At 34.7% G+C, this 122,170-nt stretch overlaps 5 protein-coding genes across 10 annotated transcripts in view; 2 read left to right on the top strand and 3 right to left on the bottom strand.

Annotated features, from left to right (window-relative positions):
- Positions 1–5,161: 5,161 nt before the first annotated feature.
- On the bottom strand, positions 5,162–20,125 carry LOC138318777 (CAAX prenyl protease 2-like). The gene is made up of 9 exons (XM_069261466.1): positions 19,981–20,125; positions 18,963–19,068; positions 18,025–18,105; positions 17,541–17,601; positions 15,070–15,128; positions 14,194–14,302; positions 13,701–13,772; positions 9,391–9,453; positions 5,162–8,292 (listed from the first exon to the last, which is right to left on the bottom strand). Exons 1-9 carry the CDS (start codon positions 20,097–20,099, stop codon positions 8,093–8,095), a joined length of 870 nt encoding a protein of 289 aa, XP_069117567.1. The 5' UTR covers positions 20,100–20,125; the 3' UTR covers positions 5,162–8,092.
- Positions 20,126–24,677: 4,552 nt separating this feature from the next.
- Positions 24,678–66,931, top strand: LOC138318773 (carnitine O-palmitoyltransferase 1, liver isoform-like). 2 transcript variants are annotated; one of them, XM_069261463.1, is made up of 19 exons: positions 24,678–25,059; positions 40,207–40,319; positions 41,270–41,386; positions 41,781–41,857; positions 50,190–50,280; positions 51,568–51,648; positions 51,896–51,982; positions 52,464–52,579; positions 52,994–53,055; positions 53,429–53,527; positions 54,733–54,782; positions 58,199–58,283; positions 59,992–60,098; positions 60,639–60,705; positions 61,662–61,751; positions 63,178–63,248; positions 63,610–63,859; positions 64,190–64,343; positions 65,737–66,931. In XM_069261463.1, exons 1-19 carry the CDS (start codon positions 24,739–24,741, stop codon positions 65,841–65,843), a joined length of 2,145 nt encoding a protein of 714 aa, XP_069117564.1. In that variant the 5' UTR covers positions 24,678–24,738; the 3' UTR covers positions 65,844–66,931. The 2 variants fall into 2 exon arrangements, with proteins under 2 accessions (XP_069117564.1, XP_069117563.1); XM_069261462.1 differs by lacking the exon at positions 58,199–58,283 and adding an exon at positions 56,031–56,115 and having other exon boundaries at positions 24,679–25,059.
- A 5,623-nt stretch (positions 66,932–72,554) lies between these two features.
- LOC138318772 (uncharacterized) lies at positions 72,555–78,979 on the bottom strand. Its single transcript, XM_069261461.1, has 4 exons — positions 78,723–78,979; positions 78,069–78,199; positions 75,572–75,742; positions 72,555–75,235 (listed from the first exon to the last, which is right to left on the bottom strand). The coding sequence occupies exons 2-4, from the start codon at positions 78,184–78,186 to the stop codon at positions 72,555–72,557; spliced, it is 2,970 nt and encodes a 989-aa protein (XP_069117562.1). The 5' UTR covers positions 78,187–78,199; positions 78,723–78,979.
- Positions 78,980–87,872: 8,893 nt separating this feature from the next.
- Positions 87,873–92,828, top strand: LOC138318771 (uncharacterized). The gene is made up of 2 exons (XM_069261460.1): positions 87,873–89,913; positions 90,337–92,828. The coding sequence occupies exons 1-2, from the start codon at positions 89,724–89,726 to the stop codon at positions 90,774–90,776; spliced, it is 630 nt and encodes a 209-aa protein (XP_069117561.1). The 5' UTR covers positions 87,873–89,723; the 3' UTR covers positions 90,777–92,828.
- Positions 92,829–93,524: 696 nt separating this feature from the next.
- Positions 93,525–122,170, bottom strand: part of LOC138318770 (ectonucleoside triphosphate diphosphohydrolase 1-like) — a 39,442-nt gene continuing 10,796 nt past the window's right edge. Inside the window, exons 1-7 of one of the 5 annotated variants that reach the window (XM_069261455.1) lie at positions 117,076–117,421; positions 100,508–100,844; positions 98,952–99,138; positions 97,460–97,701; positions 96,878–97,170; positions 96,207–96,369; positions 93,525–95,623 (exon numbers count right to left, since the gene is read on the bottom strand). In XM_069261455.1, coding sequence (XP_069117556.1) covers positions 95,454–95,623; positions 96,207–96,369; positions 96,878–97,170; positions 97,460–97,701; positions 98,952–99,138; positions 100,508–100,841 — 1,389 coding nt within the window. In that variant the 5' untranslated portion in view covers positions 100,842–100,844; positions 117,076–117,421 and the 3' untranslated portion in view covers positions 93,525–95,453. Of the gene's footprint in view, positions 95,624–96,206; positions 96,370–96,877; positions 97,171–97,459; positions 97,702–98,951; positions 99,139–100,507; positions 100,845–106,815; positions 106,950–113,413; positions 113,590–117,075; positions 117,422–122,170 lie in introns of those variants that run through there. The other 4 variants (XM_069261459.1, XM_069261457.1, XM_069261456.1 and 1 more) reach the window with 4 other exon arrangements.

The raw sequence follows: 122,170 nt of genomic DNA, 5'->3' as shown, positions 1-122,170 counted from the left end.
GTGGTGAAAATCTAGAAAGGTGCTACACCGCCGATGAATGCTAATTTATCTATTAAACAAAGGGATCGTGATGCCTACCAAAGAATGATCTATGTCTGACATATGACAGAGGGATCTTTTCTGTGCTTTTCAGACTTTAACTATATATCAAAATCCAAGATGACAGCCATCTTGTTGACCAATCGGTCCCAAAATGCATTATGCACAACTAAGGCCAAAAGGGAACCTACACATGGAATTTGAGACAGATCCCTTCAGTAATTTCTGAGAAATAGCGGTAACAAACTCTAACTATCAAAATCCAAGATTGCTGTCTGTCAGATATCTTGTTGACCGATCGGTCCTAAAATGCAATATGTGCAATTTGTACTTTCTGAGAAATAGCGGCAACAAACTGACTATCTAAATTCAAAATGGCGGCTATCTTATTGACCGATCTGGTTCGACTTAAGTCTGTTTCGTGATCTTCAGGCTAGGATTCAAACCTGGACCTCCGAGCACTACAGCCAAATGCTCTACCAACTGAGCTACCTGGTCACAAATTATCAACCCAGTCCAATCCCTCTACACATACATGTACATCCATTGCATTTAGCAAACTTTGGTGAGTTTGATCAAGTAAATGACCTTCATCATCAGCACATGTTCAATGTACTGTAAAACATGAATTAAAAGTTGAAAAGTTCAGTTAACTGGCAGTCAAAGTCATTTTTTCCGGGGGGTAGAGCATCAGCTATCTCCATTTGATTGCTTGTTTATCAGTGGCAACTGAATAGGGATTAGTGCTACACAACATATTCCAAGGTAGTAACCTTATATGATTTATTAAACAGTATCAACTGGCACCAAATGTAAGTTATAAAACTAAAACAAGACTGTTGACAGGATAGAATAATAATTTATTTAATTGTTGAGAGTGCGGTGTGAACCAACACCATAGTGAACGTTTTGGTAATGAATTATTCACACACTAACTTTGACAATGGCAGCACTTATAGTAAGAGGATATAAAAAAAAAATTGTGGCATTGGGAACTATGATATGGTAGGAGATAAAACAATGGAGCCACTATAATTAAATATATACAGCATTCTTACAATTAAATACACATTACTTGGTATATATACATAAAAGTAAAAGTAAAGTCATAGCTGGCTGCGTTCATCAGAGGGACATTTTAAGTGTTGTAACAAAGGTTTTCCATCTAAAGGTACATTACATAGAGGTTGTAAGTATTGCATGTATAAACAACTTTATGTTCGTGAGGTACAAATTTTTTGTGAAATTTCAGTTTTACAAAATGTAAAATATGAATTGAATACTTTTAATAACAGGGAGTCCTTGGATTCTCGAATATGTTTATAGTATATATACATGGAAATAAAGTGGTTTACTACTGGGCTGTAGTACAACAAACATTACCAACCAATAGATACTCCTTTTGTGTTACATTCACTTGTCATATAAAAACTGATATTTTAGAATGATATCTCTAGCATTTCAAATCTGGCTTAACAGACATATTCTCATTTGGCCAAAATGAGACTGAAATATAAACAAAACATCCTACATACCGGTATGTATGTATAACTGAACTTCCTTCTTTGAACACAGTTTTGTGTCACCTCATAATACATGTGATGTATAACTTCTAGTACATGTACTGGTATTCCCAATTGTTTACACAATTTATGTACTTTGCTATACCACCTGGGTACATTTAAATAAAATGAGTGTATTCCATTACTACATTGTCTTAAACACCAACTACAATCCACACAGACATGACTTGCATTCTGAACCATTCTCCTCAATATACTGAAGTAAACTCAAAGAGCAACAAACTTATAAACAGGAATCAAGATTTTTAGTGCCATTTTTTAAGGTCCATGTAAGCATTTTGATATACAAAGTATGTGATTCCATCAGAATTTTCCACAGCTGTGGTGAGACTAAATTTTATATCATAAAATCAATGAGATTCGTATTATGCCAGCTACTTGATACAAAAGCATTAACAACAAATTACAGAAAATTCAACACTCAATATACTCAATTCCACATAGTTTGGCTTTTACCTGACCTTAAACATAGAATTCTGCATACATAATATTTGTTTTTTCACCTTGGACAGTGTATTTCTACAATTAAACTTGACCCTGACACAATGACTGTTCAAATTATAACCTCTCAAAATACATTCATGTAAATGGCATGCCTTATGACATATAATACTGGATGCCAGAAAGAAAAAAAAATCAAAATATTTATTTTTATTTTACAATTGAAGCAACCTTAACCATCTTTCAAAAATTAACAACTCAATTTGGGATGGCAGATTAATATGTTACTAAATATTGAAATCATGAAGGGAGGTTATCAAGCATAAGTCATTTATCTTCTACACCACTATACATTCCAGTTTTACATATTAAATTATGACTAGATTGGTCCCGAATATAAATCCTTGACACAGAATGACCCATATATATACAGGGTATAAAAATAGTTTACTTTATGATGAAAACAAATTATTTGTATATCAAATACCCAAAAAATACCTTCATGCTATTGCTTAGAATACATTTATACAGATATGCAGTTCACATTCATAAGAAAACATAAAATACTTACTAATATATACAAGTACCATATAGGTGTACATGTATGTACATGTTGTGTGCGCTATTGTACAGCTATACATTATGTACAAGTTAATATGTACATTTACGATTTTTACACCTTTCCAACAGATTTATAACAGTATTTACAACAAGTTTAACTATGATTAATATGATGTTTAGTTTCCTATTGTTGACGATGATACTATAATACATATTAAGTAGGTCTTAGTTCTATTATAGAGTATATTTTTACAACAGCTGCACAATTTTGAATATGAATATATTTGCATGTTTAAAAACAAAGAAAATGAAAAACATTTTCTTGTACATTGGGAAGAAGGAATGCTGTTTTCAAAACATAAGCAGTATTGGGAAGGAATGCTGTTTTCAAAACATTTCAATATAGGTGTAGCTGCACCTCATGACATTTCAGTATGCAGAGTTACCCTCCCTTGAGAGTAGATGTTCATTTTCATCACATGTACCTCGAGAAAATTACATTGTTCACTAATATGGCATTGTTCTCAGAAACATTTGAGAGTACCATAGATGGAATCTAATTAGGCTACATAATAATATACGCCATACATATAAATGTATACCACTTAATATAATTACATTGTAAATCCTTATCTATGGATTAATTATGAGTTTGGGTGTTATTAGTTCAACATCCTATTAACCACAGGATCATTTCTTTTAAAGATGAACTTGCATCCCAGAGGTGGAGGGTAATGTTGGGACATCTTAACCACTCAGCCACTGCAGCCTTATAATTTAGTAAATTATGAATTATCTGTGTTTAAGAGGATATTAAAAAGGTCCCTGTATTAAATTTGATGAATAGTGTGAAGAAGGATTCCTGACACTAAAAGAATTATGAAAATTGTTGTTAGGTCTCTAGAAAAAATAATAATAAAAAAAATCTTTGAAACACACTGGTGTCAATCTCCCAGTGTTTCTGATCAGCTTGATGATTTTATAATGAACTGAACTATCAAAATATAAATGGCTGTATATCTGAAACACTGAAAAATATTTACCTGGTACCAACACAATAAACAATTGTAGTACTGGTTGATAATTGCACAAAAAACAAAAAACTTATTTTTTTGAGTATATGATATACATGCATATTAATCAGGTTAAACCTACAGCACCATAATCGAGCCAATATAACTACCGTAATCAAGCATTGTTAACAACGATAATTGTTCAACTACTTCTTTCTGTAACTACCTAAACCTGGATTTCAATGTCAAATCAGAAATTAAAGTGTGGGGAAGCCCTGAGTATTTACGGTAAACAAAACTTCACTATAAATTGACATCATGTGTTTTAATAAGCAACTGCAAGGAAATGACAAAGCTAATTTGTTAAATGTTACACCAAGTTATTGTTGAAAAATTTGTTGAAAAAAAAAGTTATTGTTATGAATGCATATACCGTATTCACCCCTTGGCTTTAAATAATTGTATCAGTGGTGGGGGGAGGGGGGGGGGCTAAATAATGAACGAAATTAAAGTTGTGGACGACCTTTTATCCTTTGAGACACATTATTATGGCGTAATTAACATGTAAAAGACTTGCAAGTTCATGTGATACAAGATACAATGCTGATGTTAGTGGCATCCTATGTTGTAAAACATTGTTAAATCAATGGGATGCAGGTGTTTATACAATTTCAACTCTTCTCCAGAAAAGAGGACAGGTGCTTATAGGAGGAGAGGCACTAATTACAGCAAATATCGTATCTGTAGATTTCATATCTTTCTTAAAGGAATACAAGGATAGAGTATATAATTCAAAGTCTTTAAAAATACTTAATATATGTCTACTGTAGAAAGATATATACAGACATCCATCATGTATGTATGTGTATTTAATTCAGCAGTTTTAACATGTTTAAATGTAATATGACTGTTTAATGATAGTTATCTTGATAATCTAGTTGTTTTCTTACCAATCATGTATGACTCTAAAGTTTAGAGAAAACTTACTTCTTCAATTATTTCCTCTATTAATACAAATGCCCAATAATTAAAGTCATTCCAAATACATACATACATAGCTAGGAACATGTCATTTTGACTTTCTTGTTTTTTTTCTTTTTTTTACTTAAACTTAATATTGTAAAATGTTCAAGAAAATTATATATAGATGTATATGGTATATACGTTTATACATACCAGTAATATGAAAGCTCATAACATTTATACATGTGTGACTAACACTAGCACTAAAATACTAAAAAATAAATACTAAAACAGCTACATCAGATGTCGAACAAATAGCAAACAAAACGAACAAGCAACCAAAAAGACTTTCAAAATTTATCTCGGAACATGTTTTTAAATAGATTTTTTTAAATGATGACTATCAAGGTTTCATGATAAAGTTTGGTACTCTTCTGACAAATAGCATAATACTAAACAAAGGCCATTCCATAATACCTGTAAGAGCCCAAATTCACCATTAATCAAACTTGAACATGTATTCTGACTGCACTAAAACAGTCAGTCTTTTTTTTATTATTAAACAAAGAACTGTCATTTAGTCTCTCTACCAGTATTGAAATTTCATTGTAATGAAACAAGATCCCATTGTAATGAAACAAGATTCCATTGAAATGAAACAAGATTCCATTGTAATGAAACAAGATTCCATTGAAATGAAACAAGATTCCATTGAAATGAAACAAGATTCCATTGTAATGAAACAAGATTCCATTGTAATGAAACAAGATTCCATTGTAATGAAACAAGATTCCAACACAGCAATAACTTAAAGAAAAAGTATCGTTTCCATAAGCCAAGAAAATATTCAACTAAACATAGAACAAGAATTCCACAGAAGTGGATGTGTCACCTGCACAGCATCACAAAAATAGTTATTTACAGTTGAAAATATTGTTAATAATTAGTTGAAGTTATCAAATCCCATAACTTTTGCAAATATTGATGGATTTTGACCAGTATCGAACCCATTTGAGATCTCATTGATATAAGGCAATACACCAAATTTGGTTGAAATCGGACAATAAATACTAAAGTTATATATACTGTAGTGGAAACCATGTTTTGACGATTTTAAAGTTCTGTAACTCATGCAAATATTGACGTATTTTGACCATTATCGAACCCATCAAAGATCTCATTAATATAAATCAATACACCAAATTTGGTTGAAATCGGACAATAAATAATATATAATAAAGTTATTGAGCGAAAACCATGGATTTATCTGTTTTGACAATTTTAAAGTCCTGTACGTAACTCTTGCAAATATTGACAGATTTTGACCATTATTGAACTCATCCTAGATCTCATTGATATAAAGCAATTTATGAAATTTTGTTGAAAATGGACAATAAATATTTAAGTTATCGAGCGGAAACCAAAGATTTATCTGTTTTGACGATTTTAAAGTCCCATAACTCTAGCAAATATTGACGGATTTTGACCATTATCAAACTCATCTGAGATCTCATTAATATAAAGCAGTATACCAAATTTGGTTGAAATTGGACAATAAATAATTAAGTCATCGCATGGAAACTATTTCCCGGACACTGACACCGACGCCGACATAGTGATACCTAAGTGTCGCCCTTGCGTTGCAGGCGACACAAAAAGACCAAACCAGTATCAACAAAATGGTACCTTTCAGAGAAAATACCATTTTGTGTATAGTAAATATAGTATTTCCATGTTGATAATATATCGCACACTGATGTATACAGAACATGTAAACAGCTACTTTGATTGTAAAATACATCATAAAAGTCAGCACCATTTGAAGTTACTGTTACATAGCAAAATGGAATATTTTGTGTGACATATTCAGACATTCCTTGACAATCTAAATTTACACTTGGCATTAACATATCACCATTAATATATTTCAATTTTGCTGCAACAGTGTACCTTTTTATAACATGAAATGACATTAAGCACTATTAAATAACATTTCAATATATCAAGATATTGTAGTAGCAAGACACATTATGATGATATAATAAATGTTATAATTACTCGACAATATCTTTAGGGGTGAAACGGTATACTGCGGTGTAAAAGTAGTAGTAGAAGTATAAGTAGTGCTCAGTTCGGTACCCGTTATTGTTAACACAAAGTACAGTACATGCACCGTGGGTGAAAAGGATTTCTATGGGTGTCTTTTTCACTATACGCCGGTTACACAAGTCCAATAACAACAAGTCTCTGATTTGTCATGCGGCTGTCATTGTGACCCAATCACAAACCGCCTTACATAAAATCAATGTTTTGACAGAAAATGGAGAAGGCATCATCTGTACATTTGAGAGATGATCCAGCATCATACCGTTCTGCAGTTTGGAAACATTTTGGTTTCAGAATGAAGGACGCCACGGCAGCTACATGTCGTATATGTTATACCGATGTTCCGTATAAGCATGGCAATACATCAAACATGAACACACACTTAGTTAGAAAACACAACATTCGCTACTTGTGTACATGCTCAAGTCCAAGTATGGCAAGTTTCGACCACAAGTACTGCCAAAAAATCACAAGGCCAGACAACGATATCTGAGATATTTTCTAAAAAGTTACCTCATAATAACTGTACATCCAAGCCAATTACACAGGCAATCGGGGGTTTTATCTCATTGGCATACATCCGTACTCCGTTGTTGAAAACATCAGTGGAAAGTGAGTGTTCTAAACAGCTGGGGATATTGTGTGCCATCAGAGGGCCTCCCTTTCTTGTGAAAACGTAGACAAACTTGTGTTCTTAAAACAAAATTTGGCCATTCCGAACGATTTACAGTGAAGTTTTGATTTTTGAATTCAATAAACCTGTTATAGCCTTATTCATCTCTTATCAGTTTTACATATAACGAACAGAAAAAACTGAACTGTCTGCTCTATACCGCAATACGTACCAAACCGTAGAGTATCTGTACCTTTTCATTCCTAAATATTTTAGTTATATCATATCTTCTATGATGTCACATCAAACTTTATCAATAATTTAAAAGATTCAAAATCATCATGATAGACCTCATTGTATTCCTGATAACAAAAACCATTCAGGGATCTGAATTTTGAACATTATGTTCTAAAACATAGCAACATAAGTTCTAAAACATAGCAAGTTTATCAAACATTACAATATCATGGTTCGTCAGTTCCTAATTATAACATTAGATTATTACCTTGTCTGTTTTTGTTAAATTCATTTTTACGTTATTGCAAGTATATAGCAAAGGCTTACACCACAGGTTATTGTACATATAATATTAAAAATACTGAAGTTTCCAAAAGTCATCTATATCAATATAGAGAAAAAAGTCTGCAATTATAATTCACTCTTTTTTTGTAAATACCATTCACATTTCTTCTTCCAAGTCTAATATAACATAAAATAAGAGCTTCCAAACAAGAACACATCAATGAGACATTAAAATGAAATAATACTACAAATTATAAGTTGTAGACATCATTGGCATATAAGAATGGCGTTGTGACCGGGAACACAAGGGCTATCCAGGATAAAAGTCCTATAACAAAACAGGCGACCAGTCTCGACCGTGTAGGTTTGGGGTATCCGAGGGCCTCCTTGAAGGAAGGAAATCCCATATGATTGCAGAAGGCATGGGCTATCACAGGTGCGATCAGGTGTCCTGTCAATCAATCAAAGGTTAAATCTTAAAGTTATCTCCCCTTAGGTCTTCATCTCCAGACACACAACCAAATCATGTACAGAAGTATTGTCAAAAATTCAACACAAGGATTTAATGTCATTTACATTTCTTCAAACCTGTTTGCCCATACTTAAGACACTTATATAACAAGAGATCCAAGAGGGATCTTGGTGCCCACCAAAGAATGATCTATATCTGACAAAGGAAAGATGGATCTTTTCTCTACTTTTTAAACTTTTTCAAACATACTACATATAAAATTTGAGACAGATCGCTTCAGTACCTTTTGAGAAATAGCGGTAACAAACTTCAACTATCAAAATCTAAGATGACTCCTTGGCGGCCATCTTGTTGATCAATCGGTCCCAAATCACAATATGCACAACTAGGGCCCTAGGGGAACCTACATGTGAAATTTGAGAAAGATCCATTCAATACTTTCTGAGAAATAGCGATAACAAACTTTGAATATAAAAATCCAAGATGGCTGCCTGGCAGTAATTTTGTTGACCGATCGGTCCCAAATCACAATATGCACAACTAGGGCCCTAGGGGAACCTACATATGAATTTTGAGACAGATCCCTTCAGTACTTTCTGAGAATAGCGATAACAAACTTTGAATAACAAAATCCAAGATGGCTGCCTGGCGGCCATCTTGTTAACCGATCGGTCCCAAAATGCAATATGCACAACTAGGTCCCTAGGGGAACCTACATATGAAATTTGAGACAGATCCCTTCAGTACTATCTGAGAAATAGCCATAACATACTTTAACTATCGAAATCCAAGATGGCGGCCTGGCGGCCATCTTGTTCACCGATCGGTCCAAAAATGCAATATGCACAACAAGGGCCCTAGGGGAACCTACATATGAAATTTGAGAAAGATCCCTTCAGCACTTTTTGAGAAATGGGGATATCAAACCTTAACTATCAAAATCCAAGATGGCCGCCTGGCTTGTATTTATGATAAGGTTTTTATTTTATAATTCCGACAACATAACCAGAGAATCTATCATTGTAAATGCTACAATGCATGTTTATACCCAATTTTTTTTTTTTCCCAATATCTTACCTGTTCTTAAGAAGAGAAATGCTGAATACGCTCCAAACATTGTTGTGTAGAACATCTGAAAGACTAGAAATAGACAATGCAAGGTAATTTACCTTAAACTAAAACATCAACAATATATATTTTAACATGTATGCCATAACAATATTAAACTTATGAAGTCCATATTAAGGATATATACTAACTTGAAATGTTTGTAAAGAATACGGTATAACTTGTCTAAACCAGATGTGAACGGGACCAGACAATTTGTTCGGTTTATACAGGTGTCCGGTTTATAGAGGAGAGAACTTTATCACAATGTGTTCACATGGAAATCATCAGAAGAATTAACACAGAATTCCATCCTACGTTTTCTTGGTTTCTGAGGTGTACATGTATGATCCATTTCTCTCGGTGTGCTACATTCAAATGAACTATCAGAAGTTATGTGTATGTTTTATTGTTAGAATTGACCGTGAAAAGTATTCACAAATACAATGTGTATGTATGATCCATTTCTCTCGGTGTGCTACATTCAAATGAACTATCAGAAGTTATGTGTATGTTTTATTGTTAGAATTGACCGCGAAAAGTATTCACAAATACAATGTACATGTAACAAAACCGTCAAATGAAAAGTGAAAAGTTGTCACTATCTAGCCCTTAGTATACTGGTAAAGGTAAATCCCCTTAGGCGCCTCATGATCAGTCCCATGTTGTAAAAACATTGTTGCCAGTTTGCCCGAGTTAATTTTACAAAGAAAGGTAAAGTAACATTTCCTAGACAGTTCCGGTTTTCAGAGTATACAGGTTCCGGATTATGCAGGTTTTGGGTACTATAGTTTTTTAAGAAAATTGCTGGGACCAAACAAATTAATCGGTATAGAAAAGTTTCCATTTATACAGGGTTCGGTTTAGACAAGTTATACTGTATATTACAAAAATTGTTAAATTATCTCCTACTGGCTGTAATAAATAAGTATTTTAAGGTACTACAATAATCATCACCTTACCTGTCTGTTTCACTACCTCTCCTACTGACTGTTATTATAATAAGTATGTTGAGAGGTACTACAATAATCATCACCTTACCTGTCTGTTTCACTACCTCTCCTACTGACTGTTATTATAATAAGTATGTTGAGAGGTACTACAATAATCATCACCTTACCTGTCTGTTTCACTGCCTCTCCTTCTGACTGTTATTATAATAAGTATGTTGAGAGGTACTACAATAATCATCACCTTACCTGTCTGTTTCACTACCTCTCCTACTGACTGTTATTATAATAAGTATGTTGAGAGGTACTACAACAATCATCACCTTACCTGTCTGTTTCACTACCTCTCCTACTGACTGTTATTATAATAAGTATGTTGTGAGGTACTACAATAATCATCACCTTACCTGTCTGTTTCACTGCCTCTCCTACTGGCTGTTATTATAATAAGTGTGTTGTGAGGTACTACAATAATCATCACCTTACCTGTCTGTTTCACTACCTCTCCTACTGACTGTTATTATAATAAGTATGTTGAGAGGTACTACAACAATCATCACCTTACCTGTCTGTTTCACTACCTCTCCTACTGACTGTTATTATAATAAGTATGTTGTGAGGTACTACAATAATCATCACCTTACCTGTCTGTTTCACTGCCTCTCCTTCTGACTGTTATTATAATAAGTATGTTGTGAGGTACTACAATAATCATCACCTTACCTGTCTGTTTCACTACCTCTCCTACTGACTGTTATTATAATAAGTATGTTGAGAGGTACTACAATAATCATCACCTTACCTGTCTGTTTCACTACCTCTCCTACTGACTGTTATTATAATAAGTATGTTGTGAGGTACTACAATAATCATCACCTTACCTGTCTGTTTCACTGCCTCTCCTACTGGCTGTTATTATAATAAGTATGTTGTGAGGTACTACAATAATCATCACCTTACCTGTCTGTTTCACTGCCTCTCCTACTGACTGTTATTATAATAAGTGTGTTGTGAGGTACTACAATAATCATCACCTTACCTGTCTGTTTCACTGCCTCTCCTACGGACTGTTATTATAATAAGTATGTTGTGAGGTACTACAATAATCATCACCTTACCTGTCTGTTTCACTGCCTCTCCTTCTGACTGTTATTATAATAAGTATGTTGTGAGGTACTACAATAATCATCACCTTACCTGTCTGTTTCACTGCCTCTCCTACTGACTGTTATTATAATAAGTATATTGTGAGGTACTACAATAATCATCACCTTACCTGTCTGTTTCACTGCCTCTCCTACTGACTGTTATTATAATAAGTATGTTGTGAGGTACTACAATAATCATCACCTTACCTGTCTGTTTCACTGCCTCTCCTACTGACTGTTATTATAATAAGTATGTTGTGAGGTACTACAATAATCATCACCTTACCTGTCTGTTTCACTGCCTCTCCTTCTGACTGTTATTATAATAAGTATGTTGTGAGGTACTACAATAATCATCACCTTACCTGTCTGTTTCACTGCCTCTCCTACGAAATGTTATTATAATAAGTATGTTGTGAGGTACTACAAAAACCATCACCTCACCTGTCTGTTTCACTGCCTCTCCTACGAAATGTTATTATAATAAGTATGTTGTGAGGTACTACAATAATCATCACCTTACCTGTCTGTTTCACTGCCTCTCCTACGGACTGTTATTATAATAAGTATGTTGTGAGGTACTACAATAATCATCACCTTACCTGTCTGTTTCACTGCCTCTCCTACTGACTGTTATTATAATAAGTATGTTGTGAGGTACTACAATAATCATCACCTTACCTGTCTGTTTCACTGCCTCTCCTACGGACTGTTATTATAATAAGTATGTTGTGAGGTACTACAATAATCATCACCTTACCTGTCTGTTTCACTGCCTCTCCTACGGACTGTTATTATAATAAGTATGTTGTGAGGTACTACAATAATCATCACCTTACCTGTCTGTTTCACTGCCTCTCCTACGGTCTGTTATTATAATAAGTATGTTGTGAGGTACTACAATAATCATCACCTTACCTGTCTGTTTCACTGCCTCTCCTACTGACTGTTATTATAATAAGTATGTTGTGAGGTACTACAATAATCATCACCTTACCTGTCTGTTTCACTGCCTCTCCTACTGACTGTTATTATAATAAGTATGTTGTGAGGTACTACAATAATCATCACCTTACCTGTCTGTTTCACTGCCTCTCCTACATACTGTTATTATAATAAGTATGTTGTGAGGTACTACAACAATCATCACCTTACCTGTCTGTTTCACTGCCTCTCCTTCTGACTGTTATTATAATAAGTATGTTGTGAGGTACTACAATAATCATCACCTTACCTGTCTGTTTCACTGCCTCTCCTTCTGACTGTTATTATAATAAGTATGTTGTGAGGTACTACAATAATCATCACCTTACCTGTCTGTTTCACTGCCTCTCCTACGGACTGTTATTATAATAAGTATGTTGTGGGGTACTACAATAATCATCACCTTACCTGTCTGTTTCACTGCCTCTCCTACGGACTGTTATTATAATAAGTATGTTGTGAGGTACTACAATAATCATCACCTTACCTGTCTGTTTCACTGCCTCTCCTACTGACTGTTATTATAATAAGTATGTTGTGAGGTACTACAATAATCATCACCTTACCTGTCTGTTTCACTGCCTCTCCTACGGACTGTTATTATAATAAGTATGTTGTGAGGTACTACAATAATCATCACCTTACCTGTCTGTTTCACTGCCTCTCCTACGGACTGTTATTATAATAAGTATGTTGTGAGGTACAACAATAATCATCACCTTACCTGTCTGTTTCACTGCCTCTCCTACGGACTGTTATTATAATAAGTATGTTGTGAGGTACTACAATAATCATCACCTCACCTGTCTGTTTCACTGCCTCTCCTACGGACTGTTATTATAATAAGTATGTTGTGAGGTACAACAATAATCATCACCTTACCTGTCTGTTTCACTGCCTCTCCTACGGACTGTTATTATAATAAGTATGTTGTGAGGTACTACAATAATCATCACCTTACCTGTCTGTTTCACTGCCTCTCCTACATACTGTTATTATAATAAGTATGTTGTGAGGTACAACAATAATCATCACCTTACCTGTCTGTTTCACTGCCTCTCCTACGGACTGTTATTATAATAAGTATGTTGTGAGGTACTACAATAATCATCACCTTACCTGTCTGTTTCACTGCCTCTCCTACGGACTGTTATTATAATAAGTATGTTGTGAGGTACTACAATAATCATCACCTTACCTGTCTGTTTCACTGCCTCTCCTACTGGCTGCTGGCCTTGTATCACTCTGTCGATCATATGATGTATATGTGCTGCGGCGAAATAAGACATCTATCAAAACCACTATCATCAATTTTCATCATATTAATTAGATAGGTTCTTGTAAACAAAATAAATTCAATATATATGAACCCATGATGATCTTAATGCAGATTGCCTGAAAAACTATCCTGACATTATCATCAGGTAACAAAGTCAATTATAAAATGGAAAAATGGCATCTAGCAGCCCAGAAAATTCAAAATCTGGATGGTTTGGGCTGGGGACGCAAATGTTCCGATTATCAAAGGTCACTGTATAGCTGTGCCACCATAAAAAGATTAGTCTGCCGAAATGTCCTCATATGTCATCAAGTTAGGATTCCTGTGTATGTAACTTCTTAATGTTTTGATCCTTATAAATCATAGTACATTAATATTATTTTCAGTGTAGTTGCAGTAATCAGAAACTTACCGACTCCAAAGAATAATGGACAGATAAAAACTGAATATCCTTCACCAAAGCTAGGCACTAACAGTGGTAGCATACAGGCCCTGAAGATGAATTCCTCAGAAAAAGGTGCCTGGAATTAAAGTTCATTTAATAACAACAGCTTCAAATTTACATTAGCAATTGTCATGATTTCAGGGATCACAAATCTTCTGTGAATTTGAAAAGGCAACGTTCAGCCATCCTGAGTTGAGTGAAGTTTTACCTATGATAATAGCAAGGTTGTTGGTTTTGTATTATTTTTTTTTAATTAATGTTTCAAAAGTGTCTTGTCAAAATATTTAAAGTAACTAGGCAATCAAAAAAAATTGATTATCAAATTATATATTGTTTCAAAAGTGTCTTGTCAAAATATTTAAAGTAACTAGGCAATCAAAAAAATTGATTATCAAATTATATATTGTTTCAAAAGTGTCTTGTCAAAATATTTAAAGTAACTAGGCAATCAAAAAAATTGATTATCAAATTATATATTGTTTCAAAAGTGTCTTGTCAAAATATTTAAAGTAACTAGGCAATCAAAAAAATTGATTATCAAATTATATACCCATGCTACATGTATATCTTAATTATCTACAAGAAGCTATTATTAACTGAATTAATAACAATGATGTTGATGTTTGATAATACAATCAAATGTATCTGACTATCTTTATCATCTGAAAATTTGAAATGTCAAACATGACATGGTATGGTTTAAATTTTAAATTTGTAATCTAATAAACAAAATCGTACCAACTACCAAAAAATAGTGTGTTGATATACAGCATATTTCATCATATAAATGAAAATCTTATACAAAAACTTTACTCTGATCCAAAACGATTTTAGTGTACATACCACAATATGATTCCTGATCCAAGTAAGATTCTTCAAACTATTGGTCCAATAACGTGGTTCTGTTAGAATCATCAATATCAAGACATTAAAATGATTTTATGTCAGAAAATCAATAAGGAGTTGGATCAATGAAACATCAAGTCAACAATAATGGAAAGACAAAAAAATATATATGATCCTTCTGCAATTGACAACAAAAGCAATAAAATCAATTTCTTATATTTGTTTTTAATGCAGAACAGAAAGGAACAACAAAACTTCAACTAACTATGCAGAACCAAAGACAATCGTTATTAGATGTTCATATACATGTAATTATCACCAATGTGACGAAAAGTAATGATTTTAAAACACTTATCTTTTTTTTGGGGGGGATACCAGTGATAAAAAAGAAAACAAAACCATAAGCTTTACTGTCAAAATAAATTTTATCGGTGAAAATCATATTTTATAATTAAACAAGAGGCCCAGAGGGCCTGTATCGCTCACCTGGTTTGTAATGTCAAATAATGTTCTGAATACAGGTTCATTGTTCTTTCCTGAAGGAAAATTGAATATTTACCTCTACTTCCCCTTTTGGGCACCACCCCTTCTGCCCCCAAGGGGTCAGAGCCAAAATTTATACAAACTCTGTTCCCCTTCGCCTAAGGATGTTTTTGGCCAAATTTGGTTTCAATTCATGCAGAACTCTATGACTAGTAGCGATTTAAAGGATTTACCTCTATTTCCCCTATTGGGCCATGCCCCTCCTGTCCCCAGGTGTGGTCAGAGCCAAAATTGATACAAACTCTGTTCCCTTTCCCCTAAGGATGTTCCTGGTCAAATTTGGTTACATTCCATGCAGAAATCTATGACTGGTAGTGATTTAAATGATTAACCTCTATTTCTCCTATTGGGCCAGCCCCATCATGTCCCCCGGAGGGTCAGAGCCAAAATTTTTACAAACTCTGTTCCCCTTCCCCCAAGGATGTTACTGGCCAAATTTGGTTTCAATCCATGCAGAACACTAGGACTAGTAGCGATTTATAAGATTAACCTCTATTTCCCCTATTGGGCCCCGCCCCTCCTGCCCCCCCGGGGTCAGAGCCAATATTTATACAAACTCTGTTCCCCTTCCCCCAAGGTTGTTTCTGGCCATATTTGGTTTTAATCCATGCAGAACTATAGGACTAGTAGCGATTTATAGGATCTACCTCTATTACCCTATTTAGCCCCGCCCCTCCTGCCCCCTGGGGGTCAGAGCCCAAATGTATAATGCTCTGTTCCCCTTCCCCAAAGGATGTTTCTGGTCAGATTTGGTTTCAATCCATGCAGAATTCTAGGACTAGTAGCGATTTATAGGATTTACCTCTATTTTCCCTATTGGGCCCCGCCCCTCCTGCCCCTAGGGGGGTCAGAGCCAAAATTTATACAAACACTGTTTCCCTTTCCCCAAGGATGTATCTAGCCAAATTTGGCTTCAATCCATGAAGAACTCTAGGACAAGTAGCGATTTAAAGGATTAACCTCTATTTCCCCTATTTGGCCCTGCCCCTCCTGCCCCCCGGGGATCAGAGCCAAAATTTATACAAACTCTGTTCTCCTTCCCCCAAGAATGTTTCTAGCCAAATTTGGTTTCAATCCATGAAGAACTCTAGGACTAGTAGCGTTTTATAGGATTAACCTCTATTTTCCCTATTGGGCCCCGCTCCTCCTACCCTTGGGTGGTCAGAGCCAAAATTTATACAAACTTTGTTCCCCTGCCACCAAGGATGTTTCTGGACAAATTTGGCCAAATTTGGTTAGAATCCATGCAGAACTCTAGGACTAGTAGCAATTCAAAGGAAATGTTGACGGACGGATGGACAGACGACGGACGCCGCGCCATGACATAAGCTCACCGGCCCTTCGGGCCAGGTGAGCTAAAAAATTCTATTAAATAGTATTGTGAATCTGATCAAAATACAGCTCCTTATTCTCACTTTGTTCCATAGAGGATCTCAAGACATCCTATTAGAATTTCACTCTGGCAACCTTTCAAATTGAACAATCAAATTACGCAATGTACTACCATTGTAGAATGAACAATTTTCTTGACAGAGACAAAAATTTTGCAAGAGTGGTCAGTATCATTTTTGTGTTTGTTCTTTATTCTCCAAGAGAGCACAACATACCTACATGTATATAAATATATATATATGCTACTATATATGCATGCTTTGAAGAGTTTGTCAGTTGATGTTGCTAGATGGAGAAAATGCTTTGAGACTTAAGTACAAGGAGTATAAAAGGTATTCATAATGTGATGACTCCATATGGGATGTTGTCAGATCCTTTAACAAAGTCAGAATAAGGGTTTAGATCTGTATTTTAATCAGATTGTATTCATTGTCTTCCATGTTTATCAAAACAGCTTTTTTAATCCAGATGCTAAGGTTACCCTGTCAGGTTACTGTATAATGTAAATGAAATCTGAAGACTGAAATCCATACCAAGATAGATTCTGAAAACTCCATCCATGTAATGTAGGCCTAGTGGACCAAGGAACAACACCTACAACAAATAATTCTGTCTTCATAACATATATAATTACAGAAATGATTGTTTCTTTCATTAATTACATAAATAGTAATTTCTTTCAACAGAAACTACCTCGTAGACTTGCTCACAACAAAATATCACTCACATAATTATATACAGGTACTTATATATTGATCAAGAACTGCAATTCATGATTATTGTAAAAAAATCATCAAGTTTTAATTTATCATCCAGGTCATTGAGCCCACAGGGACTGGTACTACAAGTTGGGGTTTATAAATGAATAGTATACAGCTCCCACCCCAAACTTGTGTTACCAGTCCCTGTGATTTGGCCTTCTACACAGACCAATCTAACAAAGTTTTTGGCTTTTTTGTTTTATTTCCAGTCAAACATTTATGCAAGAATGTGCATGATGTTGAAACCATTTCATACCATTGTAAGAACTAAGGGGAAGAGTAGTGCTGGAAGGAATCCATGGAACCTGATACCAAGCCACACTACCAAGTCATGGGCCTGCAAATAAACAGTGGATTTCATATTAACATTTATAACATATCATCAAATTATAAACATCTAGATTAAAGTAAATCATGATCACAAGTCTATACAATGTATATATACAATGTATACTTATTTAACCCAGTATTGATTTGTATACACTTTACATGTCCATTGTATTTTGGTTATATCTTATTGCTGTATCTAGTTTATAAGGATATAAAAAAGATTGCCATTGTAAAATGTCAATCTAATTAAATCAGACTTGTAAATAATTCCATTCCACTCGGATGCTCTATATATGTTATGCTCCAATACAAGATCTATCAACTCCCTATCCATGGTCACCTCAGCATGACCCCTGGTCTAGAATCGGGCCTTCTCGGGACATACTACCTATATATATAGCAATTCGTGACATACTACCTGTATATATAGCAATAATTTGTTTAGACTTCCGAGAGAATCCGGCACATCGAGACGTTAAATCTTGTATTAGAGCATCGTAGTGGAGCAGAATTACATGTAGAAGTCTAACTCTATTTAGACTGAATGTAAGTTGACATTATCTATTTCAGTCAATGGATCATTTAATAAACCATCATTATACAGGGCTTTTGCCAAGGGCTTTTTGGGGCCGATAATGGGCCCCATTCCCAATGGAAATTATTTCAAGAGATTTATGCCAAATTCCCAAAAAGTACAATTTACTCCTGGAAACATCCTTCCCATTTTTCTCCCAAAAATAATGTAAAAAGGCCCCTTCCTAATTAAGTGAAAACAGTCCTGTAAAAGGCTGAGAATTAACATTTGAGATTGTGATAGTTTGTGGCATACCACAGACAGAATATCTCCCATTAATAAGTACTAACATTTTCATTCTCCGAGTATGTTCCAAAACATCTCAATAACAGAGGAATGATCACAGATATAACACCAACACTCATAAATCTTCTTTTGATTGTCACTGGGTCATCTCTGTAAAAATGAAAAAAATAGAAAACTCTTTATAAAGACAACTAAAACAGGGCAGAGGTAAACTCTATTTGTGTTCGAATTATATATGTATTACTTAACTATAACTCATTCTTCCAAGTGAATGAATTTATCCTATTTGTTTTGTCTGAACTTAAATTAATAGGGCTGGATCATGATAATATAATATATTGATATACCGATATGTATCGGTTTTCAGCAGAGTATGGAATATCGATACGCAAACTTGCTGTATATTGCTGTATCATTTTAACAACTCACCCTACTGTTTTCGTTATAGAAATAGGAAATTCCAAACAAAATTTGTTCTAAGACATCATTCAAGTAAGAGAATTTCAATCAATAGGAAGTGTTTAAGGCATCTGTGTCACCTAGATGGATTAGAAATGCCTTTTCATAACGAAGAATACGAATTGATAGAAATGAACTAACACGGATGATAAACCGAATCAAATGTTTGGTAGCTTTTTTTTCTGGTTATAGAATGTTTTATGAAAATTGTCTTTTATTGTCACAGTATTCGAAACACAATGGTCAACTGAATTTGAAAAAGGGGTCCACTGTATCGTCAATACGTATCGTGTATTGTTTCAGTGTATTGTCAATACGAATCGTATCGTTTTAGACCTTCCAATACCCAGTAATACCCACCCCCTTCCAACAATGTGTGTATTTCTGAGGAACCTGGGTAATATTATAAAGTACATAGGCTATATTTGTGTTGACAGGACATCAGAATGCAAAATGTAACAGTTATGCCCTTAGCCTATCCCCTGCTGCTGCACACGTTTTCAGTTTCGGCGAGTCATCAGCAAAATGTCTCTGTCGGATCCTAATTTTAGTTTGTCTCTTCTTACAGATCAGTGCGTGCGTGTCATTAGCTTAATTATTTACCTGTTCTTATGTAGGGCGTCTGTCCAAATATATAAACTACCAACATATATACATGCGAACATCAGACACAAAAGAACTGCTTGCCATCCCGCGATTGTAGCAAACACGATCGGCGCCATTCTTGTATATTGCAGTAAACATTCCTTCCTTTGTTAACCGGAAACTTACACCAAGGGAGCTAACTCGTTACAAACGGGCACTATGTAGTTTTCAATGGATACGTGTTAATTAGTCATAGCTAAATATATAATAAAGACTAAGGAAGTGTAAGGTTTTGTTATATTTCAAACGGTTATGCAATGGGTTTTTTTAAATTCAAAATCACGTATTTAAAATTAATCTATTGGTTTGATATTTTCACAGTGCTATTAGAAATTGTAAAGTGATTTCTGCAGGTATAACACAGAGATCTGTGAATGAGTTACAGATTACATAATAATCATATATTGACCCACCAGAGTGCCCTACGACCATTTATAAACGTTTTAGAGGTTTAGATAAAAAATGGTAAAAATCATACTTTACTACTACATTGGGTAGAATATGATTTTACCGATTTTTGATATACGTCTAAAAATGGTCTATGGACACTCGTGGTCTGGCCAAATGTATTCATTTCAACAGACAACATCTAATATAATGTTTCTGATTTCACTGACAGTTTCTTCATGGTGGTGTCCTTTTGTCATAGTTTTTCTCACATGAAAAAATACTTTTGACATTGGTCAAAGAATCTATGAATCTAATATAGGAATAAAGAACCTTTGATTTGATAGAATATAAAAAATATCTCGGTCTACGCCCTAAATAATGTAATTCTATCTGGCGGTATAACACCACATAGACCTCACCAAAGGTCCATAATCGACAACTGCTCAACCGAACGATCTCTGGCACTTTCTTGTCTAATGTACCTGTATCAGTAGTCCAAGATACTCTGGGCCTGACACCAGACTTAGACATTATGGCAGGTTGATGTCTACAATGGAAATCTATCTGTCATAATGTCTAAGTCCGGTGTACGTCAGACCCAGAGTATCCCGGACTACTGTATCAGTAGAAATACAGAGTAATTTATTTTTCGTATTCTGTTAAAGTCCCTACTATGTTTTCGTAACATTTTTAATCGTAGAAAAATACAAATTTTGGCAAATGATAGAGTTGATAACCTTATAGTAAATTAAGTAAAGATAAATTCAATAAAGATCATCGATGTTTAGTTTGTAGAATAAACATAATGGGAGTTTAAAGTTTACCTACAGCTTGATATACAAAATTTATGTATAACCATACAGGTATGTTTTCTTTTATTAAAACAGTGTAAAATTATTTTTGCCACTATGAAATAAATTAATTTAAAAGTTAATTAAGCATTGATGTTACTATTTTTTAACTTCATAGGGATATGAAAGAAATAGTTTATTTGAAAACTGTGTGAATCCACGTAGCGTTTTTCTTTAATTGTAGTAATGACATTTTGCCATTGATAAAGCTTATATTTTTTATGAAGCCCAACAACATTTACATTCTTTACTGGAGGCATCTCCAAAATGCCATATATATATAAACATGTGGTAGATAATATTACTTTGCCTTTTAATCTCACGAAAGATATTGAAAAACGGTATAGAGTTTGTCTTACCAAGTTGCGTTTATCTTATTCAAGGATAGCAAAACTTCGTAAGGAGTTTGAGAAATGGTTAGTTGAGAAAACCACTTTCAACGTTAGTTTATCACCATTATCAATACTGCTTGGTATACATGGTCGACATAACAATATATGTAATATAATGTCATTACTTTTCAAACAATATGTATATCACTGTAGAATTAAGAAAATTGCATCGATGTATGTTTTGAGGTACTTAAATTACATACATGTAAGTATTATGAGGCGGAAAATGTTATGTATAAATCTAAAAATGAATATACAAAATTCCTTATAAGATGGGGCATGCCTTGTTTGAAAAAGAAAACATTGAGATTTAGTTGTCTCTTAGACAATTCACATATTGTAGATAGATGAAATGTTGGTCTTGTAGAGTTTGTGTAAATGTGTATGTCCAATATTGTTACTTGTTGCATATATACAAAATTGTAATGTAAGACATATTATTGGTATTGTGATGAATTGTATTCCTTGTTCTGTGTAATAACATGTTCACGAAAATCAATAAAAAATTTGAATGAGAAAAAAAGTTGCGCTAATCTTCACACTGTTTAGCTATTAAAGCTGGTACATATATAATAATACTCCAAGATTAAGCCGTTTTTGTAGTAGGTGTGATTCAACAGAAATTGAAGACGAATATTATTTTATCCTTCAATGTAACAGATATAATATTGTAAGAAAAAATATATTAAGAGTAACTACTGGAAAAACTCATCTGTATTCAATTTAGTTGAGTTATTAAATATAAAGATGTTGCGGTCATTAGGAAAATATATATACGAGGCAACATAACAAAGAAATAATCAAGGTATCGACTGATGTGTATAGTCATTATATTTCATTTATTAGATAATAGTATATGTTACTACTCCGTATTTATTAGGCCTATATGTTTCTGATCATTAGGCACCACAAAGGCAGTACGTACGTTTCTGATTTTATATTTTTAGCTAGGCGGCGGAGATATTTTTTATATTTTTAGCTAGGCGGCGGAGATATTTTATATATTTAGCTAGGCGGCGGAGATATTTTATAATCACGTATTGAGGAATTTCGAAAACAGGAAAGCGCACATGTATGAGATGTTCTTTCTAAGAAATGTCATAGAGAAATTTGAGATGGTTTTTTTCATTCTTACGGTAACTGTATGTATTTACCTGTAGATGTATGAATAGGTTTATGATCTGTCCTAGCTAAGGCACATAGTCTTATTTTTGTATCATTGCTAAGCTTGAGTAGATATATCAAAGAGTACGATACATTGTCAAGTCTTCAACAGTGGTAACATAGATCTCTTATTCAATTAGTACTTCCGGGTTTACCTATTATATTGGACAATGGTCATTTTCATATATCAGTTGGACTGCAAACCTTTCAAAGCGCCCACTATACGGCTTTCTAACGATATTTCTTGGATAGTGAACTGTGAGTGTGAACATTATTCAAATTGTGGATTTCATACATAGTGTCTGTGCTGGATCACCAATACAAGAAAACTCAAGTTGATTTCATTTTAATGATATGTGCCACTATTTTGCTTATATATAATATGAAATTTAAAGTAATGATTAAATACAAGAAACAATAGTCAATTAAATTCCTAGTTTTGTGTCCTGTAAGTTAATTCTATCATTAACAACGGTCCGAAAAGTACAAACAGTCAACAACATACAACTCAAATATTTCTTATCATAGTAAAATTTGCACTGTTAACACAATACGAGTCCGTCACACGTATGTATACGATCGAGAATAACCTTTCAAATGGTAAAATCGTTAAAAATATTCTACATTGTATACGTGTATGGTACAATCAAGGATTTATACTCACTTATATATAAATTCTTGGTACAATATAGAATAATATTTTACATATTTTTTATCTAGACCCCTAAAACGTCTAAAATGGTCTATGCAAGGGCACTTGGGTGTGTCTCTATAATGAAATAAAATGTAACCACTTTTCAGATCCCTGTGTTATGTTTCTGTAATAATAACAACTACAACTTTATATCTTATGCAATATTTTAGATATAAAATCTCTAAAATTCTAATTTCGGTGTTATCTCGAAGTCTCGAGGTGTGTCTGTTATCTCTGACGTATCTGGACCTCTCACCTACTAACCTATTTGTAAGGTCAATAAGGCCTTGAATGGAATTTTGGATATTATTCGAGATAAATAATCTATCTTTTATTTTCAAAGCAAGACTTTCCCAATATAAGACAAATCCATGCTTTCATTAAAGTGTACCTAGTATAGTGACCCAATATAGTTTCCCCAAAACAATTTGTCACTATAGTATATATAATACAGTATCATTGTCATTTTAAAGCCAAGAAATCCATTATTTAAAACATTTTTAAAGTTAGTTAAATTATCAGAAATCTTGTATGTAATTACAGTCATATATGTCTATAAAGAACATCTCGTGAATAAAGTAAGTGATATATAGATAATGTATAGCCATGGAGTCAAACCGCATTCGGGATCCTGAGAAAACATGGAAAATTGCACTATATATTATGGTCAAGTGAGTGCAGAAGTGGTCACTACCGGTAAGGCAGGATTCAGTGTATGTCAACGATCACTATATATTATTGTTGTAACATCATACTGCAGTTATCAAGTAAATTTTTTAATTTGACCAGAGATTGAGATACATCAAAAACATATATATATATATATAATCACAGAAACATATACATACATGTATTTATGTTTCTGATAAATACAAGAAGCAATAGTCTTTACGTTCGTATTATTATACAATATCTAATTAATCTTAATGTCTTAATATGTAAACTCTAGACTTTACACCAGTGCACACGTGGATACAACACGTGTGTAGACTGTACATATAGACACACACAATATATAGGGTTATATGTATTGCTATTGGCCAATATCTGTGGGCGTTGTTCCCTTCGCGACATGATGACGTCATGATTTGTTTGGCTCTCAATGAAATTTTTACTGTCCATTCGGAACTCTCTGACCTTACCATAACGTACCAGTTGTTCCAGATGACGTTCGATAGCTAAAAAATCCCGTCAGTGGAGGAAGAGGAAAGCGGCTGTCACCATCATGCCGAGTCCAGCTATAGCACCGTTTTTAGGGGCGACTGGGAAACTAATGAGCTACAGGAACTTCAGTGAGGCGTCAGCAGTCGGGTTCCTTAGCGCTATTCTATTCGCCGTTTTCTCCGATCCCGTCAGAAATTTTGTAGATTTCGGAGAAAAATGGATGGAACTGTCGGCATTACCCTATCAAATGAATATCGCTTTGTTGGGGTTTATTGTCGGTTATGGCCTCGTCAAAATACTCTTACTGGCCCGAATAACCATCCTTAAAATGCTTCTAAATTACCATGGATGGATGCATAGTCCTAAATCAACAGCTACAAAGGTAAGAATTGGTCTTACATTGTTGTACCATACAAATGTTATGCTGTCTGCGCCATTAAATTCAGAGGCCCTCCCAGGGGAATCTGTAACACTTTAATGAAATTCATACTAGTCTGTGACTTATGTTTAAAATCATACTTACACTGATTAAGTTTTTAGTGCCGTATTGTGTACTAATTTATTACTTGACCATGGTAGATAGGGATTATCACTTTAATATCACTGCATGGGAGTCAAACTATAAGTAATGTTTTGGAACAAAATAACTATAATGCTGCATTATATAAATAGATCTAGATACACATTATAGGCCTAGTCTAGGTCCAAACTAATGGAAATTGCCCTTTAGTTAAATCATTTGAATAGTGTAATTCAATCTGCTTCATCTGTCCAAATACATCTTTTCAGAACCTTCAGTGATTATTGAATAGATCTTATGATATGTGCATGTACAAAGTATTTTTAAGTACAACTGATTCTATAATAATACTATGATGATGACTCAAGCTTTGGCTATTACAGCTATACTGACCTGCCAGGATCTTTGCTTGTATCTAACTGTCAGACTGTGATATAAAATGAAATCTTACAAATTCTTGGTCTTTAATTTTGTACAGTTGTCAGCTGCAAATTTATGCCTGCAGTATGTCCTTTTCTTTTAATTTTGGGTCCTGAAAAGTTTGAAATTGTACAAATTAAGTTTTGCTTTTACATGACAGGTAATAAAATAACACTTAATAATGATCATATACCTATACACTTACAATAGCAGGAAAACAACAGGCAAGCATCAATCTTTACCTTTATTTAATCAGTAGAAAGGTATAAGAAATTGACTTGGATGTATAAACTATAATTGTTACTTTGTTTAGTTATATGCTTGACCTCATGAAGAATTCTGTTAATAACATAAAATTCATTAATTTCAGACATGTACTTCACATATTTTGTTAGCTATATATACTATACTGTTCAATGTGAAATGGGGTGGCAAATACTGTTTTCGACCCAATGACCACCCTGGGTGCTTTAAATAAAAATTAGAAAAAATAAGGATGTGTTTAATAAAAAGAAATTTGGACTATCCTTATGTAAAACTGCACAAAGGAAACCATAAATCAATTTGAGAAAGAAATGAAATAAAGAAACCTACATGCATGTACAGTTTTCATATTTTCATTGTGCATTTATTTGAATGAATTAAGTGAAATTGAGGACTCAAAAAGGAGGAGGGTTGTTTATTAGGTTGGTTACGATAGTTTAGTACACTAGCACAGTATGCTTGGGCCTGTTGGGTCCAAAGGTCAAGCCTTGAAGGCTTGTATATATAAAATTATGGTTATTAATCTCTGAATAAAAAAAATTAACCTGGAACATCATGAAGAGTGAAAATTTTAAGCCACTTAAACACTAAATTGCATGTCTGGTGCCTTTTAGATTTATTAGAGTGAAATATGAAGTATTACCATTATATATATGGAATTATTTTCTTTCAGCTATTCATATAATGGTGTTTGAATGTAAGTCACAGGACATCAAATAATAAAATTAAGCTTTAAAAAGAGTCCATAACTGATTTCATGCATATAATTAATGCATGTATACACAAAGTATTCATCATACCACACCATTTAAAATTTCAATCGAAAATGGAAATTCTGTTGTTTCATTTAAAAAAATAAATAAATTCTTAAACGATAGAAACCTAAGAGGCATCAAAGTTTGCAGATTGTAAATAAACCTTTGTATTGTAAACATAATGATATGGCACTGACTCCCAGATGTGGGCAGTAGTACATATAATATACACTTGACTTAGATAGGAACCGCGTATGTAAATATGATTGGTCTGTAACCTTGTTTACGGGTAGGTGTAATATAAAGCCTATATGCAATTAGACTGACAGTTATACTTACATGTAATTTGTATGTGTACAGTTGCAGTTTCTTCTTTTTTCAGTTGGACCTGGTTATTTGTCAATTGTTTTCAATTTCTATTTGTAAATTCAAATAAATTTATATAAATATTAGTTCCACAGTGTAATTCTTTCATCCGCAGTCCTTTTTGTCTGCCAAATATATCAGCGAGTACATGCATTGTCTGCAATTAATTATTATAACAAATACAAGAGAACCTGATACTACATGTTTATATTATAATTAATTATAATATAGAATAATTATTGGTGAGGCTGCTGACTTATAAACTTATCTCCTATTGGGTAGAGACTTAAAAACTGATCTCCTATTGGGTAGAGACTTATAAACTGATCTCCTACTGGGTGGAGACTTATAAACTGATCTCCTATTGGGTAGAGACTTATAAACATATCTCCTACTGGGTAGAGACTTATAAACTTATCTCCTACTGGCTAGAGACTTATAAACTGATCTCCTACCGGGTAGAGACTTATAAACTGATCTCCTACTGGGTAGAGACTTATAAACTTATCTCCTACTGGGTAGGGACTTATGAACTGATCTCCTACTGGGTAGAGACTTATAAACTTATCTCCTACTGGGTAGAGACTTATAAACTGATCTCCTACTGGGTAGGGACTTATAAACTGATCTCCTACTGGGTAGAGACTTATAAACTGATCTCCTACTGGGTAGAGACTTATAAACTGATCTCCTTCTTGGTAGAGACTTATAAACTGATCTCCTACTGGGTAGAGACTTATAAACTGATCTCCTACTGGGTAGAGACTTATAAACTGATCTCCTAGTGGGTAGAGACTTATAAACCTATCCCCTACTGGGTAGAGACTTATAAACTTATCTCCTACTGGGTAGAGACTTATAAACTGATCTCCTACTGGGAAGAGACTTATAAACTGATCTCCTACTGGGTAGAGACTTATAAACTTATCTCCTACTTGGTAGAGACTTATAAACTGATCTCCTACTGGGTAGAGACTTATAAACTGATCTCCTACTGGGTAGAGACTTATAAACTTATCTCCTACTTGGTAGAGACTTATAAACTGATCTCCTACTGGGTAGAGACTTATAAACTTATCTCCTACTTGGTAGAGACTTATAAACTTATCTCCTAGTGGGTAGAGACTTATAAACCTATCCCCTACTGGGTAGAGACTTATAAACTGATCTCCTACTGGGTAGAGACTTATAAACTGATCTCCTACTGGGTAGAGACTTATAAACTGATCTCCTACTGGGTATAGAATTATAAACTTATCTCCTACTTGGTAGAGACTTATAAACTTATCTCCTACTGGGTAGAGACTTATTAACTGATCTCCTACTGGGTAGAGACTTATAAACTTATCTCCTACTGGGTAGGGACTTATAAACTGATCTCCTACTGGGTAGAGACTTATAAACTGATCTCCTACTGGGTAGAGACTTATAAACTGATCTCCTACTGGGTAGAGACTTATAAACTTATCTCCTACTTGGTAGAGACTTATAAACTGATCTCCTACTGGGTAGAAACTTATAAACTGATCTCCTACTGGGTAGAGACTTATAAACTTATCTCCTAGTGGGTAGAGACTTATAAACCTATCCCCTACTGGGTAGAGACTTATAAACTGATCTCCTACTGGGTAGAGACTTATAAACTGATCTCCTACTGGGTAGAGACTTATAAACTGATCTCCTACTGGGTATAGACTTATAAACTTATCTCCTACTTGGTAGAGACTTATAAACTTATCTCCTACTGGGTAGAGACTTATTAACTGATCTCCTACTGGGTAGAGACTTATAAAGTTATCTCCTACTGGGTAGGGACTTATAAACTGATCTCCTACTGGGTAGAGACTTATAAACTGATCTCCTACTGGGTAGAGACTTATAAACTGATCTCCTACTGGGTAGAGACTTATAAACTGATCTCCTACTTGGTAGAGACTTATAAACTGATCTCCTACTGGGTAGAGACTTATAAACTGATCTCCTACTGGGTAGAGACTTATAAACTTATCTCCTAGTGGGTAGAGACTTATAAACTTATCTCCTAGTGGGTAGAGACTTATAAACCTATCCCCTACTGGGTAGAGACTTATAAACTTATCTCCTACTGGGTAGAGACTTATAAACTGATCCCCTACTGGGTAGAGACTTATAAACTTATCTCCTACTGGGTAGAGACTTATAAACTTATATCCTACTGGGTAGAGACTTATAAACTGATCTCCTACTGGCTAGAGACTTATAAACTGATCTCCTACTGGCTAGAGACTTATAAACTGATCTCCTACTGGGTAGAGACTTATAAACTTATCTCCTACTGGGTAGAGACTTATAAACTGATCTCCTACTTGGTAGAGACTTATAAACTGATCTCCTACTGGGTAGAGACTTATAAACTGATCTCCTACTGGGTAGAGACTTTTAAACTGATTTCCTACTGGGTAGAGACTTATAAACTGATCTCCTACTGGGTAGAGACTTATAAACTGATCTCCTACTGGGTAGAGACTTATAAACTTATCTCCTACTGGGTAGAGACTTATAAACTTATCTCCTACTGGGTATAGAATATATATGAATTGTCACTTTAACTCCATTCTCAGAACAGAGTTTTTCATGCATGTGGAATAATTTTAATTTGACCTTACTAATAGGCTAAATTTCCTTCTATTGGCCTCTATTTGTATCAAAATGCAAACTTCCTAAGCATATTATTGATATCTTGGAGTTTTGATCTAAAAGTGAACACCTGTTACTTACATTGCATAATTACAAATATTCATGATCATGGTCAGGATAAAAAGATATGAAATGTATATTATATGTATTATTATTATTACCAAATTATTTTTGGATAACCCTGTCCCCACATCTTACTGGTACTTTTGACTTATGTGTACTAGTCTCAGCTATACCAGGTAGCTAGCTATAGGTGGACTAGGTGGTCATGAGACATGACATATTGTGTTGTATACCAAAACTAACTAGGTCATGATAACCTATATTTTGACCTTTGGCCTCTGCAATTATAAAGAAAACTACATTTTAATTTGATCTTAAGGGCTTTGCATGACCTCAAGCAAGAAAAATCCTACAGGTCAATTTAGGTGAGGCAGCATAGTATTGTATGCAAAAATCAAGTTTTAATTTTGTTATATTTGATCTTTGTCTAGTAGGGTGTCAAATGATGAGGTATCTTGAAACATAAAATATATAGTTATACATAAAGTGTAAGTAGCATCTAGCATACAGAATTTAACCCATCTCAAAATTAGTCGGCCCATATTGCTTTTCAAGGATCTATAATCATATGCATGGTAATAAATATAACCATATTTACGTGCCTCCAAGCCCTCCATCAATACCAAGCGTTTCATCCAAACAAAGTATTCATTTACTGGTATTGACATTAAGATAGCTGCAATGAGCTATTAGTGTGCCATATTATATGAAGTAATATCTATAATACTTCATGTTGTTACATGCATGTGTTTGCCTTTGGAATTGTTGCTGTCAAATTTAAATTAATAATGCGATCTAGTATCTTATAATAAGTTTGCGTTTTTTAGGTTAATAACTACAGATTGGTGCCAACACAACCAGTGTATATAATTGACTGGGGTATATTTTTTATATCATTGTGTCACATGCTTTAGTTCTTTTACACAACACATGCGACATGAGATATTAATTTGTCTGTACCTATAGTCTTGTGTCCCGATAAGCATTTGTTTATAATTAATTATATATAAGGTCAGCTGAGTCTTAGTAATAGATACGCGAGGCAAGGGGCGTGTTTAATGTACCCATACATGTACACTGAAAGTCACATGTTGTAAATATTCTTGTATTATAAATATATGTTATCTTTGAGAAGAACTTCTGAGGGATGTTGAATCATAATGATTGGCCTAGACTTGTTCTATATGATCGACATTTGACTTGTATAAATTACATAAATATATGATGCTTTGTACATGTGAGGCTTGATCATGATTTGTACTGATTTAATGTACCACATCCATTCCAACTCGGTTATTATATACATCATGTACCTACTATATCAATTGGTAGTTCTAGTTTCATAAATTAGGTTGATATAAATTATTATAAATTGATGCTAGTACACTAAATCGGTGTATTAAAATCTGCAGATCATGACTAATTGCCAAAACATTGGTATTCATTTGAGTTTACTGGTAAAAATTAAAGTTTAGCTGAAAGTATGTTAGACTGTTCATGAGAAACCAATGGAATCTTAGCAATTATCTTTGGCATTAGATTTCACGAGATGCAGAAATATAAAAACCAGCTAATGTTTACAGTCCAAAGTTACTTTGTAAATCTGTTTATGTTATCTTTAAGTCTATTCATCTTTAAAATCTATGAACTGGATAAAAGACATAGTAAATCTATCTATGACATTTCAGACTTTAACCCTATCCTTGATAACCTTTTGTAGTGATAAAAGTTGTATGTAATGTTGACAGTTTTATCAGACGTCATAAGGTATATCACATGTTGATGGGGAGAGTCCACTCTCTGTTGATTATTGATAACAAACACAAATGATTAAAACTCTTTTGAAATCATTCAAAGGGGTAAATTACACACAATGAATAAAGACTTTAAAAAAAGAAAGGCTATAATTATACCCACACAGTGAATGGTTGTCCGTCTGTCTGTAGACACAACTTTGTCCGGTGAACTCCTCCTAAACTACTTGACAGATTTGGATAAAATTTGGTACACAGATCGAACCTTGATCACCTGATCACATAAAGGGAAGTTGAATAAACTATATAAGTTCTGCAATATCCCCTATTAATTTTGTTATTACTAACTTTGTTCAGCAGTCGGTATATGTACTAGAAGTCCACTCTGATGACAGTTCTATATTTATCATTCATGGGAATCAAATGACTTATAAAACATATGGTTACCAAAAGATTTCACAAGTTGTATGCATTATATACATATACAGTATGGATTTTAGGATGGCAGCAATAATTACCGGTATTAGCTGTGATTTTGATTACATTTTCTTTTATAGTTTATTTAACTAGTAAGCTTAAACCAATATCACACTCAAGCTCTTTAAGACTCCATATAACTTTTGTGTAACAGTAATTTCCGTACCCAAACAGACCCTAATTATATATATTTGGGTGGGGGAAATGTTGTAACTTATAGGGAACATTTTGATATGATTATGTATAATGGGATGTTTCCCAATCCTATAAGCTCTACAATAGTACCCTATATATGAGACTGACAATATATATGAGACTGACAGTAATGCATTAAGATTACTCAAGTTGGATTGACTTCAGTCTCATTCTTGGTCGACCATTTAATTTTCCTGCATTAGGTACTTACACTTATATTTATAAATGTGATATACTGTAGATATGATTCAAATACTGCAGCAATATTTTAGATTTGTATAGACCTCCTCCATCATATCAAAATTGACCGATCATGACTTTAAGTGTGGTAGACTGGTGTTGATATAAGGTTTATATTGGTAGCCCAAGGGAAATAAAACTATATAATATCACTTCAAGGTTTCTAGGAAATATGTATCCTAGACGTGTGACTGAGTTATTATAGGTAGCTAACTGGTATTTTTATAATTCACTATGCCAGAATTGGTGTAATTTTTTTTTACATCAAATCAACACACATATATTTATCCTTTAGGAAATTCTTGACAAAAAAAAATCCACATCAGTCTCAATGGATACTCCAACTAAAACATTATTAGCTCACCTGGCCCGAAGGGCCGGTGAGCTTATGTCATGGCGCGGCGTCCGTCGTCCGTCCGTCCGTCCGTCGTCCGTCCGTCCGTCCGTCGTCCGTCCGTCCGTCCCGTCCGTCAACATTTCCTTTAAATCGCTACTAGTCATAGAGTTCTGCATGGATTGTAACCAAATTTGGCCACAAACATCCTTGGGGGAGGGGGAACAGAACTTGTATAAATTTTGGCTCTGTCCCTCCCGGGGCAGGAGGGGCGGGGCCCAATTGGGGAAATAGAGGTAAATCCTTTAAATCGCTACTTGTCATAGAGCTCTGAATGGAATGTAACCAAATTTGGCCAAAAACATCCTTTGGGGAAGGGGAACAGAACTTGTATAAATTTTGGCTCTGGTCCCCCGGGGGCAGGAGGGGCGGGGCCCAATAGGGGAAATAGAGGTAAATCCTTTAAATCGCTACTAGTCATAGAGTTCTACATGAATTGTAACCAAATTTGGCCACAAACATCCTTGGGGGAAGGGGAACAGAACTTGTATAAATTTTGACTCTGGTCCCCTGGGGGCAGGAGGGGCGGGGCCCAATAGGGGAAATAGAGGTAAATCCTTTAAATTGCTACTAGTCATAGAGTTCTGCATGGATTGTAACCAAATTTGGCCACAAACATCCTTGGGGGAGGGGGAACAGAACTTGTATAAATTTTGGCTCTGTCCCTCCCGGGGCAGGAGGGGCGGGGCCCAATAGGGGAAATAGAGGTAAATCCTTTAAATCGCTACTTGTCATAGAGCTCTGAATGGAATGTAACCAAATTTGGCCAAAAACATCCTTTGGGGAAGGGGAACAGAACTTGTATAAATTTTGGCTCTGGTCCCCCGGGGGCAGGAGGGGCGGGGCCCAATAGGGGAAATAGAGGTAAATCCTTTAAATCGCTACTAGTCATAGAGTTCTACATGAATTGTAACCAAATTTGGCCACAAACATCCTTGGGGGAAGGGGAACAGAACTTGTATAAATTTTGACTCTGGTCCCCTGGGGACAGGAGGGGCGGGGCCCAATAGGGGAAATAGAGGTAAATCCTTTAAATTGCTACTAGTCATAGAGTTCTGAATGGAATGTAACCAAATTTGGCCACAAACATCCTTGGGGTAAGGGGAACAGAACTTGTATAAATTTTGGCTCTGGTCCCCCGGGGGCAGGAGGGGCGGGGCCCAATAGGGGAAATAGAGGTAAATCCTTTAAATCGCTACTTGTCGTAGAGTTCTGAATGGAATGTAACTAAATTTGGCCACAAACATCCTTGGGGGAAGGGGAACAGAACTTGTATAAATTTTGGCTCTGACCCCCCGGGGGCAGGAGGGGCGGGGCCCAATAGGGGTAATAAAGGTAAATACTTTAAATCGCTTCTCGTCATAGAGCTCTGAATGGAATGTAACCAAATTTGGCCACAAACATCCTTTGGGGAAGGGGAACAGAACTTGTGTAAATTTTGACTCTGGTCCCCCGGGGGCAGGAGGGGCGGGGCCCAATAGGGGAAATAGAGGTAAATCCTTTAAATCGCCACTAGTCATAGAGTTCTGAATGGAATGTAACTAAATTTGGCCACAAACATCCTTGGGGGAAGGGGAACAGAACTTGTATAAATTTTGGCTCTGGTCCCCCGGGGGCAGGAGGGGCGGGGCCCAATAGGGGTAATAGAGGTAAATCCTTTAAATTGCTACTAGTCATAAAGTTCTGAATGGAATGTAACCAAATTTGGCCACAAACATCCTTGGGAGAAGGGGAACAGAACTTGTATAAATTTTGACTCTGATCCCCTGGGGGCAGGAGGGGCGGGGCCCAATAGGGGAAATAGAGGTAAATCCTTTAAATCGCTACTAGTCCTAGAGCTCAACATGAATAGTAACCAAATTTGGCCACAAACATCCTTGGGGTAAGGGAAACAGAACTTATATAAATTTTGGCTCTGATCCCCCAGGGGCAGGAGGGGCGGGGCCCAATAGGGGAAATAGAGGTAAATCCTTTAAATCGCTACTAGTCATAGAGTTCTGAATGGAATGTAACTAAATTTGGCCACAAACATCCTTGGGGGAAGGGGAACAGAACTTGGATAAATTTTGGCTCTGATCCCCCGGGTCAGGAGGGGCGGGGCCAAATAGGGGTAATAAAGGTAAATACTTTAAATCGCTTCTCGTCATAGAGCTCTGAATGGAATGTAACCAAATTTGACCACAAAAATCCTTTGGGGAAGGGGAACAGAACTTGTGTAAATTTTGACTCTGGTCCCCCGGGGGCAGGAGGGGCGGGGCCCAATAGGGGAAATAGAGGTAAATCCTTTAAATCGCTACTAGTCATAGAGTTCTGAATGGAATGTAACCAAATTTGGCCACAAACATCCTTTGGGGAAGGGGAACACAACTTGTATAAATTTTGGCTCTGGTCCCCCGGGGGCAGGAGGGGCGGGGCCCAATATGGGTAATAGAGGTAAATCCTTTAAATCTCTACTTGTCCTAGAGCTCTACATGAATTGTAACCAAATTTGGCCACAAACATCCTTTGGGTAAGGGAAACAGAACTTGTATAAATTTTGACTCTGATCCCCCAGGGGCATGAGGGGCGGGGCCCAATAGGGGAAATAGAGGTAAATCCTTTAAATCCCTACTTGTCATAGAGTTCTGAATGGAAGGTAACCAAATTTGGCCACAAACATCCTTTGGGGAAGGGGAACAGAACTTGTATAAATTTTGGCTCTGGTCCCCCGGGGGCAGGAGGGGCGGAGCCCCTCAGGGGAAATAGAGGTAAATCCTTTAAATCGCTACAAGTCATAGAGTTCTGAATGGAATGTAACCAAATTTGGCCACAAACATCCTTGGGGGAAGGGGAACAGAACTTGTATAAATTTTGGCTCTGACCCCCCGGGGGCAGGAGGGGCGGGGCCCAATAGGGGAAATAGAGGTAAATCCTTTAAATCGCTACTAGTCATAGAGTTCTGCATGGATTGTTACCAAATTTGGCCACAAACATCCTTGGGGGAAGGGGAACAGAACTTGTATAAATTTTGACTCTGGCCCCCCGAGGGCAGGACGGGTGGGGCCCAATAGGGGAAATAGAGGTAAATCCTATAAATCACTTCTTGTCCTAGAGTTTTGCTTGGATTGTGACCAAATTTGGCCATAAACATCCTTGGGCAAAGGGGAACAGAACTTGTATAAATTTTGGCTCTGACCCCCTGGGGGCGGGAGGGGTGGGGCCCAATAGGGGATTTTGAGGTTAATATTAAAATTCCTTCAGAAAAGAAACAATGAACCTGTATTCAGAACATTGCTTGGCATTACAAACCAGGTGAGCGATACAGGCCCTCTGGGCCTCTTGTTTATCATGTTCTACAGGTAAATAGGATATATATACTTGGATAGATTCAAATCATGATCAAGTGTTATCGAAAAATGAATTTATCATAGAAATTATTGAGAGAAAAAGAAAGAAACATGTTGTGTGTATAATCATGATCTTGTATGATATTCTGCTCATAATACAATAGTAGTAACATAACAAGTATATAATACAACATGTACCTGTTCAGGTATGCTATTTATAGATACACAACTTTGTTACCTGGGTATATACATAATACAATATGTACCTGTTCAGGTATGCTATTTATAGATACACAACTTTGTTACCTGGGTATATACATAATACAATATGTACCTGTTCAGGTATGCTATTTATAGATACACAACTTTGTTACCTGGGTATATACATAATACAACATGTACCTGTTCAGGTATGCTATTTATAGATACACAACTTTGTTACCTGGGTATATACATAATACAACATGTACCTGTTCAGGTATGCTATTTATAGATACACAACTTTGTTACCTGGGTATATACATAATACAATATGTACCTGTTCAGGTATGCTATTTATAGATACACAACTTTGTTACCTTGGTACACTTGTATATACATAATACAACATGTACCTGTTCAGGTATGCTATTTATAGATACACAACTTTGTTACCTTGGTATATACATAATACAACATGTACCTGTTCAGGTATGCTATTTATAGATACACAACTTTGTTACCTGGGTATATACATAATACAACATGTACCTGTTCAGGTATGCTATTTATAGATACACAACTTTGTTACCTGGGTATGTACATAATACAACATGTACCTGTTCAGGTATGCTATTTATAGATACACAACTTTGTTACCTGGGTATATACATAATACAACATGTACCTGTTCAGGTATGCTATTTATAGATACACAACTTTGTTACCTGGGTATATACATAATACGACATGTACCTGTTCAGGTATGCTATTTATAGATACACAACTTTGTTACCTGGGTATGCACATAATACAACATGTACCTGTTCAGGTATGCTATTTATAACATTCCATATTTAAGTATATTTGGGTCATGTGGCTGAAGCTTTAGTATTGAAATTTGTATTCAGACTTTAATATCCATGCATACATGCAAGTTTCGATTTCTTGACATACACATTTTAAAAAGATGCCTGATAGCCCAGATTATTTGAGGTACAGATCCTGTACATCAATTTATTATCAATCTATAGTGTGAATGGTATATATCTAGCTAGCTATATATATATATATATACTATATAAGCTATGCCAATCAATTGACAGATGGCAAAGTTTAAAAGCATGACACATGGGATAGCTGAATTTGCAAGTCAAGTTTTTATTTCCGGTATCTCAGAGGTGATTTTCCTCATATACATGTATAATTATCTGGTTTAACAGTTAAAGTACTAATGTACATGTTCTTCTTAGTATTATACATGTATGTTATAGAACATGACAGAATATATTAGTTAAAAGAACCTGTTGACAGGCCCCTATTATTCTCATTGTCCCTGTTTCATCCATTATATAATTAGCACACATTCTCAGTATCATTATAGATATACATGTATTGACATATAGTTGCAGTGATTGTGTATTTATGCGCTGTTCCTATATATCTTTTTTGTGCGTAGAAAATGAAAAGGACCCAACTTTTTCGCTGCATTGCATTAAAATTTTAAGAGGGACCCCATGATATCTGAAAAAGACCCTAGGCTATTTAGGGAGCACCCAGTGCAAACCCAGCTGATTTGTACATACATAATACAAATATATACCAGGAGCAAATCTAGATTTGGAGGGGGCATGCACTGTGTTCATCCCTTCACTTTTTGGCTGATTAATTATTTCTACGATCTAATCATTTTTTTCCCCATTAATTCGTGAATTGGATATGCGGCAATATAAAACTCATTTTCAGTCTATGCACCTGTTTGCTATATACATACATGGGAATATCATTATATAAATTACTATTGGTATTTAGATAATTGCTAGTTCTGGTATCCGTAGGCCTTAAAGCTAATTAACTGATCCATTTACTTTAAGCATAAATCTTTGCTAATAAAAAAAGTATTATAGGTAGATCTTTATAATACACTGCTTTTTAGCCCACCATCATCAGATGGTGGGCTATTCAAATCGCCTTTCGTCCGTGGTCCGTGGTCCGTCCGTCCGTCCGTCCTTCCGTCCGTCCGTCCGTTAACAATTCTTGTTACCGCTAATTCTCAGAAAGTGCTGAAGGGATCTTTCTCAAATTTCATATGTAGGTTCCTCTAGGACTCTAGTTGTGCATATTGCATTTTGGGACCGATCGGTCAACAAGATGGCCGACAGGCGGCCATCTTGGATTTTGATAGTTAGAGTTTGTTACCACTATTTTTCAAAAAGTGCTGAAGGGATCTTTCTCAAATTTTATGTACAGGTTTCCCTAGGACTCTAGTTGTGCATATTGCATTTTGGGACCGATCGGTCAACAAGATGGCCGACAGGCGGCCATCTTGGATTTTGATAGTTAGAGTTTGTTACAACTATTTTTCAAAAAGTGCTGAAGGGATCTTTCTCAAATTTTATGTACAGGTTTCCCTAGGACTCTAGTTGTGCATATTGCATTTTGGGACTGATCGGTCAACAAGATGGCCGACAGGCAGCCATCTTGGATTTTGATAGTTAAAGTTTGTTACCGCTATTTCTCAAAAAGTACTGCAGGGATCTTTCTCAAATTTCATATATAGGTTCCCCTAGGGCCCTAGTTGTGCATATTGCATTTTGGGACCGATCGGTCAACAAGATGGCCGACAGGTGGCCATCTTGGATTTTGATAGTTAAAGTTTGTTACCGCTATTTCTCAAAAAGTGCTGAAGGGATCTTTCTCAAATTTCATATGTAGGTTCCCCTAGGACCCTTGTTGTGCATATTGCATTTTGGGACCGATCGGTCAACAAGATGGCCAACAGGTGGCCATCTTGGATTTTGATAGTTAAAGTTTGTTACCGCTATTTCTCAAAAAGTGCTGAAGGGATCTTTCTCAAATTTCATATACAGGTTCCCCTAGGACCCTAGTTGTGCATATTACATTTTGGGACCGATCGGTGAACAAGATGGCCGACAGGTGGCCATCTTGGATTTTGACAGTTAAAGTTTGTTACCGCTATTACTCAAAAAGTACTGAAGGGATCTTTCTCAAATTTCATATATAGGTTTCCCTAGGGCCCTAGTTGTGCATATTGCATTTTGGAACCGATCGGTCAACAAGATGGCTTGGATTTTGATAGTTAAAGTTTGTTACCGCTATTTCTCAAAAAGTACTGAAGGTATCGTTTACAAATTTCATATGAAGGTTCCCCAAGGACCCTAGTTGTGCATATTGTTAATTGGGACCGATCGGTAAACAAGATGGCCGACCGACGGCCATATTGGATTTTGATTGTTAAAGTTTGTTACGGCTATTTCTCAGAAAGTACTGAAGGGATCTTTCTCAAATTTTATGTGTAGGTTCCCCTTGTACCCTAGTTGTGCATAGTACCTTTTAGGACTGATGCATAATGCCTTTCGGGACTGATCGGTAAACAAGATGGCCAACCGGCCGCCATCTTAGATTTCATTGTTGAAGTTTGTTACCACTATTTCTTAGAAAGTACTATAGCGATCTGTCTCAAATTTTATATGTCATGTGTTTGAAAAAGTTTGAAAAGCAGGGAAAAGACCCCTCTTTCCAATGTCAGACATAGATCTTTCTTTGGTGGGCGCCAAGATCCCTCTGGGATCTCTTGTTTATAGATATATTATATATGAATACATGCCTTCTTAGATGGGCAGATAACTCGATCTGTATTTGAAGAGACTGATACATATTCCTAACAATTATTATGGAATACATATATGTACAAAATGTATTATTATACATAAACTAGTGTGGGCATGAAAAGAAATTTTTTTTTTTTACAAAATTATATACATAGTATTCTATGCTAGTTAGTCTATCTGTTCATTATCATTCATCAATTTATTTTCTATCATTTGATGTATTTTTTGTGTCTTATTTGTGTGTTACAGATATGGGGGCTGATGTTAAAAGCTATAGTGGGAAAAGGCAACTTCCCGACCTTCTTCTTCCAGGCAATGCTACCACGCCTCCCTGTCCCAGATCTCAACATTACATGCGAGAAGTAAGTTCAAAACATATGATGGCGCTGTATAGAAATTGACAATATCAACCTACGTTTTCACATAATGCAAGTATTAATTGATACTAAATTCAGAACTAAACTTGGCGTAAGGTATGAAGTAAATCATATTATAAAAGGTTTTAAGTTTTAACTATTTATATTCGATTGATGAATATATTAGTCAACAGTCAAATGTGTACATGTACAGTTTTCCTGGTGTTGTAATTTTAATCTCTTTCCGGTTCTCATCAGTTATAATGGGCAGGCTAAAGCAGCACTTAGAAAAGGGATTTCCTGATACTAATGTACACAATAATATACGTATAGATGTCGGCTGGTCAAACATAATCCTGTTTTCTAATATCGATATCTGTAATGCTTATTTTGAAAAACATTAATATTACTTAGCTACTTTTCTCATAGAAATAAGGTTAATCATTAATGTAAGCAAAATGATGACTTAGCTGTCTTGTTCTTTAAATTGCATGTATTACATGACATATTTTCAATACAGCGTATAATGTGACAATAGAATAACAATACATAATATAATCTCTAATTTATACTTGGTCTTGCTGATTTCAGAAACATGTGGTTTAAAAATTAATTAATAACTAATCAGAAAATGACGCAAGAAAAATCAAGGCAATGTCCAACATTTTTTTAACTTAATTCTGTAGTCAAAACTAATAGCCATGCAGGTAGCTTCGTTTTGAACCATATACTGTAATCTAATTTCCTACAGAACGTAATAATGATATTCATAGACATCAGGGAAGAGGACATAGATTGCCTCTTATACTTATACCAAATAATAGTAAAGGGGCTAATTATGGTATGGTAAGTCAATATGACAAACTGTACTAAGAATGTATACTGTTAGCCCTTTTGTTTGAACTTTGTGCGAAAATATCATTAATTGACATTGCTTTGTTTGTTTTGATTTTCAGGTATCTAACATCCATGAGGCCTCTGCTGTCGGACGAAGACTTCATGAACCTTTTAACAGCCGTATTATCATTCAAGGAAAAGGAAGGCCCCACCCTGCAAAAACATCTGCTTCAAAAGTAAGCTGTTACAAAATATAGTATGATATAAATTTAATTAAGTTACAATGTCTCTGTTATACCCTATAGTGACCATATACAATTAGGTACCAAGACGTTATTTGAAAACAAAATGTTGAAAATTTTATTCAGTATTCAGTTTGTACATGTAAGGATTTCACAGTAACATAATTATAATTGTATTTAATACCTAATTAGTTGAAAATGTGGATTTCTTTCTTAATGTTTTGAAAAATAATCATAAGAATAATGGGAGTGCAGCTAGCTTCAAAAACATATGTTATTATTAAACTTTATGACAAAAGATTTCACAACTTAATCAATAATCTACTGTACTATGTGATGTTTTGATCTGAACGTATAACATGTACATTGTCCTAATTGTGTGTTGTAGATTTGCTACAGAGGAGAACTGGCTGACTAACTACTGGCTAAACTTAGCCTACCTCACCTACAGGGAGCCTTGTGCAGGTAAAATTTTCAGAACTGTATGATAAAGACATGGCTATACATTTGTATATTATTACCCATATATTCTACCCATTACTCAAAAAATTGTTACATGACAACAGCTACACTGTCTATAATGTTACTGAACTGTCTTTAGTTACATGACAACGACTACACTGCCTATAATGATACTAAACTAGCTGTCTTTAGTTACATGACAACAGCTACACTGTCTATAATGTTACTGAACTGTCTTTAGTTACATGACAACGACTACACTGCCTATAATGTTACTGAACTGTCTTTAGTTACATGACAACGGCTACACTGCCTATAATATTACTGAACTGTCTTTAGTTACATGACAACGGCTACACTGCCTTTAATGTTACTGAACTGTCTTTAGTTACATGACAACGGCTATACTGCCTATAATGTTACTGAACTGTCTTTAGTTACATGACAACGGCTACACTGTCTATAATGTTACTGAACTGTCTTTAGTTACATTACAACGGCTACACTGCCTATAATGTTACTGAATTGTCTTTAGTTACATGACAACGGCTACACTGCCTATAATGTTACTGAACTGTCTTTAGTTACATGACAACGGCTATACTGCCTATAATGTTACTGAACTGTCTTTAGTTACATGACAACGGCTACACTGTCTATAATGTTACTGAACTGTCTTTAGTTACATGACAACGCCTCCACTGTCTATAATGTTACTGAAACTGTCTTTAGTTACATGACAACAGCTACACTGTCTATAATGTTACTGAACTGTCTTTAGTTACATGACAACGACTACACTGCCTATAATTATACTAAACTAGCTGTCTTTAGTTACATGACAACGACTACACTGCCTATAATGATACTAAACTAGCTGTCTTTAGTTACATGACAACGACTACACTTTCTATAATTATACTAAACTAGCTGTCTTTAGTTACATGACAATGGCTACATTGCCTATAATTATACTAAACTAGCGTCTTTAGTTACATGAGAACGGCTACACTGCCTATAATGTTACTGAACTGTCTTTAGTTACATGACAACGACTACACTGCCTATAATTATACTAAACTAGCTGTCTTTAGTTACATGACAACAGCTACACTGCCTATAATGTTACTGAACTGTCTTTAGTTACATGACAATGACTACACTGCCTATAATGATACTGAACTAGCTGTCTTTAGTTACATGGCAACGGCTACACTGCCTGTAATGTTACTGAACTGTCTTTAGTTACATGACAACGACTACACTGCCTATAATGATACTAAACTAGCTGTCTTTAGTTACATGACAACGGCTACACTGCCTATAATGTAACTGAACTGTCTTTGGTTACATGACAACGGCTACACTGTCTATAATGTTACTGAACTGTCTTTAGTTACATGACAACGGCTACACTGCCTATAATGTTACTAAACTGTCTTTAGTTACATGACAACAGCTACACTGCCTATAATGTTACTGAACTGTCTTTAGTTACATGACAACGACTACACTGCCTATAATTATACTAAACTAGCTGTCTTTAGTTACATGACAATGATTACACAGCCTATAATGATACTAAACTAGCTGTCTTTAGTTACATGACAACGGCTACACTGCCTATAATGATACTAAACTAGCTGTCTTTAGTTACATGACAACGGCTACACTGCCTATAATGTTACTGAACTGTCTTTAGTTACATGACAACGACTACACTGCCTATAATTATACTAAACTAGCTGTCTTTAGTTACATGACAACAGCTACACTGCCTATAATGTTACTGAACTGTCTTTAGTTACATGACAACGACTACACAGCCTATAATGATACTAAACTAGCTGTCTTTAGTTACATGACAACGGCTACACTGCCTATAATGTTACTGAACTGTCTTTAGTTACATGACAACGGCTACACTGCCTATAATGTTACTGAACTGTCTTTAGTTACATAGCAACGACTAGACTGCCTATAATGATACTAAACTAACTGTCTTTAGTTACATGACAACAGCTACACTGTCTATAATTATACTAAACTAACTGTCTTTAGTTATATGACAACGGCTACACTGCCTTTAATGTTACTGAACTGTCTTTAGTTACATAACAACGACTACACTGCCTATAATGATACTAAACTAACTGTCTTTAGTTACATGACAACAGCTACACTGTCTATAATTATACTAAACTAACTGTCTTTAGGTACATGACAACGGCTACACTGCCTATAATGTTACCGAACTGTCTTTAGTTACATAACAACGACTACATTGCCTATAATTATACTAAACTAGCTGTCTTTAGTTACATGACAACAGCTACATTGCCTATAATGATACTAAACTGTCTTTAGTTACATGACAACGGCTACACTGCCTATAATGTTACTGAACTGTCTTTAGTTACATGACAACGGCTACATTGCCTATAATGATACTAAACTAACTGTCTTTAGTTACATGACAACAGCTACATTGCCTATAATGATACTAAACTGTCTTTAATTACATGACAACGACTACACTGCCTATAATGTTACTGAACTGTCTTTAGGTGAACAATAGGCTATATATATATACACTGCCTATAATGTTACTAAACTGTCTTTAGGTGAACAATTGGCTATATATATATATATATATACACTGCCTATAATGTTACTAAATTGTTTTTCAATTGTAGCTGATACTTTTTATCCTGAGGTTATATCTAATACACATATACTAAACAAACTACAGAAATGCTATAGAACAGTTACATATTTGTTTAACCTTTATTTATTTTACATGTATTTAATCATTATATGTTTCTATATGGATTTTGATACAGTTTAGAAATCATACAAAAGTTTAATTAAAGAGTATGGTATGAAAGTTTATTTGATAGCATTTTGAATCACTAAGTTTGGAGATTTAATTCTGGCCCGACTCCAAGACCACAAAACAGTCAAAAATCTAAAACAATCTAAAAAGTACATGTAGATTTAACCAAACAGAAATGATATTACAGAAAGTTGTATCATATTTGATTGGCTAATAAGTCTAAACTTAAGTCCATCATGCTAAAGTCCATCATGCTGGAGCCGGTTAGAGATTTAGTGGTCAGTATTGTGAGTCTTCTTCTCAAATTCTTACGGTGCAATTTGGCTGCAATTTGCATGAAATTATCCTGACAGGGTCCCGACGATGTTTTGTTATTTTTCGGGTCGATCCGAAATCCAAGATGGCTGCCACAGCTGCCATCTTGAAAACACATTTTGAACTTCTTCTCAAGTTCTACAGGTGCGATTTAGCTGAAACTTGCATGAAATGATCCTGACATAGTCCCGACAAAGTGTTGTTATTTTTCGGGTTGATCCGAAATCCAAGATGGCAGTCACAGCCGCCATCTCGAAAACACATTTTGAACTTCTCATGTTCTTCTTGTGTGATTTAGCTGAAACTTGCATAAAATGATCCTGACATGGTCCTGACTAAGTGTTATTATTTTTTGGAATGATCCAAAATCCTAGATAGCCACACAGCTGCCATCTTAAAAACTCAAACTTTTTCTACAATTCTACCATTGCAATTTTGTACAAACATGCTTGAAATGATCCTGACATGGTCCTGACCAACTGTTGTTATTTTTTGGGTTGATCTGAAATCCAAGATGGCCGCCACAGTTACCATCTTGAAAACACATTTTGAACTTAAACTACAGTTCTACCGTTGTGTTTTGGCTGAAACTTGCCTGAAATGATCCTGATATGATCATGACAAAGTGTTGTTACGTCTCTGGTTGATCACAAATCAAAGATGACTCTATATATGTATATACCATGACACCATATTTAATTGATTTGCTATATGACTGTTGGCAAGGTAGTCAGATGACCGTTAAGGCCCTTGGGCCTCTTGTTTTATTAGATTCCAAGGTATGAATGATTTTGATAATGTTGTGTACATGTACATGGAAAAACCGTGAATGGAAGTCAACATAATATAATTGCAGTGTCTCTCAGGCCAGGGATCAATCTAGCTCCGATTTATTACCGTTTATGTGTAAATTTCCCCTCAAGGAATGAATTCCCCTCTTGCCTAAAATTCCTCCTGAAGATTTAGAAATCCCCCATTTGAAGCTAAAAAATGACCATTTTTGTAACACAATTTCCCCTGTGACTTATTTTTCATTAATGTTTTAAGACTTTTGTTTGCAAATTTCTTCATATTTATCATACAGCTACTGCATATTTAATGATAAACTCAATTTTTTCATTATTGAGCTTAAAATCTTGCTTTATTAAATCTAAAAATAAAATTAGCTGTTTTACAGTACTTTTTCGTCAAAATGAATATAATTTAATTTTGAACCAAAATAAAAAGATTCAAATTCCCCTATATTTCGCCAAACTTTTCCCCTATTTTGAAAAGGGTTATTTCCCCAAAAACCTAGATTGATCCCTGCAGGCTATCTACTTGATACGCTTTCTGATCAAATGTGTATAATCTTTTAGTACATTGAATTCATACATGTATTGCCTATACACTGTATCCTGATACAGCTGGATGTAAAGGCATATTTACAGGTAGTTAATAAGATTTGACTGAAAGCCAACATTTTCATGTACAGGTACATTTGTACTTTTTTGTGATATAGGCAAAGGATAATTCAGCTAAACACAAAATTTACACAGTACCCGGTAAATATATTTGCAACAGGCAAGGATTAATAGTATGAAAATTTATCCTTCAGTTTCTTAGCAGTAAATAAATTTTGAAATTTAAGAAAGAAGAAAAATACATATTGAAGCTTTGATTATTCTAAATAATGTGCAGAATATGTTGTGCGACAGATTTGAATTCCATCATATATGTATATAAATGTATAGATTTAACATCTCAACAATACTGAGTCATAATATTTGATCAATAACCAACAATCACAACAGGTTGTTGGTGCTGCAGACCAATCAAAAACACACTTTCCTTTAGCAATGAGTCAGATATTTATGGGGAAATATATTTTTGATAGAACACTTTTATCTGTTAAACACCTGTGAGAATTCATTTGCTCTTATCTAACATTTAATCAAAATGATGTACATTGTATATTGATCCAGGGAAAATATCCATGAAAATGTATACACTGTACTTAACTTGATATATTATATAGATTTAGGCTGTTAATAAACTGTTAAATACTGTATTGTTCTTCTCTTTGTTTCCATAACAACTGCAGCCTTTAATTGGGAGTCATTGTGATAAAACTCCAGTTAATCAATGATCTGACTAATTGGAGGCCATGTTACAATTCTCCTTTACTTAACCAAAAGAGACTGATTATTTGTAATCTCAGTCATTTGAATTCTGTACAATATGATACCATAAACCCAGTTATTTTGATAGTTAAAGTAACGAGAAAATTAAAATAATGCTAACAAATTAGAATTTCTCAGCATGGTATGCTTCTCATATTGCATCCTTTGGTTAATTATATTTTCGCAAATGAAATAGCATTCCATGGAATTTACTTGGTATAAATTTCCATCTACTTGTTCTTGGAAGTTCTTAGCCATAGGTATGCAAAGTTGTTATGTTGTTGGCTTTATCAGTATCAATATGTTTTAAATAATTTTGGGAGCTTTTATAAAGTTGTGCTTGTTTTTACATTTCAATTAAATTGTTGACTTTAGTATTACAGTTGCAGATTAGCCATATTTATTATTAAAATTTATCTTTAGTTTACTATCTTCAGTAAAATCTAGGAGATCTACACTGACTGTGAACTGTTATGATATATACATTAGAAGCTGTACTATGAGATATGTTTGCCTCTACAGTGAATGTGAACTGTTATGATATATACATTAGAAGCTGTACTATGAGATATGTTTGCCTCTACACTGACTGTGAACTGTTATGATATATACATTAGAAGCTGTACTATGAGATATGTTTGCCTCTACACTGACTGTGAACTGTTATGATATATACATTAGAAGCTGTACTATGAGATATGTTTGCCTCTACACTGACTGTGAACTGTTATGATATATACATTAGAAGCTGTACTATGAGATATGTTTGTCTCTACACTGACTGTGAACTGTTATGATATATACATTAGAAGCTGTACTATGAGATATGTTTGCCTCTACACTGACTGTGAACTGTTATGATATATACATTAGAAGCTGTACTATGAGATATGTTTGCCTCTACAGTGAATGTGAACTGTTATGATATATACATTAGAAGCTGTACTATGAGATATGTTTGCCTCTACACTGACTGTGAACTGTTATGATATATACATTAGAAGCTGTACTATGAGATATGTTTGCCTCTACACTGACTGTGAACTGTTATGATATATACATTAGAAGCTGTACTATGAGATATGTTTGCCTCTACAGTGAATGTGAACTGTTATGATATATACATTAGAAGCTCTACTATGAGATATGTTTGCCTCTACACTGACTGTGAACTGTTATGATATATACATTAGAAGCTGTACTATGAGATATGTTTGCCTCTACACTGACTGTGAACTGTTATGATATATACATTAGAAGCTGTACTATGAGATATGTTTGCCTCTACACTGACTGTGAACTGTTATGATATATACATTAGAAGCTGTACTATGAGATATGTTTGCCTCTACACTGACTGTGAACTGTTATGATATATACATTAGAAGCTGTACTATGAGATATGTTTGCCTCTACACTGACTGTGAACTGTTATGATATATACATTAGAAGCTGTACTATGAGATATGTTTGTCTCTACACTGACTGTGAACTGTTATGATATATACATTAGAAGCTGTACTATGAGATATGTTTGCCTCTACACTGACTGTGAACTGTTATGATATATACATTAGAAGCTGTACTATGAGATATGTTTGCCTCTACAGTGAATGTGAACTGTTATGATATATACATTAGAAGCTGTACTATGAGATATGTTTGCCTCTACACTGACTGTGAACTGTTATGATATATACATTAGAAGCTGTACTATGAGATATGTTTGCCTCTACACTGACTGTGAACTGTTATGATATATACATTAGAAGCTGTACTATGAGATATGTTTGCCTCTACAGTGAATGTGAACTGTTATGATATATACATTAGAAGCTGTACTATGAGATATGTTTGCCTCTACACTGACTGTGAACTGTTATGATATATACATTAGAAGCTGTACTATGAGATATGTTTGCCTCTACACTGACTGTGAACTGTTATGATATATACATTAGAAGCTGTACTATGAGATATGTTTGCCTCTACAGTGAATGTGAACTGTTATGATATATACATTAGAAGCTGTACTATGAGATATGTTTGCCTCTACAGTGAATGTGAACTGTTATGATATATACATTAGAAGCTGTACTATGAGATATGTTTGCCTCTACACTGACTGTGAACTGTAATGATATATACATTAGAAGCTGTACTATGAGATATTTTTGCCTCTACACTGACTGTGAACTGTTATGATATATACATTAGAAGCTGTACTATGAGATATGTTTGTCTCTACACTGACTGTGAACTGTTATGATATATACATTAGAAGCTGTACTATGAGATATGTTTGCCTCTACACTGACTGTGAACTGTTATGATATATACATTAGAAGCTGTACTATGAGATATTTTTGCCTCTACACTGACTGTGAACTGTTATGATATATACATTAGAAGCTGTACTATGAGATATTTTTGCCTCTACACTGACTGTGAACTGTTATGATATATACATTAGAAGCTGTACTATGAGATATGTTTGCCTCGATCTACACTGACTGTGAACTGTTATGATATATACATTAGAAGCTGTACTATGAGATATGTTTGCCTCTACACTGACTGTGAACTGTTATGATATATACATTAGAAGCTGTACTATGAGATATTTTTGCCTCTACAGTGAATGTGAACTGTTATGATATATACATTAGAAGCTGTACTATGAGATATGTTTGCCTCTACACTGACTGTGAACTGTTATGATATATACATTAGAAGCTGTACTATGAGATATGTTTGCCTCTACAGTGAATATGAACTGTTATGATATATACATTAGAAGCTGTACTATGAGATATGTTTGCCTCTACACTGACTGTGAACTGTTATGATATATACATTAGAAGCTGTACTATGAGATATGTTTGCCTCTACAGTGAATGTGAACTGTTATGATATATACATTAGAAGCTGTACTATGAGATATTTTTGTCTCTACACTGACTGTGAACTGTTATGATATATACATTAGAAGCTGTACTATGAGATATGTTTGCCTCTACAGTGAATGTGAACTGTTATGCGACGGACAGACGAGATGCTGGAAGTACAAATCAGGCAGCAAGGGCGGCTAACCTAACACACTGGATACTCAGGTGACTGACTATTACTATATACAGACATATATATACATACTAATCTCATCAAATATAAGAACAGAAAATGGAAATATTTCATTTTGTGATAATCCCCCCCTGTCTTACAATTCTTTTGATACCACAAAGTGGCCAGATTTTTAGGTCACCTGACCATAGGTCATGGTGACTTATTGCGATAGTCTTTTGTTTGTGCGACGTTTGTTAACATTTCCTTTTGAATGCGATAACTTTAATAAATATCAACGAGCTTAATGAAACTTTGTATGTAGACTAATATTGGACATTGACAATAAATGATGGAGTTATTGCCCTTTGCACTAATGAATATTATTGGACCTTGTGAACGCGATAACTGGAGTAAATATGAAATGAGCATAATGAAACTTTGTTATGTAGACTAATAGTGGAAAAATCTTGGACGAGTTTGAATATTAGCGTGATTCAGTAGTAATTTTGGAGTTACCGCCCTTAACACTAACAATTATTATAGGACCTTGTTAGGACAAAAACTTGGATGAGTTCTAAAATTAGCTTGACTCGACTGATTTAATTACGGAGTTATTGCTTTTTGCAATAATAATTATTGATCCTTGAAAACATGATTATTTTAGTTAATATGCACCAAGCTTAAAGTGAATAGTCGGGCAAAGAAAACCAGTCTTAGTGCGTTCATTGGCCTTCCAAATGTTCTCGCATATTAGAACGACGGTCAAGTTCTGCTTACGTTGCCCAGTTCTGACCATTGAAATAACTCTTTGAAAGCGAGGCTGCGTGGAAATGTAACCACGGACATAGTCAGTCGGAAGGACATTTTAGGATTCCTAAACTATAAATTAATTTCTTCACATGCAGAGAGGTTTTGACGGGGGATTTTATCTTTCTATTCCATAAGAAATTATGCCGGATACATTCACTCCATTTTTACAAACTTTAACTTTCCTTGCCCGACTGTCCACTTTAATGAAACTTTGTATGTAGACCTATAAGATCTCTGTTCCTATTTTATGAACAAAAGACATCAATTGGCTAGTAAATGATACAACTAATTTGTATAAAATATCAGGTGACCGTTAAGGCCCATGGGCCTCTTGTCTATATAACTTATGTAGACTAATTTTTGAGAAAATCTTTTTAGAATTACTGGTATCATAAACTTTTATTGGAAAAGTAATCTGTGATTATGTTACTGCTTTGGTTACAGATTGTTGCATTTTCTTGTAATCTACTTTATACTTTAGCATTATAAGCATCATGAAATTTCAATTTGATTTAATTTTCCTCTAGGTTTCATCAAAATATCTTGGAAGAGACCCTAAAACCACAGTTTTTACAAGACATGATACCTATTTGTATGGAAGGTTACAAGTAAGTGATCTGATCAACATTTAAATACTTATATCCCTCAGAAAAAAAAAATGATAAAAATTAAAAAAAAAATAAATGCCAAAATCTAAAATTTTCATCAATTTTGCTATTCACCCACAATGGAATGATTCAGAGAATTGAACATAGCCATATTGATAATCTTTGTCTTCCATATCCCATTTCAGATTTCTGAGTGAACTGAGCGAGAAATCTATTGATCTGTAATTCCATATTTGTTTTGTTCCAGAATGCAGTTCTGTACCTCCCGTATACCAGGCAAACATGTAGATGAACTAGTCACATGGAAGGATTCAAAACATGTTGTGATATTGAGGTAGGAATTCAGTAGTTGTTTCCCCTTTTCTTATCATAAATTAGAAAAGCAACACTGGAATGGAAAAAGTTTTACAATTGAAAGAAACATTTAAAATTTTAATTGAAAGGTAATGTGTTAATATTAAATGATTTTATTTTTGATAATAGTGAAGAAAATTGGATATAATAATTTCTGTATAAAAATCTTCTTCCCTAAGATAGGGTGCGGCCGGCGCCAGGCTTCTGTAAATCAACCTAGTGTCAGAGTTGATGCTGCTTAAGGCAAAATGTGGAATGCTGTTATCCGTAACAACTGACATTATTTCTACATTTATATAAGCTGGATTACCATGATTTCAAGCGGTTTAATGGTTAAGTTTCTAGGCCATTAAAAGCCCCCAAAGCAAACCTTGCTGATCTCAGAAGGCTCTTGTTTGCTGCATGTCAGTTTTTCAATCAGGAATATAATTTTTGATTAATTTAGTTTTTTATTTCCTCAGAAAGAACAGTTACTACAAGCTGAGTGTCTATGCTCCTGACAACGATGGCAAAGATCGATTACTGACACCAGCAGAAATCCTACCGATCATGGAACATATCTTAAAAGATGCGGAAGGTTTGCAGTACACACTCGCTTAACAGTACCTTTATCTATCAATGACCAAGATATCATTATCTGTTCATGATTTTACATGTGCTTTCCAATTATTGTGGTATTTGGCATTAATTCGGTTCGGTAAATTAAATTAAAAAAATTGTATTTTGAAATATAGTTAAGAACTTAATCTGTTTTGAAACAAGTTTCCATTTGAAGCTACTGAACGTCTCTATTTTCACTTTCAAAACAAGTTTTAGGTTTAGATGATGAAATATTTGTAATGATAAATTAAGAGAGTGTACTGTGAGAGAGGATAATTTAGGATTACTTTCGTTCATAGGAAAAGGTTGTGAGGATTTTCTGTAGTATCCATTGATAAATGAATATCCATGGATATCATTTCATGTCTGAAGTTATTGTTATTCATTGCAGAGTCAGTTGACAGTTCACAGGCGGCAATCTTCACCGCTCTGAAACGGGACCAATGGGCTGATGTGAGTTACTTTAACATCCTAAATCACAAGAAAAATTAATCTGTTGTATATTCTCTGTGCTGATTGACTGGTATCCTGAGCATTAAAATTTAATGTACTGTGTACTGTAAACCAACTGATTTTCCTGTGTTCACACTTAACAATATCTTCTCTTGGATTTTAGTTCACGATTTCGATGGTTCTACTGTACATGTACTCAGAAAGACTTGCTATTAATGTTTGCGGAAAAGTGCCAAATTTAATTGCACATTGAACTTAAATATTCCTGATTTTGTATATTTGATAAAAACACACATATTTTGACTTACAAAATTTGAAGGACAAAGAAATGTTTATCCATGATATTGAATTTTTGTTTACCTTTAAATTTCAGATTCGCACCAGAATGATTGAACAGGAATTGAACAAAAAGACTTTAGAAACAATAGATTCAGCAATATTTTTAGTTTATCTGGATGAAGAAATACCAACAGTAGGTTTACATCAATTGTATGCATTTAATATAAAGACATTTTTAGGTCACCTGAGGCGAAGTTTCAAGTGACCTTTTCTAATCACCTTTTATCTGTTGTCGTGCGTAGTCCGCCATCCGCTGTGCGTTGTATAGGGCTTGAGGGGTGGGGCCAAAAGTAGTCAAATAGACTAAAACTTCAAAAATCTTCTTCAGAAATTCCAGAAATGGTAGAATCAAATACTCTCATAGATCGGAGGGTCTTAAGTTCCTTTACAAAAATTGTGAATTTTATGACCCTGGGATCTCGCGTTTCCCACTGGAGTTTACTAATTATAAGGAAAGCACATTTTTAAGCATAATTTGGTCATTTGTAATGGGAAATAAGTCAAATGTTGTCAGAATTATCAGTATGAATGGCCATTGAATCCTATTAATAATTTTTTCATGACTGAGGGGTGGCACCAAAAGGGTCAGATAGGCTAAAACTTCAAAAATCTTCTGAATTCACATATTTGATGGAACCAGATACTCTTCGATTCATAAGTTGGAAGGTCTTAAGGCCCTTTACAAAAATTGTGAATTTCATAGCCCTGGGATCTCAGATTTTCCCCTGGGAAGGGGATCAAATTTATTATACTTTATATAGGAAAAACACTTTTATGAGCATTATTTGCTCAATTTTCATGGGAAATTTAGATGAATCTGAGATAAAGCATTTTAACATATCCATATCAGTCCGCGCTGACCCCCGGGACAGGTGGGGTGGGGCCAAGTGCGGTCAAATTGACTAAAATTTCAAAAAATCTTCTTTTGAATTCACAGATTTGATAGAACCAAATTTTCTTCATAGATTAAAAAAAAGTCAAATTTATAAAATCACCAACTGATTTCAAGGGCCTGATAGGCCAATATATAGTGACTCGTGTTTATATGTCTTTGTTTCATTCTGTATCCGAACTCAGGTGACCACTAAGGCTCATGGACCTCTTGTTTTAAAAAGCTTTTCTAAAGATTGAAAAATGGCTGTACAGAATTACTAAACTTTGTCTTATTTCTGCTTGAGTAACAATGAGTATAAAATAAATATGTATTTTTCATGAATATTTTTTCAGATTCATTATCATATTTTAACTAATTATTTTTTACTGTTTTATTTAGAATAATATATGACCACTATAACCATTTTAATAATCAATCAAATCTTCTTCTTTCTATCTTTTCAGTCAATTGAAGAAAATGGAAAATGCATTATGGTTGGAAATGGATTTAACAGGTAAACTCGTTAGTTGATTCTTAATGATTGTTAATGATACAAAGTTATGTTTTAAACATGTATTTACAAAGATTTAGGTTTATGATGTGTGTAGTAAATCGATATTGTCAACAAAATATCAAAACTGAAAACTAATTAACCGGTAGATACAACAATCTTATTATCATAGACTAATCAATATTTTGTATATAGTATTGGGTGTGGATGTTGTAGGTGGGTTAGATTCCATACATAGTTTAATTAGTGCTGGATCCTGAAAAAAGTGTCCTCTTGTAAATTTCTCAAATATCAATTAATTTACTGAATTGTTTGTTTATTATCTTGAAATGCACTTATCTCAAAACTGGATAAATATTACTTGCCATAATTTTCTCAACACACGTAAAGAAGGGATAAGAATTTTACAATCAGACTTTTGTGTTTGTTTGGACTTGGAATGGAAGTTTGTTAAATATGATAACACAACACTATGTAACTAATTTCATATTAAGTATACACTAGTTTTTTTGGATCTAAGAGATAATAAATATGATTATACTTGATATGTGATATTTAACTGCATGTCATAGCAATTTTGGGAAACAAAGTCTCCATTAACAATTTTAAATGTTTGGTGAACCCAGTTGGAATGGTTGATAAGCAGCCATAATTCAATTTTGGAGGACACTTTTTCTTACTAATGCTTCTTGCACTTTAAGATATAATTATCATTGACTGAGGTGGCCAAATGGTTAAAGTGTCCAGACATTATATGGCTAACCCTCTATCTCTTGAATGTTGGTACAAAATCTAATTCATATTAAATACCATCTAGTTTAATTTGTTGTGTAATGATTATATTAAAACTTAATTTTATTAATTGTCATCAAATAAATGGCCTCATTCTTAATTTTAAAATATAGCCCATTCATTGCATGTTTAATATATAAAGGAAATGTTGTATTTTAGATTTATTATACCTCTCACTGTACCTGGTAATATTATATTTCTAAATACCTTAATTGTACAATATGCATTTCTTTAACACATTTCAAGTTATTAGTACACTCTTTTATTAAATTATGATAATAATGTAACTGGCATGATACTATTTATGTAAGAATTTAAAGTATATGTTCATTTATCCCCCTTCTCCCCACCCTGGTAAACCAGCCACTGAAGTAACAAAGCTAAAGGTAATTTAATTTATATTGGTCTTTTTGTAATTTGAAAACATGTGACTGTGATATGTCGCTTCCTATTGAACAGATGGTTTGACAAGTCTATGATGTTTCCCGTATTTACTAATGGTAAAACGGGCGTGAATGTGGAACACTCGGCTGGTGACGCTACAGTGAGTTTCACGTGGAGACCATTTTTTTACAGTGTTGAACACTAACATAGATCCCATAGTTTTATTGTATACTCACCTATTACTCCTCATGTGTACTTAAGGTCAAAATAACGTTCAAACTGACTGCTTTCAATTTTTCGGAACAGGGTAACATTAAATGTCCTCTGTTGTAACAATGAGTCTCCTCTCTGCACATATAAAAAAAATCTGTAATCCTATGAGAAAATATATGGTAAAAGTCATTTGAACTTACTTTAATATCACAAAAATCTGTATTATATCAATTCATGCAAAATATAAATTTATCTGTTAAAATGAAAATCTTTCCAAAAAAATTACCTGGTATCTGTGGTATTTTTGACCTTGAATGCACACCTGTATGACTTTGTGCTAATGCCTGTAAATATAACTCACATATATCCCAGTACACATATACACCTGCAACCAGTATAGTAAACACATACCCACATGCTAATGAAATTTTTCAGTTTGCTTCAGATACACAGATTTATTTCAAAGTGTGAATAAGCTTCGCATTCCTGTGTATACATTGCTTATTTTGAGTGTGGCTGTAAATGTATGCAAACTCTTTATGATAAATTACGGTATCAGCTTTTTTATTTGTTACATCAATACATAACAAGATATTATTGCAAAATCTTAACACAGATTGAAAAAAACAAGCTGAATATAAAGTATTTGTTTGTTTTTGTCATAATTTGGTTGTGATATGTCCTTTTTATTACAAAATTCTCAAAATTTCTAAACCTATGTATTAATTTTAAAAATATCATTTAAGAAAACAATTTGAGTTTGGATGCATGTATCTTTTAATCACTGTAAATTAAAGTGAAATTATTCGTGGTGTGGACATTTTAGCTTAATTTGTTTTCTTTAAATCTCCATGTAATTATATTCAAATGCTATTATATTCAAGTGCAGAGTTTAATTGATATTTTCATTTATGATGCAAAGTGGTATTAGATTGGCACACCCCGAATAGTTTGAAAGCTGATCAAGCGAAAATAATCCACATGCGAATATATTCCTATTTACAGTATGACTTTGATTATGTTTTTTTCTTTGTAGATAATTATATAGAAGGTTATGTTTTATTTCTACTTTCTGTTTCTGTGGAGATTGTGATGGTCATTAGGCCAAAAAACAAAATATGTCTGTTTCGGGTTACATTAGCAAAAAAAATAGGGTCGGTAGGTCTGGAGGATTTTTTTTTCTTAGTGTCTTTCACTGTGAAATAATGGCGGAATCGGAGTCTGAGATCTAAATTCCGACTTTTTAATATTTATTTTCTTAGAAAAATTGGGGGGAAAATTAGGGTCCGGGGGTAAAAAATTAGGGTCGGTCGGGTAACCCTTAACAGACATTACTTTTTTGGCCTTATTCAAAAACTATTCCTTGACTGATACCAACTCTGTACCTTTGGATTTTAAATCTAAACAAAAATCAATGAATTGTCACATTACTGGGGACTGTCAAAGAAATTACTCAAACATGGAAACTTAGGCTCATTGATTGGAAGTTTTGTAGTCAACCAGCATAATTGGTTTGTTTGTTCAAAAGCTATAATCATTAAGGGTGTGCCAAGATTGATAATCTATGCAAGTGAAAGTACCAAGAGAAAAATCTTAGACCTAAGGCTGATATCAGGTAATGAAGTAATTCTGGTCTTGTACCGGTTACCAAGAAATTATAAGCAAACATGAAGCCAATTTTAGCCCACAACTAGTTGGTCATTGCTGCATCATATTCGTTGTATGTAACCAATAGTACAGAGTATTAGGAAGTTACAGATTGACCACCTTGGCCACACATATTGTATGCCACAAATATGAAATACTGTTGGAAAAAATCATAACTGCTTGGCCACTGCAACCCCATACATTGTAAGCTGCAATGACTTTGGCTACTGTCTCCATAAGCAGCAACTACTGAATATTGGAAAACTTCAACAATATGGCCTCCCAGGCCCCACACAGCAGAAAGAAAGAAATATCATGAATATTTTTATTTTGCATAAATAAGTTACTAATGGGTTTTGGTTGGTGGTGTTTTGTCCTGACAGGTGGTTCGACAAGTCTATCATGTTTAATATAAGTACCAACGGTGTGGTGGGGTGTAATGGAGAACACAGTTGTGCTGACGCAACAGTAAGTTGTGTACAGAGAGGTGAAGTGGTCCTGTGGGTCTGCACAATGTTTACGCTGTATATATCCTAGAGCTGCACTGGTCTCTGCTTGGCTTCAGTCGGTACCGGACACTGTACATATATATCCATAACTATATATATAGCTTACCTGTACACAGTAATATTCTGCAAGTTCACAGAAGTTCACCGAACATGTCCTTATTTGATTAATATCTAGTAAATTACTATTAATTAAACATATGTTACTTAAAACACAATAGAAATATTAAATACTAAACAAATTAGATATACAACTTCAAGCTTCTATTTATATTCTATGTTTCATTTTGAAATTGTTTAAAGCAGACCAAATCGATATGCATGGTTGTGAAAATCCCCTGTATTGCATGTGGTGATGTGTCTCTTTGCATGGCATTTTATGCTACTACATCGTTTGGGTTACACGTAAGGATTTGGGAATTGTGAAAGGATTTGTGAAAATATATTTCTGTATCAACAAAATAGTCTGTATGTTGTTGAAGGATTACACTTTCTTTGAAATAAAGAAGACTTCAGGAAAAGGAAAAAAACAAAAACATGAAAAAACAACATTGCACTGATATTGATTAATTTTCATTTGAGAATGTGTAATATGTTTATGTACATACGTATGATAAATATACCTTTATATCTACATAATAGCTCAGGATTGTCAATCTTTATATTGTTAAGGAGGTAAAATGAATCTGTGTGGACTATATATAGGTAATCAAAATTATCTTTCATCACAAGAAATAGTCTAATGGAGATTCTATATGACATAGTTGTTTCAGTATTATGGTCTGTTCTTATCAAGTTAATTGTGTATACAATATTGGAATATAACTAATACTTGATGTTTGCATGACTTAATTAGCATTGTATTCAGTGACACCAGTACATATGTGTGGTGAATTGTAGCAGTAAATGATCACTAACCATACTACACATTTGCATCTACCTCTCTAGACCTATGCAGTGAGATGACATCAAAACGAAATTTGTCCAAAAACCAATGCTAGCCTTGACTGACCATTTGAATGACCCATTTGTAATCATGTAAATACTGAAATTGTCACTGTATCTACTTGATATGTTCTTTGTAAACTCTTTTTATTCAACTTTCCCTTTATACCAACTAACAAAGGGAAATAACTCTAATTATTTCATAAAATCAAATGAAGCTACATTTGTTTTTCTGGCCATTATTTAGTACATTAAATAGAAACGTCAACACAAAACAGTTGTAATAGAGTGTTTTCAGGAGAAATATGTGTGGATATGTTTCGATGCAGTTTTGGCGTTGTGTGACTAAAAATATGCATGAGTTCTAGATCTAATGTGTTGTAAATGGCAGTGGATTTTTAGCCTTTGCCAGATTGATATTAGTGATACATTATGGATATTTCTGTTGAACCTGTACTCATAATTTAATTGAAATATTGCATAGGTTCATTTTCCTCTCAATTCTCTAATATGATTCTATTATTCAAAGACTTGAGAAAACAAATCAACTTATATATAACTTAACTTTATATCTAAGGATTCAAATTACCGGTATTGACTTTTTATGTGAATGAAGAAAAATAGTGTTAAAATGTATAATATTATATAAATACTTTGTTTTATTATAAAATGTTTGGAATTAGGTCTTTCAGATCAGTATAAATTAAATTGTATTATATTTACAGCTGCCTGGTAGAATGTGGGAATACTTCTTACAAAATGAGAAATACACCAAGGATGGCAATATTATTCCTGAGAGGTCACGTAAGAAGAAAATCCCTTCTGCTGAAAGGTTAGTGAGGTCAAGTTATCTAACTGATATCAGTGATTATTGTATTGGTAATCTTGTTCTTGAGACTGCTGTCATTTCAAAGAGTCTGTTTGATTTTAATGATTTGAATGGTGCCATTCACATTTGTGAAAGTGAAAGTGGATTATTCAGAAAGGTTACTGGAATCCTATTGATATATTAATTAGGTTGAAATGTAATCTAGTATGTAATGTAGTATGATGTAGTATGTAATGTAGTATGTAATATGGACACCCCTGCTGCTACATTGAATGCTGCTCAGTGAACAAGTACTCTGTGCAATATTTCTCTGAACTAGAATGGTTTTATGATGAAACTTGGCTTGACAGACCCACACTAACTTAGGAGATATTATCTATCATGTCTACTAGCATATACAAAATGTGTATGTTTTTCCATACAGTGAAGTTATGTCTGCTGTTTTGAGGTTGATTGTCATGTATTCTTTTATTGAGGTTTTGGAAACTCAAGTAATTGTAATTTTATGAATATATTATATAATCTTGACTTCTATTTGTGTAGGCTGACATGGGATATGACTGGCTTTGAGAAAGATGTGGAAGAAGCCTATGAACATTACAGAAAGCTGGTAATGATTTTTTATACTGATGGATCAAAATAATCATTACCAACATTTTGATAATTACCAGACTACATAGGTTTTTAAATTACGAAGTCAAATTAAAGCTCCAAAGTCACTTTAGTAATAATGATATTATAGTGAGTACATTATCAAACAAAGAAGCCATGATGTGGTCTACAATCTGATTTCACATTATCACAGTACTTTAAGTATTAAATTGTGAAATTACTTATTAGATGATATTTTATATTTTTGTGTTGCCTGCCTGCAACGCAAAAGCGACACATAGGTATCACTATGTCTGCATCGGCGGCGTCAATGTCAGCATCCGGAGTTACGGGACTGTAAAACCGTTGAAACAGATAAATCCATAGTTTCTGCTCGATAACTTTAGTATTTATTTTTCGATTTCAACCAAATTTGGTATATTGCTTTATATGAATGAGATCTTGTATGGGTTTGATACTGGTCAAAATTCGACAATATTTGCAAGAGTAATAGGGCTTTAAAATTGTCAAAATAGATAAATCTGGTTTCCACTCGATAGCTTGATTAAAAATCTCCGATTTTAATCAAATGTTGTATAGTGCTTTATATCAATGAGATCTAGGATTGGATTGATACTGGTCTAAATTTGTTAATATTTGCAGGAGTTACAGGACTTGATAGCTTCAACTAATTATTAACAATATTTTCAACTGTAAATAACTAATTTTTGTGCTGTTTTACACTGCTGTGCAAGCGACTCATCCACTTCTGTGAAATTCTTGTCTTTTAACATACATGGAACATTGGAAACAACGACATTATATAGCTAGTGTGCATTGCAGTTCTGTGTTGGTACTTTAGTTTTTTATTTGTGATACAATCATTAATTATTAAAACTGGCTTGTTTCAATACATAAGGTCCACCTAATGACAAGGATAGTGAAAGTATAACATGTACTTGAACTTTTTTCCAGGCTGGTGGATTTCATCTTCGAATTGTCTCCCCTGAGTACGGTAAAGGCTTCATTAAGAAGAAGAGGATGTCCCCCGATGGCTTTATTCAGGTAATTCTTATATCTGATCAGTATTGATGGCTATGTTCAGGTAACTCTTATATCTGATCAGTATTGATGGCTATATTCAGGTAATTCTTATATCTGATCAGTATTGATGGCTATATTCAGGTAATTCTTATATCTGATCAGTATTGATGGCTTTATTCAGGTAACTCTTATATCTGATCAGTATTGATGGCTATATTCAATTAACTCTTATATCTGATCAGTATTGATGGCTATATTCAGGTAATTCTTATATCTGATCAGTATTGATGGCTATATTCAGGTAACTCTCATATCTGATCAGTATTGATGGCTATATTCAGGTAACTCTTATATCTGATCAGTATTGATGGCTATATTCAGGTAATTCTTATATCTGATCAGTATTGATGGATTTATTCAGGTAATTCTTATATCTGATCAGTATTGATGGCTTATTCAGGTAACTCTTATATCTGATCAGTATTGATGGCTATATTTAGGTAACTCTTATATCTGATTAGTATTTATGGATTTATTCAGGTAATTCTAATATCTGATCACGTATTGATGGCTATATTCAGGTAATTCTTATATCTGATCAGTATTGATGGCTTTATTTAGTTAGTTCTTATATCTGATCAGTATTGATGGATTTATTCAGGTAATTCTTACATCTGATCAGTATTGATGGCTATATTCAGGTATTTATTATATCTGATCAGTATTGATGGCTATATTCAGGTAATTATTATATCTGATCAGTATTGATGGCTTTATTTAGTTAGTTCTTATATCTGATCAGTATTGATGGCTATATTCAGGTATTTATTATATCTGATCAGTATTGATGGCTATATTCAGGTAATTCTTATATCTGATCAGTATTGATGGCTTTATTCAGGTAATTCTTATATCTGATCAGTATTGATGGCTATATTCAGGTAATTCTTATATCTGATCAGTATTGATGGCTATATTCAGGTAATTCTTATATCTGATCAGTATTGATGGATTTATTCAGGTAATTCTTATGTCTGATCAGTATTGATGGCTATATTCAGGTAATTCTTATATCTGATCAGTATTGATGGCTTTATTTAGTTAGTTCTTATATCTGATCAGTATTGATGGCTTTATTCAGGTAATTCTTATATCTGATCAGTATTGATGGCTATATTCAGGTAATTCTTATATCTGATCAGTATTGATGGCTATATTCAGGTAACTCTTATATCTGATCAGTATTGATGGCTATATTCAGGTAATTCTTATATCTGATCAGTATTGATGGATTTATTCAGGTAATTCTTATACCCAGTATCAGGTCGCAGTAAATCAATAATACTTTTATTATTAATATCTATGCATGTTATGACAATATTTCAGGAAAATAAAAGAATAAGGAGACATATCTGTAATAGATGATATAAATGTGTTTCTGTTACAGATGGCCCTACAGTTGGCGTATTACAGACTCTACAACCAAATACCTAAAACCTACGAATCGGCATCAACAAGGTAGGTTAATGGTCGCAGGTATATGTTGGACTGAGAGAAAGGGCTCTTATTATTTCTTGCGATTAGCATTCAGTAAAACATGTTTTCTGTCATTGACATTTCTTTATGTACAATGTAAAATGTCTGTTTATCTTGCCATCCCAGATGTCTAATTTCTGTATACATGTACATATAATTTATCTTTTAATGTTGAATGTTAAAAGTTAATTTTTGCAAGAGGACATGTACATTTGCAAGCTAATACTCTCAAAAGGAAATTTCTTATATTTTGATTTGATTTTTTTGTTTAAACCTTATCTTTTGTACTATACAACTATCCTGTTTCATTTTGTGTAATTTGAGTTCCTTTTGCTGTGTGTAGGATGTTCCTGAATGGTAGAACAGAGACGATTCGCTCAGTCTCTGAATACTCCAAACAGTGGGTACAGAGCATGCAGAATGAGCGAGCGACTAGGGAACAAAGGATCATGTTACTCAAGCGGGCCGTGCAGTACCAGACACAGATCAAGGTTGATACCAGTATAGGCCAGGGCTGGGACAGACATCTTATTGGGCTGTTTGCCGCCTCAAAGGAGCTCAACATACCAACACCGGCACTATTCCAAGACAAGGTAAAAGACCAGGCCCTGATTTCTCAAAACATACTGAAGTCTGAAATAGACTGAAGTCAATTTGTTTTACTTAACTTAATTAATGAATAAAACTAATGTTTTGACTTTAGTCAATGCTTTTTGTTTTGAGGAATCAGAAGTATATCAGATAACAACTTGATTGAAAAAGTTGTGTTCAATCCTTGTCATTTGGGTGAATAAATAATATGGCAGTACACCCAGGTTTCACAACAATTTTAATGTAGAAAATAAACTTTGATGAATATTTATACCTATTGTTCACTTAAATTTGAGATGTTTGATTTAAGTGGAGTGTTTTCTGGTTTACAGAGTTTTTGGATGACAGACAAACTCAGTACATCACAGACACCAACTCGGTACACTGACCAATGGACACTAGAGAGTTCCTGCATGGGTGGTGGATTCGCCCCAGCGTCCCCAGATGGCTACGGAATATCCTACATGATCTACGGAGAAGAAATGAGTATGCGTTCATGTTAAATGTTCATATTTAATGTCATTTAGTAAAAACAAAAAGTAGCTGGACTACAAGCAGAAAACCCCTAAACGTAGAAAATTCAAGTGTGAACCATTGGTTTGAAGAAAAGTGAAAATATGATTATTTGTTGTTTGGTAATACCCAACTTAGAAAAGTTGTTCATGCATTTAAAGTCTTCATATTTCATGTAAGCTGTCATAGTAGCGTTTTTGAGTCGCCTGCAACGCAAGGGCGACACTTAAAGGGCCACTACCTTTCCGGAGCAAAATTTATAGGTTTCTTAAAAACATTAATAACAAAAGAAAATATATATCGATGGCTTAAGATGAGGTTACAACACCAAACATATGCAAGATTTCCTGTCTAATGTACGATAACAGTGGAAATTCATTTCGCTGTTTTGCCGTCTGGCGCAGTGATAGTTAACTGCCGCGCGGCATTTAGGACGACGGCGGGAAACATAAAACGACCCGCGTTATGAAAATTAACATTTTATTTATTCTATATAAACCGTTCTGAAGGTGGTGATAAGTGTGCTAGTAAACGTATAGTTAATAACTTCTGCGACTCTACAAAAATATTGATCTCGTTTCACATTCCTATTTTAAAAATTAAAAGCCGTTTCGGAAAGGTAGTGGGCCTTTAAGTATCACTATGTCGGGGTCAGCGTCCGTGTCGTTGGCGTCTGGGAAACGGTTTCCATGCAATAACTTAAGTATTTATTGTCAGATTCCAACCAAGTTTTGTATATTGCTTTATATCAATGAGATCATGAATGAGTTTAATAATGGCCAAAATCCGTCAATATTTGTAAGAGTTACGGGACTTTAAAATCTTCAAAACAGATAAATCCATGGTTTCCGCTCGATAACTTAAGTATTTGTTGTCCGATTTCAACCAAATTTGGCATATTGCTTTATGTTAATGAGATCTTAAATGGGTTTAATAAGAGTAACAGCTTTAAAATCATCAAAACAGATAATCTATGGTTTCCGCTCAATAACTTTAGTATTTATTGTCCGATTTCAACCAAATTTGGCATATTGCTTTATGTTAATGAGATCTTAAATGGGTTTAATACTGGTCAAAATCCATCAATATTTGCAAGAGTAACAGCTTTAAAATCATCAAAACAGATAATCTATGGTTTCCGCTCAATAACTTTAGTATTTATTGTCCATTTTCAACCAGATTTGATTTATTGCTTTAGATTAATGAGAGTAACGGGACTTGATAACTTCCCCTAATTATTTACAATATTTTCAACTGTAAATAACTAATTTTGTGAAACTGTGCAGATGACACCTCAGGTTCCGTAGAATTCTTGTCTAGTTTCATTAATGTATGAAATATATAAGTTTTGTTAATTTTATTTCAGTAAATTTCCATGTGACAAATAACAAATACTGCCAAACCACATCATCAGACAAGATGGCTGACGCCATCCTGGAAGCCATGTCAGACATGAAAGAATTGCTCAAGTAGTGCTGTGTTGTCGCCACTAGCTCAGTAATCATGGTTCGCACACTTGACTGTAAACTCATGCTTGACCTTTGTGCTACAACACTACAGACTGGTGGCATCAGGTCAGGAAAAGATCGGGATCTATCATCAATTGTGTCACAAAGAGGAAAGTCAACATCAAGGTCAGACAAGAAAAATTGAGGAATTCAACGTTTAGGGATATATAGACTAACTGTGATTTGTACACAAATAAATCTGTTGATGTGACTATTCACTAAAATCTGTGTAACAGACAAGAACTATAAGAACAAATTTTGTAAGCTACCAATTTGTCCCAAATAGACTTTTCAACAAATTGATGCACTGCAAGCATTTGTTGTGATGAGTTTGTTTTGTCTGTTGCCAAATGTTTTGAGTTTTGAGATTTCCAGTAAAGTGATATAAAGGAGAAATTGATGTATAACAATGCCTTGATTTTAGTCTCTTCTTTCTTATGTAACAATGCAATTTGTTTATGTGTATTGTGTATTAACTGTATTTGGTACTACTTTTTCAAGCTGTGATCAGATTTCAGTGTGATGTACATTATCTATGATATTCATCAGATATATTTAAATGGCAATGTGGTATTTCTGACTAGGACATCTCACGTCAACATTTCTGTGTGGTTTTATTTCATTTAGGTAAAGCTACTGAGGAAAACCTTTTTTAACTTTGGGTGAAGGGGCAGAATATGTTCTTTAATACTATTAACTTGATTGCTATTAGAAGAAATGTGATGCAATTTTGTTCTGAAAGATAATAAATACTTGATAAGATTTGGATTAGTATTACTATTTGATTTTTTAGACTTCATAACAAACTTTGATAGTAATGTTTATTTGTTAATAATTGTAAACTGGTAATAATCTTTAACTGTCACCTTGGTAAGTGTATCCAAGGATTGTTAGTTTATACGTCAGTAACCTCATTTGAGGATAAATCAATGTATACTAGGTTGGTTAATTTAGTTGACAAAATATGATAGTAATTATTTCTTATCGGGTTGTCTTAAAATGCAGTCAGCTGTAAATTAGATTTGAGGGTCGCTAATTGTAGAAGTGACTTTTTCAGGTTTTTCAACTGAAAAAAACTAAATGTTAATTTTATTTCAGTAAATTTCCATGTGACAAATAACAAATACTGCCAAACCACATCATCAGACAAGATGGCTGACGCCATCCTGGAAGCCATGTCAGACATGAAAGAATTGCTCAAGTAGTTGCTGTGTTGTCGCCACTAGCTCAGTAATCATGGTTCGCACACTTGACTGTAAACTCATGCTTGACCTTTGTGCTACAACACTACAGACTGGTGGCATCAGGTCAGGAAAAGGATCGGGATCTATCATCAATTGTGTCACAAAGAGGAAAGTCAACATCAAGGTCAGACAAGAAAAATTGAGGAATTCAACGTTTAGGGATATATAGACTAACTGTGATTTGTACACAAATAAATCCGTTGATGTGACTATTCACTAAAATCTGTGTAACAGACAAGAACTATAAGAACAAATTTTGTAAGCTACCAATTTGTTTCAAATAGACTTTTCAGCAAATTGATGCACTGCAAGCATTTGTTGTGATGAGTTTGTTTTGTCTGTTGCCAAATGTTTTGAGTTTTGAGATTTCCAGTAAAGTGATATAAAGGAGAAATTGATGTATAACAATGCCTTGATTTTAGTCTCTTCTTTCTTATGTAACAATGCAATTTGTTTATGTGTATTGTGTATTAACTGTATTTGGTACTACTTTTTCAAGCTGTGATCAGATTTCAGTGTGATGTACATTATCTATGATATTCATCAGATATATTTAAATGGCAATGTGGTATTTCTGACTAGGACATCTCACGTCAACATTTCTGTGTGGTTTTATTTCATTTAGGTAAAGCTACTGAGGAAAACCTTTTTTAACTTTGGGTGAAGGGGCAGAATATGTTCTTTAATACTATTAACTTGATTGCTATTAGAAGAAATGTGATGCAATTTTGTTCTGAAAGATAATAAATACTTGATAAGATTTGGATTAGAATTACTATTTGATTTTTTAGACTTCATAACAAACTTTGATAGTAATGTTTATTTGTTAATAATTGTAAACTGGTAATAATCTTTAACTGTCACCTTGGTAAGTGTATCCAAGGATTGTTTATACGTCAGTAACCTTCATTTGAGGATAAATCAATGTATACTAGGTTGGTTAATTTAGTTGACAAAATATGATAGTAATTATTTCTTATCGGGTTGTCTTAAAATGCAGTCAGCTGTAAATTAGATTTGAGGGTCGCTAATTGTAGTAGTGACTTTTTTAGGTGAGGGTCGTTAACTTTGGTATTTATTTGGGGATTATTATCTTTCGTAGTAACCTTTATGACAGGATAGCTACGCAGTGAATATGTAAATGTATTTTGGTAAAGAGTGATATGGGTATTTGTTTCAGGGACCAGTATTTTATAGATGGATGTTTTCTCTCCTAAGTATTAAAGTACTTCACTATTTTTGAAGATAAGAGTTTCTCTTGTGTAAATCAATGTCATCAAATCTTTCTGTATCCCTTATAGGATAATGTTGTTGTTTTTATTATTTTTTTTTTTATATTTTTTTTGGTTAATTCTGTCAGTTGCATGTTATGTTTTGCTGAAATAATCAATTTATTACTTCATTTAGACCAATATTGAACATTTAGTCACCATATTTCTTTATTTCAAAGACTGATATTTAAAATATAGACATTCAATGTATGAGAAAATCAGAAATAAAAGTGCATCATAAACTTGATTTGCTGACAGAATGGTTAAGATAGAAACTGTTCTATTATGATAATAGAATTTCTTTTCAGAAAGAACAAATGATATTAATATTTGTTAACAAAACAAAGCGTAGTAAATAACCCTACTAGACTAGCAATTGACTGATCTCTTTAGTGATGGTAGCGAGATATTCAAACTATGCAGTTGGGTTTTGTGAATATCAATACCTGGAATAGAACTTGTACATACATTCCATAATGGTGTTAAAATGACGTTGTTTATCTCTCATCTTTTAGAGTATTACTGTATTCTACTATCAGATTACTTGCAGTGTAAATTCAGAATCATTTGGACTGGTATTGTATGTATAGTAGTAGGGAGCACTGGGCTATCATCCTGTGTCAGATAGCTGTTGTGAACATCACATAGGATTCTCATCATCCTCTGATTAGTTTTGACAGATTGATGTATGTTGTCCTATCATCTTTGTTAAGAAAGTCTCACAAAAAAACCGGTGATCACATCTGTAATGTCCTTAGCTCCTGTAATGGTTAGATTCATCTATTTCATATTCGTTTTTGGAACTTTACTGTATATGTATTAGCCGAGATTTATTCTGGACTGTGCTGTCATTATCTTGATTTTATATTTAATGGATTCTTTATAAATGAAACTTTGTGGTTTTAGGAAATACATGATAAATTGATCATACACATTTTAGAAAGTAATTTATTTTACAGAAAACTGCTAGACCATTTTTTAATTTTTGAAATACCTGCTGTCAGTTGATGTATATATACATGTGGTGTGTATTGTCTCTGCCAAGCACAATCCCTTTTTACTTGGCAATATTTACTTATTGTTCCTTGATTTTAAACATTTGTTGATATATAGTTAAACTTGTTAACTTGGAAGTCATGGAACTCGAATACAATGTATTATGTTCAAGTTGAAGTATTTCATTGGTCCCAACATTTCTCTTTATGTTCAAGTAAACCCAACTTAAATACTTTGTTAATCAGTGTATGGGAGTTCTACTAACTTTGAGTTAACAAGATTTGAATGTATCAATATTTTTACTTTAAGCTATGAATGTGAAGCTTCATGAAGTGTGTGAACTGTATAATTATATATTTATATATATGTGTAGTCATAAATATTGATTAAAGTATATTTCTATCTTGTCTACATAGTACCCAACAATTAAGCTTTCACTCATTGTATGTGGACAATTCTTCGTATAAACTAGAGTATCATGTCAGGTATATATTTTGTCAAGGAAGTTAGTCTATAATGTCCAGTTGCATTTAGTCAGCAAGCCACGTTTTTGACATTCATGATTATTACCTTCATGCCTTGCACATAATAGTAATGAATTGAATCTCAATTTTTAGGGGTATCCTATGAATTTTGGGACCATATAGATTGCTTATGAACCAATGACTGTTCTGTATGTGAAACATTATTACATTGTATACAGATTTATTGTGTTGACATTAAATATTGATGTTACTTTTTAATTTCACATTTAAAAATGGTATTTCTTCTTTGTCTGCTGTTTTAGAGATTTGAAAGGATTTATGATTTTTAATTTATGATATGTGTTTTAACCATCAGCAAATTCTGCAGTTAAAGATGCTTCATCAAGCAGCTTAAAATATCTGTTGTGACTAATCATACAAAAATACTTTCTGTTTTAACCTGCCTAACAATAGACTCATATGTTCATTTCCCATTTTTATACAATTTCTTGAGGGAAATGACATAAAATTCTGAGATACATTGCAAAACAACAGAGTCATTTGTTTATTTCTCATTATTAATTGTGGATGTTTTATTGCGAAATGACAGTAAAATTATGAGATAATCAATATATTATGTAAGCCTCTAGAAGCATCATATCAGATGTTAAGCTGTTTAAATGTGCTGTACAGGATATTATGGGCTTTTAATATGATTATTTATTGTTCAATTTAATTGTAGTTGATGCTGACTTTTGATGTCTATATACTCGAGCTGAAAAGACTTGTAATAGATGTTTGTATTTATATTTACGTGGGATGAGATTCATTTTCATGTCACCAATAAAAATATCAAAAATATGTCGCTTCTGGTTCTCTTGGTTAACTTTTATCACATGTGAAGACACATTCAACTCTTCTACTGTTAAGGATGGGAGATTTCATTTTGACATTTAAGAGGTTAATGAGTCAATCCCAAATAAAACTACACATCAAACTAATGAGTCAATCCCAAATAAAACTACATATCAAACTAATGAGTCAATCCCAAATAAAACTACATATCAAACTAATGAGTAAATCCCAAATAAAACTACATATCAGGCTAATGAGTCAATCCCAAATAAAACTACACATCAAACTAATGAGTCAATCCCAAATAAAACTACATATCAAACTAATGAGTCAATCCCAAATAAAACTACATATCAAACTAATGAGTCAATCCCAAATAAAACTACATATCAAACTAATGAGTCAATCCCAAATAAAACTACATATCAAACTAATGAGTCAATCCCAAATAAAACTACATATCAAACTAATGAGTCAATCCCAAATAAAACTACATATCAAACTAATGAGTCAGTCCCAAATAAAACTACATATCAAACTAATGAGTCAATCCCAAATAAAACTACACATCAAACTAATGAGTCAATCCCAAATAAAACTACATATCAAACTAATGAGTCAATCCCAAATAAAACTACATATCAAACTAATGAGTCAATCCCAAATAAAACTACATATCAAACTAATGAGTCAATCCCAAATAAAACTACATATCAAACTAATGAGTCAGTCCCAAATAAAACTACATATCAAACTAATGAGTCAATCCCAAATAAAACTACATCTATTACAATAATAAGACTGTCAACATTACTGATCATGTTGACGAAATGTTAAAAAAAATCAATAAATTAAATAAGATAAGCTACTAACAAAAATATTTTTCCCACTGGTGTCCTATGGTCCAAATCGATTGTGTAACAACCTTAGATTACAAATCATTAACATTCTGACCTCTAAAAAGTGAAAGTGTTCAATAGACGCCATATATTGTAATTAACTCCTCGTTTTATTAGTCCCCCGACTGATCAGCATGATGTATAGCACAGAAGCAGTCGTGTTCTGTATACCTGTCCATCCCTAGGTGAAGTGAATCATTTACAACATATGGTTTGTTTCTTGAATCAGTACAAAACTTATCATAAATTCATTCATTTATTATTTTCAAGAACCTAGGCATGATTTCAGTTACTTTACTTGCTATACACATAACAAATACCGTTTATGTTGGGGTTCATTTTAGTTTTTCATCGAGTGGTTTGCAAGATTTCTGTTCAATACATGCTAGGTCTGTAAAATGTCTCCTTTTTCTGTTAAAACTTTAATTGATAAGGATTACATCTGTTTTCTGGGAGATTGTTTAAAAGTCCTCAAGTACAAGTCCCTGTTCTCTACGATGCATGGCGTAAATTAATCAGCTAACACAAGACCTGTAAGTTTAAATGTGGATTTATTAAAATAGAAATATAATTAAAACATAACATAGTGGTAGAAACAACAGAACAAAAGTAAATGAATAACAAGCTTTAAGTAACGATGAATACCGGTGCGTGCTGTATATAATAAGTTACAGATAACAATACAAAACATTTATCACAGTCATTTTGTGGGTTGAAATCAGTGATTGCCGTATTGTTCTATAACACGTGTGAAAAAGTAAGAAAGTTCCTTCTGTTACGCCTGCCGTAACGTGATATATATTAACATCATTTTCTAACGCGAGATGAAATACCAAAAAAACAGTGTCTGTATATAACAAACCACCAAAGTCCGTATCAGACGTGAACTTATAGCATTTGTTTCCGAATGTAACATTTTTTTGTAACATTAATTAGAATAACATTAATTAGAATTCAAGCTTTTTTCGACTACAGTCTTCGCTGCTTCTTGATCCGTCTGTAGTTTCTCTGGAGACTTTGTTGGTGCTCATCCGATTATCCAAACCTTCTGTATCGCCTCCTAATCCTTCCCGAACATCTACTGGGGCGTCTTCGATAAATTTTGGGAACGGTTTCTCTCCGAACGGTATTATGCCCTTACTTCTGCAATACAAGACAATGCAAGCTTCTTTCGCCAATAAGGAACCATTTTGCAAGGACCGAACCGCACTAGCACTGACCTTCACAAGGTTAGTGTGATTTAGTTTCAGACGGGCGATATTCCTGTTTATGATGCGTTGTATAGCCATTATTTCTAAAGGATCTGTGAGTTTGTCTATTTCCGGCTTGGAATAACTAAGGACAATGGATTCGTCGCTGACTAAACCGTACAACCTGTACACGATCGGAAGTCCCATGAAGACGTTTGGTTTTACTTTCGGTAGGTTCGATACATTGACCACGATCATTGGACTGTCTGCGGACAGTTCCTTGTATCCAGGCCACACCCGCACGAGCTTCTCTCCATGATAGTGACTGAAGTGCCTACAGACCATACCCAACAACGACTTCATCATCTCAGTTGCTTCCGCTTTGGTCCTCAGAGTCTGGTTGTCTTGTTGGATGATTTCGCTATAACCTTTCAAAGCGTGGGTCATAGTCATACTTCCTAGCAGTTCGTTCTGGTGTTTGAAAGCGACATCTAAAAGGCGTTTGTATGTCGCGTCGGTCGAGGAGTGCTTTAATTCGTGATCCGCTAGTAGATGAACCAGGAATTCATTTCCAATTTCTGCTGAATAATGAAGAGGTGTCATCTTCTGTACATCAACGATGGTAACGCTAGCGTCATGTTGTAACAGGAGTTGGACTACTTCTATCTCGTTATTCTCCACTGCGTAACTGATTGGTGTTCTGTTTGCACAGTCTAGGGCATCGACTCTAGCCCCGTGTTGTAAGAGTAGAACCACCAGGTCGGTATTGCCATTGACTGATGCGATGTGAAGAGGTGTTAGACGCTCCACGTCGGCCGTATTCACTGATGCATTATACGAGATGAGGGTCCGGGTCATGGATATGAAATCGCTCTCCACAGCAATGAAAAGAGCTGTTTTCATATCCTTATCAAGTGCATCTGCCAACGCTCCATTGGCCAATAAGATATCTGCTATCAAAAAGAATCCTAGTTGAGCCGCATAATGTAACGGAGTGCGTTGGTCCCCATCGCTGTTGTTGATGGGTGCACTCTTCTTGACTAGAGTTGTCACACAAGCTGGGTGGTTGTTCTCAACTGCATAATGCAACGGGGCTTTCATTGCGTCGTCGAAAGCGAAAAGGGAAGCCCCGTTCTCGAGAAGGATATCGACAATGTTGTGTTTCCCATCCCGGCAGGCCTTGTGGAGTGGCGTCTGTTTTTGATTATCTGTGCTGTTAGGAAACGCACCACGTGACAAGAGTGAGACGAGGACAGGAGTGTGACCATTCTCCACGGCGTAATGAAGGGGGGATTTTCCCTGTACGTCGGTCATGTTGACGATTATTGGTTTTAACGAAAGCAGAAATTTTGCCACAGCAACTTGGGATTTTAACACTGCATGATGTAACGCTGTCATCCCTTCGCCATCTACGTCATTGACGTCGACTCCATCCATAACAAGAGTTTGAACGAGAGCGAGATCACCGTTCCTCGCCGCGTGATGGAACAGCCCTCTGGGGATTTCCGCATCCGTAGCTGAGACCCTGTAGTAAAGTGTCTCCCCGTTCATTGTAGATATTGGGATGGCGATATCAGAATCTTTGTTTTGTGTAAGACGAGCTGCTATACGTTCCCAAACTTCGTCGTCGAGGTCGTCTTCAATAAGGGACATTCTGTACCGTAGCCTTTCCTTTAGCGTCAATGAAGACGGCATGAGAATATCATCATCTCCTAACAGAGACATTCGGTAACGAAGCTTTTCTTGAAGTGATAACGGAATACCGATTTCATCTGCTTGAATCTGTGCCATGCGGTACTGTCGTAACCGTTCCTGCAGTGATGCTTTTGACTCCGGCATAACGATCTGCGCATACGATGACCTGGGCTTTTTCGAAGGGTCTTCTGCCGATGTTGTTGTTTCATCTGCAAATTGCTCCAGTTTTGCATCAGTAGTATCTTCCTCGGTTTCTCCAGTATTCTCATCGTCGAACGAACTACTTTGCTGATCCAGCCTCGCAGCTAGCCCACGACTAAGAACGATAGGTGGTACAATGTACTGCTTTGTTGTACTGCTTTCTCTTCCAATTCTAGTTCTCGCCATTGGACTTTGTTCTCTCTCCTTCCTCATCATCGCTTTTGCTAATGGACTCGGTTCTCTGTCTTTCCTGATGATCACTCTTGTCATGGGGCTAGATTCCCTTTCCTGTTTAGCACGTGTTCTTGCCATCGGGCTAGATTCTCTGTCCAGCTTTGCCCTAGCCTTCGCCAAAGGACTCATTTCTCTGGCATCTCTTTTGGACAGCACCTTTTCTATAGGACTGCTTTCTTTGATTCCCCGGATCTGAGCTCGGCCTACAGGACTCAACTCTCTCTCGGGCTTGTTCGGCGTACTATGTGCTATAGGCGCTGACTTCCTAGTTGCCTCAATAACGGTGCCATATAAGCTGCCATCTGTGTCTGTGGACAGCAATGGAAATTGCAAGACCGATTAAAACACAAGATGCGAGTAACAGACGGAATTATATAAGTTGTACACCCGCCCCTTTTAATCCAATAGTTCACAGTTTATCAAATTGATTTTTGACTAATTTGTTTAATGAAGGTGACAGTGGAACTTTGCATAAAATGAGCGTTTTCAATACTCCCTTTCTAAATATGGCTATCCTTTTAAAGATATTAACATCATGCTAATGAAACTTAACTGATATATCAAAAATTTTTATTTTTGTTATTTTCTCATCTAGTCCTCCGTGCACTATAAATGTTAAGATTTATTGGTGTATTATTACGTACAATCGTCTCTTGCTCTCCTCCATCGTCTTGATGGTCGCTGTAGACGGGAGATGCCTCCAATAACGCTCGACCTTGCCCCCTGAATCTCCTCCTGCACAGCGTCATACTTGGTGAGGGCCTTCTGGGAATCAATGATGGACTGATTACATCGTCTGATCAACTCCTCCATGTCTGAAACAAATAAAACTGTATTTAGTAACATAAAATGATAACACCTTTGCTACGCTTCCATATATTTTTTGTACCGATGGTATTTGTCGCATACCGGTAACTATGGAATATGAAGGTGAGCAAAAACTCAATGTTTTAATTGCATTGCATGTATTAGGATATGAAAGGGTACACTATTTCAAATCTCTGAATGCTATAATATTGGGTTACAAAATCGATCATATGCTAATCAATGTAAGTAGATATATTTGTGTTATCAACGCTCTACTGATATTGAAAACTAATATCAATTTTCAACATTCAGCCGCCGGACAAGCTTTGATATATATAGGACGGCCTGACTGTTGTTCAATTTAGCAAAACGACGCGAAAACAAATTGATGCAGTCAGAGACAGAACAATAGTGAAATGTTATTGTTTCATGCAATGGATATAGAGCATATAAACAGAACATAAAACATCCAGACACGCCATCCGTTGAGTAAACAATGTCAACTTAATCTTAATCATATAATCATATATAATCGATGAAAGGTAAGTTAATCAAACGTTGTAACATCATCATATCACAAAATGATCTTGAATGATTTACATTAGTAGGATAGAGAAAGTAAGTACAGTAGTGTATGTCAACTTATTTCCAATGCTTAACTTTATAAATACAACGGTGTGTTGGGTTTGCATGACTGGATTATCATTGGAATGTGATTGAACTCCCTTGTTGACAATAAAATGGTTAACAACCATGAAGAGACAGCAAAAAGTTTGACGCGATATTAAAATTTATTAACAAAAAATGTTCATCCAAAATACATCTAATAATGTGCAACATAATGACAATAAAAATATCAGCAATAAAAAACATTTTATGGTTATTGAAATATCTCGGTATACTCTGTAACCCTTGTATCCGGTGACAAAATAGGATTGCAGTGTCCCCTAGCTCGCTTCCTACCTCGTTGGTGACTTTCCCACCTAACTTCACTTGGGATAGAAGTGTAGGTCATCGTTAAAATGTCCATCGTGGATCCGACAGTCGCCGATCACAGAGTTGATGTTAGTTAATAGAGACGGGTGCCTGCGGTTCCAGGATTGTCCGCAATACATAAGTAGGCGATAAACACTAAAATGATGTCGACCCAGTATTGATTGACACATAGATTAATTATTTAGAGCTGCCGGCGAAACGTTCCCTTTCATGAATAAAATTAGCGCTTGGTTAATCTACTGTTGTGTATTAGGTAGTGTTTTGGAATTTAGATTCATTCCACTTGCGTGACAATGCAAATCAGGATGTTGACACCAAAGAAGCGAAATGATTGAAGCTATCAGTGTCTCACTGCAGGGAAGGCAACTTGGTTCTGACTTCCAAATCTACAAAGAATTAGTTCTAAGCATTTCCGTCAGGTTGGGAGGTATGGTTTATTTGATGATATTTGTTAAACAACCTGTGAATATTTATGTGTGACATTCGATGACTAGTACGATGTAAACAATATTATCTTCATCGATTTGTCTGATGAAGGTGACAATGTTCACATCGTAGTAGTCATCAAAAAACCAGAACAAGAAATAATCACTGTTTGTGCAACAGTATCGTTACATAAAATACAAACTTGTATACAAATATCTTTGCCCATTCTACCATTTACATTATACGAAATTAAAAGTAGAAGAGTTAGCACTTCCATGGGTAAGTAACTGAATGCGAAGAACATTGTTTTTACGGTTTATTTCAAGGCTTATGTAAGATTTTGTTCATGAACATTGAATTGGTAAGGCCTCTTTGTATTTGTTTTCCCTTGTCCACAGATCTATTTGGACGAGGTCTCTACGTAATTGTTTCCGTCGCCATAGCCAGAACGATTTTTGGACGTCAACCCCTCTTTGTGAGTGTTCCCCTTCAACCACAGTAAAAGTCATTTGTTCGACGACGTATCTTTATGTACATGTGATTGTTTGCCTTCTTCCACAGTCATACAATCCAATGATTTTGTATCAAACTGTCCATCACCTGGTTTTGATGATTTACCAAATTATCTTGCTCTTCGCATGCGAAAATCCATAGACTACAAAATCTGTCTCATATTCGAGTTCCATAACACGTCAAGTTATTTAAGCACGACAGAATTTGGTGAGTGCGTACCACATTTTTGTGTGAATTAATTGAGATCGTGAAGCAACCTGGTCAGTGATTATTTAGAATTGTGCTAATGAAGGAACAGATCAACCAAACAGACAAGTGGTGGTCTTATGAAATAGAATCACTGCATTTTTAATTCTTCAAATGTAATAAGTTTCGTATATACATATAATGACAACTTACCTGCAGTCTTTCCTTCGGCGGTTATTTCTGATTCAGCTGCTGGTGTGATGCCAGGATCAGCGGGTACATCGACAGCCTCATCAGAGACCGGTTGCATGTCATCATCCGTGCTAGTCATCCGTGACGTGTACCTGTCAACGTGACCATAATATAATACTAAATAGCTATGCATGGCCTGCCATCTTCGTTAGCCGTGTCAATATCTATTTTCCCTTACTCAGCAAATTATGCGGTCCAACATAGCGTGATATATTTCTTATTTATTTATATTATAGTATTTGAATTGTTCCCAGACGACATATTTCTATTTAATAACAAATGCGAAAAACTATAATTCCGATCGGACAAAGGACTTAATGTGAACATTTGTCTGCCTAATGATGTTTGAAATGTCAATGACACATCGAAAATGATATTTTTCAAATCAACAAAAGTAGCCATCGATAGGGTTTAATTAAAATGTGGTTTATTACGGTACATGGTGCTTCACTATATCAACGTTATACAAAATTGTTTACGAATCAACATTTTTACAAATATTAATTTAGAAAAAAAATCTGGAAAGAAAATTTTTACATTAAGACTTAAAACAGCAATTAGCATCACTCATTACGACATAGTTTATGATGATTAAGACAATAAAACAATACCTACCCAACCTCCTTGATTACAGGTCTATGTATAAACCTCTAAAATCTCAGGTGTTCGAATCTGTTAGTGTCCCGCGCAGTCACAGCGCAAACCTAATATATACAGCTTAGATAGGTCACCAAATAAGTTTTCGAAATTGAAACCAGTATGCCTTTATACATAATAGATGGGCGGCATTTTGGAACCCGACACTGCAAAACAGGCTCACCCTGATTAATATTACAGGTATATTAGTGCTCCATTGATTAATGTATATTGGAAGTCTGTACGAAACAGCAGGTCCTACTGTGTTTGGTCGATCTAGATCATCTAGGTCTACATATGGCTGCGGGGTATGTACCTGTTAACTACCTATTATAGTGACGAAAGCGGCCAATGTAATAGGATTGCAATCACAATTTTTTCAAAATATAAAGCCTGTCTAATATGGGTTATGAAACTATAACGTGAAATGTAATAATTGTGGATTAGGCGGATTATCTGTCGCCACAAAATCATAACACTGAAGTTCGGGTTTAAACTTCAATGACTGTAATAGAAAAGCACACATGATCCTTATGTGGTTTGGCAAAGTGAATATGGGTTATATATAGCAATGTTACACTTAATCTAGTCAATGTAAAAAAGTCGGCCAATATCAGGAAACTTACGGTAGAAAGAGTTGCTTAAGAGTTAACAAAAATAACGTTGCAAAATAACGTCGCTTATTGGATTATCCTGCTGTCGATTAATATGTTAATCATAAAAAGCGACTACTTTTTGAATCATATGTTTTCGCTTTATAAAGAAGTTGTTTTTATTTTAATTCAAAGTGGACCATTGATCTCGAAATGAGTGGCGATGGAGAAAAACTGGGTTATGTTCCTTGTATTAAACACACTTAGTCATTGTTTTAAAGCTTCTTGTACTTCTTGTTGGCATTCTTTGGCCATATGGGATGAACTATTGCCTTGTATTATTGTAGGTATGGATTCTTTATTTGATCTATGCAAGACTCTCAAAACAAACACACATAAAACAAACTTCAACTCAGTATTCATACACTTACCAAACTAAATGTCCATATGTTTTTAGTTCGGTAAAACCCCTCAAATGATAATCGGGTGAGGCTGGTTAAAACGAATCAAATATTTATGATGTTCATTTTCCCAATGCAGAGAAAACGTCGTCAAAACACATTATGTACGAGTTATCTTTTCTGGTTTTATTCCGAGACAGTCATGTGATTTGCTGATTGACTGTGATTAACGTACAAACAGCAAAGGTTGGTCTTCTGTCATATGCTGATTGCGGTAATAACGTGTTGTTAGAGACTGGTATGTTCGTGTTGTACTTCTATGTCGTCATTGGAACATAAAATTGGAAAAACTATTTCTACTCTGTTCTGATTTCATACAATTTTAGCTTAATGCTCCATAATAATTTATTCTTTCTGTCAATTTAACACATCGTCTACGAATATGACTTAAACAATGAGAAATGAAATCTAGCTGTGTGTCTGTGAACAATGATAAGGGTGTAAAAAATATTTCGGTCTCCGTTTCATCTACATTGAAGGTAATGCGTTCCTGTTCCCCCAGTGCATTGTCATAAAAGGCGACTAAATTTGAGATGATGTCTTTCCTGTTGTTCTTTTCTTCTTCCTGACATTTCTTTTACGACTGTTAAGCTGCTATGAACATTCAGGTGATGTGTCCTAGTCACATCAAAAGAGGTATTCTTTGTTCACTACTTATTTGTAAAGTGCGGCATAAAGGGGTGACATGCAAGTAGGATCTGTACATTGATCATAAAATGCCTGTATTTGGGATCTATCTTGTCTATTCATCGTAACGTCTCCCAAGACACAGCCTCACTTTGGCAATGGATTGATCGCTCTTGGTCTTGTCTGCTAATAGTCTATAAAACGCACCATAGTCTATAAAAGTAATAATTTCTGCTCCTGTCAATGTCATATTATAAAAGATGTGGACGACATGTCAACAGATGGTGGGCTATTCAAATCGCTTTTCGTCCGTGGTCCGTCATCCGTCCGTCCTTCCGCCCGTTAACAATTCATGTGACCATTATTTCTCAGAAAGTATCAAAGGGATCTTTTTCAAATTTAATATGTATGTACGTTTCCCTAGGGCTCTAGTTGTGCATATTGCGTTTTGGGACCAATCGGTCAACAAGATGGCTGCCAGGCAGTCATTTTGGATTTTGGTATTTAAAATTTGTTACCGCTATTTCTCAGAAAGAACTGAAGGGGTTCTTCTCAGATTTCATATGTAGGTTCTCCTAGAGTCCTTGTTGTACATATTGCATTTTGGGACCGATCAGTCAACAAGATGGCCGACCGGCTGCCATCTTGGATTTTGGTAGCTAAAATTTGTTACCCCTATTTCTCAGAAAGTGCTGACGGATTTTTTTTTTCAAATTTCATATGTAGGTTTCCCTTGGACAGTTGTTGTGCATGTTGCAATTTGGGACAGATCAGTCAACAAGATGGCCGATCAGCCACCATCTTGGATTTTGATAGTTAAAGTTTGTTACCGCTATTTCTTAGGAAGAACTGAAGGGGTTCTTCTCAGATTTCATATGTAGGTTCTCCTAGAGTCCTTGTTGTACATATTGCATTTTGGGACCGATCAGTCAACAAGATGGCCGACCGGCTGCCATCTTGGATTTTGGTAGCTAAAATTTGTTACCTCTATTTCTCAGAAAGTGCTGACGGATTTTTTTTTCAAATTTCATATGTAGGTTTCCCCTGGACAGTTGCTGTGCATGTTGCAATTTGGGACAGATCAGTCAACAAGATGGCCGATCAGCCACCATCTTGGATTTTGATAGTTAAAGTTTGTTACCGCTATTTCTTAGAAAGGATTGAAGGGATCCGTCTCAAATTTCATGTGCAAGTTTCTCTAGGGCTTTAGTCTTGCATATTGCATTTTTTAACCAATCGGTGAACAAGATGGCCGCTAGGCCGCCATCTTAAATTTTGACAGTTGAAGTTTATTATCGCTATTTCTCAGAAAGTACTGAAGCGATCTGTCTCAATTTTTATATAGAGTATGTTTGAATAAGTTTGAAAAGCAGAGAAAATTTTTTCCAATGTCAGACATAAATCATTCTTTGGTGGGCGCCGATATACCTCTGGGATCTCTTGTTTGTGTCTATGGCTGCATACTTCAGTGAAATACCTAAAGCAATGCACATACGCAGCAAATTGCGTACAAAAGCAACCGTCCTTAAAAGACAGATGACTTAATATGACGTCAATCTAATCAACGAACTCACAAAAATAAAGGGGTGGGCTAGTGTTACATAATGTCTTCCAAAGCACTCTGATAATAATCCGCTAACTGCTGCGTTATCGTTAGAAGCGACTGCATGTGGGGCATTCAGTAACCAAAGGAGGTTTGCCTTTAGATATTATCACTTTAACTATACAATGAGTCGTAATAAATAATCTGCTTAATCTGTCTATATTGTTTAAGATTGGGTCCATTAAATAGCCTAATAGCATAGGTATAGCGGAATACGTAAATAAGTTATCACTCCAGGAGAAATGTCATTCGTTCATTGAACAAAACTTCACGAGTTATCTTTCTTTGAATGCACATGCATAGTATATCTTGCTATCTGATTTAACCAAAATATCATGTCTGATTAGGCTTAACGTACTATAGAGGGGGGAGGAGAAATAGGTTCCCATGCACCCCTCTGGCAGTTTTTCGAAACATGGTTTTTTAGGACCGGTATGATGTCTAGTTTCATTTTATGCTTGTTGCCATTGACAAATAATGTCCCATGGGGGTCATATGGCGGCCATCTTGGATTTCAGGTATCAAAAATGGCCAAAATGACACATTCACATATATGCGCATAGATAGAGAACCAGACAACATTCAGAGGCAAATAAACATATTTTTTGATATGATTGAAACGTGCTGAATACGATTAAATCATAATAATGACGTTACGTCTTCTCATTTTTGTGAAATGACGGGAAAACAAGGAAACTTTCAGGGGTTTTTTCCCTAAAAAATCGATAAATGTCATAATTTTTATCACAAGTAAAAAATTGCTGGGCAAATCACCTTGTAACAGTCATTTCGATTTGAACCAACCCTTGTGTAAACATATGTGTACTATAAAAGATAGGTCGCATCAATGAGGTCGAAAAATAGAGGCCCCTCCCATAAAAAATTATCAAAAAATGGCCAAAATGACACATTCGCATGTATGCGCATAGATAGTTAACCAGACAACATTCAGAGGCAAATAAACACATTTTTTGATATGATTGAAACATGCTGGTTAAATCATATTAATGACGTTACGTCTCATTTTTGTGAAATGACGGGAAAACAATGTAATTTTCAGCTTTTTTCCCTACAAAATCGATAAATGTCATAATTTACATCACAAGTAAAACCATTGATGGACAAAACACCTTGTAACAGTCATTTCGAATTGCACTAACCCTTGTGTAAACACATGTTTTCTATAAAAAGATATATAGTATGAGTAAAAAATAGTTTAAAAAAAATGAATTTCCCGGATCCAGTAAACATCCAAAGGCTAGTTCATATGTTTTATCTATAATTCAGGCAGTTCCCAATAACCTTAATAATTTATTTCTTTTTAGTGAAAACAACTGGGTTCGAATTATTCTCCTTCAATTTTGAATATACCTCCCCATGAAAAAGGTGTACCATTGTGATGCCTGCTCGCATAAGTTAAAAACTACAAATACATATAATATCTGCTGAGGAGGAACAGTCACAGACTGGGCCGCCACAACGGGATTCTAGGATAACAGTCAATTAGAATGAGAGGACATGGACCGTAGGTAAAAGTCATTGAAAGTAGTCTGACCACGCCAAAAGGCAGCAGACATGATGTCCTGGAACCAGGACCCATTATGGAGAGCTAAAGAAGCCGCAAGAGCTCTAACCTCATGGGCCAACTCCTTGCATGTCGCCCCAGATTGATAATTAGACTGCTCATAAGCAATCCTGATCAACTGATATATCCATCTGGAGATGTACTGGGAGGAGAAATCCTGCTGACCCTGTTTAATGGACAAGAATAGTACATCGCCCCCTTGTTTTATCAAGGGAAAACCTAAGCGTCCGACTGGGACAAAGCAGCCAAAAAAGCAGGACCAGTGAGTAGGGTAACAGAGCTATATCTGGCCAAACTAAGCACGAAAAGTGAATAGATGGATATCACTTCTCCTACGGCCTGAGGCAAAAGCAAGCAGGAAGTCAAAAGTAAAAACCTTAATGGAGACCGACACCAAAGGCTCTTAAGGAGCCCCTTTCAGTAACACAAGTGCTTGATTCCACTGTGGAGCTAACTGTCGTACCCTAGGCCTGTCCAGACTGAACCACCTAATTGAGGCAGACAAAGAGTTGGAAGACCCTAACTCTGGTCTACCATGAGAATACAATACACTGGAAATAGCCATGCGATAGCCTGCAATAGTACTAGAGGCAAGTTTGTGTTCCCTAAACAAATAGAGAAGGGAATCCGCAATCAGCTGGGCAGAGGCCTTGACCTGATCAATCTTCCTGTCGATACACCAATCACAGACGATCTTCCATGACTGTTAGATGGCAGGTGAGGAAGACTTATTGATCGGGCGATGCGAGCTGACACGTCTTAAGAAAAGCCTGACTGAGCGAGGTTTCTGAGATAGCTTCCACGCTCTTGAATGGATCTTCCGGGACCGAGGCTGGCGCAGGAGATTGGTTCGGAGTGGGAAAACCGGAGGAATATCCACCAACAGAAACGACAAGAGCTCCGGAAACCAGGATTGTCTCGGTCACAGGGGCACTATCAGAAGGAGGGAAAAATGATGCTTCCGAAACTTCTATTAGAACCCTGCCCACCATGTTGAATGGAGGGAATGCATAAGCATGTATCCCCTCCCAATCTAGATATAGAGCGTCCACAACCCAAGTCATTTGGTCTGGCACCGGAGAGACAAAAGCGGACAATTACTGGCGAACAGGTCTATATGAGGTCTGTTCAACACCTAGCAAATGTCCTCGAAGATTGAGAGATTTAGCTGCCTTTCTGTCACAACCGGCTTGTGGCGCCTGGAAAGAGTATCCGCCAGAACATTCAACCTGTCTGGAAGATGCTTGACTAAGAGAGTCAACCGCATTTTCTGACAGAAAAGAAGAACACGAATGACGAGGGCACAAAGGACGTGGGACTTTGACCCCCGCCCTTTCTCTCCAAATACGCGACAACTGTAGAGTTGTCTGTAGTCACACAAACCATCTTGGAATGTAGAATCTTCCGAGAAGCCTGCAGAGCCAACCGAACAGCCTTATCTCCATCACGTTGATGTGCTCGGAGACCTGATCCCCAGACCACTCTCCCGACTGGCAATGGCCGTCGAGGTAAGCCCCCTAAAATGTCATTTGTCATCGCTCCAACGATTCCTAGACTCGGCGGAGTATGAGGGAATCGTCGAAATAGATGTGTACATTTATTTTCCTGAATGATGAAATCCTACGCCAACCTGCAGCAGTTTGATGAAAGCAAAAGTTACAGTCGTGATACCGAAAGAATTTAGTCTTGTGGTAATGAGCTGTGCCATACCATCGTGTCTTCAGGACAAAAAAAATCAAGGATAATAATTCGAACACAGTGATACGTTTCGCTCTGGCACGAGCCAAAAATTTATGAAAAATTATGTTTCAAGTTGTTCACTAAAAGAGAGTGGATTCTAGTGGATAGCACGTTCTAGTTGTAATTGGGGCCGCGATGGCCGAGTGGTATGATGTCTCGACATATTACCACAAACCCTCCACCTCTTGGTAGCTTGTTATAATCTACAGGGGCAGTTGCCAGGTATTGACTGCTGGCGGTGGTTTTTTTTCTCTCCAGGAACTCCGCCTTTCCTCCACCAATAAACCTGGCACATCCTTACATGACCCTGGCTGTTAAAAATGTAATTATAGTTTGGAACTGTCTGAATCATAAATCAGGAAATATGTAATTTATGTAATAATAATTATGAGATTTTTTTCTCTATGAGTAGTGTTGGGAGGGGGATGTCCACGATTCTTCTGCTAAAAAAACATAAAATCCTTTTGAAATACGCATATGTTTACACAAGGGTAAGTGCAATTCGAAATGACTGGTACAAGGTGTTTTGTTTATCAATTGTTTCACTTGTGATGTAATTTATGACATTTATCGATATTTTAGGGAAAAAAACCTGACCATTTCATTGTTTTCCTGTCATTTCACAAACATGAGAAAACGTAACGTCATTATTATGATTTAATCGTATTCAGCACGTTTCAATCATATTTAAAAATGTGTTTATTTGCCTCTGTGTGTTGTCTGGTTCTCTATCTATGCGCGTATATACGAATGTGTCATTTTGGTCATTTTTTGATAAATTTTAAAGGGGGGGGGGGGGGTCCCTCTCTTTTTCCGACCTCATTGATGCGATATATCTTTTATAGTACACATATGTTTACACATGGGTTGGTTCAATTGGAAATGACTGTTACAAGGTGATTTGTCCATCAATTTTTTTACTTTTGATAACAATTATGACATTTATCGATTTTTTAGGGGAAAAAAACTGAAATTTTCCTTGTTTTCCCATCATTTCACAAAAATGAGAAGACGTTACGTCATTATTATTATCTAATCGTATTCAGCATGTTTCAATCATATAAAAAGTGTTTATTTGCCTTCTGAATGTTGTCTGGTTCTCAATCTATGCGCATATATGCGAAAGTGTCATTTTGGCAATTTTTTACACCTGAAATCCAAGATGGCCGCCATATGATCCCATGAGACATTAGTTGTCAATGGCAACAAGCATAAAATGAAACTACACATCATACCGGTCCTAAAAAACCATGTTTCGAAAAACTGCCAGAGGGGTGCATGGGAACCTATTTCTCCTCCCCCACTATAGTAGATAGGGCAAATTATGAACGAACTGCGATTTTTAGCATGTGTGGTGGGTACATGTATATTTGACTTGTGCTCTTTCCATGGTCCTATCTCATCAATGCATGCTGCCAATGTCACCAACAGCATATTAACAGACGAATCAATCGTCCCAATCTATTGCGCGCAACGCTAAGCAGGAACAGAAACTACAATTTCTGTAGACTGTGGTAAGCGTGGTATGCCGTAGAATCATAACCAAAAGCCTTCCACAAATGACCGAACGTCAATAAAAGGCCTTAAGTGAGGCAGTGTCGGAAGGAGACATTAGGATGAAGAAACTTGTCCTATGGAAACTAGAGAGGCTATTTTACTGTTAAGTTTAGTTGTATTAGTTGTTTTGTTTTGAAAAAAAATGTCGTCCCATTATTTATCGTCCTTTACCATGAAAGGGAAAATGTAAAACTTAATGCCGTTAATCATAGCGCTTTTTCATGCTAACACGTTCTTCGCTGTTTTTTCAATTGTGTTTTTCTTCCTTAAAGAGTTCCGCTTTATTACAAAAATTCACATAAAGGAAAACATTTCTTCAGTTAGTAGTTCGCTTGCAACTGGAACAGAGATGTAAATTGATTTAGTTTTGCATAAAATGAGAAATGTCGTTTTCGGTAATCAAATGGTCAACCGAATCGTTACAACAAAAACTGAAAAATTGGACGCAGAAATTAAAACAATCAAACCCAGTAATAACAGTAATTATCAGAAATTGTTTGAAAACATCTAATAGTGCTTAAAACGTATGTATTACCTGTTCACGATGACCGTACAATCCTTCCCTCATAATCACAGAGAGACAAAGTGTTTACTGCAGTTTCACAAAAGACTAAACCCAATTGTTGTTATCATATATATGCACAAATATTGACAATTTTAATGCTTTGATAAAGGATTCTAAAACGGAATAAAATGCTACCATAGAATTAAAACGTATTTCATTTGTCTGTTTTGGAGGTTTGTGGAATGAACTTTGGGCGGTATTCTTACAACTTTATAATTGGTTTTATGCCCTTTGCACATGTTTCAGGTGATTCTACATATCGACCAGCATTACACATTGTTTAAATATTAGCTCGTGGCTTGTTATTAAATTGAATAGCAGCTTAAAGCGTTATTAAAACATGCTATGATTTTGATATCGATACTGCAATGAATAAGGCATAATAAATCCGCATTAACCAAACACCTATATAGTAAGGATCACGAAGCGCCGGGTCGATAGAGGGGTGTGTTAAATGTTTGTATTGCTTTACACGATATACATTATGAACTAGGCCTACTGAACTCGTATGGGGATCGAACTTGTAGCAGAAAAAAATCGATGAGAACTGGAGCGTTTCAAACAAATATGGCCGCGCTCTGTACTACACATGCTGCTGCGTGAAGGCAAGTATAGCTTTATATATGTGTAATGTTTACTCCATTTAAACTTGTTCTCCATACTATGGTGTAAATGGTAATGTGTCTTTATGATTCCACTGTTGATATGTTAGACATATATATATACTTTGTATTTATTTTGACGTTTTTCACTAGAGACTTAAACAAAGAGAGTGACTGTGGTATTGTATTGTATGGCTGGCAACTCTATTGATATGCACAATTAAGGCACTACATGAAGAGCTAAATATAGAGTTTATAGGCATGATGAGAATTGCTTTTAATTAAGTAATAGTTTTCTTAATTTAGCAAGGACACTGTTAAAATTACAACGTATTCCAAAAAGTAATGTTTTCACATTTAGCTGTAGCTGTCATTCCTGTTACTCTATATATAATTTTCACTTTAGCATAGTCCCGAAAAGTATACCCTAATTCCCGTATACATTTCTATCGTACATAAAGGCTGTCGGAACGAACAGGTAGAGAGGTAGTTAAATTAGAAGGAAATATTTCAGGTCTTGTAATACATTAGCCACATTATCCCCATTTTGAAGTATTTTTCTTCTACAACGATTACAAAATGCCATAATGTAATGCGTTAGATCCTTGCTTTTCATTTTCATTTTACCAAACATGCTCCATCCCATAAAGTGGCCGGGCTAATTTAAATGTTGTCGTGTTAGGCTTGGATGTGATTGGCAGGTTAATCCAGGTAGATCAATAACGTGGCCTTACCGATGTTATACACAGTGAAATATTCACATACACCCCAAACACCAAAACCTCTTAGTCAGCCAGAATGGACTTATTTCAGCACTTATGTAAACTTCAGAGTGATTTTTTATAAAGAGTGAAATGTCAACATTATAGTCATCATCTTAATTTCTGTTTAAATATAGATCTATCAATCTTTTCTTATCTGTAAAATACTATATCAGAGTGATTTATTGTTCGGTGCATTATGTTTAACGCATGTAGGTAATCCTAAAGGTCTAAGTACAACTTTATCACTATTTATCATCATATATTTATGAAAATATTAAGAACCTGATTGATGGATAGATGTATCGAAACCATTTGTCTTCATCAATCACTGTACGTTACCGTAGTCTTATCAGTCCCCATGACTTTTTATTTTTGATGGTGAAAATGGTAGTTTAAAGGATTTTATGATTATATGATCGCCAAATTATTCTGTAATAGAAAATATAAACTGAAATATAGAATACTATCGGGACAACTGCTTATCACATTTTACTATTTATTTTATGACATTTTCTATATCTACACGTGTACTTTATAAAGAAATTTCCAGGGATGTTTCCGTTGTCAGAGTACAGTTAATACGCTGATTAAATTTAGATATGGCAAGATGTGACAAGTTTTGTGTTCGGCTTGAAATAGAATATGGCATAGTTGAAATCATTGTTAACAAAAAGAAAATAACGCAACCATAAGAAATGAAAGTGCATATATATGAAATATATTCAAACGGAAACAACATCCGGTGTTGGTCTAACGGATATGTAGTATATAGGTCCTATCAACATCCACACTCCTTCACCACTTATACTGTCTCTAATAGATTTGTAAGCGTTTTTATTTTTTATTTTACAACGGTTGATATTGTTGACAGAGCCCCCAAATTATGGTGCTTGTATGGCATCTACGCTATACACAACTTGATGATAAACATTTATCTCCCCTTCCTACACCTTCTCCGTCACAGGACCCACCAACGATGATGGAAGGACGAAAGAGACGCTCCATCGAGGAAGACATAGCCTGTCAAGGGCAAAAGCGAATACGTTTGGGTGAACCGGATATATTTACGCAAGGTTTGTTTGTTTGTTTGATTAATTAACGTCCTATTAACAGTCAAGGTCATGTAAGAACGACCTCCAATGTATGCGGTGTGCAGCGTGTATATAGTGTGTGGTGCGTGCTTTGGGAGAGTGTGGTATATTCGTGTTGTGTCTTCTTGTATAGTGGAACTGTTTCCCTTTTTATAGTGTGAGCGCTAAGCAGGAGTAGAAACTACCACTTTTATAGACTTTGGTGTGTCTCGGCAAGGGGACAGAACCCAGAGCCTACCTCACAGGAGCGAGCGCTAAACAGAAAGCCAAAAGTGAGGCGATATCGAGTGAGCCGATAGAAAGAACAAAGTTAGTTAGGAAGAAGAGAAAACATTTTACTTAAGTATTTTGTTTTGGTAAATACCTTGTTTTGAATTGTATACTTGTATTGTTGTTATGTTTCAGTGAAGAAACAAGAAATTGAAGTCATTCAAACGTTTGATTTCAATAATATTTACGAAAATGTGGCGTTTACAAAAGTGATGACTCTGGACCAGTATCGTAAGTGTCGACCATATAAAGTCTTCCATTATCCAGGCAGGAGCAAAGGAGAAATAGTATTTCATCTGAATTGTGACGGCAGTTTCGAACTCGGGGCCGTGAACGTTGGCCTGACACACTGCGCCACCAATTGCAATGGCGTAGTAGACATGTACGTGAATGGACAGCCGTTTTTACTGGGGTACGGGAACGCCAACTCCCTAAATTTCGAAGAGCAGGTTTTCCGTGTACCACCGTCTCTTTGTATAGCTGGCGTCAACGTATTCTCTGTAGTGCTAAATGAATCTAGTCCTGGTGTGTATTGGCTGTCAGATGCACGTGTGGCAATAGAGAAACTAGTATAATTTGTTTTAAATTAGAAGTACCGGAGTGATTCTAGTCATGACGGGATTTTCATTGCGTGGAGGAAGTATGTGAATTGTTTGGTTAGTTTAGGCTGATTCCTATCCTACTAGGTATGGAATTTAATGGAATGTTATTTATTAATTTGACTTAACTGCTTCAATAGTATGATGTTTAAGCCACGATCACTATTGCGCCTCATTTTGATTGAAATCTTACTAAAGGGCCTTATTCTGATTTAAATCTTATAATAGGGCCTCATTTTGATTTATTGTCTTGCCGGCTTTATAACGTTCGCACATGTATTGATGCTTAATGTGGAAAGCTTTAATAAAATTCATCGCTCATTGCTTTATATATTGAAAAGTTAGTTGTGTTGCACTGTTGCGATTTTTGTTTTCTAAATAATGCCACACAAATGGTGCTAAAATGGATTTGCTATAAATTTTGTGCTCGAACGAGCCAAAAAATGATCATGAAAACGAGAAAATGTTTATTATAAGTGTATTTATTACAGGACGGTAACAAACATTCATTAGTCATTTGATTTCTTTCGAATACATTTTATAAACATGAACATCTGCTGAATCATCTTTGTGTTGGTGTGTCTGTGTACAATAACAAAAACTGTGACTAGAATACCTGAATGCATTAAGAAGTGTATGCGATTCCTGGAACGTTAATTTAGAAACAAAAGACAAATAATGCTGGTAATGAATTGACTGCATTGTTAATCCAATCGATTAAAGAAGCTTATTAAATTTTGCTAGTATGTACATATAAAAAAGGTTACTAGTCTGAATATCAACCCCATCACCAGGTTAAATATATATTGACTACATGTGCCCGATTAAAATCAAATTTGTATTGAACTATTGATATTACATTTTATTATAATGAATTACCTTGATATAATATTACAAGTTTTATCCTTTGTCTGTACCAAGTTCTTTGACAGGAGTAGATCATAGGTAAACCCTTATAACACTCATATTTTCATATTATAAACCCATTTTCTCCAATGTTATGATTAATTTATATGCATATGCTTAAATATACTCCCTCAGCATGGCTCTTTCTCTGGACATTCCTGACTAGGACCAGTACTCAGTGGTAACACTATGGACTTTATAGTACTGCCCGGTCACTAGGAATGGCTTGTGTGGGAGTGATATTGAGGGATCCAAATTCAAATCAAATTCAAATCAATATCAATTGATTTAAAGCAAGAAACTTTATATATTGAACTGATATGAATCCATCATAAATTTCAACTTATAATTATCTGGCTATACAGTGTCCATGTTTTAACTATAAACAAAAACATAGGTATGCATATATATATATACTTAACATGCTTTTTATACCTGCTCATTATTGGAGTGTTATCAAAGTATTACTTACAAGTGTATCCTAAATATATGTTTAATTTCAATATTGTCTGTAAAATATCATATATATATGATTTTGAGATGTCCATGTATGTATCCACAGGGAGAGGGCTTATATAGGCATAGCCTGCTGCCCAACCCCTATTAAATCAAATGATTTAATAAAAATATTTTGAAATGAAATGAAATGTACCAGATTAGATATCTGATTGGCTTATCTAACTACTTGTAAATATCAATATCCAAATGTATATTTAATGTAGAATTTGTTAATTTATTAATGTATGTCTGGATTTAAAGTTACGAAGTCACATTTAATTTGCAAATACGTGTAGACTGTGATAATTTAAAATTATTTTAGACTGTGTTTTACAGTTTAAGTTTTACTAATGATATTTCAATGTTAACAGGGTTATGCTTTGATACTGATGTTATTCTTTTTTGTCTCGTTTTCGTCTTTAATTTTGATATTTCAGAGTCCCTTTTCTTGTACGTTATCTTTATGTGTATTGTTGAGTTAAGTGCTGCACCACCTTCTACTCACTTGTTTGTTTATCATAATGGCATACCACACCCACAAAACGTATATGATAATAAAATCAAAGACTCGATGATTTAAACAGGAAAGTTCTTCCTGTCAGATCGTTGTTTACTTTTACAACATTCTCTTCTTATGTTGTTTATTCATACAGCATTAATGTGTCATCACGTCTTTACCGTAGTATAATCATTCAATTAAAACTGAACAAGAAAGTGCGATATTCTACAGTCGACATGCATGTATTGATATGGTTGGAACTGTGTGGTTACTGTAAACGTACTTGTTTTAGTGTAGTTTTATGTTAGCGTTATTTTCATTTTAGCGGTAGTTTTATTTTAGGGGATAGTTATATTTTAGCGATAGTTCTATTTTAGCGGCAGTCTTATTTTAGTAATAGTCTTATTCTAGCAATAGTTCTATTTCAGCGATAGTCTTATTTTAGCAGTAGTTCCATTTTAGTGGTAATGTAGTTCTTTTTTAGCGGTAGAAATATTATAGCGGTAGTTCTATTTTAGCGGTAGTATTATTTTAGCAATAATTCTATTTTAGCGGTAGTACCATTGCCGCTGTCTGTTCAGCACTATATTCTGTAAAGGTATCCTGATATACTATTATCGCCTTGGCGCTAAAATCTAACTGCGTTAAAATAAGAATGTTAAAGAAATAGTATCTGGTGATAATCTTATAGCAGGAACAACAGTGATGATTGATAAATTGTTTTATGACAAATCGCATGAAATTACACCGGTAAATAGTATAATGGGCATAGCGTGCATTTGCCTATAAGTTGATGGTATGTCATTTTGAAAAATAAATACAATAAAAGAACTCTAATGTTTGAGACACTGATTTAAAATATCAACAAAGATTTGTTGATATTCGTTGATTAAAAAACAAACGTCAATATTTTTTTTCACTTTTTTATTATAAAACGTTTTTACAAAAGTACTTTGCAACATGAAGAATTAAAACAGAAAATAATCACGGAAAAAATATCATGATGGATTTCATTATTGCAGATAAATATTGAATTACAAAAATGGGGATTTTTTTATGTTTTTTTTTTAATTTATATACACATAGTGATTCACCTATTCCCTTTATCTACTGGGTTGTGACGATTTCATTATTTAGCTTATTATAATTTGTACTAACCACGTCGAATAATTTCAGATTAAAATCTGAATTGATTCATGTGTTTCATAACACCGAAGAGTCTTTCTAAGCTAGTAAATTACAAAATAAGTTTTACGTATTAAATCTCTCGTGTCTTGAAATTCTCTATTAAGAAGCTAAAACTTAGTATGTAAGTTTCTGATGTATAATACATTCTATGAACGGCCACCATCAATTTGAATTTAGTGAAACTATTTGAAACTTATACCAGTTTTAAGGCCCTCTACCTTTCCAAAACAAAAAATTAAAGTTTCGTAAAAAGCAATAATGAAATGTATATCGATGGCCTCATATGAAGTTATAACAACTATCTATGTTAACAATGAATATTAATTTCGCTGTTGTGATATTTAACCAACGCGAGGAAGTTAAGACGACAACGGGAAACACAAAACGACCCGCGTTATGAAAAGTACCATCTTATTTATTTTTAATGAAACTGTTCAAAGTGTGATGGTTAGTGTAGTATTAACGTTAAGCTAATAGATTTTGCCCTTCTCCAAGATTAACAGCCTCATTATAAAAACCAACAGGCGTTTTGGAAAGGTAGTGGTCGTTTGATAAAACAAAAACAGCGTGAATAAGAGGCAACTTAGGTCCACATGTGATTTACAATGAACATATTACTTAATGCTACCAAAACAAATTGATCTAGAGAAATATTACAAACATGATACATTGTTTCTGAGAAAGATAATTAATAGTGATGATGAAGATAGTTTATCATCTTTGCCACATAGTTTTGTTACATTCATATTTTGCACATATTGCTGTAACAACAAACAGTTGTATGAACACAGAGAATGAAATTCGACAAAATGTACTAGTTATATTGTAATGATTTAGCAGGGGACATAACTCGTCCTTTCGCACACCTAGCGATCGCGCACTCTCTTTCTCTCTCCTTTGTCGCTTTCTAGACGACCTACTAAGCTCCTGTCATTTACTGTAGTTGTACCAACACAGAAACTCGTATGTTAAACCTAAACGGCCCATGATGTACGGAATCATATTAATGATAAGATAAATGATACATACATCATACACTTACTCCTGCACACCCCAAATGTCATCGTGATAACATCACTTAGATTCAAACACCCATTTCATCTTCTCGTGTGTGTTTTTGTGAGTTAAAATAGTTGCTATACATTCAATCATGATTTATTTGCGTATTGTTTGTATTTTGGTTGGTATCAACATTGGGGTAACTAATATAAAGTTGTTGGGGGCTACATCCAAGCAATTCCTGCGAATTCTAAATATCAGCAAAGTGGAATATGTTATCAACTTTTCGCTGTTCTGAATATTTTGTAATTCTCCCTCAACTCAGCGACCGTATTGATGAACTTTTGTAATGCTCACCTACAGAGTTATTGGATTTCGTGTAGTAATCTCCTGGGTTGTAAGTGAGAAAGCATGCATCTAAAGAAAAGGTATTTTATATTGGCATTTACATTTTTCCTTTACCTGTAAAAAGGTTTGAAATCGACAGATGACCCTGTCAATAAATTTATGAATGATATCACGTCATGTTTTCCTGAAGGGTAGTTTAGACCAAAGAGCATTTATCACAATATATCATGTTGTTGTGTTAAGAAGAAAGTCACAATTCCAAACAACACCAATATAAGAGGGGTTGCCACTTGTCGTTGGGCCCCTGACACCTGACCGCATGTCTCTAGCCAGTTATAATATTCTTTTTGTTCAAGTTCATATAACACGGCGCCCAGTGCCCAATCTAAAATACACAAATAAACAAGCAATAAGCAATACATAAACAACCAAGTTTTAAAATACCTATATCAGATAATATTTTACAATATCATACGATGGTACGAGGCGATGTACAGTGTAGATATAACTATTTTAACTGGTTTTACAGGCGATTTTGCTTCACTGACTGTAAATGTGTTTCAGATTCGATCTTGGTATTAATGTCGGATTTCGCGGATATGGCATACCACACTTGCTATTCTGGAGCATTTGGTTCCATTCTTCTAGTAATGTCCAAGCAATTCATGGTAATTATCATGCAAATTTGCAAATATCGAATTGTTTAATTGTTTTTGAAAACATGTTTTGTTGTCAGATTTTTTTTATATTTTATTTACTTGCAATTTGGGTTTTATACACTGATAGATACCAGTATTTCTGGTTTAAAGCCAGTTCAACGATACAGTTCTTTTTTATACAGGAAAATCAATATCTATAATGCGATATCAACATAGCAAACAATTGCATTGCAGGCGAAAATGTGCCTCCATTAATTTGTGATTCCATTGTAATCAATTTTCAGAGATAAAAACAAAAAGTCAGCTCACCTACGGATTCCCCTTTTATCTTGTCTGTTACTTGTATTCTCTGAGTACTTGAAGGAAAACCGTAGGACGTCGTCAATAAAGAGGGGATGTAAAGTCCCATCATGCAATAACCGGAAGCATACTCTGCTTGGGTTTTAGTTGAATTCATAGCTTGAGCTAAAGTCTGTAAAAGAACGTAAAAACATGAAAAGTAATAAAAGGTTCTAATCAAAAAATGAATTTATCAATGCAATAGCACTATCCTCTGCAACTTAATGTATAATAGTTCAGTGAAATATTTAGACTTTTTATTTAAATCAATGAAAAACGGCGTTGGAAAATATATTTTGTATGGTACATATCTAATATTTCAGACACTCACAAATCAATCTTGTCATGAGGTAACTCACTGATAAAAGTCTTACCATGATTAAAAATAAATCCTTAAACGAAGACGAGATGGTAGGAGACATAGTTTTTTTTTTTTTATATTGGTAGTTTATATCGAATATTTATTACTGAAGACACTTGAACATCATTGGTCTATGTGGAGTTACATCGAAATAAAGTGGTGAATATCAACCGGAAATAAGTCCGGCAGACACGAGAACAGCAATCATTCATATAGTCCAAACCTGTGGTATTTAGAGAATAAAACGACTTACACGTTGATAGAGATACGAACTTCTTACCATTTTGCAGTATTCGTGGGCTGATACATTCATTGCTTGAATTTGGAGCCTTCCGAACGTATCCAGTGCCCGTAGTATGGTGGGAGCATAGACATATGCAGATATAGCAAAGAATGTGTCTGTTCCTAGTGATGGCTGATAGATCTGACCGATGGCGCATGGTTTGGGGTAACACGAGTCTTCGTCGGCACTTTGGAGGAAACTATTTATGATTTCAAGGCACTTTGTCGGGTTACTGTCTCCCCGAAAAATCACAGTGGAACCCTCTTCAGTTTTGTAAGACTTATTGTCACCTGAAAAAGAAAACCAAATTATCCTTTTACAGCGTTTGGAAATGCTTTGTGTGGAATGTGCAAGTAGAAATTTCGAAAACATTTAAATGAAGCTTGACCAACCTTTTCCTTTTCCTTTAGTGCCGAATTAAAACTATAACACTTTAAAAAGATTTTGTAGATATCTTTATTCGATTTCTCGAACTAAATCCCTCGTTGACTTCGAGTAATCAGAGCACTGTCATTCACCAGTAGATAATTTGTCCATGCGGTACGAGAATAGGAAAGAGAGTCGGTAAAGCTAACTCACCTCTAAGCATACACGGGTTAAACAGCTCAGTGTCCATGGGACGTTCCTCCTCCAGGTATCGCCGAACCCTATGAGCCATGTAATTTTGACCGTAATAAAGGTAACTGTGGGCGTAGAGGTAATACGTCACACCTGCCATGCGCACTGGGAACATGTTTGCGAGGATGGGGCCGTCTGGGACGAAGGTTATCTGAGTGGAGCCTCCTCCCATTTCAAGTACACCGACAGCTTGTGATGGCGGCCTGAAAAGCATCATCAATGTTTTAAATTGTCACTAAAATAAAGAATATCTTTTCGGGTATCATTTTTCACAGTAAAAATATTTTAGCCAGAAACATGGCTTAATAAATGGCTAACGCATCGGCTGCTTCATTAACATGTATCAAATATGTTCTGCCGTTTTTACCCTTTGGTACACAACAGAATTTTTGAATCCAACTTTTTTCCGTATCAGGCATGAAACATTTATTAAGTCATAACTTGAACCATAAAGTAACCAAAGAATTCGAAAATGACGCCAGGTCATTATTTATTATCTTAGGATGTACATATAGGAACAACAGTCCAGCCTGTCTATAAAAACCACCCAATGGACAGGGGGGTGATTTTTATGTCCAGGGGTCTTTATACACAATTTGAATTATGTTAAAATTTGTCATTTGGGACCTTAGAAAAGTGGTCTTTATACAGAAGTGGTCGCTAAGACAGGTTTTACTGTACTTGTATGTCCTTTATCATGTTTTAAATGCCACATGTAAAGACAAAGTTTGTATTGACGAATACAGACCAAAATGAAGGACTTCATATGAAATTGTCTCAATATCGGTATCTGTTTTATTTTTTGCATGATTTAGAAGAATTTTGAAAAAAAAAATCCAGTTGTAAATAATGCATAGACAGGACTAAATCGATGAGCGATAATGATTTGGAAACTTTTGATAAAATATCAAATAAATAATGAACATCGGTAGGTGGGCCCCATTTAGTCAAACAAGCCGAAGTTAGCCGACATTGTAACGTCGCTGTCGTAAACGTCATGCGACTACCGTAACTACCTAACACCTGTCCAAACTCTTCCGAGAACGGTTCATGCATTTTCAGACTTCCATTCGGCAATAATAGTAACTTTCATGTCGACCATTTTAAAATAAAGGCATGTTTACAAGTATCGACTTTCAACAACTGCTGTACCAAAGTTATTCAGAAATCAATATAAATATTACTTAATACATATTAATTTCAACTACATATACATTTATTAACAATATCGAGGTCGAATCTAACTTGACATTTTGTTGAATCTCAATTGGCCAACGGAGCCGAATAGAAATGTGGACAGAGAAAATGAATACGTATAATTGGCACGAACTGTTGAAAATGAATGCATGTTCAGTTTGGACCAGCTAGTATCGCTTACCTGTTAGCTGTGTCTACCCTAGCTGCATATTTATACATATCAACACCTGTGTATAGAAGAGACTGCGAGCCATACCTGTTGGAGCTGAAGAAATTCCTGAGGTAATTTGCAGCGATCCAGGCATACGCGCCTTCTTCCTCCCCTGAAAGGATCCTTACGGTGTGTGGGTTATATATGAATGGGTTGACACTGGAGTTTGCAAGGTAAGTTCGTGCTGACGTCATCAGTGCAATGGCGTCACTTTCTGGTAACACTCTCAAACCTTTATAAATCAACAATACGATTAAATTGAATTAAAAAATGTTTTTAAATGTTTTTGCGCGTTTGGTTGTATTGCATCGGATTTATATATATATAGGATGACTCAAATCCAGGTCAAACTATTTTAGAATTATCAATTAAATATGACCATATATTTGTTGTGTCCTTTTCTCAGCCCATTAGTTTTTCACCAAGTCAAATAATAATTATTGAAGATAGAAAACGTCAAATAGGAACCATTCTTATTCAAATAGACAATTTTTTGTTAAATCCGAATAATTGATTCATCTCATCAGTCAAAAAAGACCTAATATCGTTTCTTCTTTAAATTAAAGAACCTGTGAGAAAGGTTCTGAGTCCTGATCCTTGACCGAGTTAGTGAAAATGGTAGTTTCCGCTCCTGTGTACCTCTCGGTATAAAAGGATCGGGCGCCTGGAACTTACTGCTGTCTCCAAAAACACGCACCCCGCACTTTACTAACGTGGCACATCGCATAAACGAGAGGCAAGACTGTGTTAATGAGACATTAATCTAACTGATCACACCATCATTAGAATGGAATACTATTTCGTTGGTAGTGTAATGTGGTTGATGGTATGTTACTTGATACTGAAGTATACGCTTCCACAATACATTCGACTTACTACTCGTCCTCTACAGTGAATAACGGTTCATTGGCTGCTGAATCATATAAAGTCATATTTAATAGGGCTAGAATTATTGAAGGACGGTCTCTCTTATATTTTGTATGATGGATACATATTGGTTTTCAGAGACTGTGGTATGGCCGTGTTGAATTGTGGAATCATTGTCCTTTTCATAGTGCTCTCTTCCCATAACAAACTATGAACGATACCATCATGGTATGTCAACAAAAGATAATGCTTATCGGTCATGACCACAAGAGGGCCAAAATTAACACTTCACCTTTAGTCGCCTTTTTATCATGCAATTATGCAGAAGTTACAGTTTTATCTATGAAGCAAGTAATTTAATGACCTAGAGGTAGGAGGTAAAGGTTGGGTTTGTTTGGTTTGTCCTATGTACGTCCTATAAACAGTCAGGGTCATTTAAGGACGCCCTCCTATGTATGGGGTGTTGTGCATGTGTATATTCGTGTTGTATCGTCTTTTTAGTGGAACTCTTGTCGTTTTTATAGTACTATATCACTGAAGCATGCCGCTGAAGACACCAAACAACACACCCAAACCCGTTCAAACGGCATGCCCATTCATACATGTACATGTATATGCAAAATTTTCTATCTTAGAAGTAGACTCAATAGAGACATATAGGTTAAGGTATTGGCTATTTCGTCTTTAAACATTGATTGTAAGATCAATTTTTAAAAAAAGTGTAAAATTCTTACCAGCAGTCGCCATCATGAAGAGTGGCGTGGAATGGTGCAGGTTTTGAGGAACTATCGTTTTCGCATCAGTCAGCATTTCCCCTAAATATCCAGGAATACCGTCTAAACGGTAAACGTAGTCACTTATACCAGGTTTGATCCGTTTGGTGTATATTAGATCTATATCAAACGTCTCGGCGGTTGAAAATCGAGTCGGCCATTTGTAAACTTTTAATTTTGAACTTGTGCTTCCGGCGTCAAACATAACTCCGTAATTCCAAGCAAATGCCGTGTGCGTTGCTAATGTGTTTGATATCAGGATCATACTCAAAACTAACAGCAGATATGTGCCCATTTCCTGTAAAAGAAATAAAAATACATACGAAATATGTAGTAAACAAAATTTAATATAAATAACGTCTGTGCTGACAAATAATTAGGTGTTCCAAAAGGGTAACTGACCACTTTACCGACAGTACCAACAGCACCAGTTTGTGTAAATTCTGGAGTGAACTGCCCAATTTGAAGTAGTTAACATGGCACACCCGAACATTCATACAGTACAAGATTTATTTGGCATTTTATGTAAAGTTAATATTTACGACATCGCATCGGGTGGGTGACTTCGATCCTGTTTTGATGCGAAATGAACCCGGATCTTTTTTACGAGAAACCTTGACCTTGAGACAACATAACATCATACCGATATAGACAAATGATATCCATACAACCGTCGTCTGTCTAACCTTATTAGATAGACGTAGCGCCATATGCTACATTTTACATTTACTTCAACACGTTAAAAAAGAAAAAAAAAGACTTATAGTATATGCAAAAGCTCTATGTGTCATATTCATTAAATAATAAATTTTCACTACCTATCAGAGATATATTTTTTTTCACAGATATGTATAATTTAGCTCACCTGGCGCGAAGGGATAGTGAGCTTATGTCATGGCTCGGCGTCCGTCCGTCCGTCCGTCCGTCAACATTTATTTTAAATCGCTATTAGTCATAGAGTTCTACATGGATTGTAACCAGATTTGGCCAGAAACATCCTTGGGGGAAGGGAAACAGAGTTCGTAAATATTTTGGCTCTGACCCCGGGGGTTGGAGGGACGGAACCCAAGAGGGAAAATAAAGGTAAATCCAAAAAATCGCTACTTGTTATAGAGTTCCGTATGGAATGTAACCATATTTGGCCAGCAACATCCTCTTGGGAACAGGAACAGATTTTGTATAAATTTTGGCTCTGACTCCCCAGGGTTGGAGGGGCGGGGCCAAATAGTTGAAATAGAGGTAAATTCTTTAAATCGCTACTAGTCATAGAGTTCTGCATGGATTATAATCAAATTCGGCCAGAAACATCCTCTTAGGAAAGAGAACATAGCTTTTTTCTTCTAAATTTTGGCTTGACCCCCCCGTGGGTAGGAGGGGCGTGGCCCAATAGAGAAAATAGAAGTAAATCCTTTAAATCGCTACTAGTCGTAGAGTTCTGCATGGATTATAACTAAATTTGGCCAGAAGCATCTATGGCGGAAAGGGAACAGAGTTTGTATATTTTTGGCTCTGACCCCCGGGGGCAGGAGGGGCGGGGCCCAATAGCGGAAATAGAGGTAAATTCTTTAAATCACTATTTGTCATGGAGTTCTGCATGGATTGTAACCGAATTTTGCCAGAAACATCCTCTGGTGAAAGGGAACAGTTTTGTATAAATTTTGGCTCTGACCCCCTAGAAAAGAATGAGTGGGGCCAAATAGGGAAATTAGAGAGAGGTAAATATTTAAATTTCTTCAGAAAAGGGCAATGAACCTGTAATGAGAACGTTACTTGTCATTACAAAGCAGGTGAGCGATACCGGCCATCTGGGTCTCTTGTTTAGGATGTCGTATGGGGCGCCCATTTGAGCTCATAGGAAGGCGGAAAAAGGAAATGCGCAAAAAAAAATGAAAACACAAAAACCAAAAACGAAAAAAAAAAAAAAAAAAAAAAAAACCAACATAATAAAAACAAACAAAAAACAAAAGCAGAATTTCTTGATCGTGTGAAGTGTATTGACTCTGTTAAATATCTACTGTATTATTTCAAAGATTATCAATCTTATAGATATTGTATGGATTAGATCGGATCATGTAGTGTTTTGAATTAATTTTATTTCCAGTTGGTCGAACAGTTTCATTCCTAGTGTGGAACCCATAGCTGACTAGTATGATTTGACTATATATAGATATAGTCTATATGACTAGAATGACTATGACTTGTACGTAGTCATCCTATGGTCAGTTAACTAATCAATCTACATTACACGACTAATCAAATTAGTCAAATCGACTATGTAGACTAGTATGATTCGACTTGTCGGGCTAGTCAAACTGACTAGGAAGTATTGTCAACTGACTTTTACATAGTCATCTTATGGACAGTCAAGGGGACTAATTTTCCTAGTCAACTTGACTAGGTAGGTTTTCAGTGTACTATATACTGGTGAAGCAATACATTTCTCCATTTTAAATGAAATACATTTGTGAATTTTGAGGTCATAATGCTTAGCTCTAAAGTTTTAGGTGCGCATGCTCCACTGCATCAGGTACGTGTTGTGATTTCCTTCCAGCGAGTGGTAAGTGCTTGTGATTTTGAAATATTGTAAATACGTGTTGTGTCCCCTTGCAAAAGTGGATTTTTTCCACATTTGTGGTGCTATATCACTGTATTGTAATTTCAAAAACAACACACCCGTCTAGTCACACAATTACCACTTCTTCCATTCATAGAGTTATGCAGAATAAGAAACGACCTTAATATATCTCAATTCAATTTAAACCATTTTATTAAGTAACAAAAGGATTGGATAACAGGCAGTGTCTATATTGATCCTTTCCATGTATATCTTACGGACAGAACTCTGAGGTCCTTCATCACAGAAAAGGTGTCAAAAGTGAAACGTTAGGAGAAAGAGAAAAGGTAATATAGCATACTTAGTCGCCTTTTACGTCCATGTCCATAGTAATCTATCATATACATAATAATGATGTATAGGATATCTGTTAGCTTTGTATAGTTTCAATATAGTAGGATTTTAAAAAAATATCGATAGTCTCCACCCACCCACAACCTCCCTCAAAATATGATATGTTTTCAAATACATGTATGACATAACGTTTGCTTGTTAATTAAATAAATAATTTATTGTATATTATGTGAATGACGATTACTTTGTGGCGGTTTGTTATTTTCGGATACATGCTTTGATTTCTTAATGTTTTATAAATGGTTATTATGTTAATGCAAAGCAATATGTATGATGAAATGTATAAATCTTAATTATATAAGATGTCAACATGTTTTTACATATGGTGACATGTTCATTCAAATCCTTCTTGTAGCCTTTTTGTGACTGGACTGAAAATGTATAAAAAGCCATGCTTACCCATATAAAACAGGTTTTGTGCTTTCACAATTGTTCTTAAAAAAACATATTTTAGTGTTTATTAACAGATCCCTCTAAAATGTATGTGATGTAGCGGACAATGGACATAACAATGATCTCAGTTAGATGTTGTGGACAAGTGTTAGGTTAGAATAGTAAACTTTTGACTAACTAAATAATAAAATATACCACTCTTTTTGAAAGTGTATCTTATAAAGTACTTGTATATCATCTAAAACAGCTCGTATTTGAAATGACAATGTACGTACTTTTGATAACGATCAGTTCATATGAACTTATTATAAATTTTCTTTTTGGATAAAGAAATCTCGAAAATTAAATATGATGTGACACATCTTTCAAAAGATCGAACCTGATTTACAATATTCTGTATTTGCATGTTACAGAGTTATCTCCCATTGCAGGTAGATATTGATAGTGACACAATGTGATTGCGAGTGTGACATCATAATTTGTAAAGACAAGAATTCCACGGAAGTGGATGTGTCGCCTGCACAGCATCACAAAAAGTAGTTATTTACAGTTGAAAATATTGTTAATAATAAGGTGAAGTTATCAAGTCTCGTAACTCTTGCAAATATTGATGGATTATCACCAGTATCAAACCCATCTCATTGATATCAAACTGAAACCATGTTTTGACGATTCTAAATTCGGTAACTCTTGCAAAAATTGGCAGATTTTGACCAGTATCGTACCCATCTAAAACCTAATTGATATAAAGCAATACACAAAATTTGGTTGAAGTCGGACAATAAATATTTAAGTTATCGAACGGACACCATGGATTTATCTGTTTTGACGAATTTTAAGTTCCGTAACTCTTGCAAATATTGACGGATTTTAACAATTATTCAAGTCATCTGAGATCTCATTGATAGAAAGCAATTTATAAAATTTGGTTGAAATTGGACAACAAATATTTATGCTATCAAGCGGAAACCATGGATTTATCTGTTTTGACGATTTCAAAGTCGCGTAACTTTTGAAAATATTGACGGATTTTAACCATTATTGAACTCATCTGAGATCTTATTGATATCAAGCAATTTATAAAATTTGGTTGAAATCGAACAACAAATATTTTAAGCTATCGAGCGGAAACCATGGATTTATCTGTTTTGACGATTTTAAAGTCCAGTTTCTCTTGTAAATATTGATTTCAACCATTATTGAACTCAACCGAGATCCCATTGCTATTAAGCAATAAATCAAATTTGGTTGAAATTGGACAATAAATAATTAAGTTATCAAGCGGAAACCATAGATTTATCTGTTTTGACGATTCTAAAGGTCCGTAACTCTTGCAAATATCGACAGATTTTGACCATTATTGAAGTCATTCGAGATCTCATTGATATAAAGCAATTTATAAAATTTGGTTGAAATTGGACAACAAATATTTAAGCTATCGAGCAGAAACCATGGATTTATCTGTTTTGACGATTTTAAAGTACCGTAATTTTTGCAAATATTGACGGATTTCAACCATTATTGAACTCATCCGAGATCATATTGATATAAAGCAATTCATAAAATTTGGTTAAAATCGGACAACAAATATTTAAGTTATCAAGCGGAAACCATGGATTTATCTGTTTTGACGATTTTAAAGTCCAGTTACTCTTGCAAATATTGACGGATTTTGACCATTATTTAAGACATTTGAGATCTCATTGATATAAAGCAATTTATAAAATTTGGTTGAAATCGGACAACAAATATTTAAGCTATCGAGCGGAAACCATGGATTTATCTGTTTTGACGACTTTAAAGTTCCGTAACGTTTGCAAATATTGACGGATTTCAACCATTATTGAACTCATCCGAGATCCCATTGATATAAAGCAATATGTCAAATTTGGTTGATATCGGATGATCAATAATTAAGTTATCAAGCGGAAACCATGGATTAATCTGTTTTGACGATTTTAAAGTCTCGTAACTTTTGCAAATATTGACGGATTTTGACCATTTATGAACTCATCCGAGATCCCATTGATATAAAGCAATATATCAAATTTGGTTGATATAGGACAATATTTATTTAACTTATCATAGTGACACCTAATTGTTTTATGACTTTGAGTTTTCCGTGTTCTGATTGGTCTAGACCGCCCGAACAGGTCTTGACAAAATGTTAAGACCGATTAACACATGTTCAGAGGTTGACATTGCAAATCCGGTAACCTGGCTACAAATAGACACAGGAAATTCCCCGTCTCTTCCACATTTTTGACCAATCAAAATAGAGCATTGCCAATTATCGGGCAATGGCCAACTGCAACATGGTAGACAACAGTGAGGTAGGATAAGGAAAGATGTTTTAACACATTTTAATTGTAGCTATATGTTCGAAAGTTATATTGTGAAGAAGTACAACAGGAATACTAAACATACAGTTTATTGAGGAAACGTTGTTGAAGATTTTCTTGATTTTTTGTTTAATAAGTCATTGCGCTTTCCTTGCTTCAAATTGTTCAAAGTAGCAAAACATCATTGTATCGTTTCATATAACAAAACAATCATTGACTTTTTGTAGGTTAATACAAGGAATTGTAAAACCTTTGAGAGGTGATGTTTCCCTCGGTCTTCGGAATAGACGCAATAGAGAACATTGACAAAACTATCGAATACTTGGATCACAGAATTTGTATAAAATTCATTGTGAATGTCTATTTCGATAAATGTCCGTTATGTTACTATTACAATGAATGCGAAACGCTTATTTTAAAATGTAGAGACAGCAGAATCTCAGTGATTTTTATAAACCAATGGAAAGAGATAACGGAATGGACATGCATATGTGGCATTCTCAAAGAAAGAACATTGAACAAAACTATGTTTTATACATATCTCTCTTATGCTATCGGAAACTCACCTCTAAAATGTACAGGGCATTCAGATTTGTTGTTAATTTCCCATCAGGTGTTTACATTACACTACCATTGTACATCACAAATTTACAATGTGATCTCACAAAACGTTTCCTGGTATATTTCCTGCCAAACAGATGTCGGCGATATGTAAACTATGATAGATTTGTAGTAGCTTTAACCCTGTCTATGGACCCCCGTACATAACAGGTGTTTCTATTATGGAATCCCGACTCGATATTATGTCATTTATGTATCGGCAGACTAGTAACAATATACCAATACAATAATGTACTCAATACATTAGCTATTAACACACTCTATAGGGATATAACATAAAGATAATTGTCAGTTATTTAAAGCCCATTTGGCAGGTTGATATTTGAAGTTTCCGGTATATTAATTTCATCGTTTAGTTAAATATTGATATAATGTACAAAACTACATTGGTGTTATAGGACAAATGTCAAAACAAAGGATGACATACAAAACTATAGGAATGGGTGTTCTGTTAGTAACAACTCAGTATTTTAAATTGAACAGAAATCGAAGATACGTTTTATCCCCAAACTACAACAATCTACATATGAAAGAATTTCAAAATGTAACTGCAACAACCCAGTGGAGGCAGCTATTTTGTCCCCCTACTTTAGTATACTAATCGGAAGTAATTAACAGATGAAGATGCTGGCTTTGCAATTATTTACTAACTGGTCATTGGTGTGTTTGCTATAGAGACTACGTTATTTTCCATGCATACAACTTTCATTTGAATCGTTCAAATTCCGCGTAAATATATGCGCGGGAATCAGTAACGTGCGACGTCACATTTTAGACTCCGAAAATAATGTTTAAGAGTACAGTCTTGCGGAGATTATTGGTACTTAGACTGTCGCAAGAAAATAAATCAGGGTGCATACGACACACTTAGGTTGTGCTTCTACTTAAAAATATTTAATTTGCCTAAACGTATGTTGGAATCTCGCAGTAAGTGAAACATATCCGAATTTCATTCCTAATTTGATGCCTATTTTTACTTCCGTTGCGGCTAGAAAAGGAATTCGCAAAATTCAAACACTGGAGTCTACTTCAATTTTCATTTTATAATACGAATTCAAGTTACAATATTTCCAGGTAAAGGGTAATTTATTAATTTTTAGTGTTGAAAAGTTTCAGAATCGCGTTAAATCAGATCTGCTACTCCCGTGCCGGGAAAGTGACGAAGGTTTTTCAGAGAATAGTATTTCTACGCTACCATGACTTCATTTGCTTCGGAGCTGCCATCGTATAAACATTTGTTTTCTTTCTAAAATTAAAAGTAATATAATTTACACATAATCTATCTGATATTCAGGAATTTCACCCGTGTAATATTTTAGTATATGTACTTAATGTAATATAACCAAGAATGATTTCCATTAAGTGTACCGAAAAAAAGGTTCTTCATGACACAAACAATAAAGTGACGTCAAGGGAAATGACATGACGCCAGGATTTCGAGGACGGGCGCGGGACCAATCGGCTGCCCCAACTGGATATTTGCAGTACATTTTAGCGTTGAAGTTCTCTGAAAAGTAGGTTGTTGCAGCAATGTGATAAAAATAAATTTGTGTTCATTTCAGATTAGAAATTTTATCAAACGGGTCTAAGAGGGTTTTTTTTTTTTTTTTTTTTTTTTTAATTTTTGCTAGCCTTTATTTCATAGACGTCATCTAAGATACTATACATTTCTGATGTTCAGCTTAAAAACTTCATATTACCTATACAAATGATCAATACCTTAAAAACCTGATAGTACCTGTAAAAATGATCAATAAAAATATTTATAGGAATAAGATTTAATCATTTAGAACGGAATATGAATTTCATGTTATTTCTCCCATTTTATACATTCTTCATTATTTCAAGGGCTTCAAACTCACCCACTTACGTTTATCAAACGTTTACCCGATGTAATTGCAAAATCTATTATTTGATAAGCGAGGGTAAACAAATTTTGTGCTGACAAATCATTATTTGTCATTTCGGTAGGAATTCTTCCCTATTCTCTACGATATTTCATGGCTATTTCAACTATGGTTAGTCATATCCAAACGAAATAGGCGTTCCACTCCGCCCCCTCACAACGCCATGAGTCACTTAAAATTATTACGTCATTATGTAAACTTACTTTTCTTTACTTTATCGCTTATTTTCCTTCTTTTTAATAGTGGCCAACGTACAGTGGGTGGTATAAACAGGCTATAACAAAGTGATTTATCACAGGTGATAACTTACATATAGAAATATTTACAATTGCCACTGTTTCTGTATCGATAAACTAAGTTTGACCTGAATAAAATAACTGAAATATAATAACTATTTTTGTGACGTTATAGAAAAAAGGGCGGATGAAGCTGTCAGTCAACGGCGCGCTTTTTCTGAATGGCTGTTGCATTGTTAAACATGACTGCAAAATAATTTTGACGGCGAATAGCACACGGTAAATCATTGTATATGATTTTCTGGTTTATTTCATTGTTCAAAGAAAATATTGTAAATATAAGGATTAACCTCTGTTTAGTTTATGAGATGATAAACCCAATGGAGCAGTCGGTAAATTGTACGTAAACGCTTCGCGTTTACGCAATTTACCTCGTGAGAGGTAAGAGGTTAATCCTTTAATAAATCTTTAATTTAACTGGTTTTTATGAAATAAAATTAATTCATACCAAGAGTTAAGATAGTATATAGGCTTGTGCGGAACTATGTGCCATAACCCGTCAACCCGGCTGTCAAGGTTACGTTACTACTACGTAATCCGTCACGTCATCGGTTGTAGTGTTGTTATTGTTTACTTTGGTAGTTTGGTACAATCAGAGGACGATCACGTGTCACATCACCACCAACCAATAATACATATGTATAGTGTAGGGCTTCAACAACTAAATATATATTCTTTTGGAACAAACTGTTTTCGTTATTTTCAATTTATTAGGTTGTGCTGTCGACAAAGGCTTCCTTCAGGTGCTTTCAGCATAAACAGGAAAGGAACAAAATGTGGCGTTAGCGGAAACATACTTTTAATCACAGACCTAACAATATGCACACCAGCTCTTTCTTCACCATTTTAAATACTGACCGATGATATGTGATACCGTTATAATACATCTTTTTTCTCGGTGTATATGTATGAAGCGTTTGCTATTATTTGCTAGGCTTTTTAAACGATACACAATGCCTTTGCCATAGAAAAAAATACTAGTGTTGTATTACACACCATGTTGTGTAATCTTGATATTTACACAAGCCAGATGTTTCGTTTTTGCACATAATTATACGTATTTATAAAATAAACTCTGAAAGTAACAGAGAGCAGCACTGAACTGGATTTGATACCAATTTCCCTATCAGTGTTTTGTATGATTTCACTACGTCGCATGGTCATCATTTCTTAAAGCAAAGTATACAACTCACCAAAATACACAGTGTTGAAATAAGTCACAATTAAGAGTACATTTCCAATTTTATAAGTATGTAATGAACTTTCAAATATCGTTCCGTTGAAAACTAACAATTAGAACGTAACAACAGAGATATACAAAAAATAAGGCATTAAAACATTACTAGTATCAAAGGATAGTTAAAACTTATCGTTAAATATATACTACTGCACCTTATTTACTCGTTATGTTATATACTACTACACATTATTTACTCGTTATATCACAACATCGTTATATTATATACTTCTATACAATTATCGACCTATTTTCAGGTGGATACGGTGAGTTATCAACCCGAGTAAGTGATATATCCCGAGGCCGGAGGCCGAGGGTTATATCATTTTCGAGGGTTGATAACTCACCGTATCCACCTGAAAATAGGTCGATAACTGTTTTATTATATGACACTTACATGCTATTAAGCCGGCTCTTTACAAAAGCAATTACATGTAGTATATGGTAAATATCCAAAATGCTTCTTGCTAACGGTTTAGACTGGTAGAACTGGAATATTGTATCAACTGCAGCCCGTGTGGCATTCTTGAACGTTTTCCATAAATTGAAGTTTGCAGGTGTCACCGTTGATCGCAGTAAACTTGCTGGCTTCCGCCATATATGTTGCCGACTACAATATTGACGTCACAATAGATTATCCCGACGTCATTGAATGAGGGAAACTCCTGTAACGCTATATTTGGGTACGACTTGACGTCAAAAGTGATTATGACGTCACATTTCAAGGGAGTTTTCCTCGATCTATTTTTCAAAACAGGTTACTGGACTCGCGAGAGGTATCTGGACTGAATCCAGTAACCTCGCGTGCTTTTTGCCGCCGATTTCGGGGTTGATATCGCAGTTGATGAATACTTCTGAGAAACGTATTGGCCGATCAAAATACAGCAAAAGCACCAGTCATATAATAATTACTCGTTATATCACAACATCGTTATATTATATACTTCAACACATTATTTACTCGTTATATTATATGCTTCAACACATTATTTACTCGTTATATTATAAACTTCTACACATTATTTACTCGTTATATTAAATACTTCTACACATTATTTACTCGTCAAATTATATACTACTACACATTATTTACTAGTTATATAACAACACCGTTACACTATATACTTCTACACATTATTTACTCGTTATATTATATACTACAACATATTATTTACTCGTTATATTAAATACTTCTACACATTATTTACTCGTTAAATTATATACTACTACACATTATTTACTAGTTATATTACAACATCGTTATACTATATACTTCTACACATTATTTACTCGTTATATTATATACTACTACATATTATTTACTCGTTATATTACAACATCTTTATATTATATACTTCAACACATTATTTACTCGTTATACTATATACTTCTACACATTATTTACTCGTTATATTATATACTACTACACCTTATTTACTCGTTATATTATATACTACTACACCTTATTTACTCGTTATATTATATGCTTCAACACATTATTTACTCGTTATATCACAACACCGTTATACTATATACTTCTACACATTATTTACTCGTTATATTATATACTACTACATATTATTTACTCGTTATATTACAACATCTTTATATTATATACTTCTACACATTATTTACTCGTTAAATTATATACTACTACATATTATTTACTCTTTATATTACAACATCGTTATATTATATGCTTCAACACATTATTTACTCGTTATATTACAACATCTTTATATTATATACTTCTACACATTATTTACTCGTTAAATTATATACTACTACATATTATTTACTCGTTATATTACAACATATTTATATTATATACTTCAACACATTATTAACTCGTTATACTATATACTTCTACACATTATTTACTCGTTATATTATATACTACTACACCTTATTTACTCGTTATATTATATACTACTACATCTTATTTACTCGTTATATCACAACACCGTTATACTATATACTACTACACATTATTTACTCGTTATATTATATACTACTACATATTATTTACTCGTTATATTACAATATCTTTATGTTATACACTACTACACCTTATTTACCCGTTATATCACAACATCGTTAAATTATACACTACTACACATTATTTACTCGTTATATTACAACACCGTTATACTATATACTTCTACACATTATTTACTCGTTAAATTATATACTACTACACATTATTTTCTAGTTATATTACAACATCGTTATATTATATACTTCTTCACATTATTTACTCGTTATATTACAACATCGTTATATTATATACTTCTACACATTATTTACTCGTTATATTATATACTACTACATCTTATTTACTCGTTATATTACAACATCTTTATATTATATACTTCTACACATTATTTACTCGTTATATTATATACTACTACATCTTATTTACTCGTTATATTACAACATCGTTATATTATATACTTCTTCACATTATTTACTCGTTATATTACAACATCGTTATATTATATACTTCTACACATTATTTACTCGTTATATTACAACATCGTTATAGTATATACTACTACACCTTATTTACTAGAGATACAAATTTTCGCGAGAGTTCGAACGCGAGTTTAAATGTTTAGCGAATGGTAGTATATGGATGTAAAATTGTCTATATAAGCGCTTGATCGCGAATATATGTCATCGCATATTTGTCGACGATAACGAAGACACGAACTATATTGTATTCGCCAGAATATAGTGATTTACACTAGAAAATACAAAGAGAGACTGCAAAACACTAAGGGACTTATAACAACAACACATTAAGAGACCATTAGCTCAATAACAAGTGCAATAAGTAGTATGAAATTAATGACAGAATGCAGCACATGATCCAGTGATGTAATCGTTGGCACCAACCGGTGTTAAGTCGCTGCAAGTAACATATAGTACATTTATATGTAGCAACTTGTAAAACGATATTGAAGTAGCATTAATATGATTGTTATTTGAGGCATCATACAAAGCAATGCCAAACACAATTAAGGTACATTATACACAATAATAAAAGTATAAACAACAGGACCTTTACTAATTATGGAAACAGAAACATTTAAATTCTTACATAAAAGTATAACAATGATATTCTTTCCCAGTTTCATACTCACAGAAGGGGGTTTGTTTCCGCGGTACTTCTCAATATGCTACACACAAGACAAATTTATAAAGTCGCCTAATGCTTTACAGATAACACAGTTGACTGTACATAAATGCATCACTAGCCTTAGGGTTGAACGAGTAATACGACGGACGTATTACGCCAACCAAATCTGAATGCATCATTAAGTTTTCCTGAACTGCTGTGGAAGTTCACTGCAAAAAAAACCAACACCTAGCTGTCGTATTGTTTGTGTATTATGACTGGGGCCGAGATGGCTGAGTGGTTAAGTTTTGCCAAACCTGGTGTAATGATAGTTAAATATTTGACTTTACTACAAGTTGTATCAATTTTCAAATTGAATAAGTGATATAGATAAGGACATTCGCGTTTATCAATTAACAATAGTATAAATGCCTTTAAAACAAGCTTTCCCTTTGACAGCTATTCGATGTCTCAGCTTAGCGGGATGCGTCACTTTAACACTATATTTCATAGTACACGTGTGTTAAAGTTTTCATGTAGCAACTCGTGATCCCTGCTTCATGCAGTGATACTTTGGACTACAAGCGCCTCTCTCACTTTGATACCGATGGCCACATTTGTTAGGTTGCAGTATCATTGCAGCAATTTATTTGTCATTTTACCCATTTGTTGATGTTCACTATATATAGTTTTGTTCGTAACACTACATTTAGCATGGGAAAAGCTAGTTTAAATTTTCACATAGAAAACATTTGTAAAATATTGAATTTTGGCGTGCCATATTAGGTTTTGGTTTGTTTTAGTTTGACGTCCTATTAACAGCCAGGGTCATGTAAGGACCTGCCAGGTTTGTTGGTGGAGAATCCGGAGTACCCGGAGAAAACCACCGACCAGCAGTACCTGGCAACTGCCCCACATGAGATTCGAATCAGCATCCCAGAGGTAGAGGGCTTGTGGTTATATGGCGGGACATCTAAACCACGTGGCCACCGCGGCCATATTAGGGTAAATACAATGTTTTCCCGGTGATTAGGTCACCGATTGTGACAGGTGTTGTGATATATGTCATGACGTATGATGATCTACCAGACCATTGCAGTAACACATGTGATTTTATTGCCACAGTACTTTGTGACCGTGTTATTTCGTTCATCTTACGTACAACTGATAGTAGAGCATGTACCTTGATGACACAATTTTGAATAAAAATGTTTAGAAACTACATCAAGTACTTAAGCGTTGGTGGTATTATTTCTGAATTTCATTGAGGTATGAAATCAACTTTGCAAACACAATCTCATAACCCGATGAAATTCAGAAATAGTGACATTTATGCTTATAATCATTCTTTCAGACTACTTATTCAAATGAAATACGTTCAGACGTACTGACATACAAGGTATTTTTTCCAAATCAATACGCAACGTCGATATCACTATTGTGACGTCACGTTAACGTCAGGTTTTCGCGATATTATCGAATTTGTCTTCTTCATAGAGTTATAAAGAAAAAATCGGTCAATCAGAAAGTTGGATTAAGTATGAAAACGAAGAAAAAAATATTATTTATGACTAAGATTTGCACATACATATAATTGAATAAGCCACCAAATTACCTAATAGTTACACCACTGATTTTTATTGTTTGTATCTTAATAATAACAACTTAACCTTTTTGGCAAAGTTTTAACAATACATGTTTATTCTTGTGATTACATTTTAAAAGTATTAGTTTTGTTTTCTGGTGGCTGTCAACTTTTCTTATCATATCACCAATCTGTTGACCCAGTTTGTCCAAGTAACACGGGTTAAACCGTTATAGATTTGACATAAGTACTAGGTTCACTCTATGATATTTCAATAATACGCTAGGCAAAGTCAGATATAGTCTTGTTTAGGCCACTAGTGACCTACTTTCCACCACTACACATTTTTGACCAATGTTTTTCTCCAACCATAATGACCTAGTTATTGTCGTTACAATGCCATAGTTACGTTTTAATTTAATATTGTTACCATAGTGACCTCCTTCTATTGACCTAGTTACCATTAAAATACTGTCCAAACACTTTAGTGACCCTGTTCCCCTCACAGACAGAACGCCTCACCTACCACACACACTACCACTGATAATCTACCACCATTGTAGGTCGGATATCACTCAATATTTCCCCTCCTGTCAACGTACAATCAACAAATTCATCCATCGCTTACTATCACGAACATTTTTAACAACAATGTAGACGGACCCTGTGACGTATGACACGTCACCTGATAAGCATTGAACTTCGTGGTGTTTCCCGCCTAAGTTGGCACGTGCCTGTCACGATCAATCAAGGCATATCAGGGAATCCGGAGACAGCGATGTAGATCGCGGATTGATTATTCTCTTTGAAGATAAACAGTAAGTACATCACCTGCTGGCTTGCCGATGTTGCTTTACATCCTTCTGGTTTGTTGTTATCAATTAAAATATTGGAGATGTATAAGAAGACGTTCAGATTGTCTATAGCTTAAAGTCATGAACTTGACGAAGCTGTATCATCTAACAATACGTCGTGCAAACATTGATCAGTGTTGTTGCAGTATTTCGCTGTATCAGACTTTCCTCGGGGCAAAACACGAAATATTGGCAACAAAACCACAAAGCAGTTTGGACGCGTCAGTTATTGTAAACGATGCTTGGTTTCATCATGTGTTTTGCATTGTGTCCTTTCAACTCGCTGCTACGCTCTTTACGGAAAGCATTTACGGTATTCTTGGTAAATGCATTTTAGTGTATTTGACATTTAGTTCCATTTTGTATTGCCATAACGCTGACACATGTATATACGAATACAAAAGCATCGCACTGAAAACTTTACTCAGCCTTAATATTAGACATTTCGTTTAAATTTTACTGTCTCTTATAGAATTGTCTGTATAATTGTCTGGCGGCAGCATCTGACGTAGAATGACAAGTTGATAATTTTTTTAAACCAATGAATGGCAACTTTCGTCTGCTACTGATACGTATTTACACGAAATATCACATGCAACTTTTCCGAGTGAACCGTATGTGGAATGTCGACTGGTCTACATGTTAGTGTAAGGTACCATTCTTAGGTAAATCTAATGCTTAATTAACTATATTAACATGACATTTAAAATATAATAACTCTTAGTATTAAAGATGCTACACTGTCAGGGGAATACTATTTTCTCGCTACAAAAAAACCTTAGCAGACGAATGAATATTTGTCTTCTGTTAGAAAAGTTTCTTACTTCACAACACTGATACCATTGAAGAGTTTGAGCCCTTATTTTACTTTATGATAATAAAATTAAAAATCATTAGTTGCGTCCGGAAATAAATATGGCACTATGTCCTATATGGAATAAAGTATTGATTGCCCATGCAGCAAGAGCAAAATTAATTATTTTATATGTATCGATCTGTTAATCAGACCCATATGTGCACGATTAAACATCAGTTATTGCTGATGAGTGCATCGTTAAATTGATAGTAAAACTACGTTGATTACCTACCAAAATGTTAATGCATAACCATGATTTACATGCATAAGATTACAAAATCAGACAGTTTTGATAGATTTTGAGCTAAATACAGTACCAGTATTACAAAGATTAAACTAGTGTACGTACCCTAGTACTGTCTGTGCGGTGCTGACCGTAGGTACGTGGTATACTAAGTGTTGATATCTATACCAGTCACGGATAGCTTGTGATAATAACAGCTGCAGTCACTTTGCAGAAAGGTGGAGGCAATCATCCCACGGAAACAACCTGTCAGTTTATATTACACGCCTTCCATCATGTTTGTTAACTTGACACCCTATCCCAGGAATCTAAAAAAACTTCTTATGTTTGGACACATGATATAGTATGGTCTTCCTGCACCACCAATTGCAGCAGGAATATGTATATAAAAGCTACGGCAACGTCAAGATGGGGGATTGTTCTCCTACCCTCCATCGTTTATGTTCTGATATGTTTGTTTTGGTCTGGTATGTCCGATGCACGATGTGTGTTTCGTATTAATGTTATATGTAATTACAGACATAGCAACGCCATACATCATAGAATGGACCTACATTTTCGAGGTGTACCGAGTGCGTACGGATCCTGAAATAATAGACCGTAGTAGGATTCGATAACTAATCTGTGTAGTTGTGTTTACACAAGGCAGGCAATAATATTATGTTTTTTGATCAAACAACATAGTGGGGAATCGAGCAAACATTTACACGTTACTTTAATTACACAAAATGACAGTGATACGGTAGTGATAGCTGCCAGCGCTATTCGTTAGCTACCAGTATAAAGTCAGTGTCAAAATGACCCTTGTATTTTGATAAAGTTTATATGCAAACAAAGCGTGTTGTTGATAAAGACGTTCTTACGTTTGTCAAAAATACCTGTTATGCGCCGAACTAAGTATGAAAGACATGCAACCATCATGTAGCCGTGTTTGAAATATTTTGACATATCATATGAAAACAATAATTCTTATATAAAAATAACTTGAACAAATGTCATTTAAAATGAAGTTCATATCTAATCAAATATAGATCGTTATCGAGGTAGATAACCACGACATGTTCCTGACTGGATCAAGGAAATAATTTATATAGGCTTTAGCTGTTATTCAATCCGTTTGACTAAACATCTTGTCAATAAAATTTGTTGAAATGAATATAGATAACCACGAGACAACAGGAATAAGAATGTGTATCTACATAGTAAGTTCGTTTCTTTTTGAAAATCTAGAGGAAAGCGGTCTAAATATCATATTATTTATCTGAAAAGCCTACTGATTAAAATGTCTAGTTATCAAAAAAGCGGTTTCGTGTCATAATTGTTTTGTTATTTTTTCGTTTAAGTAACAACATATTTCTACAGTAGTCTCACAGCAGATTCTTGTGGATAAAGTAAATGTGAACACACATTTAAAATATCTAGAACCAATTAAAATTTATTTAAATAAATTATTTTAATAGTTACTTGAGTAATAGTGTTATACCGCTCCGTCTGTAACGCAAACATTGCAATAACTGCGAAAAGTAAACATGTGGTTTGGCGTATTTGATTTGATACTGTCATATAAAAACGTACAAGGTATTTGAGGTAGATAGCCACCGAAGTAAGGTCAGTACTTTACAACGGTCCTATGTGTTTTCAGAAGATGTATCCCAGAGATGGAGTAAGGACAAGTGGAAAATGACTTCCTCGCCAAAACATACGATCCGCAATACATTTATGTGTGGTCTACACTAATTATACTAATCATGTTTATCGTAATTCTATTTACTATATCATAAATATGTGGTAAACAGAATGAGTTTAGGAATTAAGGAAGTTCTCTTCAGGTTCAATGTTGGTACAACTACAGCTTTATCCTCACTTGTTATTTGCTGTTATGCGACAGCGAGGTACAGTAAGCACAATCAATCCACCAACAAATGGGGAGGAAGGAACTATTTTATGCCACAAAAGATTTTAATTCATGTTGAAAGCTCCCGTCATGTCTTATGTCTTCAGGCAAGTAGCCATAATGTTTTTATGAATTGATATCTGGAAACGATAACCTAGATTATACTAGATGCTATATTGGTTCAACAGTTTCGACTGGGGATCCTTAAAACTGTTTATGTCTAGGGTTGCAGCTTGTCAATTTACGTTTCTGAAATACAAGACGAACGCAATCGACTTGTAATAATTTAAATGATTACATCCTGTAAAAGTCTATTTTTGCAAACATCTTAAACAATATCGTGTTTGTATTTTAAGTATGATACAAGATGTTTTTAAATGATACCTTTTGATTTCTTCTACCAAACGGATATTGATGTATTAGATGATAATTCCATTGTTATATCTAAGTACAACTACATAACCTTGTCGATATGTTTATGGTATGTCAAAATTTATCAACTTTTATACATGTTATGCGGGGAACTTTACGCCATTTATATTAGCTGTCATATGATGATAATGATATTTTAAATTATCGTTGTGATGTCAAAGAGCAGCTGATTTGTATTCTTTATAAGACACTTAAGACGTTTTATGCCTTATATACAGCTTGCATAAATGTGGCGAATGTGTCTAAGATTTGTTTGTTTGTTTGTTTGTGTGATTAATTAACGTGCTACATGTAAGGACGGCCTCCCATGTATGCGGTGTGTTTAGTGTATGTAATGTTCGGTGTGTGTTCTGGATGACTGCGGTATATTCTTGTATAGTGGAACTTTTTAAAGTGCTATATCACCGAAGCGTGCCACCAAACAACACACTCCACCCGGTCACATTATACTGACAACGGGCGAACCAGTCGTCCTACTCCCGGTATGCTGAGCGCTTAGCAGGAGCAGAAACTACCACTTCTATGGACTTTTGTGTGTCTCGGCCAGGGAACAGAACCCATAGCTTACCTCACAGGTATGAGCGCTCAACTGAGGGCCAAAAGTGAGTTGGTGTAGTAAGGTAGGAAGAAAGAAAAGAGAAAATCCTAAATTAAGTCGCCTTTTACGGTCATGCAGTAGGGGCAGCATGTATAATTCTAACGCCCTGCCTGCAGGTTTAATGGACTGCGGTATGCCGATGCTTTGTCTTGTGATGACCCCAACCTACTACTAGTTTGCAGTGTAACATCACTGAAATATACCGTGGATAATAATAAGCAGCACGTCTTACTGAGTCACAATTTTGAACCAGCCGTAGAACTAGGGAATCATATGCTAATGTGTATCTCGGCAAGTCGACAGAACCTAAAGTCTTCATTACAATAGCAAACGTTTAAGTCGAAGGTGGAAAGAGATGCAGGGACAAAAGGGACAATAGGAGGGAGAAATGACAATAAAATCATATATTTAGTCCCCTTTTTATTAAAACATGTCAATTGTTATCGTTTTATTGAAAAAAATACATGATATGATAAGTTATTGAAAAGTTGTTTTTTAATTGTAAAATGATAAATGGTTCAAAGGCAATTGCATCAGCTCGTAAGATAACTTTATACAATTCGTCTATTTAAAGATGCAGAAATTTTAGACATTTTTTTTCATATTATGTGGCATACAATTCCATATTTAACAGTGTTTTGAGGACAATTGCGATTCTCTACGTTTGTTCAACAGATATCAAATGTTCGCGAAAGAATTAGAGATACAGCATGGTGGGGTTCTAGTTGATATGTGCATAATAAGTTGAAACCATCCATAAATAGAGAGTGGCAATCCTTGGGCAAACATGTATTCACGTGTGAATAATCAAACACGAAATGGAAGTATTTACAACATATGTAGAATCGGCGTTGCCCTAGCAACGAATACAAATAACTGATAAACGAAGTTAATTATCCAAATGTGGCTATTTATAGAAATTAAGGACTATTTATGGAAATTAAGGGAACATTAAAGTCAGCAGTGTTTCCGTAATGAAGCAGAAGGTTACGTACAGATGTAAATGTATGTGAATCCTGAACGAAACTTGATAACATCAGAAGCCGTACGTATGTTGTATAATTGGCGGGACATTAAGGTTTCTGCTTTTTCCGTATCTGCAAAGCAATTTTCTTACAAGAATTGATGAAGAAGGTTTCTTGTCGTATGTCAGAAGGCTGTATTGTCGTTACCCATATTAACTGATATACTGGTAATAATGCTTGGGTTTCATTGTAATGCAGAAAGAGACTTACTAGTTTCTTTGTAATTGAGTTCAAAAGTCAAAATACAGGTAAATGACCAAGATTTGTAATTCAATCATCTATGAAGCTCCAATGCATTATAGTATAAGAGATTTATCACGGACAAGTTTTTTTTTAAATCTAAGTATATGTCAAAATATAAGTCAAAGTAACCTGATTTTGATACATGACACATTGCCTTACTTAGTTGGTCCCACATACCAAGTATACAGCCCCAATATTATGTAGTATGGGAAATACATTCCCATACAATCTTGTTATGATACTGGTGACAAAGGATAGGTCACAGTTTCATGGTGTTGGTTCAAACACTTCGCCTCACCAAGGTGAACCCACATACCAAATACAATGTCTACCTTTAGTCCCTCTCCCAAATTCACGGTGGGAGGCTAATAAAATGTCCTTGTTTATGCCGCAAAGAATGCGAAATGGAAGTATCTTTTACTCCATTTCAAGATGTTTTGATAAAATGAGAAAAAAAGCAACACTACATATATTTATTGAGAATATACGAAAGTTCAATACATGTTTGAAAAAATATACTACACCAAGTATATAAAGTGAAACTATGCGAAAACCCAAATGATAACTAAGATATAGAATAGCAAACAATGACCGTTTAGATGGTTAATTAAATAGAATTCACAATCACGCTACAGGGCTATGTATAATTTACCCGTTTCGTAACAGCAGTATTTCGAGTATTAGATAGTTATGATGAACCGCAAAATCGCGAAATCATCAAGACAGTGAAAATAACCTGCTATATGGTATTGCAATTGACAAGGACTAAAACATTGCAAAAGTAAAACGTTTGATTGCAAGATGGTATGTTAGTAATAGGTTTTACTAAAAACGTCTAATATGGCTTTCCATCGATTATAGTATTTGAAAACATAATTACTTTCCTATAGATGTCCCTGCATATTTTTGGATATTCTAATTTTCTGAGGTGACGATAGAAACGAATAAAGGACGTAGTAGTTTTTACATTGCTCAACGGCATTATTGCTAAAAAAATGCCGAGTCGTC

This window comes from Argopecten irradians, chromosome 3 (genome assembly GCF_041381155.1).
Source record: "Argopecten irradians isolate NY chromosome 3, Ai_NY, whole genome shotgun sequence".
NCBI classification, from domain to species: Eukaryota; Metazoa; Mollusca; class Bivalvia; order Pectinida; family Pectinidae; genus Argopecten; species Argopecten irradians.
This window is presented reverse-complemented; position numbering and strand designations above follow the sequence as displayed.

Bases quoted from the DNA above. Each gene is read 5' to 3' on its own strand.
- LOC138318771 (XM_069261460.1), top strand. From the start codon at position 89,724: ATGGTGCTTGTATGGCATCTACGCTATACACAACTTGATGATAAACAT. The intron at 89,914-90,336 runs GTTTGTTTGTTT...GTTATGTTTCAG, and splicing joins ACCGGATATATTTACGCAAG to TGAAGAAACAAGAAATTGAA.
- LOC138318772 (XM_069261461.1), bottom strand. From the start codon at position 78,186: ATGACTAGCACGGATGATGACATGCAACCGGTCTCTGATGAGGCTGTC. The intron at 75,743-78,068 runs GTAAGTTGTCAT...TATTTGTTTCAG, and splicing joins CGCCGAAGGAAAGACTGCAG to ACATGGAGGAGTTGATCAGA. The intron at 75,236-75,571 runs GTACGTAATAAT...TGCTGTCCACAG, and splicing joins GAGGAGAGCAAGAGACGATT to ACACAGATGGCAGCTTATAT.
- LOC138318777 (XM_069261466.1), bottom strand. From the start codon at position 20,099: ATGGCGCCGATCGTGTTTGCTACAATCGCGGGATGGCAAGCAGTTCTT. The intron at 15,129-17,540 runs GTATGGATTTCA...TGATTCTAACAG, and splicing joins AGTTTTCAGAATCTATCTTG to AACCACGTTATTGGACCAAT. The intron at 14,303-15,069 runs GTATGTACACTA...CTTTAATTCCAG, and splicing joins GGATCAGGAATCATATTGTG to GCACCTTTTTCTGAGGAATT.
- LOC138318773 (XM_069261463.1), top strand. From the start codon at position 24,739: ATGCCGAGTCCAGCTATAGCACCGTTTTTAGGGGCGACTGGGAAACTA. The intron at 51,649-51,895 runs GTAAGTGATCTG...GTTTTGTTCCAG, and splicing joins ATTTGTATGGAAGGTTACAA to AATGCAGTTCTGTACCTCCC. The intron at 63,860-64,189 runs GTAAAAGACCAG...TCTGGTTTACAG, and splicing joins CGGCACTATTCCAAGACAAG to AGTTTTTGGATGACAGACAA.